Raw genomic sequence first — 136,753 nt, forward strand, 5'->3', positions numbered from 1 at the left:
AAACAGAGAAAATGTCACAGAATGTAGTGTTTGCTATGTCCAATATTTAGGATGTACAGTACTATTCATTCTTTGGGGATTATAATATCAGAACATTTTAATGACACCAATATAACTTAAAAAAAAAAAAACAGCTTTCGGTGCTCTCACATTTTGAATGACAATTACTCAGTCACACAACATTGAACCCATATAAAATTTTCGTCCTTTTTTTTCACACAAATAGAGCTTTCTTTTGGTGGTATTTAATCACTGTTGTTTTTTTTTTGCGCTATAAGAGAAAAAAAATGAAAATTCTGTAAAAAAGTGAATTTTTCTTCGTGTCTGTTATAAAATTTAGCAAATTTGTATTTTTTCTTCATAGATTGTGGCCAACATTTATACTGCTACATATCTTTGGTAAAAATAAGTACAAATTGGTGCATATTATTTGGTATTTGTGAAAGTTATAGAGTCCACAAGCTATGGTGCCAATATCTGAAAATTGATTACAATTGATGACGGCCTATCTCATTTCTTGAGACCCTAACATGCCAGAAAAGTACAAATACCCCCCAAATGACCCCTTTTTGGAAAGAAGACATTCCAAGGTATTTAGAAAGAGGCATTGTGACTTTTTTGAAGTTGTAATTTTTTTCCCACAATTCTTTGCAAAATCAAGATTTTTTTCTTTTATTTTTTTTCACACAATTGTCATATTGACGGCCGGCGGGTAGGAAGTGGTTATTGCAGAGTATTGCAGGGTATTGCGGAGTATTGCAGGGTATTGCGGAGTATTGCAGGGTATTGCAGGGTATTGCAGAGTATTTCAGGGTATCGCAAGGGAAATTGCAGGGTATTGCGGAGTATTGCAGGGTATTGTGGAGTATTGCAGTGTATGGGGCAGGGTATTGCAGTGTATGGGGCAGGGTATTGCAGTGTATGGGCAGGGATGGCTGATCATGGATGGCTGGATCTGTGACTGCAATTGTCACAGATCCAGCTCACACTGCTGCAGCCTCTGCTCCCTCTCCTCTTACACTGTACCGATCGGTACAGAGAGGGGAGGGAGGAACCGGCATCATCACATGACGCCGGTTTGTTTACAAGTGATCGCTTTGTCATTGGACGGAGCGATCTCGTGGTAAACCGCCGCTATCAGCGGCGATTTACTGTGATCCGTGATGCGCTGGGTCCTCTGGACCCGGCGGTCACGGACACTTCCGTGTGCACACACCAGGTGGCACGCGGGAGCGTGATTCTGGAAGGCCGTTAATTAACGGCCTCCCAGAGCTAAGCAACCGCCCTGTAGCCGTACTTTGGCTATGGGCCGGTTGCTAAGTGGTTAAAGAAGTACATAAAGGAAACCTTGACTCTTTTTTAGTCTTGAACAGATCACGAAACCTGTGAGGCACTTAAACCCCCTTCCTAACCAGATACATTTTCAGCTTTCGGTGCTCTTACAATTTGAATGACAATTACTCAGTCATACAACATTGTACCCATATGACATTTTTGTCCTTTTTTTCACACAAATAGAGCTTTCTTTTGGTGGTATTTGATCACCTCTAGGTTTTTTATTTTTTGCGCTATCAAAGAAAAAAGACAGAAAATTCTGTAAAAATAAATACATTTTTCTTGTTTTAGTCATATTTCTCACATACAGCATATGCATAGCACACATTGCACCCCAAAACACATTCTGCTATTCCTCCTGAGTATGGCGATACCACATGTGTGAGACTTTTACACAGCCTGGCCACATACAGAGGCCCAACATGCAGGGAGCACCATCAGGCGTTCTGGAGCCCCCAGGTCAATTCTGACATTTTTCTCCTACATGTAAAAATCATCATTTATTTGCTAGAAAATTACATAGAACCCCCAAACATTATATATGCTTTTTTAGCAAAGACCCTAGAGAATACAATGGCGGTCATTACTTTTTATCTTGCACGGTATTTGCGCAGCAATTTTTCGAACGCATTTAAAAAAAAAAAAGTTGTGTGCTTAAAAAAAAACACAAAACAGTAAAGTTAGCCCAATGTTTTTGTATAATAGATACCCAACATGTCACCCTTCAAAATTGCACACGCTCGTGGAATGGCGCCAAACTTCGCTACTTAAAAATCCCCATAGGTGGCGCTTTAATTTTTTTTACTGGTTAAATTTTTTTAGTTACAGAGAAGGTCTAGGGCCAAAATTATTGCTCTCGCTCTAACGTTCGCAGTGATACCTCACAAGTGTGGTTTCAACAAAGTTTTTAAATTAGGGCGGGACTTAAGTGTGCGTTCGCTTCTGCATGCGAGCACACAGGGACAGGGGCACTTTAAAAAAAAAAAAAAAAACATTTTATTGTTCATTTTACTTTATTTATTTTAGTTTGACACTTTTTTCCCCAAAAATACATTTTGATCACTTTTATTCCTATTATATGGAATGTAAACATCCCTTGTAATAGGAATATAGCATGACAGGTCCTCTTTACAGTGAGATGTGGGGTCAACAAGACCCCACATCTCACCTCTAGGCTGGGAAGCCTGAAATAAAAAAAAATTGATCCTGGCTTCGATCGTAGCGCTATTGCGGAGTATTGCAGGGTATTGAGAAGTATTGCCGGGTATTGCGGAGTATTGCAGGGTATTGAGGAGTATTGCAGGGTATTGCGGAGTATTGCAGGGTATTGCGTTAAACAAAATGTCTTCCAAATGCACAATATGTATGCGAAATTGAAGCTGAATGTTTTTCTAAATAAAATGGCTGTTCCATTTTCCCCTTCAGTTATCCTTGATATACTATACTTTAGGAACCGTATCCTTTCAGACTGCATCTATTTTATGAACACCCTACTGGGGATCACTTGACAATCGCAGAGACAAGGTGAAGAGTAGCTGAAAAAAGGGACCTAACATGTTACACCCATATTTAGGGACAGCGGGTGGGGGTTCCTCTCCCCTGCAGCTGCTGTCACAAATCTGTGACTGATGAAGTTACAAGTTTTGTTTGCCACTACGGCAAAAGGAATTGTTTCAATGAACTTTAAACATTCTGATTAGTGTGCTCATAGGCTATGCACTCTTCTTGCAGCTCTGAAACTGACAGCCCGACAGAGGTATAGGCACAGAACTGTCGGAAGAGTCTGCAGGAGTCTGACATTGCACTTGTGATCCACTGATCGCAGGTGCAAGGCTTTGCAGGCTCCTGAGACTTGAGAAGAAAAATAAATGCACATTTTTTTTACTTTTAAAAACTTGCATTTTTTTAAAGGTGAATGTATCCTTTAACTGTGCTTTGAATGAGAATTGCCTATATCCTGAAGAGGCATTAATTCCTTCAAAATATTTTGCTGAGTTATATCTAATGGAATATAAATGTATGGCCAGTCCTGGTAGTGGATTCTTCCATTTCTGTTCTCAACAAGCATTTTACTGTCTCTGTTGAATTTTTTTTCTTATTTAAGGATTCTCTTGATAGACATTTGGAAACCCTATTGAAGGCAACCTTTGCTCCTGCTGGTACTGCCTTACAACCTGCCATTTGTCCATGTGACAAACAGTCGCTACTTGGACTGGACAAATAAATAGAGAACACTATCCTGTCTTTGAAGTCTGTGTTCTACTGAAAAAATTGCAACTGATGAGCTTGGCACTGTTATATTGTATTGATGCCCTAGCCTAGAGAATGTACTTTGCCACGTCTCTAGAATGTCACTGTTCTCTGGACAAAAGCACAGAATGTCATGGTTAAAGGCTTGGTCGGCTGAATCTACTTGGAAAAGGCATCTTTTACACATGCCTTTTAATGATGAACACCAGTCTGGGATGGGTGAAGAGCCAATGGAGTGGACTGTGGTGGCACGGCAGTGGAAAGTGGCAACTGCATCCAGAAGGGCTGGCAGAGCCTAAAGATGTGGTATTGGACTTAATAGCCACGTGGACAGCTTGCACTGGGACTACCTACAATTTTGCTACACTAAAGGGGCCTGCGGTCCCTGCCTGCAAAGGGCATTCATTTTAGGCCTGGCTGAGCCAGTGTCAGGCCTTCAAATCAGTGCTAGTTGGTCCGGAAGAGCAAGCAAGTGATGTGCTGGAGGTGTTGAGGAGAGATAGTCTGCAAGCAAATGATGTGCTGGAATTCAGGACTAGAGTTGTATATATATACCAGAGGTGTATATAGTTTGTCCTATGTATTTTTCTGCAATTAGTTGGGCATCTCATGAATATCCCATCCCAATGCAAGTTTATTCCCCTCAATAAAAATACAAACAAGGTTCAAGGACGTTTTTTTCTGCCTGTGGGTGAATGAGTACTGTTTGCCTGACTGGGCTGGGTGACAGATGGACCACAACACTCAGCAGCCCCTATAGGGGTACTGCTACATCATTTTTATTAAATAAGCTATAAATGACACATCATTTGCCAGCAATTTTAAACACGTTTTCCCTTTGTTGTGCTTCTGCAGCACTTTCTGTACATCACAGAGATGTGACCCTTCAGAGTCAGGATTAGGTCACCCCCCAGGCATATTATTTAAAGGAATTGGGATTTTTTTTTATATTTCACTTTAAGTATTTTTTTGTATAAATCTCTGCTCTAGGCCCAGGGCAGTGCCTATCACCCAGTGCTATTTTTTGACACTTCCTTACCTACTGTATTAGCACAGAAAATGGGAATTTTTTATTTGACCAATTCAGCTCTCATTCATTTTAATGGGGTTCAGGTTTGGCAAAGTTTTGTCGAGTCCCACTCAAACTAGACCCAGGGCAGTTTGGTTCATTCGATTTGTTCCGTCTGTTTACCAATCGATTGCTACAACTAGCAATTAATCACTATCAATATTAGTTGCACAAACAGAAAATTCTCCTTGCACTCACCAGGAGGATTGTCTTTAAAGACTAGGAATCACAACATACAAGTACACCAGCAGTTGTGGATGGCACTATTCCAAACAGCTTTCAATATTAAACGATCTGCTTCTCTGCACTGTCCTGCACTGTAAGTTATACTTACCTGCAACATTAAATGGTTTTGCACAGAGAAGCCCGGATTCTAGGGTGACCACATGTCCCAGATTGCCCGGGACTGTGCCGCAATTGACATGTCTGTTCTGGGTCCTGGGACAATACAATGTCCCGGGAATGAAATAGAGGACACAGCCAGCCCCTGCTAACTAATAACTAAATTTCCAGAACTGGTTGCTAGGGTCAGCGCTGCCTGGCAACTTGCAACCAGTGACAATTTACTCTCAGACAGTGAGACCAGGAGCAACGCCTGCGCCTGGTGCAGCACTGCTATCCCCACCCACCTCGGCACCTCCTCCTTCTCTGGCACCCAGCAGCAAGCAGCAGGGAACTGGTGTGATCTTCACTCTCCAGATAGTGACGCCACTCCTTTCCTTCTACACACATGGCTCATGCAGAGGGAGTGACAGCAGCACTGCATCTGGTGGCAGGCTATGGGTGGCAAGCGGCACTGCATCTGGTGGCAAGTGGCATATTCACCTGACAAATAACCCGCTGCCAAATTCCCCATCAACCCCGAGACTACATTTCCCCCCGCCCCCCTCATCTTTTTTGGGGGGAAGGTGAGAGAGGGGGCGTGTCCCTAAATAACAGTTTGGAAATGTGGTCACCCTACCGGATCCTCCTCTTCTGGGGTTCCCTGCCTGTGCTCTTGGCTCCTTCTCCTGCTGAGTGCCCTCATAGCAGCCTGTTATGGCACTCCTGTGGGCTTGTTCCCAAGCCACAGAGCATGGCTTGGCCCTGCCCCCACTCTCCACACACTGGATGTGATTGACAGCAGCCAATGGCTCCTGCTGCTGCCTCAATGTGCAGTGAGGAGTGAGCCACTGCTCCCAGGCACAGTGCTGGATGGAGATCAGGTAAGTATTCTGCGCATAGAAGATTTTTTATCTTAATGCAGAGAATGCATTAAGGTAAAAAAAAAAAAAACAACCGTTTCAAAATATGGTCAGTGACTGTATGTATGTCTAGTAACATTATTGCTTTATTAAAATCTGTGTAGCCCTAGCCCAGCAATTAAAATCACTTCTGTAGCCCTTGCTTCAGCTGATTCTGCAATGCATATCAGGCCATACAAGCTGAATTATTTAAGCATATATTTTTATTTTCATGTTGGCTATTTGATAAGTGAACTTCTGTTGCAAGCCACCAAGCAATAATATAATTTTAGCTTCTGAAAAAAGCTTCAGGCAGTATTGCAATTTTTTGTTGTATTCATAGGTTGCAGTAGAAAACAAGCTTGTGTGTCTTGTTCAACAATGCACACATTTTTGCTGTATAGAGTGAACACTTTACCCAGTCATATTTAATTTCTTTACATAATTTTGATCAATTTATTTGTATACAGCTACAGTGGGGATTGAAAGTTTGGGCACCCCAGGTAAAAATTTGTATTAATGTGCATAACAAAGCCAAGGAAAGATGGAAACATCTCCAAAAGGCATCAAATTACAGCTTAGACATTCTTATAATATGTCAAAAAAAGTTAGGGGCAGATCCACAAAGATCTGCCCCGGCGCAGCGTATCTGAGATACGCTACGTCGCCGTACCTTACCTGGCTTTAAATTGAATCCTGGAAGAATTTGCGACGTAAGTTACGGCGGCGTACTGTATCTCTGGCGGCGGAATTCAAATCGGCGATTAGGGGGCGTGTTTCATTCGCCAAATGAACTGCGCATGCGCCATCCCGAAATTTTCCGCCGTGCATTGCGCTAAATTACGTCGCTAGGACGTCATTTTTTTTAACATAGACATGAATTCCGTCCATCCCGATTCACAGACGATTTACGCAAAAAAAAAAATTCAAATTAAACGCGGGAACGACGGCCATACTTAACATGGCAAATCTAACTATACGCCGCAAAACACCAGCTTTAACTATACGCCGGAAAAAGCTGACTAGAGACAACGTAAAAGAATGCGACGGCCACGCGTACGTTCGTGCATCGTTGGAAATAGCTAATTTGCATACCCAACGCGGAAAACGACGCAAACTCCACCCAGCGGACGCCGAAGTATTGCATCTACGATCCGAAGGGGTACGAAGCCGTACGCCTGTCGGATCTAACCCAGATGCCTTAGTATCTTGGTTTGAGGATTCAAACTAAAGATACGACGTGGGTAATTTGAAAGTACGCCGGCGTATCAGTAGATACGCCGGCGTACTCGCTCTGTGGATCTGCCCCTTAGATTTTATTTCCATCATTTACACTTTCAAAATTACAGAAAACAAAAAAATGGCATCTGCAAAAGTTTGGGCACCCTTCAGAATTTATAGCATGCACTGCCCCCTTTGCAAAGCTGAGACCTGCCAGTGTCATGGATTGTTCTCAATCATCGTCTGGGAAGACCAGGTGATGTCAATCTCAAAGGTTTTAAATGCCCAGACCCATCTGACCTTGCCCCAACAATCAGCACCATGGGTTCTTCTAAGCAGTTGTCTAGAAAACTGAAACTGAAAATAGTTGACACTCACAAAGCTGGAGAAGGCTATAAGAAGATAGCAAAGCGTTTCCAGATGTCAATATCCTCTGTTCGGAATGTAATTAAGAAATGGCAGTCATCAGGAACAGTGGAAGTTAAAGCAAGATCTGGAAGACCAAGAAAAATATCAGACAGAACAGCTTGCAGGATTGTGAGAAAAGCAATTCAAAACCTACGTTTGAGTGCACGATCCCTCCAGAGAGATCTGGCAGACACTGGAGTTGTGGTACACTATTCCACTATAAAGAGATACTTGTACAAATATGGTCTTCATGGAAGAGTCATCAGAAGAAAACCTCTTCTACGTCCTCACCACAAAAATCAGCGTTTGAACTTTGCAAATGAACATATAGACAAGCCTGATGCATTTTAAAAACAAGTTCTGTGGACCGATGAGGTTAAAATATAACTTTTTGGCGGGAATGAGCAAAGGTACGTTTGGAGAAGAAAGGGCACAGAATTTAATGAAAATAACCTCTGTCCAACTGTTAAGCATGGGGGTGGATCAATCATACTTTGGGGTTGTATTGCAGCCAGTGGCACAGGGAACATTTCACGAGTAGAAGAAAAAATGGATTCAATAAAATATCAGCAAATTTTGGATGGTAACTTGATGCCATCTGTGAAAAAGCTGAAGTTAAAGAGAGGATGACTTCTACAAATGGATAATGATCCTAAACACACCTCAAAATCCACGGGGGATTACATCAAGAGGCGTAAACTGAAGGTTTTGCCATGGCCTTCACAATCTCCTGACCTCAACATAATTGAAAATCTATGGATAGACCTTAAAAGAGCAGTGCGTGACAGACAGCCCAGAAATCTCAAAGAACTGGAAGACTTTTGTAAGTAAGAATGGGCAAAGATATCTCAAACAAGAATTGAAAGACCCTTGGCTGGCTACAAAAGCGTTTACAAGCTGTGATACTTGCCAAAGGGGGCAGTACAAGATATTAACTCTGCAGGGTGCCCAAACTTTTGCAGACGTAATTTTTTTGTTTTCTCTAAATTTGAAAGTGTAAATTATGTAAATAAAATCTAACTTTTTTTTACATCAGAAGAGATGGGTTTTAATCCTTCTCCTGAAGGCCAAGTGGTCCGACTCCAGTCGGATGGTGGTTGGTGGTGCATTCCACAGGCGAGGTCCCTGGACTGCAAATCTTTGATCTCCTTTGTACTTGTATCTGGCTTTGGGTATCTGGAGTAGGTTTTGATTGGTGGATTGCAGAATGCGTTTGGGGTTATGGGCTTTTATTTTTTCGCATAGATATTGGGGGGCGTTGCCTTGAATACACTTATGCATTAGGCAGAGTGCCTTGAAAGTGATTCTGTCTTTTACTGGCAACCAATGAAGGGATCTCAGTGATAGTGAGATTGATTCCCATGGTTTTTTTCCGGTCACTAGTCGAACGGCCTCTTTCGGGATAAAGGGGGTGAGTCCGTAGTAGTCTAATCTGTAATTTGATGCCTTTTGGAGATTTTTCCATCTTTCCTTGGCTTCGCTATGCACAATAATACAAATTTTTACCTGGGGTGCCCAAACTTTCGATCCCCACTGTATGTGTGTGGGCAACATTTGATTAATATTAACACTGTGGGGTCTTTTTTTTATAATACTGCACACATTTGCTGGCTATTTTTTCTACTGTATTTAAGAGAATTTGCTCTTCATTTTCAAAAACACATTCATCCTATTATCCTATTCGGCTATCATTAAGGGCTAGGCAAACCTAGCCCTTAATGTGATTTGCAAATATTTTTGGACAATGATTGTCAAATTCTGTCAAATACAGATGAACAAATGTCCAGGAAACTTTTGCTATGTGAATTGCACAGTGAAACAGAAGACCCCAATGTAATCAATCTAGATGAAAAAAATCTATCAGGAGAGGTCAGACAACTATTTTAGCTATCTACCATAGATCTTTCTGGACCCACAGCCTTATTTAACAGATCAATAAATATAGATAAATATAGACTTTTCTAAATTACAGGGATAGTTTATGATGTAAATGGGAAATAAAATTGTCTTGCGATTTTGAATGACTACAAATGCTATTTCAAAAAAATAAAGAGTAAGGTCAATTTTTTACATTTTCACCAGACAGAAATGTGAACTGTGCTATGTAACAATATAAAAAAGATAAGCAAGGAAATAAAAGGTTTTTAAATATACATTATTGCTGTAATGTGTTACATTCTAATTAGTGTGTGTACATGGAGACACGGCCTCTGTTTACATGTACACATTTGTACATATGTAGAACAGCATACCTAACAAAGAACCCAAAACAAAAGAAACATGCTGCAGCACAAAAAAGAGGACTACGGGGTCAGTTTACTAAGTCTGGATTCACACCTATGCATTTTGCAGATATGCACTACAGAACGTGTTCCATAGGAAACCATGGTAAATGGACTGTAGTCCAAATGTGCAAAATGCAAAAAGCACTAAAAATGCATAGGTGTGAATCCAGCCGAGAAAATGCAGTTTTTTAAAATGGTCATTAAAAACGATTGTGTGTAGGCTCCAGAGCGTTTTTCATGTTGTCGTTTTTCTAGTTGTCGTTTTTCACGTCGTGAAAAATGATCGTATGTAGTCTTTAACGACGGGAAAAAAACGTGCATGCTCAGAAGCAAGTTATGAGACAGGAGCACTCGTTCTGGTAAAACTAGCGTTTGTAATGGAGATAGCACATTCGTCACGCTGTAACAGACTGAAAAGCACGAAGACTGAAAAGCGCAAATCGTCTCTCACCAAACTTTTACTTACACAAAATCAGCAAAAGAAGCCCAAAGGGTGGCACCATCTGAATGGAACTTCCCCTTTATAGTGCCGTCGTACGTCACCGCGCTTTGCTCGAGCATTTTTTTTTGCACGATCGTGTGTATGCAAGGCAGGCTTGACAAGAATCACGTCGAGAAAAACATTGTTTTTTCTAGGACATTAAAAATGGTTGTGTGTATGTGGCTTTAGGTTTTGTGACATAATAATAGGAAACAAATAAACAAATGTTTATATTTGCAGTTCATGAAAGTAAATTTCAAGTACAAATCCCTTCCATTACTCTCTGGCTGATCCAGATATGTGTTGCAATTCAGAGTGCATTATAAAAATAGGTTATGTAGCATTAATCAGACATCAGAAAATTATTGCAGTAACATTTATCATGTGAAGCAATGATGCAGCGCTATATATATTACATAAACAAATATATATGCAATACACCCCATATATTACCATAAAACTTAATATAAATATAAAATTAGATGTATAAAGCCCTTAAGTGTAAAGAAAAAGTCTACAGTGTGTCTAATTATGATGAAAATAACTTGTTCCAATAACACTAATAATCTTGAAAATCTTGTTCAAACGGTGCTCAAATAGCCAATCACCGACATCAAGTGAATTCAAAACTCACCAGAATGAATGGCTATCATTACAGCAGCATAAACGCCTGGGTGAAAATGCAATCAAATGGTGCTCAACTGACCAATCACCAGCAACAAGTGGGTTTAAAACTCACTAGAACAAATAGCTACCATTACAGCAGCATATACGCCTGGAAGTGAATTAAGTCCAAAAGGGATCAGTGTGGTGACTCGCTTGCAATGGTAACTCTTAGTATATTCCAGCTAGGGAAAAATGAAGCTCGCCAGGAGCCCAAAGAAATTCCTCATAGTGTAGTACGTTTGTTATCAGAATAAGTGAAAGCACCTAAAAACAGAGCACTGGAACCCAATAACTCACATGTGAAGCTGCTGCCGACCTAGGATTGTGCAGTAGATTTTGGGGTGGAGATTCTGGTGCTGACGTCATGCTGCTGGGCGATTCTGGGTCGGCAGTAGCTTGACATGTGAGTTATCTGGATTCATCACAGCACAGATTCGGATCCATCAATCACAGCGCACATTCGGTCACATATATTAGTAACATTTATCATGAACACAAGTTACTGAATGCATATAGGTATTCTGGTGCACATAGCTGGTGGCTCCCTGCACTATAACAATCAATGATGCTATGTGTCCCAGCCGCCTGCCTCCTACAGTAGCTACCAGTAATGCTGTACAGCCAGATTTGCCAGTGTCTAGCAACCAACAAAGCTGTGCCAATTCTAGCAACTAATGATGTTGTGTTGCCTAGTCCACCAACCGCCTAGCAAACAAATATTCTGTGAACCTGTACTCCATATTCCATAATAAGTGTTTCAATGTCTTGCCTGAAAGTGGACACCATAAGATGCAGGTTAGTACCTTTGTCAAAAAAGCCACATTTGTGCCCCTCTCTGAACCAGGTCCTGACCTTCAAAAACATTGATTGATATGCCTTTACTGCCAACTGAGGACAGTGGAAAATCAGTGATGTACAGTATGCCAATACTGTGATATGCCAAGCAGTTTAAAATGACAATTATATTATTTATTTTTTAATAGTTCAGTTTTGCCTCTCTATGATGTTGTGATCATTTGCTTGTGACTATTATGCGATCGGAAATTCGGACAAGAAAAGTTTGATGTAACCTTTTGGTCAGAAACTGAGACCGAGTGTAGGCTCCATCTGAGTTTTTCTGTCGGAATTTCCGACAGCAAAAATTTGAGAGCTGGATACCGATCGTCTGTATGCAATTCCGACACGCAAAAAAACATGTATGCTCTGAATCAATTCGACACATGCTCGGAATCATTGAACTTAGACTGGAAGCCCCTTCAAAGACTGTGCTGTAGCCTACCTGAGTTTAGTGACACCCAATAAACTCAAACAAAAGTAAAACAAAAATATGTACACACCCAAAGGCTACCTCCTATTGTTTATTTATGTTGTAAAACAGCATCAAATGAGGCACAAAAAAAAAAATCACAGTGTAGATTTCCGTTTCAAAGTACCCCTCCCCCTACTCACCATAGTTACCCTTTAGGACCTTTACCAGTGGCTCCCCATCTAATAACCCCCCAAAGACCCACACCCACTATTCCCCTGGGGCCTATAATCCTGTGGACCAGCTGACAGAGACCTCCCTGAGGAGCTGAGACAGCGCTGCTGAAAACCACTGCCCCCCAAGATGGAACCTCTGGTGACTGCACCTGCAACGTAAAAAATCCATAAATGCTGGGACTACAGAGACCACCCAGGATCCTGGATGGGATAGCACTACACCTTAAAGCAGCAATGGGCGAATGTAGTGCAGCCCATCATGACAGGTAATCCTGGGGGACAGTCAATAGATAGAATAATACCCCTACTAGTAATCAAAAATCAAATGATACCAGTGTAAGCAGGTAAAGGTGAATGCCTGTAAGAACTAGTAAGGGTGCATTCACACCACGATTGTATCATCCTACTTGTTCTCACGATTTCACGGTTTGAAATCGTACAAATCTGTATGGCAAAACGTATCCATTCACTTCCATTCATTAATGTAGGTCCCCAAGTGCATCCGATTTGATCCGCATCAGATTTGATACGATTTAAAATCGCATCAAAAATCGTGTTTGACCACGATTTTTGGTCCTGATTTGAAATCGTATTAAAATCGTGTCCGATTGATGACTGTGCATTTTTATCCGATAAATCGTACCCGATTTTTTATTACGCATGCACACAGAGGCGTATCTAGTGAAAATGGCGCCTATGGCAAGCACTGAAACTGCGCCCCTGTCAAAACATTTGAAACCTTTTAGATAACCAGGGACAGGGAGGGATGCAGTGCGACGAGGACATAGAGGGACACTGGGGACCACTGGCGGCTGGTGCTGAATTTTTTTTTTGGGGGGGGGGGCGCAAACAAACTGAAAAAAAAAATCAATTGTAGCCACTGTGCCCATCAAAAGCAGCCACTGTGCCATCAATGGCCAGTCATAGGCCGTCATGGGGGAAACTGTCACGCCCCTTCCCGGGCCAAGTAGCAATATTAGCAATTGCTGTACCGGCGCCGCGCTTCAGCAGGCCGGCCGCGATGCCGGGAACTACATTAGTGCGGGAGGCGGCCTCAGGAGGACGGGTGGGGGTTTTTCCGTGCAGGGGGTAGCTTTTTGCCGCCCCCCTCCCCATGGCGCCCATGGCACTTGCCATGGCTGCCATACCCTAGATACGCCACTGCATGCACACTAGACACTGGAACGAGCTAGAAACTTCAAGAATCTTCTTTTTCCCAGAAAGCCAGACATTATTTAAAATCAGGATCCGATTTTTTAGTGAAAATTTTTGACATACGATTCCATATGATTTTGTCATATACGATTCCATCCGATTTAACTGTCCGATTATCGGATGTAAAAATCGTGATGTGAACCTAGCCTAAAAAGAAATAAAAAAGTTCATGTGTCCAGCAATCTGTCAATACGTCAATGTTATGGAGAACCACATTTACACCATTAATAAACAATAGGAGGTAGCCTTTGGGTGTGTACGTATTCCTGTTTTATTTTTGTTTGACCCTATGCTGTTGTGAGTACACACTGCCCGTACTTCATAGACAGCACCCCTTATTAACTAATCATCATGCAGGCTCCCAGTTCTTTTTCTTTTTTCTTTTTCTTATATGACTACAATCAATAAACTGCCATATGACAAAGGTACTGCCTGGATCATATAAATTGAATATCAAGAATTTGTTAAAGTGTACCCTTAGGCTGGATTCACATCTATGCAGTTTTAGTGCTTTTTGCAGATTTGCACTACAGTCCATTTAACATCTGTAGTGCAAATCTGCAAAATACAAAAAGCACAAAAAAATGCATAGGTGTGAATCTAGCCTTAGTCTCAACGTTTTTTTTTTTTCAATTTGGATAATGTTAGGAAAAGTTAGAACCTCTGCCAGGTTTTTATTACTGTGTCCCCAATGGAGAAATTCACTCTTTCCTGGTGCTCACTGTCATTAGGACAACATTGGATGGGAAATCCAAAATTTTACAGAGACATCTTTGTGTTAGAGTTTCTAGGGCAGGAAGCAAAGGGCTATCTCCCAAATGAGACATACTGTATACAGTAAAAAATATTAAGAAAGTGATTTAACCTTCTAAACATGTAACAAGGGCGCTCCGAAATGTCAGGACCTAGCAGATAATGTCTGCATTGGATAAGGCCTTGTACACACGACCGGATCTATCCGCTGAAAACGGTCCGGCGGACCGTTTCCAGCGGACAGATCCGCTGCGTCCGGCTGCCGGATTTCTGTCTGATGGTTGTACACACCATCAGACAGAAATCCGCGCGTAAACAATACGCGTGGCGGCGACGTGGGCGGCCTTGAAGTTTAAAGCTTCCACGCATGCGTCGATTCAGTACGACGCATGCGGGGGATAGTGGTCGGTCGGATGTGTCCGGTGAGTCTGTACAGATGACAGAACACGTCCGACGGATAGATTTCCAGCGGACAGATTGGTTAGCATGCTAACCAATTTTGGTCCGCTGGAAACTGTCCGATCCGCCGGACAATTGTCCGCTCGGGCCTACACACGACCGGATCGGTCCGCTGGAACTGGTCCATCGGACCAGTTTCAGCGGATAGATCCGGTCGTGTGTACGGGGCCAAAGAGAAAAGCGATCTCTAATAGAAAACAGATAAAAGAAAAAGGCGCCTCTTATGCCGCGTACACACGACCGTTTTTCATGACGAGAAAAATTGGTCATTAAAAACGATCGTGTGTAGGCTCCAGAGCATTTTTCGCAACATGAAAAATGGGCATTAAAAATTTAGAACATGCTCTATTTTTTCTCGACGTTGGTCGTGTGTAAGCTTTAACGACAGGAAAAAAACACGCATGCTCAGAAGCAAGTTATGAGAAGGGAAATTTGCATAATCAAGCCCAAAGGGTGGCGCCATTCGAATGGAACTTCCCCTTTTATAGTGCCTTCGTACGTGTTGTACGTCACCGCACTTTGCTCAAGCATTTTTTTCACGAACGTGTGTATGCAAGGCAGGCTTGATAAGAATCACGTAGAGAAAAACTTATTTTTTTCCATGACATTAAAAACGGTCGTGTGTATGCAGCATAAGTGCAGAATTAAAAATGTTTAATATCTTTTAATAGATCTTTAATGATCTAGACTGCTTTACCAGTGTTTCCAGAGCCTGGAGCGCACATCTGCTGGTCTCCCTGGATTTTTTTTGCTGGAAGTTGTATATACTGGGACCCTCCTGATTGTACACACGCATATGCCCTTTCTTATCTTTAATCCTTTTTGGGGATGTTAAAAGTTTTTAATTCTGCACTTAGAGGCGCCTTTTTCTTTTATTTAGTTTAACCTTCTCTATCCACTTCTAAACGAAAGATGTGCTCTTTAATTCACAGTCTGAACAAAATATCCCCCACTGGAAAGTGGGACTTTGTCAGCAACCAGTCCACCAAAATCATTTGTTAAAAAAAAATATATATTTTTACATTTAAATTTAATTCACAGTCCAACACCCTCTCGTTTAGCAACCTGTCTGTTGTCAGTATTGAGCTTAAGCCACATATACAGTATATATTAGGGTTGTCCCGATACCGATATTTGTATCGGTATCGGGACCGATACCAAGCATTTGTGCGAGTACTTGTACTCACACAAATGCTCCCGATGCCTAATCAGATACCTGGGATGGGAGAAGCAACATTCAATAGGGGGCGGAGTCAATGGACGGAGCAGAGATAGAGTCCTCAAGCAGGTAAGCTGAACTGGCAGAGGTGCATGGTCCATCCGCATCATCATCCATCATGATCGGTGGCCAAAGCCATCACATTCAGTAACTGAAGTGATGCTCCGTGTTGCCGTCAGTGCTTGGACATCCCAACGCCCATCTTGGTACACCCTGCACTCCGCCACATTAAGCCTGCTGCGAACATCTTGTTACACCCAGCCCGAACTATATGGGCTGGGTGTAACAAGATGTCCGCTGCTGCTTTTATGCATCTGTGCAGAGTGCATAGGGCCTGATTCTCAAAAGAGATACGCAGACTTAACTGCTGTTCAGCCTGCGTATCCCTGTGCCTAACTTTGGAAACGATTCTCAAAAGGCTTTTTCCAAAGTTAGGCAGAAGATCTGACATGTGTAAGACACTTACACGGTCAGATTTTAGGATGCAGTACCGCATCCGCCACTGGGGGCATTTCTCATTGAAATGCAGCTTTGCGTATGCAAATGAGGACTTAAAGCGGATCTCCACTCTAAAGTGGAGTCCCGCTGATCGGAACCCTCCCCCCCTCCGGTGTCACATTTGACACCTTTCAGGGGGGAGGGGGGTGCAGATACCTGTCTACAGACAGGTATCTGCACCCACTTCCGGCCCTACGACACGGGCAAAGGACGGGTTTTTCCTCCGCTTCCCGTCGCCCCCCCCCGTTGTATGCTGGGAACACTCGGCTCCCAGCACACAGCGGGAGCCAATCGGCGGGCGCAGCGCGACTCGCGCATGCGCCGTAGGGAACCGGGCAGTGAAGCCGGAGCGCTTCACTTCCTGGTTCCCTCACCGTGGATGGAGGGGGGAGCAGCAGGGTGACGAGCGATCGGCTCGTCATCTGCTGCGATCACCGCTGGACTCCAGGACAGGTAAGTGTCCTTATATTAAAAGTCAGCAGCTGCAGTATTTGTACCTGCTGGCTTTTAATATAGTTTTTTAGTGGCACATCCGCTTTAAGCAGATTTTCAAAGCATTTCATCACTGTGATTTCTGCCTAAGTTCCGCATTTGCCGGCGCAAAACTAGGGCTGGTTTTATAATGTGGAAAGTTAGTCACACATTGTAAAGGCCCGTTCCAGCGACGGCATTTGGTATGCATTCCTGAGGGAGAACTCCACGGCAATTTTTAAATTCAAAACCGGCATGGGTTCCCCCCCAGGAGCATACCAGGCCCTTAGGTCTGGTATGGGTTGTAAGGAGACCCCCCCACGCCGAAAAATTGACGTAGGGGGTCCCCCTACAATCCATACCAGACCCGTATCCAAAGCACGCTACCCGGCCGGTCAGGAATGGGAGTGGGGACGAGCGAGCGTCCCCCCCCTCCTGAGCCGCGCCAGGCCGCATGCCCTCAACATGGGGGGGTTGGGTGCTCTGGGGCAGGGGGGCGCACTGCGGGCCCCCCCACCCCAGAGCACCCTGTCCCCATGTTGATGAGGACAGGACCTCTTCCCGACAACCCTTGCCATTGGTTGTCGGGGTCTGCGGGCGGGGGCTTATCGGAATCTGGGAGTCCCCTTTAATAAGGGGGCCCCCAGATACCGGCCCCCCACCCTAAGTGAATGGATATGGGGTACATCGTACCCCTATCCATTCACCTGGAGGCAAAAAGTAAAAGTTAGTAAACACACAACACAAGGGTTTTTAAAATAATTTATTATTCTGCTCCGGATGCCCCCCCTGTCTTCGTTATTAGCTCAATTACCAGGGGGGGCTTCTTCTTCCACTCTCCGGGGGTCTTCTTCCACTCTCCGGGGGTCTTCTCCGCTCTCCGGGGGGGGTTTCTCCGGACTCCGGGGGGCTTCTTCCATCTTCTCCCCTCTTCCGCTGTTGACTCGGCGAACCCCGGTTCTTCTGCAGCTCTCCAGGTGCCTTCTTCTTCAGCGCTGGCTGCCTGCTATGTTTGTGTGTTAGCTCAATTTCAAACAGGCAGCCGGCGCGGTCTTCTGTGACGTCAGGGTCTTCTCTTCTGTTCTTCTCCCCTCTTCCGATGTTGCCTCGTCGCCTGTTGTCGCTGTAATGATGGAAGCACGCCTTGCATCCCATTTATATAGGCATCACCGTCCCATCATGCTCCGGCAGGTACCCACGTGGTGGGTGCACGTGGGTAGGCACCCACCACGTGGGTACCTGCCGGAGCATGATGGGACGGTGATGCCTATATAAATGGGATGCAAGGCGCGCTTCCATCATTACAGCGACAACAGGCGACGAGGCAACATCGGAAGAGGGGAGAAGAACAGAAGAGAAGACCCTGACGTCACAGAAGACCGCGCCGGCTGCCTGTTTGAAATTGAGCTAACACACAAACATAGCAGGCAGCCAGCGCTGAAGAAGAAGGCACCGGAGAGCTGCAGAAGAACCGTGGTTCGCCTAGTCAACAGCGGAAGAGGGGAGAAGATGGAAGAAGCCCCCCGGAGTCCGGAGAAACCCCCCCCGGAGAGCGGAGAAGACCCCCGGAGAGTGGAAGACCCCCGGAGAGTGGAAGAAAAAGCCCCCCCTGGTAATTGAGCTAATAACGAAGACAGGGGGGGCATCCGGAGCAGAATAATAAATTATTTTAAAAACCCTTGTGTTGTGTGTTTACTAACTTTTACTTTTTGCCTCCAGGTGAATGGATAGGGGTACGATGTACCCCATATCCATTCACTTAGGGTGGGGGGCCGGTATCTGGGGGCCCCCTTATTAAAGGGGACTCCCAGATTCCGATAAGCCCCCGCCCGCAGACCCCGACAACCAATGGCAAGGGTTGTCGGGAAGAGGTCCTGTCCTCATCAACATGGGGACAGGGTGCTCTGGGGTGGGGGGGCCCGCAGTGCGCCCCCCTGCCCCAGAGCACCCAACCCCCCCATGTTGAGGGCATGCGGCCTGGCACGGCTCAGGAGGGGGGGGACGCTCGCTCGTCCCCACTCCCATTCCTGACCGGCCGGGTAGCGTGCTTTGGATACCTAAGGGCCTGGTATGCTCCTGGGGGGGGAACCCATGCCGTTTTTTTCTTTGAAAATTGGCATGGAGTTCTCCCTCTCAGGAATGCATGCTGAGCGACGCTGACATTTTTTTTTATAATTATTTGTTTTCCCGGCGCGTCTTTTTTTTTCACCCGTCGCAACTTTAGTGTCCCGTCGAAATTCTCAAAGCCGCCCGGCGTTAATTACGTTCGCGCGCTGCACGTCGGGAAAATTACGTCACACGCATGCGCAGTACGGCCGGCGCGGGAGCGCGCCTCATTTAAATTTTAAACGCCCCCAGGAGAGGAGGACCGCCTTACGACGGCGGCACTTAAGTTACACGGCGTGTAATTTCTACCTAAGTGCTTTGACGATCAGGCACTTAGGTAGAAATTTTAAGTCAGTGTAACTTAACTGCTGAAATTTAAGTTACGCAGACTTTTTGAGAATTTGGCCCATAGTGTACCAAGATGGGAGTCGCAGGCAGCATAGCAAAATACTAATTTCATTCTTTTCCTCTCATGCCATTTATTTCAGTGCCCATAAGTGCCAGCCACCTGTCAGTGCTCAGCTGTCAGTGCCATCAGTCAGTGTCCATACATCTGTGCCAGCCATCCATTAGTGCCCACCCGTCAGTGCCACTGCCAGCCATCAGTGCCACCTATCACTGTCAGCCATCAGTGCGTGCCACCTATCAGTGCTGCATAATCAGTGCTCATCAATCAGTGCCAGCCATCAGTGCGTGCCGCCTATCAGTACCCATCGATCAGTGCCACTGCCAGCCATCAGTCCCGACTCCCAACCATCAGTCAGTGCCACCTTTTAGTACCCATCAATCAGTGCCATCTATTAGTGCAAGCCATCAGTGCATCACTGTCACATGACATTAAAAAAAGTATCGGTAATCGGTATCGGCGAGTACTTGAAAAAAAAGTATCGGTATTTGTACTCAGTCTTAAAAAAGTGGTATCGGGACAACCATAGTATATATATATATATATATATATATATATATATATATATATATATATATACCACAGTAGGGGAATTTTCTCCTCACTTTCAGCAATAGTTTTAGGTGTTACTAGTATAGCAAGTCCTGATGGGGTATCTTCCCAATGGGGCCACAGAAAGTAATAAAAACCTTCCAAAGATTCTAACCTTTCCCTAAGCTGCCCAAAATGATTTAAATAATTCAGATATTGTTAAAAAGAAAAAAAAATCAGGTAATTGCTTTTTTTGGATAATTCAAAATTAGCAGAAGTTGGGTTTTAATGAAACTTTTGTTTGGAATAAATAGAGCAATAAAAAAAAATTGCAGTTTATAGAAATATACCTTTTTTACAGTGTATATTATTGTCACTAAGTATAGGCTTTTTAGTCAAATTAACAAAAATTTTATAGTAGGAAAAATAAGTCAGTCTGGGATACAGGTGAGATATTGCATTAAACAGGATTAAGCAATAGTTCCATATGTCTGGCAGTTTAAAATCAGCTACTTGAATTCATGTTGCAGTTATTTAAAATAATAAATGTTACAAATGCACTTACATGAATAGCAATTGGTGCATTATATCCCACTTAGAAGGAAGTAGGGTTAATGTACGTGTGTGTGTGTGTGCGCTGGATGGCAAGTTTATTCTCACTCAAACTGGTGATGGGAGCCTCTGTTTTCCCATAAATAGAACTTCCCTTGGGCTGCAAGGACTATATAATGTGGATGGAATAGTACAACTGCCTATTGCTGGGGGCTGCTGCAGTCACAGGTACATACATTTTCTGCATAACTGTATTTTAGAGCTTTGCATATACATATATATATGCATACATTACATTTCCAAGCACTTAGTTCTTGTAAATCTATTGCAATGTATACAGAGGAGCTGAAAAAAGTAGCAACTTAGTTACAAAGGTAGTTTTTAGTTTCATCTTCCAAATAACAGAAATAACTGCATTATAATATTAACGCGTTAATATGTTAACATGTAATATCTTTGTAGGTCTTTGAAATGGATCCAGGTCCGATGGATACGCACAGCCCCGGGTATCTGGTGGCACGATCTGTCTACTCTGATCCAGTTTTCCAAGAAGAAAATGAAAAGAAGGAAATTGTTAAGAAGACCATACAAGAACGGTTTCAAAAGAATTGCAGGTTGTTATTGCTCCAGTTCTTCTGGACTTGGACTTGGATGTGGTGCCATGGAATACAGTGTTGTTTTTGCCAGGAAGCAATAGAATATGTTATGCTGAACTACAATTTATAGCTCAAGAAAAGAGGCAGAATTAACAACGTGTTATAAGAGTTACAAACTAGTGTAAAAACCTAGCATGATGAAAACCGGTATCTCCCCCTGACTACAAGCTCTACCAATCTTAAACAGAATTATGTAGTCATCCACCTTCTGAGAAGGAGATACTGGTGGTGATCTAAAGAAAGCTAAAACATTTTCTTATATGTTCACATTATATATATTATAAAGTGATGTGTTTGCCATGCCCTATAAAGTTTAGATTTAATTGTGGATACCCTTTACCATCAGCTAATTGGATTATATATTTTTATTTATTATTGCATTTTTGAGCAACTTTGTTTTAGGACATGGTAAGCAACTAAACATTTTATTTTTTTTATTTGAGCTAAAAAAGGAAATGCAAACTCTTGATTGGCTATGATCTACTAACTAAACAGAAAAAAAGTATTAAAAACGTATTTTTTTACATATTTTCTGGAGATAAAACAATTAAATAATTTGGTATGTATATGGAAAATGTATTTATTGACTTATGTTTGTTTCTGGCAGCTGTACATCTAGAAGGGCTCTTTTGATTGTCAAGTCATTTTTCCCAGTCCTGGACTGGCTGCCAAAATACAGATGGAAAGAATGGATTGTAAATGACATAATTTCTGGAGTCAGCACAGGTCTTGTTGGCACATTGCAAGGCAAGTATAAATTATGTCTAAAAGAAACACTTTCACTTTTGGGAGAATAAAATTGAATCTACTTGTTTGAAAAGCTATTGTACGAATTAAAAAAAATGTAAACTGATATATTTGCAGGAAAAATTTGTACAAGTCTACTGTAATCTTTCCGCCAAAACGACACAATCTTTAGCGAGTAGGTTGACGCTAATATTATTTTATAATTTGTAGATCTTTGGGCATACACTTATTTTGAGCATTCCCTTTGTAGGTCCTCTTAAGCCTCGTACACACGACTGGTTTTCCCGGCAGGAAAAAATTCCAGGGGAGCTTTTGGCCCGGAAAACCGGCCGTGTGTATGCTTCATTGCAGTTTTCCAGACAGGAAAACTGCCGTGAATCACGGCGGGAAAAAAGAGAGCTGGTTCTCTATTTTCCCACCGGTTTTTGCAGCGGTTTTTAACCTGGCAGTTTTCCTATGGGAAACACTGCGGTGGAGCATACACACGGCCGGGATTCCCGGCCAAAGCTCTCACCGCAGTTTTCCAGACGGGAAAACCTCTGGTGTGTGCAGGGGGAAAGTTACCGAGCAGGTTCTCGGTTTTTCCCCCGGGATTCCCGGCGGAATTTTTACCGCCGGAAATTCCGTACGTGTGTACAGGGCTTCAGTTTCAAACTGGGTTGTTCATTCACCACTGTGCTAACCACTTCATTTAACAAACAAAACTATGCAAATGCACTTACTTACAGTAACCATTTCGCATTTATCAAAATTCTTGATGAAGGGTTAAAATCTGGTTACTAAAGGAAACAGTACACCAATTCTCTTTGTAGTATCCTTGGAACGCCAACATTCCAATAGCATGCTAGTAGGTTCATTAGCTTTCTACCAAGCTTACATTAGGTAGTAGATTGTGAGTCCCTGAAAGAACAGCTCCTTTCAGGGTCCAGGTAAAGAACTTCATAGTATGATGATACTGTAGGAAAACATAAATAGAACATAATATGATATGCTGTTTCTTAAGGATAATACATTGTTCACCTTGTGCTGTAGTTTTTCTTACAGACTCTGTATTTACATGATGCATGTGCCTTTAGGCTGTGCTGTGCCCCATAGTGTTAACAATGACTGAAGATGTTAGAAAATTCACATACAATACCTTACTGGAAACCTGGTCTTTCGTAGACCTTACAGAACGCCACAAAGTACTATCGTGGGGATCAAATCTAGGTTTTGGTTGGCTGTAGAAAGAAAATAGGACAAGTGCGAGGCTTTGAGTAATAGTCAATAAATATGAACATTTCATTCTTAGCCAAAATGATTTGAGAAGAACAATAAACATCCATTAGCGACAAGCTGATAATTAATATATATTTCCAGGCTTGGCCTTCGCATTACTCGCTGCTGTTCCTGTCGGATATGGTCTCTACTCTTCTTTCTTCCCCATTCTCACATACTTTATCTTGGGAACATCTAAGCATATCTCGGTTGGTAAGTTGTATTGATCTCTGTTCACATTTTGTTTTGCTATAATGCTAATATAGTAATTGTCTCTGTGACAGGGTTGGCAGACCCGTATTTATCATAGTAAACTGCTGCATATTCAAATGTTATTTTCATAGGGACAGATTCACTTTAATATTGTATTGCATATTTTGCTGTACTTTTACAGTGGAAAATATTTTCTATGTGGAAGGTGATCATTTGTTGTGAAGTTTGTAATTAAAGGCAGCTAGCAATATTGTGGTGTTAATATACTAAGTAATAAGTGCACATTTTCTTTGCAAAGTAAACTTTCCCTTAGCTTAATGAATGAGGTGAAGGTAAGTAAAAAATGACTTTGCAAAAAACACCAAATCATGTGCAAGCTAATGAGATGATTGAAGTCAGCAAAGATTTACTTTGTTCATTAAGCTAAACATATGTATATTTAGCTTAATAGGGTGAAGGGTGAAGCTGTGCCATCTTGAATCATACAATTATGTTCAGGCAGAAATACTTTTTTTTTTAATGATTGAGTGTTTTTTGCAAAGTGAATTTTCACTTAGCTTCACCTCATTCACTAAGTGAAAATTCACTTTGCAAAGTGAACATGCTTTACTCCTTTAGTAAACCAACCCCTATGTATTACTTAAAGTGGTTGTAAAGGTTATTTTTTTTTTTTAAATAACAAACATGTTATACTTACCTCCACTGTGCAGTTCGTTTTGCACAGAGTGGCCCCGATCCTCAAGTTCTGGGGTCCCACGGCGGCTCTTGCGGCTCCTCCCCGCAATGGCTAACCTTGCAGGCGTGCTCCTGTGTCATACACTCAGCGTCCATACCCCCCGGCGACCGCATCATTGGATTTGATTGACAGCAGCGGGAGCCAATGGCTGCTATCAATCTATCCAATCAACGCCGAGACTCCGTGGAGAAGAGGACGCCGGGGACGCGCAGAGCAGGTGAACAGGCTCAGGTAAGTAAAACGGGGGGGGCTGGGGGTCCGTGATTGCCAGGTGTTTTTTCACCTTAATGCATAGGATGCATTAAGGTGAAAAAAACACGAACCTTTACAACCCCTTTAAGCTGTAAACACAATAAATATACAAAGTAGATGCCACGCTAGATAATAGTTTACAAACTATCAAAGTGAAAAAAAGGTAAAAATGAAAAACTAAAGCAGAGTCCCATTGAAAATCCAGCCCATATATAACTAGGGAATGACACCCATCCGTGCACGTAAAGATATAAAACTGCAAAGAAGAAATCATGATAGGATCCTTTAAACAAGTATCCGGAACTGCAACTATTGTCTGGTAGTGCTCAAAAACATAAAACACTTCACTTCCTGTATTGTTAGCCTTTTCGGCCAATCCCCAGACGACGTCCGTTAGTGACAAAACACGTAGGGTGAAGCCTACGACGGTGACGTCATCACGTTCTGTTTCCCAGATGGTGGATGGGCGAACAATACAGGAAGTGAAGTGAAGTGGATGGAGACGCAGCGGTTTTGTGTTTTAAGTTATGCTGCTGTTTCGCTACTATAAAGCTTCTATTTTGTAAGTGCTACTTATTCATTTTATTAAATATATTTATTCAAATTACTGCACTATGGGAGCTTCTCTTTTATGTTTTTGAGCACTACCAGACAATAGTTGCAGTTCCGGATACTACCTAAGATCCTGGGGAGACCGTCATTTTCCCTGAGCATAACTATCAGGTAAGCAGGCTACGTATTAACCTGAGTGTCGAGCTGGACGCACTTTTGTTTAAAGGATCCTATCATGATTTCTTCTTTGCAGTTTTATATCTTTACCTGCACGGATGGGTATCATTCCCTAGTTATCTATGGACTGGATTTTCAATGGGACTCTGCTTTAGTTTTTCTTTTTTACATTTTTTCCCTTTGATATTTTGTAAACTATTATCTATATCACTTTGTATATTTATTTTGTTTGAGTTTTTGTACTAGACTTTAATGTGCTGGCAGCTGTTTTCTTTTTTTAAATACAGATTTATATACTATTTTATATTTATTTCTAGCGCAGTGTTAGCCTTTGGGCTCCCTTTTTCACATTACTTAAGCTGTGTCTGTATGTATCAACAGGACCCTTTCCTGTAACCAGCTTGATGGTGGGAACAGTTGTTCTTAGTATGGTTCCTGATGCAAAATTTGTCATGCAAAGTAACACAACTGGATTGAACTCAACTATAATAAACACGGCAGCCAGAGACGCAGCCAGAATTATGGTTTCAGGGACTCTGAGTTTCCTGATTGGAATCATTCAGGTAATATATCTTGTTCAGCAATAGTAGGCAATGCCTAAAAGGGAAATTTACCCATAACAGTTTGATAACAATGAATGTTCTTTAACCTCTTACCTGCTCTGTAAGCTCTTGGAGGGAATGATAAGGGACTATATACATAGATTTTAGTAATGAGAACGGTGTCATTAGCAGTAATCAGCATGGATTCATGAAGAATCGTTCTTGCCAAACCAATCTATTAACCTTCTATGAGGAGTTGAGTTGCTATCTAGATAAAAGAAAGGTCCGTAGACATGGTATATCTGGATTTTGCAAAAGCATTTGACACAGTTCCCCATAAACGTTTACTGTACAAAATAAGGCCTGTTTTCATGGACCAATATGTGAGTACATGGATTGAAAACTGGCCACAAGGGCGAGTTCAGAGGGTGGTGATAAGTGGGGAGTACTCAGAATGCTCAGGGGTGGAAAGTGGGGTCCCCCAGGGTTCTGTGCTGGGATCAATCCTATTTAATTTGTTCATAAACAATCTGGAGGATGGGGTAACCAGTTCAACCTCTGTTTTTGTGGACAATACTAGGCTAAGCAGGGCAATAACTTCTCTGCAGGATGTGGAAACCTTACAAAAAAATCTGAACAAACTAATGGGGTGGGCAACTACATGGCATATGAGATTCAATGTAGAAAAAATTAAAATAATGCATTTGGGAGGCAAAAATATGAATGCAATCTATACAGTGGGGGGGAGAACCTCCGGTGGAATCTACGATGGAAAAGAACTTGGGGGTCCTAGTAGATGATAGGCACATCAATGGCATGCAATGCCAAGCTGCTGCTAACAAAGCAAACAGAATATTGGTATGCATTAAAAAGGGGATCAACTCCAGATATAAAACAATAATTCTCCCACTCTACAAGACTCTGGTCCGGCCGCACTTAGAGTCTTGTATAATGTTTTATATAGCTATACCTGCAAAAGTGGCCAGCATCAAGTGATCTATCAGGAATTCATTTTCTGATTAAAGTTTCTCTTTGTTATGTAAGTTATGCCCCATGCAGCATAGCGTTTTTATCTTATATTCCTCCAAATTGGTACCGACGTAGAACAAAAATGTTTCTTATTTAATAAGCCTTGGAGTTATTTCAGCTAAAAGATTTACAGTGGCAGTATTTCATTACATCATTGTAAATTAAAAGGCATTTTTATTAAAACGCTGCAAATCTGACTTCAGCTGCATATAGCTAGATGAGTGAAAGGTGACTTATAATTGGTTGCTATGAGTAGAGGAACATTTTTATTTGCCATATTAAATAATTTCATAAAGATAGCATGTTACAATGTCTACAGCTTACAATACTTTTCTCCTTGCTGTCCAATAGTAATAGACAGTCCTGAGTGTATAAACCATGGGAACGTGTTTGATTCTGTAGGTCTGTGCCATTCAGCAATCTTCTACCCTAACTAGTTAATCTATTTGTGTCTTTCCAGCTTGTGTTTGGAATCTTTCAGATTGGCTTCATTGTCAGGTACCTGGCTGACCCTTTGGTGGGTGGATTCACCACAGCAGCAGCTTTTCAAGTGTTTGTCACCCAAGTCAAACAAATGCTCAATGTACCAACCAACAACTACAATGGAGTACTCTCTATAATATATGTAAGTTTATGAAATATTTTACATATTTTTTTAATACGATAGAGTTTCCTCTGTAGATCAGTATACAGTATATAGAAATGTTTATCCAGAATTATATCTACCTGAATAAATCATTAAGGAGCCATGGGGTACTTATGAGCTGCTGGGCAGTGAAATGATCTACCACTAGTTAGGTCTGTTCTTTCAATGGCAAACAGCCGGCTTCTTTAGATCTCAAACAAATCAGAAAAAAAAATGTTGCTAGGTTAAACATGCACAGTAGTATCATCATTATTAACATACAAATAGGTAATAATATAGCCATAAGCCCTTTATGGTAATGGCAAATAGAGCTCGCAACACAGGTGAGACACAAAGAAGAAAATAAAAAAGGTATACTTTACCAACATGTATGATAAGTGCAGCAAACCCAAATATCGAAATATACCTTTGAACGGGAGATACCATAGAGAATCAAAAACAGGAACAAGAGAATTTATATGCTAACTCTGTGGGAGCAGCTCAAGTGGACCAAAGGCTGATACCTGCTCCATTTTGTTTCAGTAGATACCGTGTTTCCCCGAAAATAAGCCTGGGTCTTATATTAATTTTGGCAAAAGACACAGTAGGGCTTATTTTTGGGGTAGGTCTTACCATGTAATGTGCTGTCTTCTCTTCCCCTCTCTCGACCTGCCTGTTAGCAATCCCCAGTGTGAACTTAATTAAAATGCTTGTAAAATCTTGTAATCCACTCTATTACAGTATTATATAATGTACAATGTGTGTATTTCTGTAATATAATTGTGCCAAATACCTTCATTATAGCACCGCTCTGCGCTTTTGTGACCTGCCGGAGCTCTCTTCCCTGCATTTATGTTACAGAAACACACACATTGTACATTGTGTACTACTGTAATAGAGTGGGTTATAGGATTTTAAACTAGGGCTTATTTTCGGGGTAGGGCTTATATTGCAGTCCTCCTGGAAATTTACGCTAGGTCTTATTTTAGGGGTAGGTTTTATTTTCGGGGAAACAGGGTAACAGGCACACAAAGAACAGGGTTCTGCATTATTTGTCTTAGTAGTAGTAATCAGCATGGGTTTACAAAAGGTCGTACTTGACAAACAAACCTATTAACCTTCTACGAGGAAGTGAGCTGCCACCTGGACAAAGGTAGGCCTGTGGATGTTGTGTATCTGGATTTTGCAAAAGCATTTGATACAGTGCCTCACAAACCTTTAATCTACAAACTGAGGTCTGTAGGCATGGACCATAGGGTTTGTTCTTGGATATAAAACTGGCTACAGGGGCGTGTCCAAAGGGTGGCTTTGAATAATGTGTACTCAGAATGATCTAAAAGGGAAAGTGGGGACCTACTCTGTTTAATTTATTTATAAATCATATAGAAAATGGGATAAATAGGTCAATCTCAGTATTGGTGATGACACCAAAATGAGTAAAACGATACCATCACAGAAGGAGATAGAAACCTTACAAGAGGACGTCAATAAATGAATGGAGTGGGCAACTACATGGCAAATGAGGTTCAACTATGAACAATGTAAAGTAATGCACATGAGGGTTAAAAATATAAACACAAGTAACTCACTAGGGTGAGAACTTCTAGGGGATTCCAGGATGGAGAAGGATCTAGGCGTCCTAGTAGAAGACACACTGAGCAATAGCATGCTATGTCAAGCTGCTGCAAGCAAAGCCAGCAGAATATTAGCATGCATTAAAAAGGGGATTTACTCCAGAGATAAATTGATAATTCTGCCACTTTAATAAACTTTGGTTTCGACCGCGTCTGGAGTATTCCATCCAGTTCTGGGCACAATCCTCAGGAGGGATGTGCTGGAACTGGAGCGAGTTCAGAGAAGGGCAACCGAATTAATAAGAACCTCAATTATGAGGTACGACTACACGCGCAAAATGTATCTTGGAGCAGGATGGGATGATCCTAGGCAAGAAATTTACTAAAACTGGTGCACACAAAAACTGGTGCAGTTGTGCATAGTGACCAATCAGATTCTAGGTTTTATTGTCAAAGCTTAATTAAATAGGCTGAAGTTAGAAGCTGATTGGTTACTATGCACAGTTGCACCAGATTCTGTGTGCACCAGTTTTTGCTAATCTCCCCTTTGTGTTTACTACTAAATATGTTGTAGACCCTAGAAAAAATGCTTAGTGGCAAAATCAGCCCCCATAAAATCCACTCATAATGTAACATGCACTGTTATCAATAGAAATATTGGATGAAACCAGTTTGAGTTAAGTAATGTTTGTTCATTTGTTTTTCTACAGACAATTAGGGATATATTTTTAAATATTTCAAAAACAAATATCGCTGATCTGATTGCCGGGCTCCTGACTCTTGTTGTGTGTGTGGGGGTTAAAGAAATAAATGATCGCTACAAACACATACTTCGAGTACCTATCCCTATAGAAGTCTTGGTGGTATGTATTTTAGCATTGAATGATATTGTAAGAGGTTGAAAAAAAAATTACTGTACATACTTATTCCTTCAATTTTGTTTTCCAAAACAGACCATAGTGGCTACGGGAATTTCATATGGAGCTAACCTGGCACTGAAATACAATGCAGGCATTATAAGAACAATTCCTAGTGGGTAAGTGCAGTCATTTTTTATATGTTTTATACTATGAGATTTTCAGTTGAATACTGTAGTATTAAGGGATCACTTTGAAGGTTAGATAAGTATGGACTAAAAACAAATAAATTCACATGCTCTATGTGGCGGCATTGGTGTGATGCTGCAGCTGTCACACGACGGCTCTAAGCCTAACAACTGAGTGATTACATCACCACTAATCACTCAGTTCTCGGTCTGTTTAGAGCTGAGAGCAGTGACTATCTGTCACTGCTGTCCACTCTTCTTCTCCAGTGCTCACTGGGGCGCCTGGCAGGGGTAGCTGGCTCTGGCTCTCAGCTGTGATCTGAGAGGTGGAGCCAGCTGTCATTCAGGCAGCCGGGTGGATCCCAACAATATTGTCAGCATCCTTGAGCGGCTTTGCCATATCTGATGCTATTAGCTATCTATGGGTCACAGGAGAGCAGAAGTATGTGCAAGTATGTCAAATGAACTTAATACACAGCCATTAATGTCTAAACTGCTCGCAACAAAAGTGAGTACACCCCTAAGTGAAAATGGCCTCTTCTAAAGATGACTCACAAGAAAGAGCCCAAACAGTTTGCTTAACCACTTAAGGACCGCCTCCTGCACATATACGTCGGCAGAATGGCACATCTGGGCACAAGCACGTACATGTACGTCCTCTTTAAGTGCCCAGCTGTGGGTAGCTCTGCGACCGCGGCTGCGGGACCCGCGTACCCGATTGCCGCTGGAGTCCCGTGTAAACACAGCTTCCCCGTTCTTCACTGTGGCGCTGTCATTGATTGTGTGTTCCCTAATATAGGGAAACACGATCAATGACGTCACACATCCAGCCCCACCCCCCTACAGTTAGAAACACATATGAGGTCACACTTAACCCCTTCAGCGCCCCCTAGTGGTTAACTCCCAAACTGCAATTGTCATTTTCACAGTAAACAATGCATTTGTATAGCATTTTTTGCTGTGAAAATGACAATTGTCCCAAAAATGTGTCAAAATTGTCCGATGTGTCCGCCATAATGTCGTGGTCACGAAAAAAATCGCTGATCGCCGCCATTAGTAGTACATTTTTTTTTATTAAAATGCAATAAAACTATCCCCTATTTTGTAAACACTATACATTTTGTGCAAACCAATCGATAAACACTTATTGCAATTTTTTTTACCAAGAATAGGTAGAAGAATACGTATCGGCCTAAACTGAGGAAATTTTTTTTTTTTTTTATATATATTTTTGGGGGATATTTATTATAGCAAAAAGGAAAAAATATTGATTTTTTTTTCAAAATTGTCGCTCTATTTTTGTTTATAGCGCAAAAACTAAAAACCGCAGAGGTGATCAAATACCACCAAAAGAAAGCTCTATTTGTGGGAAAAAAAGGACGCCAATTTTGTTTGGGACCGCGCAATTGTCAGTTAAAGCGACGCAGTGCCGAATCGCAAAAACTGTCCGGGTCCTTTACCTGAATTTTGGTCCGGGTCTTAAGTGGTTAAGACAAGCAGACTAAGGACATGGATTACTCAACCCAAGTTAAACTTATTTGATTCAGATGGTGTTAAGTGTGTGTGGCAGCAACCAAGTGAGGCTTTCAAAAACAAGTGTGTCTAGCCTACAATCAACCATGGTGGTGGGAGTGTCATGGTTTGGGGCTGCATGAGTGCTGCCGACACTGTGGAGCTACAGTTCATTGAGGGAATCATGAATGGCAACATGTACTGTGAGATACTGAAGCAGAGCATGAACTCCTCCCTTCAGAGACTGGGACACAGGGCAGTATTCCAACATGATAACAACCCCAAACACACCTCCAAGAAGACCATTGCCTTGCTAAAAAGCTGAGGGTAAAGGTGTTGGACTGGTCAAGCATGTCTCCAGGCCTAAACCCTATTGAGCATCTGTGGGGCATCCTCAAATGGAAGGTGGAGGAGCACAAGGTCTCTAACATTCACCAGCTCCTTGATGTCATCATGGAGGAGTGGAAGAGGACTCCAGTGGCAACCTGTGAACCTCTGGTGAACTCCATGCCCAAGAGGGTTAAGGAAGTGCTGGAAAATAATGGTGGCTACACCAAATATTGACACTTTGGGCCAGGAAAGGACTGACCATTCGTGCACTCTGGCACTGCTCGAGGGCCCGGAGCCAGTAGGGGACCCCATGCAGTGTTGTCAAACTGTCTGTAGAACTATGGAGGCTGGCTTTACTTTGTAACTTTAGGTGTCTCTCACATTCTGACCCCTGCTGCTGCCTCCGACCTGTGTGCTGTGTGTGATCACTGGTGCGTGCAGACCCCAACTATATGAAAATCAGACAGCAGACCGCTGTCTGCCGAAAATGAACTAGCCTCCCATCCAACATTTCTTGGCCGAAAGTTGGCCAACAATTGTCTGAAGGACTAAAGGTCTGATTTTAGGCCAACAGTCTGTCATCAGACAATCCCCTGCCAACAATCTGATCGTGTGTACAAGGTTTTACAGAGTACAAAAAAAATTGTTTAATCCATATGTCTAAAATAACTTGTAATATACTGCATGTGTCTGCAATAGTTTTAGAATAATGAGCATAACAGGTATCCGATTTATAACATGTGAAATGGGAAAATGACTACATGATATACTTGGATTTACACATAGAGAGCAGTTGCTTTTCTACTTCATATCAATGTAGTGAACAGCAGAAAGAACATATATTCAGAAAAACCAGAAGAGAAGCCAAAAATGCAAAGCCCTATGTAAATATTATACATTGGTGAGATTAAAAAAAAAAACTTTATTAGTGTTAAGATATCCATGACGAGGTAGAGAACAATAATTGTTTTTCTTTTTATTAATTTGGATAAATCAAATTATTATCGATTGTACAATACAAAGCAATTTTTGGACCACACCATTTGTGAAGGTAACATTCATTCTCAATGTCTTTATTTTTTCTTAGTTTTATCCCCCCCATGACTCCAGATGTAAGCATGTTTTCTGACTTGTTCAGCTCAGCATTTTCCATTGGAATAGTGGCCTATGCTGTGGCTGTATCTGTGGGGAAGGTGTATGCCACCAAACACAGTTATTCAATCAATGGCAATCAGGTAAGCACCTTGTTTGCTTTGTTGTAATATCACCTGTACAGGCTATCTTTCATGTTTGTTCAGGAAAAAGACAATTTACAATACATTTTAATTTAATTAGTTAAATGGATAATCTGAGTTGCAGTGTACCCTGACATTAGCATGGTTAAATGCATGGGACAATGGGTTTTATCCAAAATAATATATGTGGATTCTTTTTTTAATGGAATAGTGATGTTTAGTTATTATCTGCTTACTTGGGAGGTTACACCACCATTTGCAGTTTAAAAAATTCTACAGAACAGCAATCTCACAAGAAGGAGAGTTAATGATATATAGCTAATTGCCATATATATATATATATATAAATATATATATATATATATATATATATATATATATATATATATAAATATATACACAAGACACTCTGCAAAATAATAATGAACATATATATAATAGAAACAAGAAAATTAGTTGAAGGCCTAATGCACACTGGACATTTTTACAGCTGCTCCTAAGGGCCTCAGACATTTTTTTTACAGCTTCAACATGCCTCTCCATGTTATTCTATGTGTCCATTGGATTTTAAGAGCTGTAAGTGGCATAGGCGTTTTTCAGCTTCAAAAAAAACCAAGGCCAGCACGTTTTGGAGCAGCAGCGTTACAGCTTCTAGATTGTAAGCTCTAACGAGCAGGGCCCTCTGATCCCTCCTGTATTGATTTGTATTGTGACTGTACTGTCTTCCCTGATGTAAAGCGCTGCGCAAACTGTTGGCGCTATATAAATCCTGTATAATAATAATAATAATAATAAAAACGCCAGATGCGGCTAAACGCGCGTTAACGCTGAATACAGTGTTAAGCCGCGTCAATCCTTTTTAAGCTGTAGTAATTGGATTTGGGAGTAGAAAATAGAAGAGGGCAGAGAAATGCTGCTTAACGCTAATGTGGCTAAATGCGGCAAAACGCTCATCAACGCCAATGCAAAATGCTTCTAAAAGCGTGTTTTATCAGCCACTTTTTCCTGGCGACAGAACTTTGCAGCTCATTTTTTAAAATGCCCTGTGTGCATGAGGCCTTAATGTTAATGTGTATCCAAAGCCACGTGTATTCATTTTGACTAGTATAGGCAAGAGTTTGAACCTCTGTTAGTCTTGTATTGCTGTCTGTGTTCCCTTTGGGTAAATTAACAGTCTCTATTTGTCCTGTAACTGTGAGGGATAATTTAAAACTTTTGTGTGGTCACTGGAACAGGAATAGAGGGATTATCTTCAATTGGGGACATTTGTCATAAGGGCAGGATTTTTACCTACAGTATGGTAAATGCACACAAGATGTTCTTTCCTCTGCATTTCATTTTGGTGTAAACCAGCTCTTATTGTTGCTATTGGTGTAAATGCACTGTACAGTAAATAGTATAGCCTTTATAGTTGTTTATACTTTGTAAAGCTAAAAAAAAACACCTTTTGTGTCTACAACTATTTATAAACTATATTAGAAAGTAGGGTTGTCCCGATACCGATACCAGTATCGGTATCGGGACCAATACCGAGTATTTGCGGGAGAACTTGTACTCCCGCAAATACCCCCGATACCTAAATAGAATACTTGCCCCACCCACCAACCCCCCCCCCCGCCACGGCAACGAATGCCGCCGCCGACCCCGTCGCATACCGCAACGCCGCCGCATGGGTTAAACAGCGTTCGAGGAATATCACAGCTTTCATTTGAATAGCTGTAGTATTTCCCGCCGCGCCGCATATAGACACTCCCCCTTGTTTGGGATCTGTCCAATTCCGAGCAAGGGGGAGTGTCTATACGCTGCGCAGCGGGGAATACTACAACTATTCAAATGAAAGCTGTGATGTTCCCCGCACGCTGTTTAACCCATGCGGCGGCGGCATCTAGGTATGGGGGGACATGGCTGGATATAGGGGGGACATGGCTGGATATAGGGGGGACATGGCTGCATATAGGGGGGACATGGCTGGATTTATGGGGGACATGGCTGCATATAGGGGGGACATGGCTGGATATATGGGGGACATGGCTGGATATAGGGGGGACATGGCTGGATATAGGGGAGACATGGCTGGATATAGGGGGGACATGGCTGCATATGTGGGGGACATGGCTGCATATGTGGGGGGACATTGCTGCATATGTGGGGGGACATGGCTGCATATGTGGGGGGACATGGCTGCATTCGTGGGGGGACGTGGCTGCATTCGTGGGGGGACATGGCTGCATTCGTGGGGGGACATGGCTGCATTCGTGGGGGGACGTGGCTGCATTCGTGGGGGGACATGGCTGCATTCGTGGGGGGACATGGCTGCATTTGGGGACAAATTTTAAAAAAAGTATCGGTATTCGGTATCGGCGAGTACTTGAAAAAAAGTATCGGTACTTGTACTCAGTCCTAAAAAAGTGGTATCGGGACAACCCTATTAGAAAGGACATTTATGTATTTTTGAACATGAGAACACATTTGTGTACTGGTTGTATACACCACAGGATATGCCCCCCTGGAGTAAAAACAAAACAAAAACACTTGTGCTTGCAAAGCTCACCTTCAAGCCAGAGCAGACCCCTGCAGTACCTGTTTTTAGCCACAAGATGTCCTTGGTCTTCCAGGTTGAATGACATCTAGGTTCACTGTATAGGGCTTATTTACACTTGTGATAGTCTCTAAAAACAATCTACCAGGGTGGTACAAGAACTGCTGCCAGATAGGAGGCAATACCCAATCTGGCCAACATGTTAGTTGAAGGTGGACAGTCGGGGAAAGTAAAACTGCAGATCAACTGTCTATTTTTACCACTGCCCAAGTTCAAATGTAAATAAGCCCTAAAGGTGCAGGGCATCATGATTCTGCCCCCTGAGGAGGTGTCACAATGGTGACCCGTACTGAGCTTATTGATGCGAAAAGGTGCTGATGTCATTATGTTAGCATCACTTCGTGCATCATCCAGGACCAGCCACCGCTAGAAGAAGAGTGAAGAGGACCCGTCGTATCATGTGACCAACTTACTGGGGTCCTCAATTAGTGGAGTTCTCTGGTGGAAGGAAATCATGAAGCTCAGAATTTGGCTTTAAAAAGCCAGTATATTCAAAAACACTAAACATGTACATTACTATATATATATATATATATATATATATATATATATATATACAACTATTGCTGTCACGAGCCACCAGTAAAGGAAAACAGGTTAAGTAACAGTCTCTAAGGCCCCTTTCACACTGGAGCAGGACGTACGGTGGCGGTATAGCAGCGCTAAAAATAGCCACGCTATGCCGTCGGAATTGCCGCAAATTCGGCCACTAGCGGTGTGGTATTAACCCCCGCTAGTGGCCCAAAAAGGGTTAATACCGCCGGCAATGCGCCTCAGCATTGCCAGCAGTATTATGACAGTGTCCCATTGTTTTCAATGGGAAGGAATGGTGAAGGAGCTGTATACACACCGCTCCTTTCACCGCTCCAAAGATGCTGCTTGCAGGAGATTTTTTTTCTCTCCCGCCAGCTCATCGCCTCAGTGTGAAAGCCCTCGAATGCTGGGGCAGGAGTTTTTCAGGCGGTATTTAGGCGCTATTTTTAGCGCTAAACCGCCTGATAAACTCATTAGTGTGAAAGGGGCGTTATGTTTTCTTGTCTTACAGCGATAACTTATGAAAACAGTTCTGTTACTTCTTTTTGCTTACAGGAGTTCATTGCATTTGGCATCAGTAACATGTTCGGTGGGGCTTTCTCTTGCTTTGTTGCCACTACTGCCTTGTCACGTACAGCTGTCCAAGAAAGTACAGGTGGAAGAACACAGGTGAGTGAAAAACATATATCAAAGTTGTGCACAAAGGACAACTGCTAGCACACATAGAATATGCTCCGTTTCATAATATTAATTTCACTGTTTAGACATTTAAAAGCAAACACAAAGAAGCCGTGAAGCAGCCTTATAGTGCAGTAACCTAAACCAAATTTAATAAACAGTTAATAAAAATACACTCACAAACATTGGAGTTACAAAACCTCAGGAAATAGTCTGATGTCCCATTAAGAGATCTCCAGTCCTGATGAAGGGGTAGGCTATCATCAGGCTGATGAAAGGGAGTTCTGCCCTGAAACCCGTTCCTGCCTCGCTGTGACGTTATAGCTTGGGGTGGCATCCTAATAATTGGATTCTGACCGGTGTTTTCCTTTTAATCCTGGAGTGGCTTCTTCCATCTAAGGCTCACTGAGAAGGCTAGGGCACCTGACTATTTCTAGTCCCTGCAGTTTTGTTGTCCTTTACTCAAATGTTTGTGAGTGTATCTTTTATTTGCTTTTATTAAACTTTGTCTTTGTATTTGCTTTTATATGTCCACTCTGGAGCCCCCACTCCTCTTCATGCAAGTTGGCTGCACAAGGCTGTTATTAGTGTCAAGTTCAGCTGACTGCTGTGAAGCTGTCTGGACTACCTCTGAGCCTTTTAATGTAGTAAATGCATGATTTGTCACACTGGTATTCATCTAGATATAAAATGCTTTTTTTTCAACTGTTTATGTTGTATTTTTGTATCTTTGCTTACCTTCCTAATTATGGCTGAACCTCCATGGTTGAATTTTTCTTTATTTTGACAGTTTAGGCCTGATTCACACCTATGCATTTTTAGTGCTTTTTTCATTTTACAGATAGAACTTGTTCCATAGGAAACCATGTTAACTTCTTGATAATGTTGCGCACTGTGGACGAAGGCAAATCTAGATCTCTGGAGATGGACTTGTAACCTTGAGATTGTTGATATTTTTCCACAATTTTGGTTCTCAAGTCCTCAGACAGTTCTCTTCTCCTCTTTCTGTTGTCCATGCTTAGTGTGGCACACACAGACACACAACTTCTCTCCTTTTTATCTGCTTTCAGGTGTGATTTTTATATTGCCCACACCCGTTACTTGCCCCAGGCGAGTTTAAAGGAGCGTCACATGCTTGAAACAATCTTATTTATCCACAATTTTGAAAGGGTGCCAAGAATTTTGACCAGCCCATTTTTGGAGTTTTGTGTGATATTATGTCCAATTTGATTTTTTTCCTCCCTTTTTTTGTTTTGTTCCAATACACACAAAGGGAATAAACACGTGTATAGCAAAACGTGTTACTGCAATACTTTTCTGTGAGAAATACCTGATTTTCTGGAAAAATTTCTGGGGTGCCAACAATTTCGGCCATGACTGTAGGAAGATACCATAGTGCAGATCACTTATATCAAATTTTATTGAAATGTGAAATAAACTCACATTTAAGAAGTGAACAAACAGCATATCTCAGCAGGCTGCATACTTTCCAAGTTCAGTGTTGATACTATGTTACAATATGTGCTAACGTAATTGTGCTTATTATGGAATGACTAAATTAAATAAAAATCTGTATTTTTTCCAGATTGCTGGTATAATTTCAGCTGGCATTGTGCTGATCGCAATAGTTGCACTGGGCAGACTCCTCGAACCTTTGCAGAAGGTATGTATTTTAGTAACTAGCTTGCAAATGCATGTTATTATTATTATGATCTCTCATTATTATATTTCCATACCTGTATCAAGTAGATAAACACAGGCTCTAAAACACATTATTTTACATAACCGCAATTTCTACTATAAAACTATACAGTAAAACCTTGGATTGCGAGCATAATTTGATCCGGAAACATGCTTGTAATCCAAAGCACTTGTATATCAAAGCAAATTTCCCCATAAGAAATAATGGAAACTCAGATGATTCATTCCACAACCATTTATTCATAGGTCTTTCAGTTTATACCCATATAAAAACATTATAGCAATGTGATAGGTCGTGTAACTATAAAATGTCCATCCACAAATGGCAGCCTCCACAAGGGAGGAGAGAAGCAAAATCCAGCAGGAGCTACAGAGTATAAAAGAGAAGAGAGGCGCCTCTAAGTGTAGCAATATGGTTACATTTAATGAAGGTACAACATTTAGCAACTCACGTGGTTGATGATTAAAAATGGCACATCTAAGTATGTAGGCATCCAGGGTAAAGCTGTCTACATAGACCATCCCCCGCACCACTGGCTCTCACTGCTGTCAGTCTGCAATCGCGACCGGAAAGACTATCCTGCAGTAGAGCAATCTGAAAGCGAGGCTTTAAGCGCTCGTGGAGCGCAGAGTTGAAGGGATGACGTAGATGGTGGTGAGGAGGACGGTCTATGTGGACAGCTTTACCCTGGATCCCTGCATACTTAGATGTGCCTCTTTTAATCATCAACCATGCGAGTTGCTAAATGTTGTACTTTCATTAAATGTAACCATATTGCTACACTTAGGCCTTGTACACACGGTCGGACCAAACCGATGAGACTTGTCCGTTGGTTCATTTTCAGCGGTTCACCTCTGAAGTGGCCGTACGGCCTGATGTGTGTACACACCATCAGTCCAAAATCCGAGCGGGTCAGAAAGCGGTGACGTAAAACACACGACGTGCTGAATAAAACAAAGTTCAATGCTTCCAAGCATGCGTCGACTTGATTCTGAGCATGCGCGGGTTTTGAACCGATGCTTTTCTGTACTAACCATCGGTTTGGTCCGATCGCCCAGCGGTTCGGTTTTGAAGCATGTTTGGAAATTTTGGACCGAAGGAAACCAGACTGCTAGCCTATACACACGGTCAGTTTGGTCTGATGAAACTGAACTTCGGTTCATTCTCAGCGGACCAAACCGACCGTGTGTACGAGGCCGAGTCGCCTCTTTTCTCTTTTATACTCAGTTGTGACATGACTCTACATGTATATTAAGACATCGCTTGTATATCAAGTCAAAATTTATGAAAACATTTTGTTTATCTTGCAAAACGCTCTCAAACCAAGTTACTCTCAAACCAAGGTTTTACTGTATATCTTTATTTTTAAATGTAAAGGTGTTGTACACATTACCTTACTTGAACCTTTAAAATGTATTTTTTTTAAACTAGGCTTTTCAAAGTTGCATGATATACATTTTGAAGATATATTTTTCCACCTTGCACTTTTGCTTTGCGGTTAATGTTTCAGAATATGCCATAATGTACCATCTGGGAAATTCTGGCTTATTGAACCTATTCATGTAAGTCATTAACCACCTTCCTGTGTTCTCATTTATCCTAATGGTGGTGGTAATGGAAGAAAGAAAGGTAAAGGATAAACATTTCCTGGTTACTATCTTTCTTTTTACTCTAGAGAAGAAAATGTCTACTTTTCCATATAACATGATAGTTATGTATTACTACAAGGTAGCACTTTGTAAGGAAATGAAGCAAAGCTGATATACTGTCTTATTCTAAATGAAGATCATTAACATTTTATTATTCTGGTTGTTTTCTTCACAGTCAGTACTGGCCGCTATTGTTATTGCAAATCTTAAGGGAATGTTCTGGCAAGTGTTTGATGTTCCACCATTATGGAGACAGAATAAATGGGACGCAGTGAGTACTCAATGCTGCTTTATTTCTAGAAAGATTCAAAAGAATCCTAAATGGTAAAATATGCACCTCCATACCTATAAAGTTGTTAAAAGTTATATTTATGTTATTCCAGGTCATTTGGGTATTCGCCTGCATTGCTTCCATCATATTAGGACTTGATCTAGGACTGTTGGCTGCAGTCATTTTTGGACTACTGACCATAGTCCTTCGTGTTCAGTTGTAAGTACATCTACATACCTCTGCCATAAAAATCAAAAGCAGCATAACAATTGGCATTGGCTAAATTGGGAACTAAAGGAGAATACTGCATTTTTAACCACTGTCACTAAAACCTATTAGTAATACAAAATTCCTTCTGGCCCCCAAGTTGAACTGACTGGTTTGTTAATTCAACAAGAAACTATGAAAGATTTTGGTCAGAGTTATAATAAGCTTGTATTTTATACAATACAATACAATTCAGAAATAGCCCCATGGGCAGCAAGTGGGCTTGTTAATGGCTGTAAACCAAGTCATTCTCAGACACTGACACTTTGTACAGAGCTGACCTAAGCAGCTATGTACCATGTGACCATTGTGATGACCAATCACAGGTGTAAACAGTATACTGTTTACATCTAAAAGCCCTCCCCTTCCTATTATTAACAGATACAAGAGAGGAAGGAGAAACTAATAAATGATATCACATTCACTAGATCAGCAGCTGCAGCAGCAATAGAGGATTGTTTTTTTTTAACCCATTCATCTTCCTTATATCTCAGCTTCACGATGTCTCTGTTTTAAATATTTTTTAATCCCTTAAAATGGTTGTAAACACTTTTATATACAAAGTGGAAAATAATTATTTGATCCTCTGCAGATTTTGTACGTTTGCCCACTTACAAAGAGATGAAGGGTCTATAATTTGTGTATTTTAAATGATAGAGACAGAATATCAACCAAAAATCCCCAAAAAAAACACACGATACAAATGATATAAATTAAGTTTCAGTTCAGAGAGTAAAATAAGTATTTGAGCCCCAAGCAAAACATGAATTAGTACTTGACGGAGAAACCCTTGTTGCAGGGGAGTAACTAGAACCTTCAGGGCCCCAGTGCAAGAAACCATGATGGGCCCCCCTGACCCCCCTTCCATCCGACCCCCGGCTTCCAATTTTGGGAGGGTGTGCATGGATATCCTCCCAGAACTCTGCCTCTGGTATGCCCCCTGAGACGTGCATCCAGCGCAATCACGGCGGCCCTTTACCATGCGATTAGCTGATCACATCTAAACAGACTTGCTGTGTATCAGCAGCTCTTTCCTCCAAGAATGTCAGTAAATTGTTTACACTGATAATCAGTGCTGTCTATCAGTGTTCATTAATGCCACCTGTTAGTGTCCATCAATTCTGCCTATCAGTGCCGCTGATCAGTGCTGCATTTCAGTGCTGTATATCATTGCTCATCAATGCTGCCTATCAGTACCGCCTATCAGTGCCCATCAATACCGCCTATCAGTGCTGCATTTCAGTGCTGCCTATCAGTGCTGATCAATACTGCCTATCAGTGTCCATCAGTGCCGCCTATCAGCGTCCATCAGTGCTGCCTATCGGTGTCCATCAGTGCTGCTTATCAGTGCTCAATGCCCATCAGTGCCCATAAATTCCGCCTATCAGTGCTCATCAATGATGCCTATCAGTGCCACCTATCAGAGCTTATCAATGCCACCTACCAGTGCCCATCAGTGTCACCTATCTGTGCTCATCAATGCTGCCTATTATCGCCTATCAGTGCCACCTATCAGTACCCATCAATGCTGTCTATCAGTGCCCATCAGTGCAGCCAATCAGTGCTAATCAATGCCGCTTATCAGTGCCCATCAGTGCATGGTTGCTGCCTATCTGTGCTCTTTAATGCCCATCAGTGCCGCCTATCAGTGACACCTATCATTGATCATCAATGCCGCCTATCAGTGCTCATCAATGCCCATCTGTGCCACAGATCATTGGTCTTCAATGCCACTGATCAGTGCTGCGTATCAGTGCTGCCTATCAGTGCCCATCAATGTCCCCTATCAGCAGCACTGCCTATCAGTGCAGCCGATCAGTGCTCATCAATGCTGCCTGCCTCCTCAGCACGGCTCTGAGCAGAGAGCGTATCTCTCATACAGCTCAGAGATGACAGTTCTCCGTGTTCCCCCCTCGGAGGGGAGGGGGGAGGAGCAGATTGGATTTGTCATCCCATGTGAGAGAGGAGGGAGGGAGGGGGAGCAGAGAGAACTGTTGGCTGTATGACAAAAATACATTCCCTTTGGATGGCATTTTTAGGCACTGAGGGCCAGATCCACAAAGAGCCGCCGTAACTTAAATATTCTGATTTAAGTTACACTACCGCAAAATTTCTACCTAAGTGCCCGATCCACAAAGCACTTACCTAGAAATTTTCGGCTGTGTAACTTAAATCCGTCCGGCGCAAGGCGTTCCTATTTTCATGGGGCGAGTCCCATTTAAATTAGACGCGCTCCCACGCAGGACGTACTGCGCATGCTCACGACGTCATTTTCCCGACGTGCATAGCGCGGTTTTACGTTACGCCGAGTTTTGAGAATCGCGCCGGGTAAAAAAAGTTGCGTCGGGAAAAAAAACAGATACGGTGAAAAATAAATAAATAAATAAATAACAGCGTCGCGGGTAAGAAGGGTCTACTTTTACAAGGTGTAAACAGTTTACACTTTGTAAAAGCAGCCCTAATTTTACGATTGCAACGTAAGTATTTACGGAGATTTCACGAAGCTAAACCGCTTCGTGGATCTCCGTAAGTGCTCATTTGCATACGCGAAGCGGCATTTCGACTCGAAATGCCCCCAGCGGTGGATGCGGTACTGCATCCTAAGATCCGGCAGTGTAAGTCCCTTACACATGTCGGATCTTCTGCCTATCTTTTGGAAACTGATTTTGTGGATCAGTTCCAAAGATAGAAACAGGGATACGACGGCGTATCAGTAGATATGCCGGCGTATCCCTTTTGAGGATCTGGCCCTAAATTCCTAACTAAGATAATAGTAAAATGTATTTATTTAAACAAGCATTAAAAGCACTGAAAATAGAATGTGAAACTCTGTCTAAAATGACACCATCAAAGAATAATATGATCCTCCTTCACCCATCGTGTTTCAGAGCATAAACATCTCCTTCTTCAGGGATTTAGAAATGAATCACGTCTATAACATAAATGTAAAATATCAATCACAGAACAGTGGTAACAATAAATTGCCAAATAATAGTATATATACATCTTTCTAGCATTTCAAAGACTTACTCATATTGAAATGGTATCACAGCAAAAGACAGAAGACATAAAAAGGAACTGTGTCTCAGATATTCCTGCTTCCTGCCCTGAGTGCAGTATCAAATCTCATAGTTGCATAGTACAATCAACTTGCTATTTTTGAAAGAAACTTCCCATTGATCCTCCCAGGGAATGATAGGCAGCAGAAAACAAAAAGTTTTCAAAGTCAGAGTCAAAAGTTGGACAGGGACCTGCAATAACAAATAGTGGTACTTTGTAATATAATATATTTTCCAATAGTGTTTTTACTAAAACATACTTATACAACATTTAAATAAAAGGTGCTGCGTTTTTATACTCTAGATTCTAAGTATAAATGTTGAATAGTCCAGATATTTAAGATATCTCAAACTATACCAATTGATATGTAAACATTTTTTTCCAGCCCATCTTGTGGTGCTCTTGGAAATGTCCCTGGAACAGACTTATACAAGGAGGTCAAAAAATACAAGACTGTAAGTAGAAAACACAGACATTTGTTTGCCGGTTTTGTAGTGTACATTTAAAATATTAAATTTTGACCCTGGTAGCTGAAACCTGTACTAGTAATTGATGTGACACACAACTTCCATTTCCTTAGATTGGATGTAGCAAAGAAAGTATGTAACAACACAGCATGAATTACTAAGCAAAAAGTATATCTAACCCAAAACCAAACACCTAAAATATACCTAAACCCAAGCACAAAAATGTAATGCAATGCTTCTTACTAGTTCCTAGATGTGATGACTGCATTTGTTTTATTTTACCTTCAATTTACATCTGATGATGATAAACTCACTCACTGCACTGTATCTATAGAGAAATATTTGAACTACAAACATCCCCCCGATCTCTATTGTAAAGAGAGGCTTTGCTTTGTAGAGCAAAGTAAATAGCTGAGAAAGCTATCTTTACTATAGCCCAAAGGAAGTTTTAAGGATACAAAATTCCTGGCAGGAACAGTTTTATTTTTGTAATTGTATTAAACAAAATAAAACAAAAGCAGACACCACATCTCCACATCTATATTACAATATATATATATATATATATATATATATATATATATATATATATATATATATATATATATATATATATATATATATATATATATATATATACTTTAAGTGAGGTTTCCACTATTGCTCTCCATTGCACTAGAGATTGTAGCTCGTGTGCACAGGCGAGGTTCATTATTTTATTTTTTTTATTAGAAATACAGTAGTGATTGAGAGACATGTCATATCAAATCCAGGTTTACAGATGTAGGTATTAGTCAATAAATGATATAAGATGAATAGGCTATGAAACATAACCAAACCGTTTGGGGTCTCAAACAAGGGGGCAGGGGAGAGGAGGGAAAGAGAAATGGGGGGGGGGGGTTCATTATCTTTGACCCCCAGATTTGTAGGCATAATGTTCATTCCATTAATTTCTCTTTATGAACAAAGGTCACATTTTTGTGGCTCTAGAACTGTAACAAATAGAGATAACACACTGGCACTTGGTACCACAATATACACCACTGAACTATTTTTATTTCACTACAGGTCGTGGAACCAGAAGGAATTAAAATAGTTCGATTTTCTAGTTCTCTTTTCTATGGAAATATTGATGGTCTTAGAAATTGCATCAATAAAATTGTAAGTATATTGTTCTGTAAAATGCATGCGTTCATCAAATTAACATTAAATACTTGTAAAAAAATATATCTGGAACAAACAAACATATCTTGTATGATTTTATCTAAGGTTGGATTTGATGTTGTCAGAGTTTTTACCAAAAGGACCAAAGCACTGCGGAAAATTTCCAGACTTATCAAGAAAGGACAACTAAGGACTACAAAGGTAATATATTCATGTTCCTTTTATTAAAGCAGGACTTAAAGTGATTGTAAAGGTTTGATTTTTTTTTTTAAATAACAAACATGTCATTCTCCACTGTGCAGTTCGTTTTGCACAGAGTGGCCCCAAGGCCGTCTTCTGTGGTCCCCTGGCAGCTCTCGCATCTCCTCCCCGCATTAGAGAGCTTCTTTTAAGGGGTTACCTTGCGGGCATGCTCCCGAGTCTAGTATTTGGCGTCCATAGCTGCCGAATGTATGACTCAGGCCCGCCCCCGGCGCCCCTGTCATTGGATTTGACTGACAGCAGTGCAAGCCAATGGCTGCGCTGCTATGAATCTATCCAATCGAGAGCCTGGAACCCTGGGCAGAGAAACAGCGCGTCCTCATCGTGGGACATTCCAGGGCTCAGGTAAGTAAAATGGAGGGGGGGGCTCGGGGGGGGGCGGTGACTGACAGAATTTTTTTCACCTTAATGCATTAAGGTGAAAAAAAAAACAGGAGGGTTTACAACCCCTTTAACTGTGTCTGATCACCACAACTGGAAAACACTATTTAATTTGTGGCTAATATTCAAAGCAAACTCACTAATGATAGTAACTTTAAATAGCCAAATTTTAGAGAGTAACGTTCCTCTTTAATCCAATACCATTTATATTGCTTATTCATGATCACAAACAATGAATGCAACAAACATTTACTGTATTATTTACTGTATATTATGAAACGTTTTTAAGATGATAAGTAGCATGAGAGCCGTAATTGTCATGCCTGTTTTTTTTGTATATTGTTCACAATGTTACATTCTATTAATTCACATTTACAAATGTAATTTGCCTATGGCTCTTTAGGTGATAATTAAATCATCTAGTGTCAGCTAATATAATTTTATCTGGTGTTTGAAGGCTCTCCTTTTAACCACTTCCATACCGCGCAAATTCCAACACTGCTCTCCTACATGTAATAATTTTTTTTGCTAGAAAATTACTCAGAACCCCCAAAGATTATATATATATTTTTAGAAGAGACCCTAGGGAATAAAATGGCAGTCAGTACAACTTTTTATGTCACACGTTTTTTGTTGGGAAAAGATGATACCTCACATACATACATGCATTGCATGTATGTTATTGTTGCCAGCTGCCGCTGGTCTATTCAGGTGGCCGGACCTTGAGCGCCAACCACCTGAATAATGGCAGCTGGTTGGCTGTGCGGAAGTGCTAGGCTTTCTGAGTACAGCCCTCGTCTCCCGAATGTCTTATCCAGGGAACGTACGGGGTGCGTTCCTTGGACTGACAGCCGTCTCAACCAATCAGGTTCGCCGATTCTGGTTATTGGTAACCTGATTGGCTGAAGTGTCACCAAGGCGGGAGAATAAGACATCGAGAGACTTCGAAGAATTAAGGTAAGTGCATTTTACAGGGCACAGCGGCGACAATGGGCACAGAGGCGACAAAGGGCACAGTGGCATCAATGGGCACAGTAGTAACAATTAAAGGGCACAGTGACATGCACAGTGGCAACAATAGGCACAGTAGTGACAATGGGCACAGTGGCTATAATTAAAGGGCACAGTGGTGACAATTGGCACAGTGGCGACAATTGAGTGGCACAGTGGCTGCGTTTGATGGCATGGCACAGTGGTGACAATTGATGGCACAGTGGCTGTGTTTGATGGCATGGCACAGTGACTGCGCTTGGCATGGCACAGCGACTGCATTTGATGGCATGGCACAGTGACTGTGTTTGATGGCATGGCACAGTGACTGCGTTTGATGGCATGGCACAGTGACTGCGTTTGATGGCATGGCACAGTGACTGCTTTTGATGGCATGACACAGCGGCTGCGTTTGATGTCATGGCACAGTGACTGCGTTTGATGGCATGGCACAGCGGCTGCGTTTGATGGCATGGCACAGTGACTGTGTTTGATGGCATGGCACAGTGGTGCGAATTGATGGCATAGTGACTGCATTTGATGGCACAGTGGCTGCATTTGATGGCATGGCACAGTGACTGCATTTGATGGCATGGCACAGTGGTGCGAATTGATGGCATAGTGACTGCGTTTGATGGCATGGCACAGTGGTGACAATTGATGGCACAGTGGCTGCGGTTGATGGCATGGCACAGTGGTGACAACTGATGCCACAGTGGCTGCGTTTGATGGCACAGTGACTGCATTTGATGGCATGGCACAGTGGTGACAATTGATGGCACAGTGGCTGCATTTGATGGGCACAGTGAGGCTGCAATTTTTTTCTTTTTCTTTTTTTTACGTTTGCGCCCCCCCAAAAAAATGTGAGCACCAGCCGCCACTGCAGAAACATAAAAAAAGGGACAGACGCGGTTATTCATATTTCCATAATGCAAATTTCTATCCCACTTTCAGAAATCAGGCTGACAGTGGAAGGTTACACATTGGTGAAGATTTACTAAAACTGGTGCACACAGAATTTGGTGCAGCTGTACATATTAGATCTGACAACAAATATCAAGGTTCCCAGGTTCACTCCATAGTTTAATCATTAGTTTTGGAGCAGTGTCCTACCTAGACATGTCTGGAAGGAAAAGCATAAAAGTGGTATATCTTATTTCATTTGCTGAGCAGAATATTGACAAAGGGGGATACAGAATATGGTGCAGCTGTGCATAGTAACAAATCAGTTATTAGGTTTTATTGAGTGGATGTAAACCCGAAAATCTTATTTTTTTATTTTTTGATGTCACAATGTACAGTATAAGATTTCCTATCATCTGTGCCCAGTCTTGCCACGCAGAGTTAATCCAGCTCTGAGCAATCCTCTTTTATTGTTCAGTGAAATAAAACAGACTTAGGCCTCGCACACAAGACTGTTTTCCTCGACAGAATCCATCAAGAAACTTGGTGGGAGAGCTTTTTTGCCAAAGAAACCAAGCCTAACAAGGAACTCGTCAAGGAAAACGATGTGTCTTTTCCGACGAGTTCCTCGGTCGTGTGTACGAGGCCTGACAGAGAAAAACCTTAGAAGGGTGGGGAGTCTACTGACATCACGACTCCACCCACGAGCTCCAGACAACAGATCCTTCCACAGAATCTGCAGTTTTTAAGTCCTTTTAACAGACAGAGGGGAAACATTTTACAGGTAAGGATACATGCAGGAGGCATGCATATCCTTATATATCAGCACTATGGCAGTAGTTTAGAAAGGATGAGAGAGGGTTTACATCCACTTTAATTGAATAAGCTGAAGTTAGAAGTTGATTGGCTACCATGCACAGCTGCACCAGATTTTGCACTCTCCAGTTTTAGTGCTGGGCACATCTGATGTACCCACCAGAGTTTCCATTTTACATCAGGTGTGCAGACAAGAGCTCCCCCTTACATGGTGTGCCCAACCCCAATATGGTAAATTTTCCTTTACTTGCATTACCATTGACAATAGTTACATAGTTACATAGTTAGTCAGGTTGAAAAAAGACACAAGTCCATCCAGTTCAACCACAAAGCAATGGCCATCAGGAAGAAAAAATAGCTGGGTGAATCTTCTCTGCAGGCACACAGTCAGCAATAAAAGCATTAAGATCCACTGTGTTGCGCTAATCAGTAAAACATATAACCAAATGTGAACAATTCAGAGCAAAACAGAAATAGTAAAAATAATACTGCCCCTTAAAACAATAATGAAAATGTTTACACACTGTATGAGTAAATATGCCCTTCCAGCCACCAATCACACAAAAACAATTCTGTCTGGCACATAGATCAGATTCCGAGTTACTTCTGGTTACGTGATGATATCAGCATGTGGCTCCGCCCTATGTGTTTTGTCACACGTGACATCTTCCAGGGCATGACATAGGTATTATTCATAAACCATAATCAATACCAAAGCTAAACTTGTAAAAAAGTTTCTGTGTACATCAGTTTTAGTAAATCTCCCCTAAAATGTCAGTGCAATAAATGCAGTGTACATTGCTACTAATATAACCTGTTTTAAGCATCAGACCTAGATGTTTAGGCAGCTAAGTCATCAGAGGAAGGGAACTTCTGCAGTACAGTACATTGAGGTTCCTTATTTAACCACTTCCCGCCCGGCCTATGGCCGATTTACGTCCGGGAAGTGGTTATGAAATCCTGACAGGACGTTCTAGAACGTCCTGCAGGATTTCATGCCGCGCGCGCCCGTGGGGGCGCGCATCGCGGCGATCGGTGATGCGGGGTGTCAGTCTGACACCCTGCATCTCCGATCTCGGTAAAGAGCCTCCGGCGGAGACTCTTTACCACGTGATCAGCCGTGTCCAACCACGGCTGATCACGATGTAAACAGGAAGAGCCGCCGATGGCTCTTCCTCACTCGCGTCTGACAGACGCGAGTAGAGGATAGCCGATCGGCGGCTCTCCTGACAGGGGGGTTCGCGCTGATTGTTTATCAGCGCAGCCCCCCCTCGGATCGCCACACTGGACCACCAGGGATGCCCACCCTGGAGCACCAGGGTGGGCAAAAAAAAAAAAAAAGACAGAAAAAAAAAAAAAAAAAGTCTAAAAAATAAATAAAAAAAAAAACATAAAGAAAAAAGATGCCAGTCAGTGCCCACAAATGGGCACTGACTGGCAACAATCAGTGCCGCCACCCCAGTGTCCATCAGCGCCACCCCAGTGTCCATCAGCGCCACCCCAGTGTCCATCAGTGCCACCCCACAGTGCCCATCCATGCCCAGTGCCCACCTAGCAGTGCCCATCTGTGCCACCCATAAGTATCCATCAGTGCCGCCCATGAGTGCCCATATGTGCCGCCTATGAGTGCCCAGTGCCGCCCATGAGTGCCCATCAGTGCCGCCTATGTGTGCCCATCAGTGCCGCCTATGTGTGCCCATCAGTGCCGCCTATGTGTGCCCATCAGTGCCGCCTATGTGTGCCCATCAGTGCCGCCTATGTGTGCCCATCAGTGTCGCATACCAGCGCCGCCAATCAGTGCCACCTCATCTGTGCCCGTCAGTACTACCTCATCGATGTCCATCAGTGCCATCTCATCGGTGCCCATTAGTGCCGCCATATCAGTGCCCGTAATTGAAAGAGAAAACTTATTTACAAAAAAATTAACAGAAAAAAATAAAAACGTAATTTTTTTTCCAAATTTTCAGCCTTTTTTTAGTTGTTGCGCAAAAAAAAAAAAATCGCAGAGGTGATCAAATACCACCAAAAGAAAGCTCTATTTGTGGGGAAAAAAGGACGCCAATTTTGTTTGGGTACAGTGTAGCATGACCGCGCAATTGCCATTCAAAGTGCGACAGTGCTGAAAGCTGAAAATTGGCTTGGGCGGGAAGCTGCGTAAGTACCTGGTATGGAAGTGGTTAAAGTTTGTGTCAGCTTATGCAGTGCCACTTGCATGTGGCTGTATAGGAAAGAGTGTCATTATTACAAATATTTTTGGCCGATAAAATAGTTCATATACAGTATGTGTATTTCTACAGTGCATGTAGCTGAATGGCTGTAGTTCCATTTTAACTGTTGTGTTTCCTTTAGAATGGTATTATCAGTGATGCCGGTACTGACAATGAAGCATTTGAGCCTGAAGATGAGATGGAAGACCCTGAAGCAGAACAGAATGAAGAAGTTCAAGTGAAAGAAGTCGAGGTCCGAGTGGACTGGAGTTCAGAGCTACCTGTGAAAGTCAATGTCCCAAAAGTCTCTATACACAGCCTTATTTTTGACTTTGGCCAAATTTCTTTTCTTGATGTAGTAGCAGTACGATCTATGAAACTGGTAAGACATCTAATACCAACTTTATCATTTTAGAACTTGCTTGGATTTAGTAATACATGTTGGATAGTATTTTATCACAAAGATGTTTTCCACTATCATGAGAAGTCAAAAAGGTCAGAATTTGATATGTGAGTAGAAAATGCAACTGGCTATCGTGGTTAAAGTATAGCAGCAACTGACCAAGCACCGACTACAGAGTAGTCATAGGATCAAGATGGCATCCTATTCCTTTTGGCATTGTCAGGACTTACCAGTATCTTTTTTTATACAGGCAGGGTACAGTAGATCAGTGTGGCACTAGCTTTGGTTTACTGAGGTTTAGTGAAATTTTACCTCTATGCAGAGGTCATAGTAGTTCCGCAGGTTGTGTTACCCATATCAGATATGTGTGAGCTTCCACTTGGACCTACAGGTGCTTAGGCAAACTTTTCTAAAAAATGACATACACTAAATCTTAAAATATTATTAATCATACATTTTCTTGATAATAATATGGATACTTTCTTACTTCCATACTTCTTCCTTATCAGATATACAAAGAATTCAAGAGAATTGATGTAGATGTCTATATTGCAGCATGTGATGGTAAGCACTGTATTTTGTTTTCTAATGTGACTCCTCTGTGGACCACATTTGCATTCAATGGATACACCGGGTTTAGGGTATATGGGAAATAAAAACCTTAATTAATGTGTCTCTATCCTTCATTAATGTTTGCAGATCATGTTTACAAAAAAATGCAAGATTGTTTTTTTTTTGATGACCAAGTTAAGCCAGACATCTTCTTCTTAACTGTTCATGATGCTGTGCTATATATAGAGGACTTCAGGAAGCACATGGATGGACGTGATCCATTACTGGAGAAGGTAAAACAATGAGGAACATTTAGGAGAGCAGAAAGGAAAATTGGTGTTGGGTTGGCTCAAACACGTAATAAACATAACCTTTCTCAACAGATAGCTATGTTGGGAGGCATGTGCAACAGTCACTAATCCTTTCAGTTCTACAATACCTTACATAAACATTCTCCATTTATTGGACCCTTCTTTATTACACACAAACTTGTCCATGTACAAAATAGAAACAGCATAGAGAAATTCAGATAAAAAACTGGGTAAATTGTTCAGTAGCAGGTAAATGATTTACTTACTGCAATGCTCAGAAGTAGTCATCGCAATATTCTCACTGCCACAGCCTATGCAGGACTGAAGTCTTAACATTATGCAGCTTTAATATTCTATGGAGAATACTGGCTGTCCATGGAGAATGTGCCAAGCTTAGTATAGCCAGTGCATGTCCAACATATCAGAGCACCAGTGCAATGGTGCAACTTGCAAGCTGTATTGTAAATATTGGCAACAGCCCTGGGCAGTGACAGCTGATGAGAATATCTGTGGGATGTCTACAGGGCAGGACTTAGGGTGGTGGGGGCCCCTGGGCTTGAGTGTTGATTGAAGGGGCCCCCTGAAGCCAAGAAGCGGGGGGATTGAAGTTGTTGAGCAGGGGGGTGGCGGCGCGATCACAGTAGCTAAGCCGGGGGGTTGGCGATCGTAGTTGTTGAGCGGGGGGGGCTACTGCTACCTCTTCATCCACAACTACATGGCTCTTCCTGCTTCCTCCTCCCGTGCTGCATGGCTCTTCCTGCTTCCTCCTCCCGGGGGCCCCCTATTGGGGTCAAGCCCAATGGTAAGTCTGGCCCTGGATGTCTACATCTGAGGCCTACAGATCTGTTGCCTATTTTGATGAGGATGATTAGATCAGTGTTTCCCAACTCCAGTCCTCAAGGACAGGTCATGTTTTCAGGATTTCCCTCAGATGAAACGACTGTGGTAATTACTATATATATATATATACTAAATATATATATATATACATTACCTGGTGTAAAGTATGGTACTAAAATAAGACTATACTGCCTGATTTAGGCCATTCATGGTGACCAGCTGAACGCCAATAATCAGGGACCAGCAAGTTGTGTACTGTATTTCTTTTCCATCTTCATAAATTGATCATTTTGACAAAGCAAATAATAACTGGCAGTGTCCAGTTTAACCAGACTTGTGCAAATTTAAAATGGACACAAAATATCCCGTTGCATGGCACAAATGTGTGTTGAATTTAAATGAATTGTAATTATTTGTAGCTGTTGTAGTGTAAAAGAATACATTGATCTCCCTTGTAAAATATACATATTTTGCTTATTTTAGATTTCACTGATGCAAGAGAGTAAAGAACCATTGGAATTCACTGATGCCGAGCTAATAAACCCAGATCTGGATGCCCAAGAAGCGGTGAGATAATGCCTCCAACATACCCCTTATGTATTAACATATACAGAATAAAAATTATCTTTATTTATCAATAAATGCAATTTCACTGTATCCCTGGCAGAATTCCACAGTAAACATTAAAGTTGTTGTAAAGGCTAAAGTTTTTTTTTACCTTCATGCAGTATATGCATGAAGGTAAAAAACCTTCTGTGTGCAGGAGCCCCCACAGCCCTCCCCCAATACCTGAGTCCCAACTTGATCCAACAATGTGCACTAGAGAAGTGGCCCTCAGTGGCCTCTTTCTCCTTATTGGCTGAGCTCCTGCTACTGTTACATATAGTAGTTACATAGTAGGTAAGGTTGAAAAAAGACAATAGTCCATCCAGTTCAACCTGTGTAGGTGCACGTGTGTCAGCATCTATAATTGTTTCCCATATCTCTGTACCTTTACAGGATACAAATCCAAGAGTCTTTTAAAAATATCTATACTCCCCGCTGTCACCACCTATTGTGGAAGAGAGTTCCACAGCATTATTGCCCTGACAGTGAAAATCCCCCTGCGCAGTTCAAGGGTAAACTGCTTCTCCTCCAATCTCATTGTGTGGCCCCATGTCCTCGTACACTCCCTGAGACTGAATCGTTTTTTTCCTATGCTGGGATCACCATTGAGGTATTTGTAGATCGCTATCATATCTCCTCTCAAGCATCTCTTCTCCAGTGAGAATAAATTTAGGGCTTGTAGTCGTTCCTCGTAATTGAGGGCATCTAGTCCCCTAATTAGTTTTGTTGCCCTACTTTGAACTCTTTCTAGCACATCCTTCCTGAGGACTGGTGGCCAGAACTGGACAGAGTGCTCCAGATGAGGCTAATATTCTGCCAGCTTTGGTAGCTGCAGCTTGACATTGCATGCTATTGCTCAATCTGTCATCTACTAGGACCCCCAGATCTCTCTCTATCCTTGATTCCCCCAGTTCTCCCCCTAGTGAGTAGTTTGCCTTTATGTTTTTTTTTGCCCCCAAGTGCATTACTTTACATTTCTCTACATTAAACTTATTTTGCCATGTAGTTGCCAATTTCCATATCCTGATGTGATGTCATTGCCCTACTTATTTTTGCATCATCTACAAAAACTGAGATTGAGCTATTTATCCCATCCTCTATATCATTAATGAATAAATTGAATAGAATTGGTCCCAAGACAGAACCTTGGGTAACCCACTCACCACTCCAGACCAGAGTACATGTTATTTTTCACCACCCTACAGTCAATTACAGCCAGTAGGCCATTGAGGAGAGATCAGGGTGGGACTGAGCCACATTTGTGTCTGAATAGACAGACAGAACAGTGGCTCAGGAGCGAGCTTGCTCGGGTGCCCCCATAGCAAGCTGCTTGCTATGGAGGCACTCAGCAGGAGAGAGGGGCTAGGAGCGCTAGTGGGGGAGCGGAGAAGTGGTGAGTCAGGGCTGATCGGTGCAAATCCACTGCACAGAGCAGGTAAATATAACATGTTTGGTATTTTCTTTAAAATCTGCCTTTAATATCACTTTATAGGGAACCTTTGCCTATATAGGCCCCATGGTCATTTGTGTTCATACAGCAGACCTTCCTTGTTTTTTTCTTAGCTTTTTTGTGTCACCAGAGAGAATAGAAATATAGAAAAAATAATAATAATGAAAATAATACATTTTAGGCAATCTCATTTCTGCATTATGAATACTGCAAACAAGTAATGAGGTAGTGGCGTATTTATAAATCATTCACTGTCACATTTGCCATTTATTTTTATATGCTAAAACCCAAGGTTATCACTTATTTTTGTTAATATCTCACCCTCACCAAGTTATTAAATATATTTACCTCACCCCCCTCCCAGTGGTGAGATTGATGTCATGTTCCCTCCAGTGAGATCATCTGAGTAGGCTAAAATTGATGACATCTTGATTGAAGGAGCATGTTATAACCACCTGTAGTACAGAATAGTACCAGAGGCATAACTAGAACCTTCAGGGCCCCAGTGCAATAAACCATGAAGAGCTCCCTGACCCCCCCCTCTCTTCTATCTGAGCCCTGGGCTTCTAGTTTTGGGAGGGTGCCAATGGACATCCTCCCAGAACCCTGCCTCCTGAATTCCCCATGGGGTGCGCATCCAATGTGCTCTGTGACTGCTGTGTCCTTTGAACACAGCTGGTCACAGGTCATGGTAAAGATGGTGTCTGTGTGAAGAAAGGAGAGCCGTTAACTGGCAAGACTGTGCCGCCTATCAGTGCTCATCAATGCCGCCTATCAGTGCCACCTATCAGTGCTCATCAATTCTAGCTATCAGTGCCATCTATTAGTGCTCATCAATACCGCCTATCAGTGCCGCCTATCAGTGCTCATCAATGCCGCCTATCAGTGCCACCTATCAGTGCTCATAATTTCTGCCTATCAGTGCCATCTATCAGTGCTCATCAATACCGTCTATCAGTGCCACCTATCAGTGCTCATCAATGCCGCTTATCTGTGATTATCAGTGTAGCCTATTAGTGCTGCCTATCATTGCCTCTTCAGCGGGACTCAAAGCTGAGAGTGTCTCTATCATACAGCCCAGAGCCTGCACTGACAGTTCCCCCACCCTCATCCCTCGCACGGATGGGAGAGGAGAGAGCCGATCTGCTCCTTCTCCTCCTGCCCCTCTCCTGTGTGTGTACTGCTACCGTAGGAAGTGTAAAGCAGCTGAATTTGATCATTTGAGTGCTTAGCTTCTCACTTCCAGTGGTGCGCATACATGAGGAGAGATTGGCTCTCTCCTATCCCATCCATGCGAGGGATAAGGGAGGGGGAACTGTCAATGCAGTCTCTGTGGATGAGAAAGGCACTCTCAGCTCACAGCCCTGATACTAGCAACCCTGCTGGGGCCCCTCCAACAGTGGCAGAAGGCCGTGGTCCAGTTGCAAGTGCCACCATTGTGATGCTTGTAGTTCTTCCACTGAATCGCACTGAAGCTGGGATTAAAGTAAGTCTATCTATTAACTTTTTCCCCTCCCCACAATTACTTTTTATTTTTTTGCAGCATTTTGGCATGGGGCGGGGGCAGGGCAGGCAAAATAAATACGTGAACTTTGCTTGTACTGCAAGGTTTGCTTTAAAATGTTAATTATGGTTTTCATATATCAAATGTTAAACAGTTGCAGCTGGTTATAAATAAAAGCAGGGAATTCACTATTGCGCACTTTAGAATAACAAATAATTAACCCATTATGCTGTATTTTTTTCCATAGGCTCTCAGAAGACTCGCATCATGAACAAAACTCCTGGATCTTCTATTTCTGGGGAGGATTATTTGCCATCTTGCATTTTCCTGAACTGGACACAATTACCATCATGATCTCAGTTTAACAGTTAATTGCTGATTTAAATGTACAACCATTTTACTGCTCCCCATAGATTGTAATGTTGCGGGTGACAGGTGTGCCGTTATATATAATACTATTAATTCAACCAACACCCAAACATTTAAATAACAGACGAACCTGATGTGGTGCAATACCCAATTCTTGCACATTCCAAAGGTGCTTTAATCAGGTACATAGAACATGATGTGCAATATCCCACATCTGGGAAGAAATATATCAATGACAATCTAACGAATGTATATTATATACATATGTATTCTAGATATGTATTTGAGGTTTATTTCTAAAACCTAAATAATTGCCTAAGCATAAATAAACCTAAAAGCAATTGCCTGAATGATAATTATAGAGATTTATTGACGGGGGTACCAAGGGTACATGGAAGAAAGCCTAGCCAGCTAGGCTTGTGTGGCCAGCCAGCCAGGATGTAGGGTATTGCCATCAGTTGCACATCTTTGGAAATGTACCAGCACATTGTCTTTAGAACCCCAAGTGAGTAACAGCTGTACAACACACACACTCCAATATCCTACGACTGCCACCAGATGTCAAGGATCTGGGCTCATGGTGACTAACTAACCAGAGGACCTTGTTTGGAGGAGACTTTACCCAATTCTAGCTGGCTGGCCACACACAGGCAGATAGAAGTGTTACCTGCAGTCTGATGCACTTTAAGGGCTGTGGAGCAGCCAGGCAATGCACACACACTTCTGAGATTCTCCAAGCTCCTATGAGCTGGAATCCGGGCATAATTTACTTTTCTCACTGAGCCACGCTACTCTCAGGCCCCGTACACACGTCTGAGGAACTCGACAGGTAAAACACATCGTTTTGCTCGTCGAGTTCCTTGTGAAGCCGCTGAGGATCTCGGCGAGCCAAGTTTCCCCATTGACTAACGAGGAAAAAGAGAACATGTTCTCTATTTGGCTCAACGAGTTCCTCGTCGGCTTCCTCGGCCAAAAGTGTACACACGACCGGGTTTCTCGGCAGAATACGGCTCCGATCGAGTTTCTGGCTGAATTCTGCCGAGAAACTCGGTCGTGTGTACGGGGCCTCACACACCAGAAACTCCATTTTAGCTACCACCTCCCAGTTTGTCCACTGTCATACATAATGCCATATTTGCAATGAAATTAAAAGCGAGAACAAACAGAAATAACATTTCCTTCCTATGCTCTGAGGATGGTTCCTGCCTCCTTAAGTGGTCATGCTGATCTCCAACATCAGCACCTCAGCCTGATGGCAATGAGTCCTTGCACCACATGTCTGCTGTAAGCAGTCCCTATATGTCAGTTTTTTTGGTCTCTCGTGGATGATGTACGATGGGCACCTACAATTTTATGTGCAGGTAGCCCATAATATGTACTATCAGAAGGAATATTTTTTTGACTAAGATTTTAGAGTTTTCAAGATTTTACAATTTTTTTTACTATCAGAAGGAATTTTTTTTTTTATCTCGCTGTGACAAGCCATACACGGTTCGAATATCGAAAGAATTTTCTTTTGAAAATCGTATCAAAGAATTTTCGTACGAATTTCGCACCGCTAGTGGGCTGCAGCAACAGCCAATTTCCGTGCGGCAATCAAATTTGAGGAATCGGACATGTTGGACATTTTTTGAAAAACAAACGATTTTCTAATCAATGATGGGAGAATCGTGCGAGAAATTCAATAGAAAAAAATGCGCATGTGCAAGAAAATAAAATTCCCGGAGAGAAAAGAATATTCCCGGCCACGAAAATTATTTTCTGTAGCAACATTAAGGCCCCATACACACGGGAGGATTTATCCGCGAATACGGTCCAGCGGACCGTTTCCGCGGATAAATCCTCTCGAGGATTTCAGCAGATTTTAATGCGATGGAGTGTACTCACCATCGCATTGAAATCCGCGCCGAAATCCTCTGGCGATGACGTGTCGCGCCGTCGCCGCGATTATGACGCGGCGACGGGCGCGACGCTGTCATATAAGGAATTCCACGCATGCGTTGAATCATTGCGACGCATGCGGGGGATCCCTTCGGACGGATGGATTCGGTGAGTCTGTACAGACCAGCGGATCCATCCGTTGGGATGGACTTCAGCAGATGGATTTGTTGAGCAGGATCTATCCGCTGAAACCCATTTGCTGGGATTTATCTGCGGATGGATTCTATGGTGTGTATGGGGCCTTAGGCTTGGTCGGCTGAATTTCGAAAATCAATGGTGGCATCATTGGATCACAAAAAAAAATTATTCGGATTTTGAAAAGAAAATTTGTTCGAAATTCGACCATGTATGGCCTGCTTAAGATTTCAGAGTTTTCAAGACTTTGCACATTTTTCAGGTGCTACTGAAACACAATTATCGTTTTAACAACCCGCTTCACTTTTTTTCACAGATGGTTACAGAACCGCAATCCTGTTCACATTTACCTTCATCTTGTCACCCTCAACTGGCGGTCTGTCTGACAGATCCCTGAGTCCTTTTAGGCTGCTGCAATTTTAGAAGCCTCGGAAAATCAGAGAGATAACAGGTGGAGGAGACTACAACCCGGTTTGCAGACAATTCCTCTGTAACAGTTGGCCCAATTTTAGCCCCCACCAAGATACAATATAACTTTACCTTCTTTCAAATTCAGACTGCTAGGCATTGTAGTTAGAGCAGTCTTGCCTAAACAACACAGCAAATACAAATAACTATTAAAAAAAATCTGCCAGTAAATAGAAGTATTTAGATTTTTTTGTCCATTCTTCAGGGTTTTGGTTTATAGATACACGGGGGTTATTTTTACGAAAGGCAAATCCATTTTGCACTACAAGTTCAAACTACAAGTGCAAAGTGCACTTGGAATTGCAGTCGCTGTAGATCCGAGAGGGACATTCAGCCTAGGTTCACACTGCTGCGAATTCAAAATCGCGGTAAAATGCGCGATTTTACCGCGATTTTGCCGCGATTTGCCGCGATTTCGGCCGCAATTTAATGTAAACCGCGGCCCGAAATCGCAAAAAGTAGTACAGGAACTACTTTTTGAAATCGCAGATGCGCCGTCGCACTGATTAGGACAGTGCCATTGCCGACAATTGCCGCCGATTTGAGATGCGATTTGACATGTCAAATCGCATCTCAAATCGTTCCAAATCGTACCCAGTGTGAACCAGGGCAAGGAAAATAAAAAACAGCATTTTAGCTTGCACAAGATTGGGTAATAAAATCAGCAGAGTTTCCCCTCATTTCAGATCTACCCCTCAGATTTAGGCTGCATTCACACCTGAGCGTAGCTTTTTCCGAGTTTTTTTTGCAGCATTTTTACCGCGTTTTGCCTCTTTTTTAGCGTCTGTTTTTACTGCGTTTTGCCGTGATTTTGGACAGGTCTAGGGTCACCAATGTTAAAAGCAGAAAACGCCCAAATCTGCCTAAAAAAAAGTCCCAGAACTTGTTTGAGCTTCAGGCGTTTTGAAACTTCTGGCTTCAGGTGTTTTGTAGTGGAGATGTGAACCATCTCCATAGAGAATAATAGATTTTTTTCCCCTCTAGCGTTTTGTAGCTTCAGGCTTCAAGCTACAAAACGCTCAGGTGTGAATGGGGTCTTACAGCAACTGCACTTCCAAGTGCACTTTCTGTGCAATTTCAAGTGCACTTTGCACTTGTAGTTTGCACTTGCAGTGCAAAGTGGATTTGCCGTCCTAAATAATTGCTTATATGGGGGTCCACTGTAATTTAGCAAAGACATTTATAAGAAGAGAAATATATCTTAATAATGTTAAGTGAGTATAAAATAAAATGCATATATTATAGAAGGAATGCATAGAGTTAAAATAATACAATATATGTTGTAAGGTTTATTATTTCTCCAAAAAAGCATACAGATCGTAAATAAAAAAATAAATTGATCAACTAAATATGGGGTGTATTTACCAATGTATTATCTAGCTCATATATACATAATGTACATGTTTTACAAAAGTAATTTCTTTTTCGAAAAATGTAATTACAAAATTGCATAATTACCTTGTCTTAGATAAGGATAAAATATATAGGGGTTCAAGTTTTCCTCATTTTATAAACCTGTTATATTATTATTTGTGCAAGTATATTTTCACTATCCTGTTTTAATATAAAATATATACAATACATATATGTTTTCTTGTAATTTAAGAACATGTTTAATACCATATACGGTATGTGTTGTATTTTATTAATAGCTGACATGAACAAATAATAGAGTACTGGCATTGTTAAATCACAGAGCTAGTAAAAGTAAGTGCAACAAACAGTGTTCAACCTTTCCATGATGATTTTGGTACCGACAACAGTATCTCAGTTCCAGTCCCTATAACAATAATAGGCTTATACTCTACTATTACTTTTTCAAAGTATTTTATTTGTAAAACAAATAAATTCAACAGGTTACGTTGACAATTAGATGGTTACCATAAACGTAGCATACAGAAAAAGATCCCAACGGAGGGATGCGATTGGAATATTAGAAACATCACCAAAACAATGTAAGGTTAGTTGAAGTCCACGTGCTGGAGCACTCAGTGCTCCAGATTATAGTACGGGGTGAAATAAGGCCAAGGCAGATCAGATGAACGAGTAAAGTACAAAGCAGTACAATCAAAGAAAAGAGAGGCTGCCTATATATGCAAGTAAATGGTGGTGTACAACAATTGTAACCATTTTGTACAAAAAATAATCATAATATAACAGAAACTGAAACGTAAGAGAGAAAAAAGGGATAGAAAGTGAAGATGGAAGAAGAGTAGAGAAGAGAAGGAGGGAGAAGAGTCCGGTATACTCTTCTATTTCATGTGTCTATACGAACTGCAAGATTTAACCGCTATCCGTTTCCCCTCTGGGGAGATCCTGTTTACTGTGACCAATACAGAAGGTCCCTGGCACACTTAAGCTGGTCATAGATAGATCAAAATTCAACTAGTTCAGCAGAGACCATCCGAATTTTGATCCATCTATGGCCATTATTGCTTGACAGAAGTCGATCTACGATCGACTTCTGTCTAAAGGGACTGTTGGAAAAGTTCTGTTTGAGCAGCGGCTGCAGCACTGATCAATATATTCTGACAGAGAAGGAGTCTCTGCTGTCAGAACACAATAGCACAGTGGGAAGGATTCCTCTATACACCTTGCTTGTGTGGTTGATGGAATGAATCATCTGCGGCTAGTCTTACAAGTTGGCCAGCAAAAATCTAACTAATCTATTTAATCTAATCAGGTTAAAAGCAGAGGTTTTTGTTGCATACAATCATAAACAGATGTGGAAGCCATACTTCCTTGTCAAAGCACCTCGGATGTGTGGCCCCTACCTCTAAATAATCTGAGTTCCCAACTATGGGACATACTATATTTAGCAATACACAAACAGAGGGCCCTGGAGTAGTTAAAACAGATTTGTTAGGGTTTTTGCTGGTTAGTTTGAAAGTGTGCTAGGGACCTTTTTGTATTGTTTTGTGTGTTGCTCTGCCCATATGTACCTTTCCTTTTTTGTTTGTTTCAAACCGATCAATTGCTGCCATTGTTGCTTTTTCACTTTCAGCATAAGCCTTCACATTACAGGGACACAAACAGCAATAGAAGCATTTCTTGGTAGAGTGAAAAAGGGTTAGAACCTTTATCAGGATTTTTCTCCTGTCTATGTAATCACTTGGAGAGTTTTCTAATGACATCTCTCTCTCTCTCCCAGGTCTTACCCTTCACCATTCTATCCAAATAAAAATATAAAAACATACAACATAAATTAAAAAAAATCTGCGCTGAAAGGAGGAGGTTAATATACAGTACATTGATACCATTTATTTTGTTAACAAAATGTACCCTTGTGCATATAGGACCCTCATTAAAAAAACTCAAATTGGAATGCCTTTATTATCAATAGCTGAATTAATTTTCAACTACAGCAGTACTTTGGATTACGAGCATAATCTGTTCCAGAAGAATGCTTGTAATTCAAAGCACTTGTATATCAAAGCGAGTTTCCCCATATAAGTCAATGGAAACTCAGATAATTTCTTCCAGTGTCACTGCTAGTGTATGCAGTACAGCATGTGGCTAGAGGCGTGGGGGTCGCCGGAACACTCAGAAACCACTCAGAGACGCTCGGAGACAGTCGGAGACACTCAGGAATGGAGTGTTTCCGCATGTCTCCGAGCATCCCTGAGTGTCTCCTAGCATCTCTGAGTGCCTCCGAGTGTAACTGGCGCACCGCACCTATTCCCAAATGTGGTAGTGCCCACCCCAGAGGCTTAAATGCTGCCTGTCTTGCGATACAGCAATCGCAAACCGAGTCAGGAGTTAAAAAAACAGCTTGTATTGCGAAATGCTCGTAAACCGCATTACTCACAATCCAAAGTTTTACTGTACTTGATTTGTAAATGTTAAATCTATCTTTATGAAATTTACACCACACTCTCATCCGGGAGAAGAGTGAGCAATCTCTCCCCCCCCCCCCATTGCTAATGGTTGCCTATATGTTAATGCTAATGCACATGAGCAATGAGAAATCACAGGCTAAACTGTCCATCAAAGACAAGTTGGCAGTGGGGTAGGCATTTCAGCTGTGTTAGGTCCTGGTGGGGAGCGTGCATGCTGCGATGGCTAGAGATAGGGGCCACCACAGAAACAGAAGTCAGGGTGTGCAAAAAAAAGCAAAGGGGTTCTTGGATGATGGGAAGACTGTCTACAAAATGAATGTATACACAATGTAAGACAGTATCTGAAGTTGAAACAGACCCGATGACCCTATTTCCGACCCGAACCTTATGCACAATTTCACATTATATTTATATCCAAGAAATAGACTTGAAATCATAGTGGCTTTTTTTCAAATTAAAAGTACTTATTTTATGCCGTGAATAAAAACTCTTATGCCCATAACCCATCATTTGCAGCACATCAGATGATCTCTCGCTACCTAACATTACTGCAGTCTTTTTTTTCATGCAGTAATGAGAAAAAAGGATCAAGAGGGCTGACCTGATATCAACAACTATGACTGTAAACTACACATTGAAAGAATACAATAGTAATCATTGATAACATTGTTTACATTACATAGATCTCTTTCACGTGTGTATCAAATTTTAAAAAATAATATAAAAGCACATGAACCACTTATGCATATGGAGATTTGAAGATTTGGTGCCCATACTGCAAAAATATCAGTGGAATAAATGCTACCTCCCTGATCTGTGTTTAACAGGCTTGCCCTGTACTTGTTATCCCCAGGATTAGTATTTTGGGATTGCCCAAGTCCTTCTGTCAGTGGGTAGCCAGTCCACATGCCCCTGGGTCAACATGATGCTGGTCTCTACTACTTTGTCCATATAGTGTGCAGCAGAGTATTCCCCTATCTCTCAGATAATGGCCACCAAACTGCTTCCATTTTTCTCCATGTCAGCATGTAGGTATGTGTTTTACCATGGCTTGCACCTTACTATTATTTAGGAAAACTGCTGTACATTTTTCCTTTGTTGTACAACAGAAAGCTAAACACATCTTCCAGTCAAGCAGACCCCTTCTCCTCTGCCCCCATGTCATTGTGTTTGTAGAAACTCGTATCTCAATTCACCCCCTACCAATGAATATCCCCTTTCTCATGGTATATGTTGTTCTTGGTCTTTTCTCACTGTTTTTCACATGGGACTTCTTGTTACTATGCTAATCCCTGCACCTCAGCTGAGCACCACAACAGGGTCCTTGGGTTTCTGCATGAGTGCACCCAGGTATTTTAGTGCGGAAGCCGGTACCAGCTTACTAATGACCTTCTGTTAGCTTCTGATCTCAAGTCAGTAACTATTCTTATTCTACTGGATCTTAGTTCTGCCTTTGATACTGTAGACCACAATCTTTTACACTTTCGCCATGAAACCATATTTGGAAACTCAGAATTGGCTCTGAAATAGATTAAGTCCTATCTCACAAATCCCTGTCACTTTGTTTCTCTTGATAGATTTCAGTCTGAAGTTGGTCCAGTCAAATAGTGTTTCTCAGGGCTCAATGTTGGGTCCCTTACGTTTTAGCATTTACATGTTTCCACTTGGCCAACTGCTTAGATCACACGGAATCAATTATCACTTCTATGCTGATGACACTAAACCAGATTCTACTTTGGCTGCTTCTCTCCTATCTAACTGTATTTGTGATATAAAAACTTGTATGGCCCATAATTAAACTGTGACAAGACTGAAGCCATGCTTATTGGTACCCCCATCAATTATGTAAGGCCAGTCCTAATAGCTTATCTATAGATGACACTGTACTTGAGCTTTAGTCTAAATTGAAAAATCTATGTGTAATATTTGATGCTAATTTAATCTTTGATCCACATGTACAAAATGTTGTCAGAACATCTTTTTTTCTGCTTGAGAAACATTGCTCGGCTGTGTCCTATGCTATCATACATTGTAGCTGAAAAGCTGATCCATACATTTGTGTTCTCCCGACTTGACTACTGCAATGCTCTACTATAAATCCACTATTAATCAATTTTAATATGTTAACAATTCTGCAGCCAGAATCCTGACTAGGTCTTGTACAAGCGATCATATTACCCCTATCCTGGAGTCCTTGCACTGGCTACCTGTCCAGTGTTGCATAGATTTTAAGATCCTCTTGCTTACCTATAAGGTTCTTCATGGCTTTACACCCACTTATCTCTCTGAACTTTTTTTATTTTTTTATTTGTTTTTTATTGAAAAAAAATTCAAATTACAGTTAACTATCAACAGTAAAAAGAAAAAACAGTAAAAAAGTATACATTCAGTTGGATGTGTTTACTTTCCTACTGTTTTTGCTTTTTACTGTTGATAGTAATTTTTATTAACTTACTCCCCTCTCGTAACCTCCGCTCCTCAAATATTGATTTGCTGTGTGTCCCCTCTACTCACCTACATTCGATGGGAGACAGAGCCATATTCTGCTACGCTCCAAAACTCTGGATTTCACTTCCAAAGTACATCAGACAGTCATCTTCTATAAACTCATTCAAATCAAATCTAAAAATGTTTTTCTTTAGACGAGCTTTCATTTAATTGTCCCTTTTTTCCCTTTATTTTATATTATCCTGTGTATATCTTGTGTTTTCCTTGTAAATCGCTTTGTAAAATAAAGTTTATCATTCTTTATTATTATTATACTGCTCTATCTGTGGCTACGTGATCCCCTCTGTGCTTAGTTTTATGTCCCTCTCGGGGAGACTCCAATAAATGGTGGAGGGATAATGTGGGCTAAATCCTGTGTATGATTGAATCAGCAACAGCTAGATTTCAGAAGAGTGGACCTCTGAAGCCCTGTACACACGATCAGTCCATCCGATGAGAACGGTCCTTCGGACCGTTCTCATCGGTTAACCGATGAAGCTGACGCGGTGACGTAAAACACAACGACGTGTTGAAAAAAACGAAGTTTAATGCTTCCAAGCATGCGTCGACTTGATTCTGAGCATGCATGGATTTTTAACCGATGCTTTTGCATACTAACCGTCGGTTTTGACCTATTGGTTAGGCGTCCATCGGTTCAATTTTAAAGCAAGTTCTACATTTTTTTACCGAAGGATAACTGACCGATGGGGCCCACACACGGTTGGTTTGGTCCGATGAAAAGGTCCTTCAGTCCGTTTTCATCGGTTTTGACCGACCGTGTGAACGCGGCCTGAGTCTTGGGTCCCACACTATGAAAAATTGACTATGCTCTTCAACTCCATCCCCATGCAACCAGTTCCTCTACAAAGGTTATTCACTATTATGAAACATACATGCTTTTCACATACAATGTTTTAAAAAAAGGCTTACCAAGAATGGTATTTGTGTGCTTTATGATTTCTGAGTGTGTCATGTCAAGCTTCAGCTGTCAAAGTGCAAATATAAAGATACAAGGCATATCATGTTATATTATGTAAACACTTTTTTTTAACCTTTTTATCAGGCATTACCAGCAACCATTGAACCAGTCTTCATAAACATTTTATCAGATGGCAGATACTTGCCATCAGTCTACCCTTTCATGCTGCTATTCCTGATACAAATAATCGCAGAGAAGGTCCTGCTCTGCCTAGTAACATGATGACTTTATAAGGTCTCCAACAACCATTCTCTGACTGATAAATGACTGCTAAACCAAAAACTTGCATTGCTTTACTACAGAAGCCATCAAAACATTTACAAATGTGTATAAGTATTTGTAAAAAAGGGTGAAAAAGGTTCACAAAAGTGTAAATAAACAACTTACACTACAACTCTGAAGCAGTTTTTATGCAGATCTGATGTAGCTCTTTTTTCTTGTCAAAGGTTAATTGAACAAGCTGAAGTTAGCAGCTGATTGGCAACAATACATAGCTGCACCAGGTATTGTACGCTCCACTTTTAGTAAATCAACCCCATTGTCATCTAGACCCATAGGTGTGCCCGGACACACTCTAATCACCCTGTGCTGCACAGATTGCCCCTGCTGCGTGCCTGCAGAGAAAGGGACTGGGAATCTCTGTCCTCAGTCCCTTTCTTTTTCTCTAAAGTGAGACATCCGGGGTCTGTTTAGACTCCTGATATTTCACCAAAGCCCTCCAATGGGGCTCAGAAAAAAATTGTAAAAAAATAATAATAAAATATTATTGTAAAAAAATATTGTAAAAATATAATAAAAAATACAATTGTAAAAAAGTAATACAAAAATAAACTACCGACACCAATTTCTGCCCTACTGACATCATCCACTGCTCTACTGACACCAACCTCTGCCCTACAGACCCCTTCCATTGCCCTACTGCCCTATATATATATTTACACACATGCATGTACTATATGTTTGAGCTTTGGGGTTTAAAATGACAGTCTCAGTAAAAAGGCCTCCCCTCCCTACTGATACTTACTTTCATCAGGCTTCAATGTGAAAGCCCGAAGGCTTTCACACTAAAGCGGTGCACTAGCAGGACCGATCCAAAAGTCCTGCTAGTCGCATCTTTGGAGCGGGGTGTTTACTGCTCCTATACCGCTCCTTCCAATTGAAATCAATGGGAAACCGCGGTAATACCGGCTGGCAATGCGCCATCTACAGAGCCGCATTGCCGGAGGTATTAACCCTTTTTTGGCCGCTAGCGGGGGTTAAAACTGACGGTATAGCGGCGCTACAAATCGCACCGCTATACCGTCACCGCACCTCCACTGCCCCGTGTGAAACGGGTCTAACTGCTTTTTCTATTTAGTATTATACTAAAACAAAACCCCAGAGGGACATTTTAGGACATTGTGTTAAGGAATGAGCATTAAATGCACTTTTGAATGCATATAACTGCAACAGAAGCCTCCAATTGTGGTGCATTGCAGTGCCATTTACAGTATTGTAATTGGCACTGCAGACAACACTGCAGACAACACACCGACAATGTAACACATCACGGGGAACATTTTATACGTTGTTGGTGCGCTGCATTAAGAAAATAAAAAGTCTTGTTTATTTTTGGCTGTGTTCTAGTGAATTGGCAGTCCGGTCAACATTAATGGGCTGCCTTACTACAATTCAAGTTAACATATAACATAAGGCATGGTATTGTGTGTGCAGTAATGCAATGCAGCAAAAGCATAAAGGCAGTCTAAAATATTTCTTTAGGCCAGATTCAAGCATGTCCATTGTGTTACATGTGCATATCAACATATGTTACATTGCAACTCACCCCAGTGTGGCCAAAACCACATCTCACACTTTTATTGATTGCAATGCCTGGCAGTGTGTTGCTGTGTGTTGTGTCCCACTGCAGCTCAGTATGTTGGTGCGCTGCAATGCACCAGCACACATAACATGCATTACCACAATGTGTATAGTGCACTGTGGTGTACATATGTGCATTATATTGTATGTGTGTGTTTTATTTCTGTTCTATTTATTTATTTATGTTTAAATTAAAGTACAATTGCCAGTACTTCCACCAGGAGATGACAAGCCCCCTGGTGACAGTATATACACCAAGTGTGACCAGTTCTGTTTGGGGAAATGTTAGACCTTTTAATAGAGAAAGAAGTGGAGTCCTCATTCTTCTCCTCTGCCTGGCACTCACTAACAGTGAACCCAGATAAGCTCAGTAGTGAACACTCCCTTGCTAATTTAGAAACTGAAGGGATTTGTAAACACAAGAGACATGTTTACTGATCTCCCCTCTTGCCATCCTTTGGATAAAAGCTGGCAATGAAACAGGATGCTGATCTTTTTTGCCAGTAGAGAATTGGAGAGAGCAACGAGATATGTAGCTGGATTGCAGGGCAAAAAGTGGGGGTCAGGGGGCAGACAATGGGGAACAGGCAATGCAGTAAAATGCATACTACAGACTAGCAATGGCGGCAGTGGGGGGTGGGGGTTCTGCTTAAATTTTTTGAATGGCTATGCTTGATAGTTTGTCAGCCACTGATCAGAGTTATTTATATATTGCAAGAGTCTAGGGAACCCATGTGCTATAACCTCATTATTGCCAAATTGACCAAGGACTTATAGTCTAAAGCAGGGGTCTCCAAACTTTGGCCCTCTAGTTGTTCAGGAACTACAATTCCCAACATGCCTGATCATGTCTGTGAATGTCAAAGTTGTACAATGCCTCATAGGACGTGTAGTCAAGCAACAGCTGGAGTGCCTTAGTTTGGAAATCCCTGGTCTAAAGGAATGCAGCCAACATAAGGGTTACTGTTTCGGCATGCTGCAAGCAGTCCTGATCTACCAAAAGCCTTTCTGTTGATGGAAGTTAAAGAGTTAGCTGTGAACATATCTAAAAAGAGACATTGAGGTCACAATGGATTTATTTATATATGATATGATCTTTTACTGTAGGCAAGCGGGATTGTTTGCTGATTCTGAATTAATCACAATAAAGCTACTTGTGGCTAGCATTAAACCTGACAACTATAGACAACTATTACCTATAAAAACAAACAGTTAAGAGTATTGAAGGAATCTGTGCTTTAGTTGGTTGTCCGTGGTATAAAGACAGCACTAGCAGCCAGTACTATACACTGTGTCATTTGCTCAAGCAGATGTTTGTAAAACTGACTCAAAATGATAATTTAGAGGCCTAAAGGAGTAGCTGGTCAGTCTTATACCTTCCTTTCTATTTGATGAGCCCCAAAAAGCTTATTATGACTTGGATTCCTCAGATGCCCAAGCTCAATGCTACGGTGAATCTGCCATGTTCCCAACCAAAAACAGCTGGATGTAGAAATAAGTGCAATAGAACAAGCTCCCTTATTTGAATCTCTGAACACCTTTCAGCATTTAAAGCCCTGTTTCCATAGGCAAAAAGAGGTGGATACCTATGCACCAAATCTGTAGAGCAGCCTCTTGGTCCTATCCTCATAGGTTTATAAGACACTAAAAATAAACATTTTTAGTCATGGCTGTTGTGCCATGGTTTTGCACAGAGCAGCCCGGATCCTCCTTTTCTCAGGTCCCATGCCAGCGCTCCTGGCTCCTCCCTCCTGCCGGGTGTCCCCACACCAAGCAGCTTGCTATGGGGGCACCCAAGCAGGCGCACTCCTGGGCAGCAGCTCTGTGTTTCTATTTTCACATGGAGCCACGGCTTGGCCCAGCCCCCTCCATCCCCTGATTGGCTCACTGGCTGTAATTGACAGCAGCAGGAGCCAATGGCTCCCACTACTGCCAAAATGCCATCAGGAGTGCAAGTCCCCAGAGAGGCAAGGCTCTCAGGTAAGTATTGGAGGAGGGGGGCTGTTGCATGCAGACGTTTTTTTTCACCTTCATGCATAGAATGCAGGAAGGTAAAAAACCTTGTGCCTTTACAATGACTTTGACTTCACTTTTTAATGCATGTGTTTATAGTTATTTGTTTTGTTCTAGATGCTGGCAGTTGATAATATCTGTATAGTTGTACATCTAGTCAGTATGAAAAATGTATGGCCACCATTCATACAAAATAGCAGTTTAGCACAACACTTTTAAATAGGCCAAAGTTTTTAACACATTTGATCATGCTAATTAGGTTTTAAACTTGTCCCACACTAACAGATCTATAATGGCCGTATATAACAATGGATATTATTTTATTGTTCTAATAAGTTTCTTACAATCCTACAAATGTACCTTAAAGAAATTAGTAGAAGAAATCAGATGGCTGCAAACCCACAAACAATGCAATTTGGCTTTATTCAAAGAACATTAAAAGCAACAAGATGCGCATACATGCGGGGGAGGAACAGGTTGACATGTTTCACACGATAAACCTGCTTTGTTTGGTTTTGACAAAGCACGTTTATCGTATGAAACGTGTCATCCTGTTCCTCTCCTGCCTGTATGCTCATCTTATTGCTTTTAATGTTCTTTGAATAAAGCTGAATTGCATTGTTTGTGTTCGTGCAGCCATCTGATTTCTTCTACTACTGATTTCTGCAGGCAGTGATGCTTACGGACTTACGGACTCTCACTAATTGGATTATAGCCTTGCCGGCTCACCTGCGAGCAGCAGGACTTGTTTTCTCTTAAGAACCGCAAAGACATGTGGGAACTCAACTGAGCTCTGCTTTTTATCAAGCATGTTAGATTTATTTCTGACAAATATACATCAATAATAACTTATAGTTAATTTGGGAAAATAATTCAAATTTATTTATATGCCAGGTAAAACCGTTACATTGGCATGCTTAATCATTGTGCCACTAGTTTACATTGCTTACACATTTTCATTTTTTTTATATATATACTTTAGCAATTTCAGAGTAGCTTTTTACACTTTAGGACTCTTAGGACATGGCATCATACATTTACAATTTATTTTATATATAACTTGTATCCATTTCTATAAATATATACAGTACATTATGGTGGCAGAACAACTTCAACAGTGTTGGATAACATTTATAATACAAAAAAAAAATGTACACCATATTGAGCTTTTCATGGATCTATACCATGTTTAAAGAAGGACCTATTTACATAATAATATTTATTTTTACAGTTTCAAAATGTGTACTTTGTATAGTAAAAAAAATGTGGGTCATGATATTGTATTTCATAGTAAAGAATCAAATGATCTTGGACTAAAGTTGAGCAAAGTCCAAACTTGTGGAAAACAAGCAAACCAAATGGGTTGTTTGCCCACCCACCATGCTGAACCTCTGATGGAAATGAAACATTTAGCAGCAGTATTACTACCACTGCTAAAAGCGACAGCTTTCCATCTCAAAGTGGCTGTTAGGAGACCAGCAGCTGCTGGCTTTTAAGCAACCAGTGACACATTCCCACCCAACCACTAAGCTGGGAATTACCAGCTGACAAACTAATAGGTGTGGTGACTGATATCAGTGACCAAATATGGGCATGATGGCTGACATCAGTGACCAAATATGGTCAACAGCCATGTCCATATTTGCTCAACAGTCATGGACATATTTGGTGAATTACATGGATCATTGGCCATTGACCATACATTGACCATATTTATTGACTGACATCAGCCACCATCCCCGCCCCCTTTGTTTACCAACCAGCCATCAGGTGCACATCTGTCACGTCACAAGACGTAGTGAAGCGAGAGGACTCTCATCTCTGGGCAACATAATTTATGATGGATTTACTGGTCTAAGTGTGTGTTGTGTATTTATTTACTCTTTAGAAGTTCTTGTTGAATGAGTGGGGAGACTATGTACCCCTCTACTCATTCATGGGGGGATTATGGGTCCTATTATTATTGGGATCTTCCAGATTCTAAAAAGTCCCTTGCCAAAAGACCCCCACAACCATCAGACCAAGGTTGTGGAAAGTAAACCCTTGTCTTCATTAATATGGGAACATGGTGGTGTGTACCCTCCATGTTGAGGGCATGGGACCTGGTATAGTATAGGAACAGGGGGGAGGGCACATGCTTGTCCCTCTTTTCCTGGCTAATCAGTCTACATGATCAGATAGGGGAGAACCTGTGTGGATTTTGGGAGGGAACTCACATATTTTTTTTCTTTTTTGCGTAGGCTTCTTCCTTAAAATTCACAACAGACTCTTATCAAGATAAGGTTTTAGGTATGAATTTTGGGGGGACCTCACAATATTTTTTGCCTTTTTTGTCAAAGGTCCCCACAAAAATACATACTAGACCCTTAAAGGAGTTGTAAAGTAAAAACAAATTTCACCTTAATGCAATCTATGCATTAAGTTGAAAAAACATCTCATAATGCCGCCCCCCCGAGCCCCGTTATACTTACCTGACCCCTCGAAAGTCCCGCGTGGTCCCGAGATCCTCTTCGCCGCTCAGCCTGGCAACTGATTGGCTAGAGCGGATGGATTGAGAGCAGCGCAGCCATTGGCTGGCGCTGCTGTCAATCACATCCTGTAACGTGGCGTACCGAGGGGCGGGGCTGAGTGATACAGTGAGCGGCTATGGCCACTTGCTGTATCACGGGAGCGCGCCCGCAATTACTGACCACCATGTGAGCTCTCGCATGACTGTGGTGAGTAATTGCAGGGAGGACCAGAGACAGCCGCCGAGGGACCCCAGAAGACGTGGATCGGGGCCACTCTGTGCAAAACGAACTGCACAGTGGAGGTAAGTATAAGATGTTTGTTATTTTAAATGACAACATTTTTTTCCTTTACTAACGCTTTAAGGTCCTGATATGTATGTTTTTGGAATCAAACAAGAGATAGAAGAACCAAGCTGACAGGTGTGCCCCATTCACAGGCAAGTTTAAGGCATTACCGAGGCATGTTTTCTTACAGCAGGTGGGCATATTTAATGAAAATTGACAGACTTGATTTTAAGGATTTAGTTCCCATTGACTTGGGGTTCTGATGAACATTCAGAACTTGTGAGTTGTTCTGCCAATGTCTCAGGAACTGAACTCAGGAAAATTCATCTCATCCCTAATCCACATCTGGCATTTTTATGTAGTCAGATGTAGTGAAGTCTTTAGTGATAGGGGTGGCTGAGGATTACTATTTGTTAAAAGCTATTTTTAAAATATTTTTAGATAGATTAGCACATTCTGTAATTCAACTAGAACATGGCTTCTTCTCTATAGTCCTCCATTGTGTCCCCCAGAACATGGATTCCTCTATATTTTGCTTCATAGTGTCTTCCAGAACATGGCTTCCTCTTTATAGCTAAAACCACTTTTTCATTTTCTTTAGTCCTCACTTTGTGTTCATTTCAGTCTGTAACCCACACAACTATTTCATTATCATTACATGCTCTTGAATATATTTATGTGTTTGGGGCAATATAAAATACATATAAATATAACACACATTTCTAACAGAAAATGTACATGTAAATGTCTTATATGCATTGTGTACTTTGTTAATGCAAGATTAACCCAAATAAAGGGTATTGGCCCATTCATCACATGTGATTACAGTGGATATTGTGAATGCAATGCAAATAAATTCATGTTTTTAGGCAGGTGAGGCGCTTACATACTTATGTGTCAGCCCCTAGGCTTATCTTTTACAGTGATTATATCAAAAACGTTGTCAGACAATTCATATAGACTTATCTGGATATGTAAGGTCAAATTAGATAATTTCTATAGTGCTGATGTTGCATGAAACTCTTCCTGCTTGACAGATAACTAATTGATAAGTAATGCTTGTGTAGAAGCAATTATTAGACAAGTATGCTACTGCTGCTGTTGAATGTTTTAGCCAACCTCATATTAACCTTACATAGAAAACCTTTTTCTAAAGGAAATCAAGGGACTGCAATTGGTGAATTTCTCCTGAATATATTTGTAACCCTGCTATTAGGCTTACCATTTGGCCTCAATACTTTCAGAATGATGCCTTGTACACACGATCGGGTCAAAAGACCACCGGGAAACCCGAGGGGAAAACTGAAAACCGGCTCGGTCACTTTTCCCTTTGTACACATGGCTGGTTTTTCCAACAGGAAAACTGTCTGAGAGCTTTGGTCGGGAAAACCGGCCGTGTGTATGCTCCAAAGCAGTGTTTCCCCATAGGAAAACTGCGGGGGAAAAAACAAAGCGATTCGCGATGGGAAAAAATAGAACATGTTCTAATTTTTTCCCGCAGTTTCTCTGTCGTGTATGTTAGGGAGCATACACATGGCCGGTTTTCCCGACCCGTAGGGAATAAGAAGTCAGCAATGGCAGCCTCCATGTTTATAAAGGTTAAAGGTTTTCTTTAACTGACCTGTGTGATTCTGTAGAAGCCACTGTTCCATATCAAGGTACAAAGAAAGCTAAGCTTAAATCAGATGTACCAAAGTTTATATATCCGACTTTACCCATTTGACTCAATCTGCTATACTAAACAGAACTGAGTGCACAGTTATTAAGTGTAATTTGCTCATTGTTTTATTTTGGAGATTTAAAACATCAGACATATGTAAATATGTCTAGCTTATTGTACTATTGCTATATGTAATACTTTTGGGCTTTTTTTGCCAACTAGATGTATAAAAGTATTGTTGGAAATATATACCTTACTGTGCCTATTGGTTTTCTTGTGGTAGCTGGGTAACATGACTCAAAGTTACAGGTTCTCATTATTAGGTTATACTTTCTAGCTTTGAGCTTCAAGGATAGTTTAAAATACAATCTGTCTGCTTTCAGGAAAAATGTTTGCATGCCAAGATTAGTATATATTTTCTGACAATTTTACAAAACAGTCCTGTGGCAACTACTTCCTTTGGCCAGCTTGCAAGATGGATCCATGAGGTCACAGTTGAGATCCAATTACTACCTAAAAGTTGCAATAAATAACAATTAGTACTTGCTTTTATGTAACAACAGCTACCTAAATAATTTAACATAGTACAGCAAAGTTCAACATAGTACACAGTTTCACTTGTCCAAGCATTTTTTTTTAATTCAATAAAATTTAAGTTTTTAAACACTTTTTCACTTTAGGTGATTGTAAACGATCACCGTGTAAAACAGCCCTTTCAGTTTCAAATAGAAATGAGAGGCAAAACATGTTTGTATACATATATAAAAGCATTAGAAATACCTTTTTTCCCTTTTTTTATAAGTGATCACGTTTCTTCTGTTCACATCTGCATAAGAGCTGGGGAAGGAGAAATTGCAATACACTGAACTTCCCAATAAATGGTTAAACAGCAGGCGTGTCAGGGCAAGTCTGATCACACTGAGTCTGATCACACTGAGTTCCCAGCATGACTAGAGAACTGACCACGGTGTACTCTCCTGCTTAGTGTGATCAGTTTTTAATAGGAAAGCAGAGGGACTGGCAGGATCACCAGGGATTTCACATAAAGGGAATAGGATATTTTCTCATAGAAGTACCTACTACAGCAGGCATATATCAGGAATATTGAGTGCTGGGGTGACAAACACTTTAACTTTATTACTTTTACAAGGAGAATAATGAGCCCCACCTGTGATAGTACATTTTTGGTCAAATGTCCTTTTTATGGAGACATTAGGGGTCTATTTGACATCTAATGCCCTCTCTGCACCCTATTCGAACTGATTGATATTTTTCACTCCATTCCTGCTTGTAATCTTGGAAGTGAATTTAGCTGTCCCAAATTCCCACAAAACCTAGTTGAGCCCCAGTGGGGGTTCAGTTGGGGCACACGGCATTCCCAGCATACACAAGCGATTGGATGGCTTCTGGCTTTGAGATATATGAACAAACTGTTGCTGCCTGTGCATAGACACTAGATGCAGCTAACATTTTTAATAAGCTAATCATATTGCAAACAATTCGGCAAATATTCGTAGTGCCAGTGCGAATGGTTAAGATATCCACTCAGCAGATGTTTTATACTTATGCCGCTAGTTTTACCAGAACGAGTGCTCCGTCTCATAACTTGCTTTTTTGCATTTTTTACAACGTTAAAAACGACAACGTTTTAAAAGCAACATTTTTTACGTTGTGAAAAATTCTCGAAAAACAGTCGTGTGTACGCAGCATTAGACCCCTCAATTTAGACGCATCTCTATGAGAACTAACAGGATGCCAAATCCATAAAACACCCAATATTTAAACCACGCCGCCTTTAAGCAATTAGACAATAATTACCAAATCAATAAAAGCTATCTGAAGGGTAACTGATTTTTATAAAATTCAAGCATGGATGCCTCTCTAGACTGGAGTAAATCAAACAAAAAGATTACCAATGGTGTAGCAGGTAGTACTTAATTGGGAGAATGTGATCATCATCTTGTATCTGCTTTCCTTTAAAGAAACCTTAATGCCTCGTACACACGAACGGAATTTCCGATGGAAAAAGTCAGACGGAATTTTTTCACCGGATATTCCGACCGTGTGTATGCCACATCAGAAATGAGTGAGTAAGAAAGAGAACATGCTCCCTTTTTTTTTCTGACTGCATTTTTTTTTGAAATTCCGTTCATCTGTATGGAACTCCAACGGAGAAAAAAACACGCATGCTCAGGAACAATTTGACGTATGCTCGGAAGCATTGAACTTCATTTTTCTAGGCTCGTCGTAGTGTTGTACGTCACCACATTTTTGAAGGTCGGAATTTGGTGTGTCCTGCCCCTGTGTATGCAAGACAGTTTGAACGAAATTCTGTTGGAAAAACCCGTCGGAGTTTATTCTGACGGAAACTCCGATTGTGTGTACAGGGCATTACTGAAAGAATATAGGAACTGCCATTTATAATTTTTATATTTGATGATTGCACTGACCTGGGACATTTATGCAGTTCAGGAGTTCTGATTTCTTTCTGATTCCCTAATCTGCATGCTTCTTATGGGTCATCAACTCAACAAATATTAACACCAGAAACAGCTAGGCAATTGGTATTCTTAAGAGGTCAGTGAGAGGCCACTATTCCTTTTTCAGCACATGTTCCGTTTAATACATACACATTACAGAAACTATCCTTTAAAGATGTAAACTTACAGAATAATCATTTGCTTTGCTGTCTTTATATGGTGTTTCAATTGCATGAAATCTTGTCTCCTTTATCTCTTCCTAATAAGAAAAAAATGTGTATACTTTAGTCTCATGTTTTTAGTGCCCAACATACATAGAATATACTATATAAGAATAAAACATTGGCAACAACATGGACTTTCTACAGTAGTAATTAATCAAAATAGATTAATAGCCAGATTTAGAAAGACTGGCTTAACTTTGTGCAGGCGTAGCTTATCGCATATACGCTACGCCGCTGTAAGTCAGAGAGGCAAGTGCTGTATTCACAAAGCACTTGCGTCCTAAGTTACGGCGGCGTAGCGTAAATGGGCCGGCCTAAGCGCACCTAATTCAAATTGTGAAGAGGTGGGCATGTTTTATGTAAATAAACCATGACCCCACGTAAATGACGTTTTGAACGAACGGCGCATGTGCCGTCCGTGGATGTATCCCAGTGCGCATGCTCCAAATTACGCCGCAAGGAATTATTGGTTTCGACATGAACGTAAATTACGCCCCGCACCATTCACGGACGACTTACGCAAACGACGTAAAATTTTCAAAATTCGACGCGGGACCGACGTCCATACTTAACATTGGCTAGGCCAGCTTCTTGGTGGAATAACTTTATGCCTGAAAACGCCTTACGTAAACGGCGTATCTTTAATGTGACGTGCAAGCGTACATTCGTGAATAGGCGTATCTCGCTGATTTGCGCATTCTAGGCGTAAATCAGCGTTCACGCCCCTAGCGGCCGGCCTAAATAGACAGCTAAGATACGACGGCGCAGGCAGTCGTATCTTAGCTATATTTAAGTGTATCTCAATTTGAGAATACACTTAAATTTACGACGGCTTAGATTCAGAGTTACAACGGCGTATCTACTGATACGCCAGCGTAACACTACCTGAATCTGGCTATTAGTTAAGTAGCAATTAATCAAATTAGAGAAACAAAGCTTTAGGAGAACATTCTAATATGATCTAAATTCATGTAGTTCTTGTTGATATTTTTACCTTGGACTCCCTATACTTTGATATGCTTTGCAGATTCTTCTTGATGAATATATGTAACACTGCATCATGGACAGTTAGGAAAATTATTGAAGTAGTGATGTCATCATCAAAAAATCCACATCGTTCAAGTTTTTCTAAAAGATTGCCTAGGAGAAGAATACAATTATTCAATTAAACATATCATGTATTATCTGTTACCTATATCCTTCTTAATAGTCCTAAGAAAGTGTCTGTTTTCGAACCAAATATTAAGGATATATTCTGACTTAAAGTGACTGTAAAGTCTTGTTTTTTTCCTTTAAAACTAATAAAAATATGTTATACTTTCCTGTCATACTTAGCAGCTCGGATACTCCTCTTCTCGGGTCCCTCTTCTGTGCTTTTGGCCCCTCCCTCTTGTTTAGTGCCCCCCACAGCAAGCAACTTGCTATGGGGGCAACCAAGCTAAATCACCGTTCTCTGTGTCCATGCAGACACAGAGCCCTGAGCCACCCCCCCCTCTTTCCCCTGATTGACTAACTGACTTTGATTGACAGCAGCGGGAGCCAATGGCCCCATTGCTGTGTCTCAATCAAGAGGGCTGCTGCACACAGAAGATGTTTTATCTTCTGTCTTACCTTAAGTACTATTTTCACCCATAATTGATGAATTATCTGTGGCTGCTGGCGATGAATTTTCCATTTTTAATTAATATTTTTTTTTTGTTTAGCTGTATTTAATTATTCACACCAGTGGCCTGCTGGAGGTCATTTTGTAGGGCTCTGGCAGTGCTCATCCTGTTCCTCCTTGCACAAAGGAGCAGATACCGGTCCTGCTGATGGGTTAAGGACGTTCTACGGCTCTGTCCAGCTCTCCTAGAGTACCTGCCTGTCTCCTGGAATCTCCTCCATGCTCTTGAGACTGTGCCGGGAGACACAGCAAACCTTCTGGCAATGACACGTATGGATGTGCCATCCTGGAGGAGTTGGACTGCCTGTGCAACCTTTATAGGGTCCAAGTATCGCCTCGTGCTACCAGTAGTGACACTGACCAAATGCAAAACTAGTGAAAAACAGTCAGAAAAGATGAGTAGGGAAAAAAAATGTCAGACACCTCCACCTGAAAAAAACATTCCTGTTTTGGAGGTCGTCTCATTGTTGCCCATCTAGTGCACCTGTTGTTAATTTCAATTAACAGCAAAGCAGCTGAAACTGATTAACAACCCCCTCTGTATACACCACTCCCCCTCTGCTACTTAACTGACCAGATCAATATCCCAGGAGTTCTGATTCAAAAGTGTTCCTTTAATTTTTTTGAGCAGTGTATATAACTCTGCGCTTTTCAGCTTGCTTGCATCGGCGAATTGGCGAAGACATATCATATTTATGTCTTCATGGGAGTTCTGATGATTATATGAGATTGATGAACTTGAAAATCCCCATGATCGGTTTATAGCGATTGGAATGTACCACCTGAATCTACTTTTTGTGCCCTGTGATATATGATTACAAGTCGGTAGAGGCTCTTCATCATCCCTGTATGCTCTAGAACGGAACTGTTATATTACTAACGAATAACCGAAGGGCTGCATTCTGAACTTTTATTAGCATTATTTGATTAATCTTAAATTTATGTTGCTTCTTTCTTTTTTTGTCAGATTTCTCTGATCTTATCGGACAGCAGGCCATTCAATATCTTTTTCTTTGGCCACCAGTCTGTGTCACTCCAGCCGGACTGTCCTGTATGCCCTCTTTGCTTACGGCATATCTCTGCTGTTGTATCTTATAATACATCAAGTGTTGCAGAATAAATTATTCTGCTCTCTGCCTTCTGCTGATGAAGCGAGCCATGAGATCGTCTAACACTACTACCTGGCTGTACACTGCTTCTAGATTTCTAACTATCTTATTCAGGAAATCCTGATCTCCTGCTGACAAGGGTGCAGGATTAACCACCTTGCTTCCCCATCTAAGGTGTTAATGGCCAGTTCTGCCTCCAATCATCCATTGAATTGGATCATTGGATGCCATCTGCTGCCATGTTAATTCCATCACTAGTGCACAATATAGCTGATCCTCTTCATAGGTGCCAAGTGTAATGGTGCCCCAGTGCTGATGTCAGTGGGAGGAATAGTGCCCCATTAATGGTTTCAGTGGCAGGAATAATGCCCCATTGTTGGTGTCGGTGGGCAGAATAGCATCTTGTATCAGTGGGATGAATAGTGCCCCAAGGGCCAAATAAAGCCAAGCCAAGGGCCCCATCTGACTACAGGGCCACAGTTTGGAGACCACTGCTCTAGGGCAACACCTCTCACAAGAAGGTGTACTGTCTATGACAGTCCAATTGGCTTACTGGAGGGTTCCCACAGGCAATTGTAATAAAAAGTCTTGGGTCTAGAGACTTGAGTGAATGGTTGTAGGCATAGGACCGTCTAACTGGAAGCTCAGCACCCTGGAGACAGTTGAAGCAGTGCTCTCTGCGGTGGCTGGGTCTTTTCCTGCATCTGTGTGCTATTGTCCCAAATTGACTGTCCACATGCCAGATAGAACATTGGTGGATCAGACTCCTGAGAACTGAGTAACCTCCTGAGCCTACTGGATTTTCGTTAAACTTATTAAAGGAGAATCCACCATTGAACAATTTGGGCAAAAATGACTTCATTACACTTCCTGTTCCCCAGAGAATAATGAATAATCCTTCAGCAGTGCAAGTGTAATGCCCTGTACACACGATCGGTTCATCTGATGAAAACATACCGATGGACCGTTTTCATCAGACGAACCGATCGTGTGGGGGCCTCATCAGTTTTTTCCCATCAGTGAAAAAAAAAAAACCTGTTTTAAAACGATCGTCTGTGGGGAAATCCATCGGTCAAAAATCCACGCATGCTCAGAATCAAGTCAACGCATGCTCGGAAGCATTGAACTTCATTTTTCTCAGCACGTCGTTGTGTTTTACGTCACCGCGTTGGACACGATCGGATCGTGTGTACAGGGCATTAGACTAAAAGCAAAGTTATCAAGTGCTCAACAGTCTATAAAGGGATATGCTTTTCTTTCATTCCCTGTAGTAACCAATAATAACAGTGCTTATGCATTTGTTTACCTTTATTTCTATTCGATTTTCTGCTTTAACTGATCGAATATTGTTTAAAACTGGCGGTACTGCAGATGCTGCTGCAGCCTAAAGGTGACAGGTTAACAGCCTTCATTTTTTAAATGAGCCCCCAGCCTGCCTGTAATCACTTTGTCAAAGCTGACATACTAATGACATTGGGGCAGATTCACATAGAAATACATCGGCGCAGCGTATCAGAGATACACTACGCCGCTGTAACTTATTTTTGTCTGGTTCGAATCCTGGAAGAATTCGCGCCGTAAGTTACGGCGGCGTAGTGTATCTCTGGCGGCGGAATTCAAATTGGGGATTAGGGGGCGTGTTTCATTTAAATGAAGCGCGTCCCCACGCCGAATGAACTGCGCATGCTCCGTTTCTAATTTTCCCGCCGTGCATTGCGCAAAATGACGTCGCAAGGACATCATTTTTTAAACTTAGACGTGACTTACGTCCATCCCGATTCACGGACGACTTACGCAAAAAAAAGAAAAAATTCAAATTTCGACGCGGGAACGACGGCCATACTTAACATGGCAAATCTAACTATACGCCGCAAAAAAGCAGCTTTAACTATACGCCCGAAAAAGCCGACTACAGACGCCGGAAAAAAATGCGCCGGCCACTCGTACGTTCGTGGATCGTCGGAAATAGCTAATTTGCATAGCCGACGTGGAAAACAATGTGAACGCCACCCAGCGGACGCCGAAGTATTGCATCTTAGATCGGAAGGCGTACGAAGATGTACACCTGTCGGATCTAACCCAGAAGCCGTTGTATCTTGTTTTGAGGATTCAAAACAACGATACGACGCGGGAAATTTGAAAGTACGCCGATACACCGGCATACTCGCTCTGTGGATCTGCCCCATTATCTGTAAACACTCTGATTGATTCCTGATCCATGAAAACCAGGACTGAGAGCCAGAAGCCACAAGTTTTGCCTGCTTGTTTTTAAAAGGGGGGACATTTATAAATGTATCCCCATCGCAAAGCATTGTGTTTGGGATGCATATTTACAGACTGTGGCTGGGAAGGAGTTACATTTTGTAACAATATGCATCCTCAAAATACCTGTTTGAATTAAAGGTTAAATTGGATCGAACTTACTGTCTATTCCAGCAATATAAACATCAACGTCAACTTTGATAAATTCTTTCATGATCTAAAAAATACAAGAAGTTAAAATAGGTAAGGAGAATGCTGCTGTTACATAATCAGATAACCAAATAGAGCTTTCTATATACATACAATGGGGATCGAAAGTTTGGGCACCCCAGGTAAAAATTAGTATTAATGTGCATAACGAAGCCAAGGAAAGATAGAAAAATTTCCAAAAGGCATCAAATTACAGATTAGACATTCTTATAATATGTCAAAAAAAGTTAAATTTTATTTCCATCATTTACACTTTCAAAATTACAGAAAACAAAAAAATGTCGTCTGCCAAAGTTTGGGCACCCTGCAGAATTTATAGCATGCACTGCCCCCCTATTTGGTTACTATGCACAGCTGCACCAGAATCGGTGTTCACCAGTTTTAGTAAATCTCCCCCACTGAAAGTGTGGTGAATACGGATAAGGACAGATAAGGATGTAAGGGTGCCCTGCTTGCTGATACATCTGCTCAATAAATAAAGTACGACCTACCGCTTTTAAGCCTTTCATTCCAGACATGTCTATGAAGGACACTGCTCCGAAATCAATAATTAAACTATGGAGATCAATCCTGGGAACCTTGATATTATTTGGCAGATCTGCATTCCAGTCAATGACAATGGGTAGGTCAGCAGTGTTAATGGGCTTGTCCAATTCTTCAATGTAGTTATTGTCTATTTCTTCATAATCAGATTCATTGGTGTCATATGATGTACAAATCACACCCTTCTGCAATAGAAGATGTTTGAATATTAGCTGAAATATTGGCATCTCTATATGGTTCTGATAAAATGGAGGTCCTGATGCAGTGTTATCAAACAGAGCACACACATTTCTAGCAGAGAAAAAGAAGGAGGTATTAAAAACTGGAGGTTAATTTAATTATGGCGAGAAACTTCACTTCTAGGAGCTGTCAGGTTTGCTCCTCAGTCACAAATTAGATTTAAACCTACTCTGGAAAATTAAAGCTGGAATCCTAATACTCGAATGTGAAACAATACTGATGATTATTAGTACCAAAATATTGATCATAGAGCCCAGGGCCGGCCTTTGCGGTGTGCGGGTTGTGCGGTCGCTCAGGGCGCCATAGCAACATGGGCGCCTGACGACCTGCACAGATTCTGATGGTCACAGTCAGATTTGGCGGCGCAGCGCGGCGCGCGGGTGGCGACCCCCCCCCAGACACACAGCAGGCATGGAGGGTGCAAGTCGCACCCGAGCGAGCCGTCGACACCCGGGACCCAGCAGCAATAATCCCCCTTCCCTTTGCAGCGCCGCGGGTCTGATGAGTCTCAGCTGCCTGTGACTGTCTGTCTCAGTCACAGGCAGCCCAACACAGTGCACTGAGTGCAGCCGCCTCCCCCTTTTCCTGTGCTGTGTGTGTACAGCAAGTGGCTCAGGTGATCTATATTGATTGTGTGTGTGTGTGGGGGGGTCTGTATTGTGTGGGGGTCTGTATTGTGTGGGGGGTTCTGCATTGTGGGGGGTCTGTATTGTGGGGGGGGGGTTCTGCATTGTGGGGGAGTCTGCATTGTGGGGGGGTCTGTATTGTGTGTGTGTGTGGGGGGGGGGGGGTTCTGCATTGTGGGGGGTCTGTATTGTGTGTAGTTCTGCATTGTGGGGGGGTCTGTATTGTGTGGGGGGGGTTCTGCATTGTGGGGGGTCTGTATTGTGTGTGTGTGTGTGTGGGGGGGGGGTTCTGCATTGTGGGGGGGTCTGTATTGTGTGTGTGTGTGGGGGGGGTTCTGCATTTTGGGGGGGTCTGTATTGTGTGGGGGGGTTCTGCATTGTGGGGGGGTCTGTATTGTGTGGGGGGTTCTGTATTGTGTGTGGTTCTGCATTGTGGGGGGGTCTGTATTGTGTGTGTGGGGGGGGGGGTTCTGCATTGTGGGGGGGTCTGTATTGTGTGCGTGTGTTGGGGGGGGGGGGGGTTCTGCATTGTGGGGGGGTCTGTATTGTGTGTGGTTCTGCATTGTGGGGGGGGGTCTGTATTGTGTGTGTGGGGGGGGGGGGTTCTGCATTGTGGGGGGGGGTCTGTAGTGTGTGTGTGTGTGGGGGGGGGGTTCTGCATTGTGGGGGGTCTGTATTGTGTGTGTGTGTGTGGGGGGGGGTTCTGCATTGTGGGGGGGTCTGTATTGTGTGTGTGTGGGGGGGTTCTGCATTGTGGGGGGGTCTGTATTGTGTGTGGTTCTGCATTGTGGGGGGGTCTTTATTGTGTGTGTGTGTGTGGGGGGGGGGGGTTCTGCATTGTGGGGGGGTCTGTATTGTGTGTGTGGGGGGGGGTTCTGCATTGTGGAGGGGTCTGTATTGTGTGTGGTTCTGCATTGTGGGGGGGTCTGTATTGTGTGTGTGTGTGGGGGGGGGTTCTGCATTGTGGGGGGGTCTGTATTGTGTGTGGTTCTGCATTGTGGGGGGGTCTGTATTGTGTGTGTGTGTGGGGGGGGGGGGGTTCTGCATTGTGGGGGGGTATGTATTGTAGGGGGGGGGTTCTGTATTGTGGGGGGGTTCTGTACTGTAGGGGGGAGGGGTTATGTATTGTAGGGGGGAGGGGGTTCTGCATTGTGGGGGGATCTGTATTGTTTGTGGGGGGGGTCTGTATTGTGGGGGGGTCTGTATTGTGTGTGTGGGGGTGGGGTTCTGCATTGTGGGGGGGGGGGGTCTGTATTGTGGGGGGGTTCTGTACTGTAGGGGGGTGAGGGTTATGTATTGTAGGGGGTTCTGCATTGTGGGGGGTCTGTATTGTAAGGGGGGTTTGCACTGTAGGGGGATGGGCCTGCACTGTAGGGGGAGACTGTAGGGAGGTCTGTGTGACATGCAGGGGGTCCAGAACGGTTAGGGGGGTGTCTGTGTAACATATAGGTGTCTAGAGCTGTGGGGGGCTGTGAATTGTAAAGTGATGCAGGGTGTTGTATAATGTAAAGGGGTCCAGAGGTGCAGTTGTGGAGAGGGGTACACAGTAGTGACAGAGATATTGAAGGATGCAGGGGGCACAGTGGGATTTTAAATTTTACCGTGGGGGGGGGGCAGATATAGGATCCGTCCCGGGTGCCAAATGCTCTAGGTACAGCCAGGCCACAGGCGGATTCTGCAGGAATGACAGCGTGGCGGCTGTCCCTGCCTTGTTAGGAGTCGGAGAGGCGTTATTATACCATGTGATTTATTTTATATGTGGAGTTATTATAGCGTGTGATATACAGTATAGATGGCGTTATTATGTGAATAAAAGTTGTATTTTTATCATAGCTTGTAATCTGTTTTTTGGGATTGGAAGGCTTTAAATGGAGCCAGTATTGGAGAAAGGTTTGGACACTGAAAGGGCGTGGTTATGGAGGGGCGTGGTTATGGAGGGGCGTAGTTATGGAGGGGCGTGGTCACTAGGGGGCGCTGTAAATCTTTCTCGCACAGGGCGCCTAAAGGCCTAAGGCCGGCCCTGATAGAGCCCATGGTATGACAAAAAGCAGGAAGGGTAAGTTAACATGGGTTTCAATGTGCCCTCAACTACCACCCACCCATCCCATCTATATGGTCTAAAAGGGTGAAAAGAGCTCAGTACAAGATTCTGCATTTGTTGGGTATTACTCCTAATCTGGACATTTCGATTGATCCCTGCTGAATCCAACTAAATTCAAGCCATAGGCGACCCATATGCACCACCTGGCTCAACTAAAGATTTTAAAATGTAAAAAATTATTGGCAGAACAATGACTGCATCAGATGCATCACTGTTTGGGTGTTGAGTCAGTCGAACTTGTGGGAGCTAAAGCAGTCTTAGTACAATAGCTGACAGTATTTTTGGTATGGATGGGGGAATCAACTTGGTTGAACAGGAGAAATCTAGCTGTATATAGCTAGCATAACTTACATTATACCTACAGTTATGGAGACTAAAGTTGAGGATTAATAGCAATAATCTTGCGTACACACGATCGGAAATTTCGTCAATAAAAGTCCGAGGTGAGCTTTTGGACGGAAATTCCGACCGTGTGTATACTCCATTGGTGTCGGAATTTCCGCCAACCAAAGATTGAGAGCAGGCTCCCTATTTTTCCGATGGAAAAGTTCCAATTGGAAAATCCGCTCGTCTGTATGCAATTCTGATGCGCAAAAAAACATGCATGCTCAGAATCCAGCAGAAGAGCTGAACTGCCTATTGAACATCATTGATCTCGGCTCGTCATATGTCTTTACGCCACCGCGTTCTTGACGGTCGGAATTTCCGACAGCATTTGTGTGACTGTGTGTATGCAACACAAGTATGAGCCAACATTTCCTTGAAAAAAAAAAACATGTTTTTCTTGTCGGAATTTCCGATCGTGTGTACACGGCATAAGATTATACATGTTTCCTTACAAATTCAAATTACTAGCTTGTAGCATTTATTTGCAGTAAATTACAGTAAGGCTTAATTGCATGAATCTTAGATTACATGTACAAACTGCTTAACAGTTTAATAGAGTAGGGAAATTTGAAATTGCTGTCATTTTTTTTATTGTTGTCTATGTACCATTGGGGAATTTCTCATCAATTCCCATCACAGAGAAGTTAGAGAAAATTTCCAAGCGTGAAGAGTGTTCCCCTCTTATATGGAGTAGTTGTCAATGGAAAAGGTGTCCCTATCTTGTGCCCCTTTCTATGGGCACAAGTGTAACACTTTACTTGTCCACTCAATTTCTTTCTTGATAACAATGGAGCGAATTACCCCTGGGGACACAGGCATTACTTAAAACTTGACATATGGTCTATCAATTCCGCACTATATCCAAAACTTTAAAAAAATAGTTTTTACCTATAGATACACTTTTGAAAAGACTTTGTGACATCACTAAAGGATTACTGAAAGTTATCGTTTTATGGTTTACACTGTGTATATTAAACAAATATGTACTACTTACTGGTGTAGTGTGAAGTTCCCCTTTAGCCAACAGCTTCTTTATCTTTCTCAGCGCTTTATTTCGCTTGCGCAATACTCTAAGTGGGTTAAACCCTGCCTGTAATAAATTAAAAGCAGTCATATTTAATGTGTTCAAGTAATTATAAAACATGGATCTTTGTATGATGCCTAACTTACAGCAGCAGTGAGTTTATCCCTAAAAAAGTCAATATTCGCAAAAAATATTGGTGATGGACATCTGAAGATCTTGATTCCTTGAGGTTCTTGTATCTGTAAAAAAGAAACAAACATTCGTGTTTTAGATGTTTATTATTAGAGAAAAAAACTGGAATTAAAGGGCAGTAAGGATACAATATTCATGTAATGGTTAGCTATGGTGAGATGGAGTTTTACACACAAAAACAAAAGCGATGAAACAGCACCACCAGGATTTTCAAACAAATAGTAATTAGCAACTAGCCAGATTCATCTGCCTTACCTGGAAAAAATCCTAATGGACTCTCTGAGTCATGCTTCTGGGTAACTTTACTTTTAAAGGGCATCCCAGCTTATGTTATTTTTCCGCAGCACTGTTTTCTACTTTTAGTCTAAACCATCTAGATCACACATTCTCTGGCTACCAGTCATTAGAGACAACAGAGTCTAAAGGTTTAAACTGGACAGACCCTTTCTGGTAGACTATATAGTATATCATACTTACATTTGTATAATCCTTTCTGTTTCTGTAAATGTCTGTTCCCATAACATTTGCAACCTGTGAGCATTTTGGACTGCAAAAGATCCAAAAACAGAAATAAACATGTGTTGCACATATCTGACCAATAGGTATCCAAAATAATACTATGGAATCAAAGTAAAATTAAGTAGATATTATGCAATAAAACACTAATAATACTTCTAGAAGAAGTTGCTATTACAAATCTGTGGTATTTTAGTTTTAGATTTTGGTATTAACATGAATTGCTGATGATAATATAAATATACTGCAACTTTTACTTGTCTATGGTTATTTATCTCACCTGTATACTAAATAGTGTAGGCTAAACACAAAACATTACTTACAACTGTGCACGAAACACCACCGTCAGCAACTCAAATCCAACTCCTGCAGCCAGTCCAAGGTCAAGCCCAAGTAGGACAGCAGCAACAAAGGTCACCACCCATACCAACTGCAAACAATGAAATGTTAGCTGTAGATTGTGTCATATACTGATTTTATTTACTTTATTAAAAATATGTATGGTGCAATATACAGTAGACAATGGTTTAGATTTAATCTTGCTCGTCTATTTATCAAAAATGTTGTTACCTTTTTAGATGTCAGGAAGTACACAATTAGAGAAATATATAAATATGTATAGACGGCTTATTTACAGCACTTATTTAAGCTCCAAACACACAACCTTTTCTGTATGTTTGCTCAGCAGAGCGTTCATAAGCACCTTTATCTTTAAAGACTGGGTTGTAATGCAAAACTGCTCTTGCAGTTAGCACCTGATTCCTCTCCAGGTTAACCTGGGAAGATGTACAATGCAGACAGTTTTAGTTTGTACTTGATTATCCCTATGGCAAACTTTAAACATACTATTAATGTGGGACCTCTTCAAGTAGTACCATTCTGCCATATCCCCCCAACAGCTCCTGTTAATTAAAGAGGAAGTAAACCTACTAGAAAAAAACAAACAAAAACAAAGCACCACCTGCAAGACAAAGGCATAATGAGCTAGTATGCTAGCTCATTATGTAATAGTCTCCTCAGATCAAAGCCCCCAAAGCCATCCTCATTCACCACTTACGGGTATCGTGGCTCCGGCACTGTGATTGGGAGCCGCCAGTCACGCCATGGCCTCCATTAGGAACGGCACAATCGCCATTGCTAAAGTGCACCTGCGCCACTGTCTACGGTGCATGCGTAGTAGACATTGGCGCCCATGATTTTTGTAAATATATCCTAAACCATGTAGGTTTAGGAGATATTTCAAGTACCTACAGGTAAGCCTTAATCCAGGCTTACCTGTAGGTAAAAGTGGTTGTAAAGGGTTTACAACCACTTTATTGGTCACAATATTACACTTCATTTGCTGTGTCACATTGCAAGTATTGCTAAACAATACATGGATACAATAATCTCAATATACAGTATTTCATCCATCTGACTTCAATCTGCCATCAGTGTATGACTGAAGTGTGATTTGCTCACCAGTGAGAGCTGGGATCTTACTCAAATATGGAATTTCCATTTTTCAAGGGAAAATCTACTTTAAAGATAGCAGTTTTAAAACAAAATCACATATCAATAGAACACTTTCTTGATAACTATTTATATTGTTAAAGTCCTAGATGTATTCTTGTTGCTTTAATTGGGTAAGATATGCTATCTAAATTAGTCCAAGAACGCAATTTATAGAGTCAGAATCTCTATTGACTGCCACTTTTTTACAACACTTACAAGACTTTGAACTCATAGTGGAGTCCATACAGCGCAAACAATCAGTTTCCTATTCTGGCAGCTATCATATCAATTCCTTGCAAATACGTATTATGCGTTCATTAATTATTGGCCCTGGTACTTGGACATTGTGTAACTATTTTTTAGAACACCAATAAACAAAATAAATACATCAGAACAAAGACTTGACAACTCTAATGTACTACTTACACAATCATATTTGTCCTTGCGAAACAAATTAGGAATTTCATTAAACTGCATCAACATTCCCTTTAGGTTGATCACGACCAATGCTGCAAGTACAGACTGTAAAAAAGATGCACCTATTAGGGTTGGATTTAACTGTTCATTTAAATCACTTAAACTGTGATTTTAACTAGTTGTAATTTCAACCTTTTTTTAATCCAATTTTATTGTATACGTAGAATAAAGATTTGTTTATTTTTTAATTCCCATTTATGTATTCATTAGACCCTACAGAATACATGCAAAGTCCCACCCAATCTTGTTCTAGTATGATATTTGTTCACTTAAAGCAACAATAGATCCAATCTCAACTAGAGTGCCTTTAGTGTCGGTTCACACTAGAGCGACTTGGGATCCGACTTGTCAATCCTCAAGTGTCCCCAAGTCGCTGGACATAAGAAATTCCATTGAAGTAAATGAGAGCTGTCTTAATATACACTACTGTAGTTGCTTTGACTTCAGAAAAGGTTCCTGTACTACTTCAAGGCGACTTCTAGGCAACTTGTACCCATAGATTTCAATGGAAGTTGCCTCCAAAGTCGGATGTCCATCTTAACTGAAGAAACTTTACAAAAAAATAAAATAGTTGACCCAGGCAAACCACTCCCCCCCCCACAGAGCTGATTATTCTGTGATTGGCCACAGCCAAAGTCGCCTTTCCTGGAGGCAACTTCAAGTCGCGTTGTAAGTTGCTCAAAGTCACTCTGAAGTCGTGCTGAAGTCGCCTCCAAATTGCCTTGCAAAGTCACGCTGTAAGTCGTGTTGCCCCTGTGTGAACCGGCACTTACTGCTTAATAAGGATATGTAAATATTTTAGTGGGCATATTTTGGGTACAAGTTTTTTTTTTTTTTAATTACTCAGGCCTAATGAATAAAAAAAAAATATTTGTGTTAAAACTTCTATAAAGTAATTGTTATACATTTTTTAACTTAAGACTTAAATCATACCTTTTGTAATGGTTCCAGAAGGAATCGATAGCCAAAGTGACAATCATAACAATTATAGCTGACAGAAGTCCTGCCACTGTAATTGAATATAGGTAGATAAGCTGAACAGTGTGTAGTATGGAAAAAGATTATTATTTTTTATTACAGGAACAGTGCAAAGGTTTTTCTAATCCCTCTCAAATGGTCTCTTCAACCTTCTGAGGGTTAGCATAGCATGTCTAGCATTTATGAACTAACAATTATAACTGACAGAAGTCCTGCCACCTGTAATTGCATATAGGTAGATAAACTGAACAGTGTGTAGTAGGGAAAAGATTATTATTTTTTATTACAGGAACAGTGCAAAGGTTTTTCAACTTTCTGAGGTTTAGCTTAGCTTTTCTTGCCAAAGGGATAACCATTGTCATTGCAAACCATGCTGTCGCTCTGAGGCCCATCAGCACTCAGGGCCAGCACTGGCTGACTATATAGTATAGTAAATTTATGTAGTGAAAAATAGCTTTTGGCAAATAATTTCATTGGCGATGATAGCAAATTGATTCTGTATCACATGAGGATTACCTTTGATGTGAAAATTAAAGAGACAAGAGGTCCCATAATTTTTCTGCTTAATTGCGCTAAAACAATAATCTAAACATTAAAAGTGTTACTTGTTACATGTAATTTTTATGGTCACATTTTGCCTTTAATGCCTTGTAGACACGATTGGTTTTCCCCGGTGGTAAAAAGTCCACCAGGAAACTGAGGGAAAAACCGAGAACCTGCTCGGTTAGCTTTTCCACCTACACATGGCCGGGTTTCCTGGCAGGAAATCTGCTATGAGAGCTCTTGGTCGGGAAACCCGGCCATGTGTATGCTCCACCGCAGGTTTTCCCCATAGGTGAACTGCCAGCTTAAAAACCGCCAGAAATCCCGGCGGTTTTCCTGTCAGGAGCATACACACCAAAAGCTGTAATGGCAGTTTTCCCATACGTGTGTACGAGGCATAAGAGGACATTTTATGGCCAAAAGTGAAATTAAATTATAAGGAGTCAATTTGCTAAAGCAAATCTTTACTCCTAACAGCATAATAGAAGAGTTTTTCCTGAACCGTGAGTGGTAATTTTCATGGTGTAAAGGAAGGGCTAATAATTCTTCACTATATCACCTAGAGGTACAAAGGTAAGCACCATCACCTGATTTACTACAATTTTCTTTTTTTAATCCAATTATGCATTTAAATTAAACACATGCTCAATTACTTCTTAACTAACTTGGCTCCATGGAGTTTTATTAGAGTTGGCTATCTCCGTTTAATATATGTAACAGAAATTGCACAGTATGATTATAGATGTTGTAATGCTAGTAACAGATTGTATACAATAAATAAAAAAACGAAATTACATAAGTGTAACTGATATGTTAAAGCATTTGACAGTCTACTCTCATTAAAACGCAGTATATAATACAAGATCACTTTGCATCAGACAGTATAGAAACACGAATTCTAATTGGATAATTAAGTAGTAAAAGCAGAATGAATAAAGTCCTAACTCCACTATGTCCTTGTGCCATACTATGCATCCTTAATTGGTCATTCTTCATAAAAGTCGATTTTGGAACTAGGTCTGTTGCAAAGGATCCCAGAGTAGAAAAAGTGAGTATGCAAACACAGGGTTATATTAGATGGGGTAATTATGGTTGAAAACTACCAGTGCAAAATTCCTAGCTCTAAATGATATTAGGTTCTCACTTCTGGAGCTCCCTCTGCCAGTTCTCCTGTCAAGTACATTTCTAGAAGTTAATATAAAAAAGCCAATTTGTCATACTAGATGTATTTACAAATATAATTTCTTTAATGCCTTGTCTACCAAGGTATCTTTATAAATGTCAATGGGTTAAAGCAAGCTCGAGGACTGCAGTCTTGAGCTTAGTATGGATTTTTAGATCTCTGTTTTAGAGATCCCTCCCCAGTGGTGCCTGAAGTGGTTCCTGGACTCAAATAAATCCGAAAGCAACATGTATTATGTCACTTCTGTGTTCAGAGCGGTAATTTTCTGACTACGATACTGGAGTAATAGCTAATCAAACATGATCTGTGCAGAGGCAAAATTGGGGGTCTAATAGAACTCTAATATCTCAATAAATAAGTGGATAGTAACCAAATTTATGACTAATACAAGTAAGGGTTTTAGCCTTGCTTAACCACTTTGAGGCCTCGTACACACGACCGAGTTTATCGGCAAAAACCAGCAAGAAACTTGCTGGGAGATATTTTTTGCCAAGGAAACCGGTCGTGTGTACATTTTCGTAGAGGTAACTGTCGAGAAACTCGACGAGTCAAAAAGAGAGCATGTTCTCTATTTCCTTGACGGAAATGGAGAAAATTGGCTTGTCGAGTTCCTCGACAGCCTAACAAGGATCTCGACGAGTGAAACGATGTGTTTCGCCTGTCGAGTTCCTCGGTCATGTGTACGAGGCTTCAGTCTCATGGGCCATTTTACAATGGGACCCAGACTCAGTGGTTATAATCCCTAGCTGGGACCCAACATCCAGCCCAGGAGCAGCCCCGGTCAACTTCAGGCTTCCAATCCATCTACAGATCACTTCGTAAAAGCATGCTGTAGAACTGAATGTAAACACAATGATCCTAGGAGTAGTGACATCATCACACTTTCTGACAGTAGCTGTTTCAGCTCTGTCCAGCCTCTATTTGCAGCAGTACATAACTTCTATAGTGATCTATTGCTGTTTGACTACAGTGATCTGTTGCTGAACAGCTGTAAGGGTAGTTTGGACCAGGTCTCCACTGACCATATCCAGACCCACCATGAAATAAAGTGTAAAAAAATAAATAAAAAAGTTAAATTAACAGGGTCTACCAAATAAACAAGTGAGGAGCCTCAAATTACAATTTGTTACAGTTTCTGCACTCTATTAAATATTATCTGCACCATAATATAGAGCGGACATTAGCTTCAGATATTTGACTGGTCTGACCCTGTGAAGCTGCATTCTCCCTCCTTCCCCTTGGGCCTAGCTAAACTGAGGGAAGGAGGTAGTCTAGAGCTCTGTTCTGCTATACTGCCTGCACTTCTCTCTCCCTAAGGCAATCACTCTCTGATCGCAGGGGAGAGAGGAGAAGCAGCGATACAATGAGCTACTATAGCTTTCTATATCACTTTTTGCTCAGTGACAGTTTATTAGTCTCGCAAACGTTGTAGGCAGTTGTTAAAAATGCTGTAAATTAACAATGCTTTCAGAAATAGAAGTGTTAATAGTTTGTTTTTATCAAGTACCAAAATGGAAAGTAAATGAACAGAAGAGAAATTAATTTCAAATCAACATTTGGTGAGACCACCCTTTGCTGTCAAACAGCATCAATTCTTTTAGGTACACTTGCACTCGTGCATTTTTTTAAGGAACTTGACAGGTACCCAGATAGCAATCAATTGTGCTGCAAGTTTGAAAATTACTTGCTAGTTATTGCTAGACTTGCCAGGCTTCACATGTTTGTTTCACAATTGCAGCAAGTCTGCATTGCATTACTCCACAAAAACTTTGTGTACAAACATTCTTCAAGTCTGCTGCAAATTTTGGTTTAGATATGTTGTGCAATAGTCCTCCCCACAACAGGGGGTTACTGTGGCAGCATTTTCATGCTCTAGGACTTTCAGAGCTCTTGGTGTAGACTCACAATTGCAACTTTGCTCTTGCTAGAGACTTGGCATGCAAATTTGCTACAAATTGGAAAATTATCCACTTGAACTTGTGCTTTAAGTGCTCTTCAGGTGTTCAACTTTCCAGTGATGTGCAGCAAGTTAACAGACTTGCAACGCAACACTGTCACAAATTTGTGGCAAGTAGGTAGTTCCAAACATCTTAGAGAACTAACCACAGACCTTCTCTGGACGTGTGCTGCCCCAAATCCTTCTGTATATTCATGCAAATCCAGACAGACTCGATGATGTTGACATCAGGGATGTGTGGGGGACAAACCATCACTTCCAGGACTCCAGGACTCCTTATTCTTCTTTATGCTGAAGATAGTTCTTAATGATATTGGGCCAGATCCACGTAGCGCGGCGCATTGTTCCTTCCGGCGTAGCGTATCTCAGATACACTACGCCGCCGTAACTTCCATCGTATTTTCCGTATCCTCAAAGAGTTTTCGCCGTAAGTTACGGCGGCGTAGTGTAACTGTGTCGGCGTAAGGTCGCGCGATTCAAATGGATGAGATGGGGGCGTGTTTTATGTTAATATGTCTTGACCCAATGTAAATTACGTTTTTTCTGAAAAAACCCGTGGGGGGTGTCCCAGTGCGCATGCTCGAATTAACCCGCAACAAGCCAATGCTTTTGACTGTGAACGTAATTCTACGCAAAGCCCTATTCGCGAACGACTTACGCAAACAACGTAAAATTTTAAAAATTTGACGCAGGAACGACGTCCATACTTAACATAGGATTCGCCTCACATAGCAGGGGTAACTATACGACGAAAAAAGCCTTACGGAAACGACGTAAAAAAAATGCGCCGGCCAGACGTACGTTTGTGGATTCGCGTATCTAGCTAATTTGCATACTCAACGCAGAAATCGACGGAAGCGCCACCTAGCGGCCAGCGTAAATATGCACCTTAGATCCGACGGCATACAAAACAAAGATACGCCGGAGCAACATAGCAGTTACGCGGCGTATCAATAGTTACGCCAGCGTAACTGCTTCGTGGATCTGGCCCATTATCTGTATGTTTCGGGTCTTGTCCTGCTGCAGAATAAATTTGGGGTCAATCACACTCCACCCTGATGGTATGGCGTGATGGAAAAGTATCTGCCTGGATTTTTCAAATTTGAAGACACCATTGATCCTGACCAAATCTCCAACTCCATTTGGAGAAATGCAGCCCCAAACCTGCAAGGAACTTCCACCATGCTTCACCGTTGCCTGCAGACACTCATCATTGTACCTCTCCCCAGCCCTTTGTATATCAAACTACCTCATCCTGCAGCCAATTGTTTTAAATTTTTTCTGTACCTTAATTCCTATGTTTTCGTGCATAGTCTCTGGCCTAGATTCACGTAGGGCGGCATTACGTTGTGCGGGCGTAGCGTATCTTATTTACGCTACGCCGCCACAACTTAGAGAGGCAAGTGCTGTATTCACAAAGCACTTGCGTCCTAAGTTACGGCGGCGTAGCGTAAATCGGCCGGCGTAAGCGTGCGTAATTCAAAGTAGGCAGGTCGTGGGCGTGTTGTATTTAAATTAAGCGTGACCCCATGTAGATGCATGGCCGAACGAACGGCGCATGTGCGCGCATGCTCAGTATCACGTCGTATTTATGCCCAAAGATACGCCGGCTCAATGCCTGTGACGTGAACATAACCTACGCACAGCCCCATTCACGTACGACTTACGTAAACGACGTAAAAAGATACGCTTGTTCCGACGTCCATACCTTGCATGGGCTGCACCACCTAGAGACCAGCTTTATCTTTACGCCGGCGTATGTCTTACGTAAACGGCGTAACTAATTGCGACGGGCGTACGTACGTTCGTGAATCGGCGTATCTTGCTCATTTACATATTTGATGCGGAAATCAACGGAAGCGCCACCTAGCGGCCAGCGTAAATATGCACCCCAAGATACGACAGCATAGGAGACTTACGCCGCTCGTATCTTGGCCAAATCTATGCGTAACTGATTCTATGAATCAGGCGCATAGATATGACGGCGGCCATTCGGACTTACGACGGCGTATCTGGAGATACGCCGTCGTAAGTCTTTGAGAATCTGGGCCTCTATGTCAGAGGTATGGCTTTTTGGCTGCAATTCTTCTATGCCAGACCTCTCCGAACAGTAGATGGGTGTACCTGGGTCCCACTGGTTTCTGCCAGTTCTGTGCTGATAGCACTGCTGGGTATCTCCTGATGTTAAGGGATATAAGCATGATGTGTCTTTCAAATGTGCTGCATTGTTTCCTTGGCTGACCACTGCATCTATGGTCCTCAACAGTCCCCCCGTTTAACTTACCTGAGCCCTGGAAAGTCACGCTCTTCTTGTGCCCAGCCAGCCATTGGCTCGCGCTGCTGTCAATCAACTCCAATGATGCAAGGGCCGGGGCCAAGTTTCTGTAGTCGGCAGATATGGATGCCGAATACAGGACTCAGGAGCGTGCCCACAAGGTAACCCCCCTTGGGAGAGCGCTTCAGAGGGGGCTATCAGAAGCAGGGAGGAGCCGAGACAGCCGCAGAGGGCCCCTAGAAGACGAGGATTGGGGCCACTGTGTGCAGCTCGAGCTGCACAGTGGAGGTAAGTATGACATGTTTGTTATTTAAAAAAATATATACAGTATTTGAACCTTTAGTGTCACTTTAAGCTGAATACACACTGTACAAAAGCTTGTAGTGCATGGGCCTGCCTGATTGCATACAAACTTAAACTGTTAAGGTTTGACCTCATATATATGGTTTTGGTAAATCTAAAGGAAAACATTTAAAAAAAAATGTATAGTGTGTATCCAGTTTAAGATTACTGAATAATTTCCCAAAGAGGGAATCCCCTCTGTTTATTATTAAACCCACTCTTCAACTTAGCAAAGGTCTTCTGGTTATCTTTATTTACCTACAGTTTTAGCACAATATCTTATTTGGCTAGGGCCATTTGTCACAAACGAAAGTTACATATATGTATTATGATTTGGAAAGTCGATTGGCAAAAAAACTTTTTGACTATAATGGCTTGTGTCACAGATGCTTTTACAATATTATATGTATATTTCTATCTAGCCCTTTATACGTGTATAATCAAGCACTTTAGATAAGTCAATACATAGATAAGCTAACAAAGATCATTTTATGTGGGATTATCAATGAGGACACATTTACCTGTGTTTTACCCCCTGTGCTTTCCTGCACAGCGGATCGCGATAGTGAGGTGCTTGCAGCAAATCCTCTAAAACAGCCACCAAATATATTGCTTAATCCAAAGGCCACCAGTTCCTGCAAGTTTATGAAATAGATTCAAATAAATACCGTACATTACAATGAAGTATGACTTTTAACTCTTGTGAATAGCAATTGAAAAAAGTTATATAAATCTAAACTCATCATCGTAACTTGATTATGAATAATATAGAAAATGACTTACTAAGGGATTTACAGGCAGAAAAATAATGTTTTACTATCCAAAGTTAAAACAACAAGGGCAGGAGATTTAATAGATGGCAAGTTGAAATTTTTTTAAGCTAAAGCCAATATTTATAAAAGATTACGTTTTTGTTTTTAATTCTCAAAATTGCAATTAATATTAATGAAAGATTTACATTTCGACCATTAATAAGTAGCATGTAAGGAACATGTTTAACAGTTAAAGTTAGTTAAGCTTTTTCTTTAATGCTGGACGTTTATAATTGTCACAAGACTTTTTATCAAACATAAAATGAAGTGTGATGTGGCTGGTACCTAAATAAACTAAAACTGAACATTTAGATAAAAAAAAGCTAGAGACATGTTTATGTAACTGTCAATTCACATACCTGATTTCCATTGATAACATAGTCATGTTTGACAGAATAGACTTGGCCACAGAAAAGGCTACAGCAAAGCCAACAATTCCAATTGAAAATCCATCTGCTACACAGTCTTTAAAAACTGAAATGCTTGGAGCCATCGGAGGCATAAACCTATATGTAGAAAACATGAATAGTAAACATTGGCTTTCTATGCAGCAAATACAGTAAGGTACACAAAATTCTGGGTTTGTCATAGCCACCACAATTATTACTGTGGAAATTAAAGTGGAACTTTAGTCCGAAAATTAAGTCCTTCTAGATCTCTTCAGGCTGGTCTCTTTTGCAGGTATGTAGAACATTAAAAATAAATGCCTATACTGTATAAATTTAGTAATACCCTGTCTCATCCTGCTCTGCACACACTCAGCTGCTCTGTATTTTTAGGCACCGCACCAAATTTGTAGTGGCTGCTCTGCTGACAGCCTAAAGATTTACTGCTGCTCAGTGGCTCTGAGCTTCAGCAAAATGTATGTTCCCTGCTAAAGAACATTATTTTTTTATGAACATTTTTACCCCCTTCCTGACCAGAGCACTTTTCTTAATTTGGCACTGCATTGCTTTAACTGACAATTGCGCAGTCGTGCGACATTGTACCCAAACAAAATTTGCATCCTTTTTTTCCCCACAAATAGATCTTTATTTTGGTGCTATTTGACCACCACTGCGGTTTTTATGTTTTGTGCTATAAACAAGAGAACAGCCACAATTTTGAAAAAAACACCATATCTTTTAGTTTTTGCTGTAATAAATATCTAGGGGTTAAAGGGGTTGTAAAGGTAATTTTTTTTCCCTAAATAGCTTCCTTTACCTTAGTGCAGTCCTCCTTACCTCATCCTTCGATTTTGCTTTTAAATGTCCTTATTTCTTCTGAGAAATCCTCACTTCCTGTTCTTCTGTCTGTAACTCCACACAGTAATGCAAGACTTTCTCCCTGGTGTGGAGAAAGCCTCTTGAGGGGGGAGGAGGCAAGCAGGAGTGTCAGAACACTCTCTACTTTGCAGATAGAGAAAGGAGCTGTGTGTTAGTGGGCGTCCTGACACTCCTGCTCGCCTCCTCCCCCCTCAAGAGGCTTTCTTCACACCAGGGAGAAAGCCTCGCTTTACGGTGTGTAGTTACAGACTGAAGAACAGAAAGTGAGGATTTCTCAGAAGAAATAAGGACATTTAAAAGCAAAATCGAAGGATGAGGTAAGTGAAGGAGGACTGCACTAGGGTAAAGGAAGCTATTAAGGGAAACAAAAATTCCTTTACAATCCCTTTAATTATGTTTCCTAAAGTGTGTTCTAACTGAAGGGGGGATGGGAATGACTAGAAGAAATGACAGATCGCTGTTCATACATTGTATGATTAGACAATCAGTCATTTCTCCCCTGAAAGAAGCGGGAGGTGTGTGTGTGTTTACACACACACCTCCCGGTTCTCGCTCTGTCACGAGCAATCGCAGGTGCCCGGCGGTCATCAAGCACTCGCATCGGCACCGAGAGCTGGCACACACACGTGCCTCTGGTGGCGTGCGCACCCCTAGTGGCCACAGGGTGTAGCAACGTAACATAAAATCGTTTCGCCCAGCCGAGCCATGTTGCGGCCGAGCCACTGCGGTGGCTGGTCGGTAAGTGGTTCTAAAATGCCATCATATAGGCCAAAACAGGAATGGTCTTCTATTCTTGGATATAACTATTCAGACATCAGACAGGGCAGAGAGCTTAAAGTTCTAATAAGGAATGCTGACTTTTATCCTTACTGTGAGACAATTATCCAACGCAAATGGTGGCTTAGCCAAATATGGAAACTTTGCTAGGTTTAGCTATTTCTAATAAATCAGATATATCAGATACCATGTCAAATGCGGTGGTGCTGGAACATGAAATGGGGCTGCAAAACTTTGCATTCAAATCCATTGAATGAAAATGTTTACAAACACCAAAAGCAAATAGGACTAAAAACAACATATTCTACTGTACTGTACAGAATACACTCCCTTAAACAGGCCATACATGAATTGAAAATGTGCCAGTTCAGCAGGGACCAGTCAAATTGTGGTCCCTGCATGGACAGGCTGAGTCTACCAATTGACTTCCTGTCGTATTTTTGCCATTTGATCAACTCTATAGCTGGCAGTGCTGATCAGTGTAACCTGATGGCAGGGAAGTCTTCCCGTTATCAGAACACAAAGGATGCTGGAATCAAATCATTTTTTCATCAACCTGCTGAGTGAGCAATAAAAAAAAAAAGGAATAATCTATGGGCTGCTTTAGTCATAGCAAATTTTGATGTGTATACAACTACTCTTCATGTTCTGTTTTATAACCAGTTAATTGTCCATGTACAAACAATATATTCTTATCTATGCAAACATTGCTGGGAATGAAAGAAAACTGCTATGACTTCATAAATCCTGTATAATAATAATAATAATAATAATAATAGGGATGTTTTCAGAATGGTAAGGCATAAGAGGAAAGCATCTCTAAAATCTTTAAAGGCGAGGTTTGATATGTACTCAATTTAACATTAGTTTCCACAAAAAAACTTTTGTTTGGTATTAGATAGAAGGCACACTCCTGAAGGCAGGATGACAGTCATCCACCCCTCTACAGTATATGTCAGCTCTATCCTGTCTCTGATCTAACCTGTATAGTAAACCTTCACCAGCCTTATCCTGCACATTAACCTTGTTCATCTTCATCCTCCCATTGTATATAAACTTTAAATTAGCCCCTTCAGCTCTTGATACTAATGTGTATGACCTATACATTTACTGTATTTTGTGCACCTTTACCAAACTCTATATTGTAACCCCTCAATACTGGCATGTTTATTAATTTCCTCAAAATTGTGACACTGTCCTAATGTTTTTATTTGCTATGTTGTATATCTGAAAAATAAGGGGACCAGTTTTATTTTCAAATTGTTGGTCTGCTTTACTTGCAAAATAAAAAATACAAATAAAAAACACCAAAATAAAAATGTATCTGTCTAAAAATATATATAATTTATTTGAGAACAGTGTTTCATGACAGAGTAATTGTCAGTCAAACTATCTAGCACTAAAAACTAAATAATGGCCTGTACAGGAACAGGTGTAACATGCTAGTTCTCAAGTGGGTAACAGTAATCTTAGCAGCAGTACTCAATGCCAAGTGACAGATAAGTGTTCAAAATTTAATAAATATATATAAAAGTATATTTTCATTTCTACATTGTATTTTTATTTATTTCTAGCCTACTTTTGTTAATCTCAACAATCTTGAATTTTGAAAACGTGATTTTTGATGAATCCCACACATTTACCATATTTATCAGCGTATACCGCGCACTTTTTTGCCCTGGAATTCAGGGCAAAATCGTGGGTGCGCGATATACGCCGATACCCGCTTCCCGCGCCGAGTTTGAACTACTGCGCCGGCATATACCGAGCGCAGTACACTCGTGTATAGTCGGGCAGGCTCGGCTCCTCTCGCAGTCACGTCCTGGATGTACAGGATGCACAGGACGTGACCGCAAGAGGAGATGAGCCTGCCCGACTATACACGAGTGTACTGCGCTCGGTATATGCCGGCGCAGTAGTTCAAACTCAGTGCGGGAAGCGGAGATCGAGCGGGGAGGACACCGCAGAAGGACGCCGGACCCGACGAGGAGGACACCACCGAAGCCGCTGACGGACGCCAGACCCGACGAGGCCGCCGATGGACGGCGCGCAAGACAACCAACCTGTAAGTACTAAAATCTTTTTTCCACAGGAATGCAGGTCCACTTTAGGGGTGCACGCTATACGCCAGAGCGCGCAATACCCCAATAAATACGGTACTTTCTTGAATTCTGTGACAAATATTCACAATGCCCTGTGAATATACATTTCTTTGTCCCATGTTTCCCAAAGCCTGCTTTCTAAACTACAGATGTGCTAAAGAGGAGGAGTTTTAGTAAGCGGGACAGCACAGGAATCACTACTTAAGATCAGCAAAGCACCATGGGATATATAGTCCTTAGAAGTCAGAAGTTAGACCAAAGGAATGAGCACATGTAAAGCTGCAGAGCATGTTAGTTGTGGAAAAAGATACACTCAAGAACAGGGGATTTTTTTAGTTAAGAGCGGGGGTTCACCCTATTAAAAAAAAAAAAAAATATTTTTTTATTATACCATTACATTCGGCATCGTAGCGCGAGCTACGGTATGCCGGTCTTACATTTTTTATCCCTGTACTCACCGTGCTATGGATCGTTGAAGATTCCGGGGAATGGGCGTTCCTATGGTGAGAGAAGGTGATTGACGGCCGGCCCTGGCACGTCACGCTCCTCCGGAAATAGCCGAAATAGGCTTGGCTATTCACGGCGCCTGCGCATAGCCTGTGCGCAGGCGCCGTGAAGAGCCGAGACCTACTCCGGCTGTCTTCGGGGAGCGTGACGTGCCAGAGCCGGCCGTCAATCATCCTCCCTCTCCATAGGCACGCCCATTCCCCGCGGGAGTCGGAAACTTCAATGATCGATAGCACAGTGAGTACGGGGATTAAAAATTTAAGACCGGCATACCGTAGCTCGCGCTACGATGCCGAATGTAATGGTATAATGATGTCAAGGAGGGTGAACCACCGCTTTAAGCCTACATTGGATTTTCAAAATAATTATTGTTTTTTTTTGTTATTATAATGCTGGTGTTAAAAAAATGTAAGCGTTGTGTGATTATAGATCTCATTTATAAAAACAAAAACAGATACAAAAATACACGATTATAGTATAGTATTGACCCAATAATATTATTATTAATAATAATAATAATAATAATAATAATAATTACAGTTGTCTGAACTAAACAGATAAAATGTATCTTACCCTTTCTCTAATTTCCCAACAATGTCTACACCATATTTTTGTTGAAAATTAAATCCATATGAAACGCCAGTTGCAATGACTGTCTGCAAAGTAGACAGGAAAGGTAAAAGAAAACAATTTACAAGATTTTGCTGATGTTAACATCATTCCGTATCCTCTTCTCTGAACCTTGATTCCCTCATTATTATTACAACCAACTGTATTTGCAAAAGTTAATAATAAACTACTGAGCATTATTTGGCTTATTTATGTAAATAGGTAAACTTATGATTTCACTAAACCCCATTCGATACTGCAGCAACATTTCCACCACTTTTCCACCAGTTTACAAGAATGATTGAGGTGTGGCAACAATGAGGTGTGCCAAAAGTAATGAAAAAGTAAGCATACCTTATAAATTAAATGTGTTGGTAGAGTAAAGCCTCGTACACACAACCAAGGAACTCGACGGGCGAAACACATAGGTTTCCTCGTTGAGTTCCTTGTTAGGCTGTCGAGGAACTCGACAAGCCAATTTTCTCCATTCCCGTCAAGGAAATAGAGAACATGCTCTCTTTTTGGCTCGTTGAGTTTCTCGACAGTTTCCTCAACGAAAATGTACACACAGAGAAGAAAAACAAGATGCGCTAAATTCAAAAAAATGGAATCAATCCTGAAGATCGTGACACAAATAATAGTCCATGAATATTACAAAACATGAAAATAGAAAAAATGTGGAAATAAACGTAGTCTATGAAAAAACAACGTAGATCCTGTTCACCAGTGCAGTGAAAGAAGAAAATAAAAACAGTCCACAGGTGTCGGTCATACTCAATAGTGACAATCCAATAGAAAGAGATCCTCCACCATAAGAATAGTGTGTCTGCTTACCAGAAAACCGGCGGTCTCTTAATTAAAAGAAGACCCCAGAAAGCGTATAAGTTAACCCTGTGGTAGTTGGGATGTAGATGGGCTGAATCTGACGTCTATCCCTGTCTCAAACCAGTAGATGGAAAACTTGGATAACGAATACCATGGAAAATATAGAAGGACCGCAATAGTGTGATACCATAGATAACATTTATTTAAAAGAAGACAAAAACACACTTACATGGATGCAGTGTAAAATAGGCATGTCAGATTGGAGCTCCGGCCGGAAGCAATCCAAAAACAACCCGTCCAATAGGTAGGAATAGTGCACTCAACGGGGGGTGATCCGATGCGACACACACGTTCCGCCCGACTGGTTTCGCGAAAACTCGCTTCCTCATGGGGCCCCATGAGGAATTGATGATTGTTCTCACCACGACTGCAATGTCCTCTTTCGGGATAAAGGGCGTGAGTCTGCGTAGTAGGCGCAGCAGATGGTGGGATCCGCTAACTACTGACCCTATTTGTGCATCCATTGTCATGTAGGTATCTAAAATGACTCAGAGACTTTTGACTTTGGTGCTAGGGGTTATAGTTTTACCTAGAATGGGCGGGGGAGTCCATGTTGACTCGGGGTGATTTTTCCGGTTAGCGTGAAACAGCAGAAGTTCTGTTTTCGAACCATTGAGTTTAAGATAACTGTTTGTCATCCAGTTATCTATTAGAGTGAGGCATTTCTCTAGTCCAAGAGAATGATCCTTTGTGTTGCAGATGCGGAAATACAGTTGTGTGTCATCTGCATAGGAGTGGTAAAGTAACTTCTGGTTACTGATAATTTCAAAGAGAGGGCGAAGATAGATATTAAACAATACGGGCGATAAGGGAGATCTCTGAGGGACTCCGCATGACACCGTACGTTTTTCAGAAGTGAAAGACCCCAGTTTCACTATTTGTGATCGGTTTTCCAAGAAGGAGGAGAACCAGGGTAAAACACCTTCAGCGACTCCGGCTACTTCAGCTAGCCTAGCCAGTAGTAGTCCGTGGTCTACAGTGTCAAAAGCCGCGCTTAGGTCCAGCAGTATCAGGAGTTGGAAGTTGGGAAACCCGCATTCAATTTGCAACAATGTGAACCCAGCCTAACTCTTCCTCTCTACTAAGGCCTTGTACAGACGAGCGAACATGTCCGCTCGGAGGTTTTGGTCTGATGTGTGTAAACACCATCAGACCAAAATCCCCATGGACAGAGAACGCGGTGACGTAGACGATACCGACGTTCTCTGACACGGAAGGTCAATGCTTCCACGCATGCGTTGAATCAATTCGACGCATGCGCGGGATTTCGGGCCAGCGGACATGTCCGATGAGTCGTACTGACCATCGGACATGTCCAACGGACAGGCTTCCAGGGGACAAGTTTCTTAGCATGCTAAGAAACTTTTGTCCGCTGGAAACCTGTCCGCTAGGCCGGAAAATTGTCCGGTCGGCCCTACACACGACCGAACATGTCCGCGGAAACTGGTCCGCGGACCAGTTTCAGCAGACATGTTCGGTCGTGTGTACGAGGCCTAACACTTTTTCATTGTAAGTAAATAATGTATTTCAAGCAGAAGCAACATGCAATAATTGAGTTCTTGACAAAGGAGTGATGCTGGCTGTTCAACATTTACAGAAGGCTATAAAATGTTTACAGAGACAACATCCATAAGATGGATGAAGACTTTAAAGAAGTGGAAACCAACACTGAAGACAAACCATGCAATGGGAGACCATCGACTGTGACCACTAACATGAATTGTCCTTCATCAAGAACTCAAGGATGGCCCATTTTTGCATTACTTTCGGTAAAGCCCTTGTATAAAGATATATATTTTTTTACCTTTTATAAACATGTTCCATAATATTATTTTGGTTTAACCTATGATGCTGATTCTCATCAGTCTAACAAATAAAAAATATGCAAGATATGTTATAGGCAATCCTAAGTGTTAACGGGCAGTACACTGAAAAGTCATATTTTAGTTATAAATAGAGCCTGGGGCTGTCAGCTCCTAGCATCTTTTATATATACTGTATATATATACCGTATTTATTGGGGTATTGCGCGCTCCGGTGTATAGCGCGCACCCCTAAAGTGGACCCGCATTCCTGTGAAAAAAAGATTTTAGTACTTACAGTTTTGGTGTCTTGCGCGGCGTCCATCGGCGGCCTCGTCGGGTCCGGCGTCCGTCTGCGACTTCGGTGGTGTCCTCCTCGTCGGGTCCGGCATCCTTCTGCGGTGTCCTCTCCGCTCGATCTCCACTTCCCGCGCTGAGTTTGAACTACTGCGCCGGCATATACCGAGCACAGTATACTCGTGTATAGTCGGGCAGGCTCGTCTCCTCTCGCAGTCACGTCCTGTGCGTCCTGTACGTCCAGGACGTGACTGCGAGAGGAGCCGCGCCTGCCTGACTATACACGAGTGTACTGCGTTCGGTATATGCCGGCGCAGTAGTTCAAACTCGGTGCGGGAAGCGGGTATCGGCGTATATCGTGCACCCACGATTTTGCCCTGAATTTCAGGGCAAAAAAGTGCGTGGTATACGCCGATAGATACGGTATATATATATGTCCTCATGGACAAGCAAGTAATTAAAGCGGAAGTAAACCCATCTATTTGATAGTTTAAAAAAACAGTTAACATTCCCGGCATGCCGGAAATGCTAGATGTCACATTTGCTTGTGCTCTCAACCAAACTGTCAAACCATCCAATGGCTGGTTTCATAACTGATCACATGTGCAGCATCGTGGCAGTTGCAGATTAAATAGAGGCCAAGATGGCAGCTTCCTTGGCTGAAAACAATAGGAGGGTTTACTTCCACTTTAATTCTATCATTCCCACCATCTTATGGATTCAGAACAAGAGTAATTGCAATAATGTAGAGTACAACAAAATTGTGGTAGCTCCAGTTTCACTGTCTGTCACTCACTTTGAGATATCTTTCTTTATAAAGGTAGCCCACGACCCTGTGCTACTTACCATTATAACCTCAATTGGGATTGGTACAGGAATCTTTGCTTTAAAATGATCATTAATTTCTTTCACTGCAAAAACTACAACCATGATGATAATAGATGTAACAAGATCTGCAATGTTTGTTTTTGTAATCTGGGTAAAGATACCTTCCAAAGTCTGTAAAACAAAATCAGCAGTGTTACAAATATGCATTCTAAAGTGTAGATTACAGCAAATATCTGTACCCTCATATTAGTTCAAGTTCAATGGCTAAAGAAGCAAATAACTTAAGAACATAAAAGCTTTTTTTTTTTTTTTTTACATTAATATGTACTGACTGTCCAGTTATTTTTTTCCTTTTGGAATAAAGGTTTTACATAAATGAATAAAAGCTGACCAATGTAAGTACCCCTCCCAGTAATAAATTGTTTGTCTTCAACCCTCTAACTGCCACTTTTGCTGGATAGCTTAGTCTGTTAAAGGAACTTGAAAAATTACAGACTTACTGGCTGACTCACCACATCTAAGAATTAGTATTTTGCAATATAATACATTTTTGTTCTTGGGTTTTTATACCACTTTACATAGGAACTACAGCAAATGCATTTATTTTCATATATTTTCAAGCAGTTATATGATCTCTCTGCAACAGTGAAATTTAAAGGCGAAGTATAGTCAAAGCTACTATGTTTTCAGCCGACAGCGGGCTAAAGTCAGCTGTCGGCTGACATCACTCAGCCGGTCCAGACTCTTAAAAGACCCTGACCATATGGTCTGGACCCACCTGGCTCAGACTCTCAGTGCTTCCAAGCATGCGTCGACTTGATTCTGAGCATGCGCGGGTTTTGAACCGATGCTTTTGTGTACTAACCATCGGGTTTGACCTGTCGGTCAGCCATCCATCGGTTTGATTTTAAAGTACGTTCTCTTTTTTTTGACCGAAGGACAACAGACCGATGGGGCGTACACACGGTCGGTTTGGACCGATGAAACTGAACTTCAGTCCGTTTTCATCGGTTTGGACCGGTCGTGTGTACGCGGCCTAAGTGATCTGTTGAGAGCCTGAGCTAGCCCCTCCCACCCCCTCCATAGCCCAGTGCTCCAGTGAGGGGCCGAGCAGAGAGCCACTGACTTACAGTTAAGGCTCTCTGCTTAGAGTGGAGGGGAGAACTGAGCGATCAGCGGTGTTTGAGTGCTCAGTTCTCACTGCAGAGCCGGCGGGGAACAGATGCAGCATTGGATCGATGCTGCATCCACATAAGTGAGTATAAATGTCAATACTTCTCTTTTAATTTTCTGTACAGCCAGTCCATTGTTCTCTCACCAGCTCCCATGTAACATATCTCCTTTATCTTGACATCTGAAACTCCCTTCTGTTATGTAACATTTTATCTCTGTGGTGTATTAAAGTGGTTGTAAACCCACTTTTTTTACTTTTACCTACAGGTAAGCCTATAATAAGGTTTAGGAGATATTCCCCTCGCAATGCCAGTGGCGCATGCGCACGGGGGTTCTACGGCGAAAGGACCGGCAGCCGCTGGACATTGCCGAATTTAAATCTCCCACGCGGGAGTGACGTCATCGCTGCTCCAGCAGCGCTGGAGCGGCTATATCCGGAAGACACGCCGAGGCAAGATGATATCTCGCTCGGCGTGAACCAGGTAAGTTCTAAGTATTTAGGTAAGTATTTCATAATGAGCTAATATGCACAGCATATTAGCTCATTATGACTTTTGCCTTGCAGGAGAAAAAATGATACGGGTTTTGCCAAGCCAGGTGGTGCTCGCGGGAACTCCTAGGCTCAAATTTGGACCAATTGAGCTGGAATCTGTCAACATATAGATCATTTATGACCAGCCTTAAACCTGGCTTTTGTTGACTTCTTCTTTAATAAAGTGACACTACAGGCCCATACACACGATCCGAATAGCGGACGAAAACGATCGTTCGAGGATGAATCGTATGAATTTCGGATCGTGTGTACACTACTTACGAGAGCCGATCACAACAGTTCATCCGATATTATTCGATCAGACAAGCACAAAAATTTTCCTCGTACGATGCCAGATCGTACAATTTTCGTTTAGTCAGTACAGTTGATATCCGAAAGTACAATACAAATACATTACAACACATGACATCACTAGTCATACGAGAATTTTTGTGACTTTAATAACCTATTCAATTTCTACCTGCGACTATTAAGTGAAAAAAGTCGTACGATCTGTCGTACGATATTCAGATCATGTGTTCTTTTTTTTATTTTTTTATTAAAAACATGTCATACTTACCTCCACTGTGCAGCCTTGGCGGCTCTTGCGGCCCCTCCCCACATTAGATAACTCCCTTGGAGAAGCCCTCTCCCGAGGGGGTTACCTTGCGGGTGGGCTCCTGAGTCATACACTTGGCATCCATAGACACCGAGTCTATGACTTGGCCCCAACCCCTGGCGCCTGCATCATTGGATTTGATTGACAGCATCAGGAGCCAATGGCTGCACTACTATCAATCTATCCAATCAAAGCCGGGACTCCGTGGAGAGGAGGGTGGCGGGAGCGCGCGAAGGAGATGAACTGGCTCAGGTAAGTAAAACGGGGGCCTGGAGGGCCGGTGATTACCAGGTGTTTTTTCACCTTAGTGCAAATCAGTTTCACACAGATTGGAACCGTGCCATTGCCTCCAATAGGCTGTGACTTGTCATGCAATTTGATTTCCCAAATCGCATGACAAATCGCTCCAATGTGAACCTAGGCTTACAAGTGCAAGTGATTATGAATATTGTCAATTAGTTCATGTGAATGAAAGCATGCACTGTGCTGGCTTTACAAAATTGAAGTGCATTTCAAAATATTTTAATTTAAGGCAGGACCACGCAGCCATCCATCCTGTCTACTAGCAATCAGCTCAACCCAAGTACGCCACTGTATGAAGTGATCCATCTGGTGGTGAGAGCTGAGATTGTCTTTGACAGGATTATTTATTGAAGCGCTTAGGCCTCGTACACACGACCGAGTTTCTCGGCAAAAACCAGCAAGAAACTTGCTGGGAGATATTTTTTTTCCGAGGAAACCGGTTGTGTGTACATTTTCTTTGAGGAAACTGTAGAGAAACTCGACGAGCCAAAAAGAGAGCATGTTCTCTATTTCCTTGACGGAAATGGATAAAATTGTCTTGTCGAGTTTCTCGACAGCCTAACAAGGAACTCGACAAAGAAAATGATGTGTTTCGCCCGTCGAGTTTCTCGGTCGTGTGTACGAGGCCTGATGCACAGCATTTGTTTGTGAGTATAACTTAAAGTATATAGGGGGGTTACCTCTCTCTTTTTTATTAAATAAATTGAAAGTGTTTACGGAATTACGCTATGTGTACTTGTGTTTCTCTTGTCATGAGTGACACATAGATGGAGTAATCTGGTTGCTTACCCAGATGCAGTACAACATGTTAAAGTGTTTCTCAGTATTTTTTTTGTATTGGTATATTTATCTATAGCAGTAGACATTAAAACACATTTAGCGGGAAACAAAATATTATAAATGAATAAATTTACTTACATAAAACAAGGCTAAAGGTCCACTGAATGGTTCAACTGTTAAACCCAATAAAAACTTTAACTGTGATATCAAAACATGGATGGCGGCAGCTGTTGTAAAGCCACTTATCAGGGAATCAGACAAATAGATGACAATAAATCCAACTTGTAGCAGTCCCAATGCCAGCTAAGAAAAATAAATTGGTCAATAATTTTAGCCATAAAGCAAAGATGACAAATATTCCAATAAGGCATGTTTTAGCACTGACCTGGAAGATTCCTGCAAGTACTGTCACAGAAGCTGCCACAACGACTCTTTTTTCATCAATGTCTGGATCAGAAGGATTATCGGGAAATAATCGGAGTACAGCTGTTCCAACCATCAAACTCAAGACAGGAAAGGGACCTAAAAGAATATGGTTTTAGTCAGTGAGGACTTTGACCCATGTCAGTAGTAACATCAACAGGGGGATAATGCTGATGAGCTTCTGGCAACACCAATAAACTGCAAATGTGCCTTTAACATATCGGGGTTAATTTACTAAAACTGGAGAGTGCAAAATCTGGTGATGGCCAATCAGCTTCTAACTTCAGCTTGTTCAATTAAGCTTTGACATGAAAACCTTTTTTTTTTGCTAAGCTGCATCAGATTTTGCACTCCAGTTTTAGTAAATGAATCCCTATGAGTTGTCACTGGAACAGGAATAAAGGGTACATCTTTCTATGGAGACACTTGATCCTGGGACTTCATCTTGTGTTTTGAGATAGAAAGTCAAGGAAAAATGGACCAGAGAATGAAAAAAACAAAACATTATTTAAACATTCCCTACTCTATTGTGATTAAAAACACATTTTGGCTTTAGATTTATTTTAAACTGGACTATTATTAGATTGCAATACAGGCCAATTGTTACAAATGCTGGGTGCTATGGATATGCAGAGAAAGTTCTCACTTTTAAAACTCTCAAAATCTCCTTGGCTGTGGTTGCTTGTGTAATGCTTATATAAAGGAATCTACTCACCAACTGATATGTGCTTTGATGTACCAAGGAAGAAATAAATAATGACAGGGAAAAATGCTGCATAAAGTCCATATCCAGGAGAAACATTCACTAACAGGGCAAAGGCCAGACCTGCAATATGAAAAGAACATTCAGTAAAATCAATTCTCTTTTTCCATAACAATGTACATTTTACATATTTTGTGCATGATTAGAAACAGCTCATTCATTTGGTCTTTGTTAACGACAAGCAATAGCATGTACTGTATATGGACAGGTGGAGAGCCAGCTATTATAGACCTGGGGGTAGGGATGAGATCGAACATAAGTTTGACTCAAACATTGGGTATTCGCCCGTTCACAGAACAGCGAACATTATGGGGTGTTCTCAGGTAATTAGAGCGCTGGGGAAATCCCCATAATACACTGCAAGATCGCAGTGTATTGCTGTATGATGATTGGCCAAAGCATGCACCTGACCTGAATGCTTTAGCCAATCACAGCGCACTCTGCTGAGAGAGCCATAATTGGCCAAAGGGGGACCAAGTCCAAGCACCACACTATATAAGGCTGCTTACATAGCAGCCGTGTGTAGTGTTGTTGGTGTGGACAGAGAGATAGCTTGAGTTAGATTAAGCAGGCAGGTTATTCAGTTAGTGGCAGTGTATTTGATATATATATATATATATATATATATATATATATATATATATATATATATATGTAGCGCCATGCTCCCATTAAGTAGGCGCTATGTGTTAAATTATAGTTGTCTGAGCAGTAGTTTGGCTCAGAATAATTATTCTAAATTGTTGGTTCTGTTTCAGTTCAGCTGGGTTGCACAAGTTTCCCCCTGACGGTGGGTGTCGCTGTCACCACAGGTCAAGGTTGGAAAGGCAACAGACAGGATGTATTGGGTATCTCTCTCCCAGAAGTGGCTCAGGGGGCATGGTCAACCCGCTGTGCATTCTGGGGAGGGGTACTTAAGGGACAGACGCCGTTTTGGTGGGGTTCGTCTTCCGATCCCGACCTGATGGCCCTCCTGGCCTCAGGGATGTGTGAGCTGTTTCGTAGCCTTGGGGTCGGCTGGTCTGGAGTTTCTGGGGCCTATTGATCCAGGGATGGTCCTTTGCTACCTTATCTACGGAAGGAAGCTGAACCAGTGGGATTCAATTGATGGACGTACCCTGGCAGATTTTCCTCACTGTGCTGCCGGTCCGGCTGAAAGATTCTTGGCACCGTGAGTTGAGTAACTTTTGTTGGAACTATACCAAGTGTGCAGTTGGTTACACAATCTTGTGGCAGAAGATCGTGGGATGGCCTGACGACACTTATCAAGTCTGTGGCAGAGACTTTGACGAGCTTCGCACCAGCTGCTAGGCCGCTGAGAGTAGGCCTATCTGGTGGTTGCTGAAATCCAGTGTGGAGCTGAGTTAATCCTCTGCATCTAAGTTGTACCCGTGATCTGCAAAGCAAAAGTACCTGAGTCTTTTCATATCCCTCTACCCCTCTGTTGGAGAACTTTGTTTAATAAAACCCTTGAAAGAGACTTTGTGTTTGGTGCAGACATTCTTATGGAAAACTCTTCAAAGGGAACCCCTAAAATGAGCATATGGAACAGTAAGGTAACGGCAGGCCCAAATCTAAACCAGCAGCTCCTTCAGGGGTAGTGCGACATATATATATATATATATATATATATATATATATATATATATATATATATATATATATACACTCCGCATTCAGTGTAGCCTATATTTACAGTGCATTCGGTGGTGTATACTTTTTAATACACATCAGGCGGGTTACACAGTATCTAATACAGTATGTACAGTTTCTACTACACTTCTGGTGGTGTACACAGTATACAATACAGTGAAGCTGTTGTACAGTTTCTAATACAGTGCATGCAGTGTACATAGTATCTAATACAGTGTGTACAGTTTTTAATACACTTCAGGTGGTGTATTAAGATATATATATATATATATATATATATATATATATATATATATATATATATATATATACAGTATAAGATATATATATATATATATATATATATATACTGTATTTGCCAGTGTATAAGGTGACTGGGCGTATAAGATGACCGACCCCCTATTTTTCCTATTTATACTCGCCGTATCAGACTACACCCCCTTCTGAGGCAACCATTTAAAAAAAAAAAAACATTCGAAACATTAAAAAACACAAAGAACACAGACAGAGATCTTTTGAATGCCACACCTCTGGAAAGTAGAATTTTCACTAACCAAACCTATGCCACTTTTGGGTTACAGTCTATGGGAATTGTCCAACAAAATTAATTTAATAAATGTAGTAAAATTCACTAGTAATACAACCACCCCCCTGTCCTATGTCCCAGATTCACGTGTTCCTCTTGGGTGCCTGGGACCTCAAAGTCAAACAGTAGGATGTATAGTAGTGGTAGATCAGTGAATGGATTTACCCTATGAAGTATGGTGAGCGATGTATTCTTTTAATGAATACAAAGCCCGCTTGGATTAGCAAAGGCTGAAGCATCATCATCCAGTGCCTCTCTCTCTTAAAGCCAATCCGAGCAGGCTACTGAATGTAGCCTGCTCGGATTGGCAGAGGTTGTTACTCCAATCCGACCAAGCTCTGTATTCATTAATAGAATACATCACTCGCCGGGATTGGCTCAGCGAAGCCACATACAGTATTACTGGACATCCAGCAGGCATCCAGGGGGCTGACATCCAACGGGCAGCATTCTATACCCGGCGTATATTACGACCCCCGATTTTTGGGCATTTTTTTAAGTGTAAAAGGTAGTCTTATATGCCAGAAAATATGGTATATATTCCAACTCCAACAAGGCAGGATGTCCTCTAGGGGACAGCTTAAGGGCAGCCCCCCTATGGCATCACATCGCAGAGCTCCACAGGTTCAGGGCACTGCTGACTCCCCGCTGACTTTTAAAATTTTCTTGGTGTGGGCCTATTTCGACACGTGTGCAGGAGATCACACGTTGCTGTTTGCAACCTATGTCTGAAGCAGATCAAGCATGGCCAGAACAGCATTCGCTTGGGCAACACATGCTTGACCAGACATATGACCACCTGCCATGCAGTCCATTGGCAACAGCACTTGAAAGACCCACATCATAGAAAAAGGCGGACTTCTCCTTGCTCCTCATCTGGGATCTCCAACCCTACTATACCTCTAGTCCTCTAAAAATGCCTGCACTGAGAGGAATGAAGGTATAGCAATAGGTGTCCCAAGTACCTGCAGCCAATCTGCTAGCAGTACACCACCAATTTATTAAAACAGGAAATTTTTCCTATCCCAGTTGCTGAACCGTAAAAAGAAATTCGGTCCCAGCCATCCACATACTCAGCGTCTAAATGCTAGCTTGGCTAAATTACTAGCACTGCAACTGCTGCCTTTTCAGCTAGTAGACTCTGCCCACTTTCATGAATTAGTGGAATGTGCTGTACCTCAGTGGCAGGTTCCAAAACACCATTTTTCACGGAAGGCCATTCCAGTTCTCTCCCAGCATGTGGAAGGCAATGTTTTGGCCTCGTTGGACGGGGCGGTCAGCAGTAAGGTTCAAATTACTGTACCGCTGACTCATGGTCCAACAGGCATGGGCAGGGGTGTTACCAGTGACTACCAATCAAGGATGCATGCACTGTCCTGTCACCATTTGAGGAGGCAGCAAGGATGGTGAGCAGAAACAATGCATGCATGTTCCTCTAGTCTTCCTGCTGGAGCACACGCTTTGTGGAATCATGGACAGGGCACTTGAGGCAGCAGGAGAAAGAGGGGGACTTCCTTTCCCCTCAAAGCCCCCTTTATCCAGATAGCATTCATGCAGGCCCACCAAATGCACAGGAAGAAGAGGAGTAGGATTGTGTCAGCGTGGATGTAGAGGATAACACACAGCCACAGTCTTCATGGGATGGTTTCCTGTCCCCAGAAACCCAAGGAGTGTCTGGGAGGAGGTAGTTACGGATAATGTGATTCTTAGTGACCCAGAGGACTCAGAATCGAATGCCTCTGCAAACTTACACTGCATGGCCTCCCTGAGTCTGCAAAGCCTGCGAAATTACCCTAGGATTTGTGGTATCAAGGATAGGGATCATTACTGGCTGGCAGCCCTTCTTAATCCATGTTACAAGACTAAAGTTGCAGAACTCATCCTGCCTTTGCAGAGGGAGCAAAGGATGAAACATCTTTAGGATGCCTCGAAGAAAGGTTTCCAAACCTTGGGAGGTTCCAATTTCCTGGTGCTGGACAATGGATTGCTGAGGCTTCGTTCAGTCAGAGGAAGAGCGGTGGAGAAAGTGGGCAGCTGACCGATGCCTTTGAACAATTTTTCAGTCCTCAGCACCAAGGTCTGATCGGTTCAAGCGACCATAGCCAGCGTTTGCATTATATGGTGCAGGAATATCTAGGGGCAAGAGCAGACTAGGAGACCTTTCCAACAGAGCATCCACTGGGTTACTGGGTCTTCAGGATAGACCACTGGCCAGAACTTGCTTAATATGCAATTGAGCTACTGGCCTGTCCTTCATCCAGAGTGCTTTCTGAAAGCACATGCAGTGCTGCTGGAGGGTTTATAATGGATCAAAGAGTGTGCCTGTCCACAGACTCTGTTGATATGCTCTCACTCATGAAAATAAATCAGTCTTGGATCAGCAGCTATCAAGCAACTGATGTTGATGTAACTGATTTAATTTAGTATGGATCTGGGATCCCTTGAAAACTGCCTATGCTGACTATCCCATTCCTCCTCAATGTTGATGATGCTAGCTTCCAACAATAATTTTGGTTTAGGGCACCACCACCACCACCACCCAAGGCCCAGTTTTTCTGCCCATGTTTAACAGGGGCATGTAATTACAATTGTTGATATAATATTTCACAGCATGGGCCATTCCTGCACCCAACAAGAGTATCTGTGAGAGGTTACAGTGTTGTGGCACCACCACCAGCACCCAAGGCCCAATTTGTCTGCCCCTGTTTAACAGGGACATGTTATTACAATGTCTGATATAATATTTCACAGCAGGGCCCATTTCTGCACCCAACAAGAGTATCTGTGAGAGGTTACAGTGTTGTGGCACCACCACCACCCAAGGCCCAATTTTCCTGCCCCTTTTTAACAGGGGCATGTAATTACAATTTTCATATAATATTTCACAGCAGGGCCCGTTCTTGTGCCCAACAAGAGTAACTATGAGGGCTTACAATGTTCTGGCGCCACCAAAACCAAAGGCCACATTTTCTGTCCCTGTTTAACAGGGGCTTGTCATTTAAATTTTTGAAATACTAGTTAAGCAGGGCCCGTTCCTGCACCCAAGAAGAGTAACTGTGAGGGATTACATTGTTCTGGCACCACCAAAACCAAAGGCCCAATTTTTCTGCCCCTGTTTAAAAGGGGCATGTCATTTTTTATATACATTTTGATATACATATATTTAACATTTTTGATATTCCTGCGTCCAACAAGAGTAACTGTGAGGGGTTATTCAACAATTGTTATCTATATTGCTGGAATCTGACAATACATTACAGCCGCAAGCAGTTTTAAATTAAATGTTTTCCTTTAGAAAAGTCATTTTGCTGTGGTACTGTTATAAACATGGCAAAGATGCGCTACTTTACAGGCAGACTAAGGGGACCCCAGGCATGGTATTTAACTGAATATTTCATTTTTATTGTTTCACTTTAAAATCCCTGCTCCTGAAAAATGTACATTTTTTAACATTTTTTTTGCATTGATACATGTCCCCTGGGGCAAGACCCGGGTTCTCAAACACTTTTTATGGCAATAACTTGCATATAAGCCTTTAAAATTAGCACTTTTGATTTTTCACATTCACGTCCTGTAGACTTTAACAGTGTTCGCACCAATTTTATGCCTGTTTGCATGTTCTGCTGGGAACTAAACATGGAGGTGTTTGGCTCATCCCTACCTGGGGGCCATTCTAAGTTTAGTAACACATACTAGCTGAGTTCCTGCTCTGGTTTTATAGTAGAAAAGAGAAGTCATGGTGGAGATTTATCCTCTTGTATTTATGGCTGTAACCATTTTCATGTATTCAATAATAGTAAACCTTGGTGCCAACACAGAATGTTAACACACAAACAAATCCCCCTTTAAGTGAATAAACCACCTCTGAAAAGGAAACCAATAAAAATTCAAAAATGTGAAGCTGCTGAATAATAATTGAGATAGGCTTGAAAGTCCAAATGGTGACATTTTTTGAAAATAATATCACAGTCCAGAAAAAGAAAAATATATTCCTAAATCTTTGCAGGGAAAAAACTCCAATCACTGTGATCCTGTTTGAAAAGTACCTCAAATACTACTTATAAAAATGTGCTCCACCACAATGTGTACAAAATTCACACCTACCAACAACATCTATAATGTACAACTTTGGTGTCAGCTTAAGCATAAATGAACAAGGCCAAGGGAAAAACAAAAGCAGGAATTAAAGTCTGAATTACAGGCCAAGATCACAACAGGTAGACAAAAATCCAGGGACAGGTCAGGGACATGTTGGGTGGCAGAAGTAACAGGTCAGGTCACAGGTTAATTGGGAGGCAGCTGAAGATCACTCAGCAATTTGTCCATGTCACATTCCAACTTATAACAGGCATTTGGCACTAATAGCAGTGCTGAGAACACACTTGCATCCATGCCACTGCCCACGCTAAGGCACAATTAGAAGTGACCTTATGCATAGAAACATGCATGCGCCTGCATTGGTCTCGTACTGGAATGCACTGGACCTTTCTCTTAAAAAGCACTTTTGATATTAGCAATAACCTTCTTATACATAAAATTTGGATTTTTATTCAACAAGCACAATTAAAATATAGCCTTGAATTAAATGATGAAAGTAAATGGCTTGCCTTGCAGGACAGCTATCAGGCCAGTGCTGATTCCAGAAACGATATCACTGACGATCCATTCCTTTATTCGGTACATAGGAAGCCAAGAGGCAATGGGAAAAAATGTGTAAGCAATTCTTTTGGCCTTCTCCGCAGAACAACTAGAACAGAAGGTTGTAAATAATACATGGAAGTATGACTTATAATTCTTAATGAGCATAGATTTCCTAAACCTCAAAATATGAAAGATATTGCCTGTTAGGTCAGTTATGATCTTTTTTTGTTTCAATAATTTTTATTAGTATATAAAGAATCATATACAAACATATCTAACGAGTAAGTTCCAACAAGACTCATATAGATGTACATATCGTCTATTTGCAATTCTTATAACATTAAACTGCATAACAAATTATTTCTTGTTTTGTAGAGAAAATTAAAAGTCCTTACTTATATATAAAACAACAATTATCATGTATAGCAGATATATTACTATTGATAATACTACCGGTATAAATAACAGTTACATTACTATAACTCCACATAATTATTACATACTTATGCAAAGTTTGCATGAAAGTAACATATTGGAAAAATTAAGATTATAAACTAACATATATTACGATCCCTTGTTTAACTCTCAAATGTTTTGGTTGGTCAGTTATGATCTTGTTTGTTGAAATCTGTACACTGCTAGAAATGTTCAGGTTATAAGATGTGCCAACCATAGCAGGGGCTGGGAACGCATATGTGTAATTCTGACTGTATGTAGGGAATATGTATCTTGCTTGGTGTCATACAATGCAAATGTCTTTTTATATGAGTACCAAGAACATTCATCAGTGTAAAAAAACAATGGGCATTCCCAAAGGGCGCAACTAACAGATAACAACCCATCTGATTTTAAATCACAGTAAAACCTTGGTTTGAGAGTAACTTGGTTTGAGAGCGTTTTGCAAGACAAGCAAAATGTTTTAATAAATTATGCCTTGATATACAAGCGATGTCTTGATATAAGAGTAGCGTCATGTCACAACTGAGTATAGAAAAGAAAAGAGGGTCCTCTAAGTGGAGAAATATAGTTACATTTAGCAAATTATTGCTACACTTAGAGGCGCCTCTCTTCTCTTTTATACCCTGTAAAAAAAATGCTTTGATATACAAGTCCTTTGGATTACAAGCACGTTTTTGGAACAAATTATGCTCGCAAACCAAGGTTTTACTGTACTGTGGTTAGATTTGTGGAAGAGATATTTTGCTTAGTTTCGGTTGTACTACACTATACACATTGGGCCAGATTCACAGCCAGGCGGCGCAGCGTAACGTAACCGATTTAGGTTACACCGCCGCAAATTTTCTGGCTAAGTGCCCGATCCACAAAGCACTTACCTGGAAATTTGCGGCGGTGTATCCTAAATCCGTCCGGCGCAAGGCGGGCCAATTCAAATGGGGCGGGTACCATTTAAATTAGGCGCGCTCCCGCGCCGGACGTACTGCGCATGCTCCTGACGCAAAAGTTTCGTGGATCGCCGTAACTGCTCATTTGCAGTTTACGACGCAAAATCCCCCCAGCGGTGGCCGCGGTACTGCATCCTAAGATCCGACAGTGTAAGTCCATTACACCTGTCGGATCTTCTGCCTATCTATGCTTAACTGATTCTATGAATCAGTCGCATAGATAGAAACAGGGATACGACGGCGTATCAGCAGACCTTTTGTGAATCTGGCCCATTGTACTGTGAATTACTAAACAAACAACGTTTTCTATGAATATAATTTTAATTAATTTACAAGAATAGTTTTGGTTGCCATGATTATACTACTATGCACATTATTTGGCTTGTTGCATATGGCTGATGCAAAATATAATTTTAACTTATTATTTCATCATGTTTAAACACTTTCCATATGCAATCCCCACATAAATTCTGCACTATGCTGGGGATACATTTATACATGTTCTCCCCTTGAGTGCCAGCAGCCACTTTATATATATATATATATATATATATATATATATATATATATATATATATATATTCACAAGGCAATGGAGGAGAACTGCACACGGTATATAACGAGTGCCAGCAAACAGGTCTTCCCACCGACCATATATATAAGGGAAAAAGTTTAAGATTTGCTGCACTTAAAATCATTTTATTTTTCAAATCTTCTCGTAAAGGTTACATACCAGAGTATTCAGAATCCATGTCTGAATACTCTGGTATGTAACCTTTACGAGAAGATTTGAAAAATGTAAACGATTTTAAGTGCAGCAAATCTTGAACTTTTTCTCTTATATATATATATAAAATTTAGGTATGTGAATTAGTCATATAGTTGTTCCAGGCTAACTGACACATGCTAATGCTACTAAACTTGGCCTAGGTCATGGTGACCTCTGGTCACAAAATACATGATGAATATAATTTGATTGGCAAGATAGCATAATCAGACTATTAACAATCACGGAAATACAATGTTAACACAACACATTACAGAGTAAAAACAATTGTTCATGTGGGCAAATTTTTTATTAGTCTGATGTCGTGAACCTCAAAGCAAAAGCACAGTAAAGCACTACATACAAGGAAAGGCTGATTTTTAAAAAATATAAGTAAATGTTAAACTTTTCCCCATATCGCCCATGAGTCATTTTCTTTTTCCCTTTTTTTGGGGGAGAAATATGGAAAATAAGACTTGGTTATTTACATTTCTCTCAGAATGTATTTACTGTACTCCAGTCCTCATAACATAACCCACATCAATTCCTCAACCTCTTTTAAACAAATATCTATGAAGGTAAGAAAGGCAACAAGGGTCATTTGACAAAGTTTTACAAGCACAATAGCAATTAAGATGAAATACATGTGTTAATGTATGCTCCAACACTCTTGTTTCTTTTGTTTCAGGATGCTCCAACACTCTTGTTTCTCTAAAGAAATAACTGTGTGTCCCAAATCATCATGGACTGTGGAAAATGTTGCATTTTATTTGGAAATTAAGGTCCCAGAGTCTGGAGGAAGTGTGGAGAGGCTCAGAATCCAAGTTGCATGAGGTCCAGTGTAACGTTTCCACAGTCTGTGATGATTTGGGAAGCCCTGTCATCTGCTGGTGTTGGTCCACTGTGTTTTATCAAGTCCAAAGTCAGCACAGCCCCCTACCAGGAAATTCTAAAGCACTTCATGCTTCCCTCTGCTGACCAGCTTTATGGAGATGCTGATTTCATTTTCCAGCAGGACTTGGCACCTGCCCACGCTGCCATCAGTACTAATACCTGGTTTAATGATCATGGTATTTGGCCACAAAACCCGTCTGACCTAAGCCCTATAGAGAATCTGTGGGGTATTGTCAAGAGGAAGATGAGAGACACAAGACCCACAATGCAGGTGGGCTGAAGGCTGCTATCAAAGCAACCTGGGCTTCCATAACACCTCAGCAGTGTCACAGTGGATACATACAGTGGAACCGCGGTTTGCGAGTAACGCGGTTAACAAGCGTTTCGCAATACGAGCACTGTATTTCTAAAAATCCTAACTCGGTTTGCGAGTGTTGTTTCACAAAAGAAGCAGGATTCATACCAAAGCGGTGTGCAGTACCGCTTTTGGCCTGAGGTGGGGGACGCGGGAGCCGAACGGGCGCCGATCGCAGTCGATCATCACCGTTCGTAAATGCGCGGAAAGGCCCGAGGACAGTTCGGCTGACCTCTGCAAACCTCGTAAAGGCTCGTGAACGGAGTCTTTCTGAGGTTTGCTGAGGTCAGCTGAACTGTCCTCTGGCCTTTCCGGCCATTTCCGAGGCTCTCCGGCACCCCGCACCTCTGGTTGCATGCGATATTGCATGCCATTGAAGTCAATGCGGAACAAATTATTTTCGTTTCCATTGACTTTAATGGGAAAACTCGCTTTGATGTGCAAGTACTTTGGATTATGAGCATTCTCCTGGAATGGATAATGCTCGTAATCCAAGGTTCCACTGTATATGTATCATATTTATGTCCTACTTTTTTGGTGTAAAACTATTATTGTGCTTGCATGAGTTACACTCATATTTATGTACATTACATGAATGAATGCATGCATAGTGTATGCAGCATTTTTTTATCTTAGTAACAAGTGACTTCATACATGCCTAATGCCCCATTATAGCTCCAAACATCCAATCATAGCTGATAGTAAAGACGTACAACCTACCCAAAGAATAGACGCAGATGGTCCAGAAATGTTTTGTGATATCGGTGAATTTTTTCATTTTCATCATGGAAACTGTTTTCTGAATATACAGGTCTGGACACCACATATCGGTTACCTATGGGCTCTATCATTGTTGCTAGCCGTTGGTTTTGTAATCTTCAGTCCTCCAGCAATTAGGTCCACCAAGAAAATATCCTATTTAAAGAGTGAATTTATAGTAATCTGTCATAACAATGGACATGTTTAATGGGTACCCATGACAAAGTTCTTAAGCCATATTCAATTCAAAAAGTAAAACTCATGTATTGAGTGATATATTTCAAGCATTTTTTTATTTTCATTTTGATGATTATGGCTTACAGCTAGTGAAAACACAAAATTCAGTATCTCAGAAAATTAGAATATTACAGTAGACCAATAAAATAAAAAAAATTTTAATGCAGAAATGTTGGCTCACTGAAAAGTATTTTCTTTCTACACGTCAAAAAATCAGCCTCCCTCCAGTGCGCTCACGGAAGTGAAATATATTCCAATTAACCCCTAATATCCACTGGTTAATTGATAAACCTAAGACTACTCGGGCAAATGCTCTAATTCCCTCATAAACAAAGTTAACAAAATTATATAAAATCACAACACCAGCAGCGCTCCAACATTGCCATAACAATACCATATATATATATATATATATATATATATATATATATATATATATATATATATATAAATTAATCAAATAATTTAAAAAGGATAGTCCTAAAATACTATTTGCAGGTTATGCCATTCAAACCTGCATACAATGACAGTCCACCAAGTGTGTGAAATTACAGTCTATTGATATGGTGACATCCGTGAAATAACGGTTTAGCTGTGATCAGTATTCTTAATCACCACAAGTGAGTCCTGCTCCCTATGAACTCAACACTTACCACAAATAGGTAAGTGTAAGGCATGTAGCACTGATGTCTCACTGCAATCTCCACGCCGTCTGATCATCACTGGCTCTGGATATTTAGGGTCATGCTGTGCTGACATTCTGACTTCTGATCACAGTTTCTAGGCAGAGGAGACACTGACCTTTCAACAAGATCCTGGAATGGGTCAGGATGCTCCAACACTCTTGTTTCTCTAAAGAAATAACTGTTTGTCTCAAATCATCATGGACTGTGGAAAATGTTGCATTTTATTTGGAAATCAAGGTCCCAGAGTCTGGAGGATGAGTGGAGAGGCTCAGAATCCAAGTTGCATGAGGTCCAGTGTAACGTTTCCACAGTCTGTGATGATTTGGGAAGCCCTGTCATCTGCTGGTGTGGGTCCACTGTGTTTTATCAAGTCCAAAGTCAGCACAGCCCCCTACCAGGAAATTCTAGAGCACTTCATGCTTCCCTCTGCTGACCAGCTTTATGGAGATGCTGATTTAATTTTCCAGCAGGACTTGGCACCTGCCCACGCTGCCATAAGTACTAATACCTGGTTTAATGATCATGTTATTTGGCCACAAAACCCGTCTGACCTAAACCCTATAGAGAATCTGTGGGGTATTGTCAAGAGGAAGATGAGAGACACAAGACCCAACAATGCAGGTGGGCTGAAGGCAGCTATCAAAGCAACCTGGGCTTCCATAACACCTCAGCAGTGCCACAGGCTCATCACTTCCATGCCACACTGCATTAATGCAGTAATTCATGCAAAAAGAGCTCCAACCAGGTATTTAATGCATACAATACTGTACATGGACATACTTTTCATTAAGCCAACATTTCTGTATTACAAATCTTTTTACTGGTCTTATGTATTATTCAAATTTTCTGAGATACTGAATTTTGGGTTTTCACTATCTGTAAGCCATAATAATAACAATTTAAATGAAGAAATGCTTGAAACATACAGTATCACTCTGTATGTAATGAATCTATATAATATATGAGTTTTTGAATTGAATTACTGAAATAAAAAAACTTTTTGATGATATTCTAATTTTATGAGATGTGTATATATATATATATATATATATATATATATATATATATATATATATATATATATATATATATTGAGATTTTGACAATTTGGAAAATGCAATGCCTGATCCTTAAACTTTGTTTAATGGTTTTTAAATAATAAATAATACTCCCAGGCCATGATAGAAACCACTGTTGGTGTATATTGAGTCATGTAGTGTATACCCACAAAAAATGCTGATTCCTAACATTAGATTTATTTTAAAAACTTAAAGTGGTTGTAAACACACTATTTGGACTTTTACCTACAGGTAAGCCTATAATAAGGCTTACCTGTAGGTAAGGAGAATATCTCCTAAACCTGAACAGTTTAGGAGATTTTCCCCCCGCAATGCGGGCGGCGCATGCGCAGGGGGGAATCCACGGCTGAAGGACCGGCATCCGCCGGACCCTGCCGATTTTAAATCTCCCGCGCGCACGCGCGGGAGTGACGTCATCGCCGCTCCAGCGAATCACAGCGCTGGAGCGGCGATACCCGGAAGACACGCCGGAGCAAGATGACATCCTGCTCGGCGTGGACCAGGTAAGTGGTACACACCTCGTTCCGAGGTAAGTATTTCATAATAGGCTAGTATGCGGTGCATACTAGCCTATTATGCCTTTTGCATTGCAGGTTTGGGGGAAAAAAAAAGTTTATGCGGTTTACAACCGCTTTAAACTAAAGAGTATAAAATAAAAACATACACCATTGACACATGCACATGTACACACATACCTAACTATGCAAAAACCAAATCTGTCAATCTATCTATCTTTGTATTTTAAGTATTCTGCTTACAAATACACCCATCCGTGCTACAATGATAGCATGTAACCACCACAAAAAAAAGCTCCATATCCCTATACATAAATGATGATCAGGCATTATATTTGCTAGAGCCTTATATTGTAAAGTTAGTTAGTAATCATTGCATTGAAATGTATTACTTTAAATATGGCATAGCAATTTAGAACATCAGAATAATGAGGTCTGCAGAGCAAAAACACTATAAAACAGTTTGTAACTAATAAGTAACTTTGACGTTACTGCTAGATTTTTGTCTTGTATATTTAGGTGCATCCTATTTGTTTGTAGACCCTTACCCATGTATTGGATGGCCTGGCTTGGCTGGAGTGTTGCTCCCAAGCACCTGTAGTTTCTTAAGTGAGTAGAGTGAGAAGAAATCTTTCACATTTATTTACTGATGATGCACCTCTTTGAAGACTTATCATCCCCTCTGTAATAATTAACAGATTAACTTTTACAAGATCCTACAGTTCTTGCATGGCCTTGAACATTGAAAATTGAATCAATACAAGGAGTGGAGATGCTTCCATATGACAGTAACAAAATGTGTTCAGTGGATACTTGAGTTTTGTTTTAGCAAGGTTGTATTTTAATAATTTCCCTTTGGGATTAATAAAGTATTCTGAATATGAATCTGAAGTTCTGTATACACTTACATTCTATACACACGTACATCAAGGGGCAGATCCACAAAGGTATTACGCCGGCGTATCTCTTGATACGCCACGTAATTTCAAATTTTGCGCGTCGTATCTTTGTTTTGTATCCTCAAAACAAGATACGATGGCATCTTGGCTAGATCTGACAGGCGTACGTCTTAGTACGCCGTCGGATCTAAGCTGCAATTTTTCGGCGGCCAACAGGTGGTGTTTCCGTCGAATTCCGTGTCGAGTATGCAAATTAGCTAGTTGCAGCGATCCACGAACGTATGTCCGGCCGGCGCATTTTTTTTACGTCGTTTGCGTTTGGCTTTTTCCGAGGGAAAGGTAAAGCTGCTATTATGAGGCGTACTCAATGTTAAGTATGGCCGTCGTTCCCGCGTCCAATTTTGAATTTTTTACGTCGTTTGCGTAAGTCGTTCGCAAATAGGAATTTGCGTAGAATGACGTCACCGTCGTAAGCATTCGCTGGTTCCGGTTTAATTTTGAGCATGCGCGCTGGGATACCCCCACGGACGATGCATACGCAGTTAAAAAAAAGTTGTTTATGTCGGGTCACAACGTATTTACATAAAACACGCCCCCATTACATCCATTTGAATCCCGCGCCCTTACGCCGCCAAAGATACACTACGCCGCCATAACTTACGGCACAAATTCTTTGAGGATTCGAAAAAAAAATAAGTTACAGCGGCGTAGTGTATCTTAGATACGCTGCGCCCTGCGCAGAGGTACGTGGATCTGGCCCATAGTATATAAATGCGCAAAGTCTGTCTAATTAGGGATAATAAGTGATAGAACACATTATAAGAACGATTTATACATTAAAAGTTCGTACTGATTTTAATCCATGTTCTGTAGATCAGCAATCCCTAGCTCAAGACCTCAACAAACACTAATGCCGCGTACACACGATCGGTCAATCCGATGAGAATGGGTCTGATGGACCGTTTTCATCAGACCAAACCGTCGTGTGTAGGCCCCATCGGTTATTTATTATCGGTTTAAAAAATTTGAAACTTGTTTAAAATTAACCAATGGATACCTAACCGATAGAAAAAAACGATCGTTGTAGGTTAAAAATCCACGCATGCTCAGAATCAAGTCGATGCAATGCTTGGAAGCATTGAACTTAATTTTTTCAGCACGTCGTTGTGCTTTACGTCACAGCGTTCTGACATGATCGTGTTTTTTAACTGATGATGTGTAGGCACGACTGATCATCAGTCAGCTTCATTAGGTTTAACTGATAGAAAAATCCATCAGACCGTATTGACTGATCGTGTGTACAGGGCAAACAGGTGATGTTTTCCAAACTTCCAGATGTGTGTATGTGTTTATGTGTGTATGTATTATTGAACCAGATGAGACCTACTTGAAAAATCTGAACCCTTGGGCAGCCCTGAACAGAGCTACCTAGGGGTCATGTCAATGTCATGTTCACTAAAAGACCTCCTTGCCTTGCTAGCAAGGCAAGAGATGTTGCTCCCCTGATGCCCCATTGCCAGCTTTCAGGGCCACTAAGGGAGAAATTCCACAGAGGTAAGTAGAAGTCTCTCACCTATACTCTGTGGCTGGCATATGTTGCCGGTGGCAAAGTTAACAATCTGACATAAGCCTAAAGACCCGTACACACAATACTAAAATTGGATGGAAAAATTTGTATGACAATTTTCGGATCATTAGTACGGTGCTTTTAACAGTCGATTTTGCTTTTTCGTCAGACAAAAGCTTGATGTGCAGACTATATCATTTTGGTCAGATGTAAACTCAATGTCTGATTTTCGTTTCATTAGTACGGTTTTGGTACAAAAAAATCGTAAGAGCAAGACTACGCATGCTCAGAAATTAAAGAATACATACAAAACTATTCAACACATTACGTCCCTTCTGACCTTGTATTCTGTCGTACGAACATTTTTCGGATTGTGAGTAACCTCTTGGAACTAAAAAATAATCTCGTGCACATAATCATGAATGAACATAGTGCTTAAAATTATAATAGAAACAGTAAATTATATGATGGTGCACTAATAAGGAAAAACAAAACAAATAACTGTCAATGAATAAACCAGAAGATAATGCACCAATGGAGAACTGAATGTCCAATGTATATTGGAATGAGTGAAAGTTCAAAACTTAGTGATGATTTCAAACAACTGAATGTCCATATTGTGATGAGTGAAAGTTCAAAACTTAGTGATGATATCAAACATAAAAATAATGTAGGTGAAAACACAGTGAAGTGAAGAAAACCGCCACCAGTAGGTAGAAGGCTTACCACAATGTTTGAACCCAAAAGAACGTACGTTCAGTGGGTCAAACAAGCTTTGTGTGGAATGACCACTGGGAACTAGATCATCAGTTACACTCCAAAGGTTAAATAGGTGTATATACAATACTGCACAAACCAAATATTAGTGTAGATCAGGCTGCCAACATACCATATGGATGTAAGGTGAAAAAATGTGAAAAAGAAAATGTAGCGCCCAAAAATATATATGAAGACCCTAAAAAGGGTGAAATTGATGTGTACCCTGAAGGTGGATGACTTAATAACTAAGTCCAACACCTCTTAATACACAGTAGTGAAATTGTGAAATTGTGAGGTGAGCATTGGGAGCTGTGGTGTGAATAATGCTCCTATAAGGCAAATTACAGGGCAGATCTGTGCTCAAACCAAGATCAACAAGCAAATATACATATGTGAAATACCTGTGGTGTAAACCACCATACATGTGTTGAAAATAAATTAAAATAAAACCAACAAAGTAATATATAGAACCAAACTGGATGTTTGTAATAAAGAGACAAAGAGTCAGCTGTAAAAACAGTCCTCCAAAGCCAACATTCCACTGTTGATCAGGTGTGCCTCAATGATGTAGGCATAAACCCAATCCTGCAAATAACAAAGTCTGCTGGGGAATGTGGAGTCGAAATTACATATATAAACTTCCAGTGTTGGGTGAGTAGATATCTTCAACAACAACTGTCTTCAGTGCTGGACAAGTAAATAAGTAAATGGGTGGGTACCCTTACCAGAACTGGTGGACCCTCTCAACCACCATACGGTGGGAGGGTCGTCAGAGCTTGTATAGACCGATTGTCTGGGTCCAGGGGTCCTCACTCCGCGTGTCCAATCCAGAAATGGTTACTCAAGCACTTGTTCTTCCAGGATAAATAACCGAGGTTGGTTAATCGATAGTAGCTCAAAACACCCAAAGTGGTATAAGAAAGAAAAAATAGAAAAAATAGAGGTGCTCCTCATAGTGTAAAAACATTTAATAAAAAAGCATTTCAAGTACACACACGTGGCAAGGAATGCAGTAAAAATATGAAAAACTTGAAATAGCCACACTTGAAAAAGATCACTCTGCTAACAGTCAAACGAATAAAATAGCAAAAGGAAAAAATACAGCAGCCAACTCCCACCTTGGATAAAGGTGTGGGGAGTATTCCAACAAAGTTGAGAGTGCAATGGGGATGCAGTGGAGTAATCACCCGACCGGTTTCGTCGCTAACGGACAGATACCCCAGTTGAAGTCCGTTAGCGACGAAACCGGTCGGGTGATTACTCCACTGCATCCCCATTGCACTCTCAACTTTGTTGGAATACTCCCCACACCTTTATCCAAGGTGGGAGTTGGCTGCTGTATTTTTTCCTTTTGCTATTTTATTCGTTTGACTGTTAGCAGAGTGATCTTTTTCAAGTGTGGCTATTTCAAGTTTTTCATATTTTTACTGCATTCCTTGCCACGTGTGTGTACTTGAAATGCTTTTTTATTAAATGTTTTTACACTATGAGGAGCACCTCTATTTTTTCTATTTTTTCTTTCTTATACCACTTTGGGTGTTTTGAGCTACTATCGATTAACCAACCTCGGTTATTTATCCTGGAAGAACAAGTGCTTGAGTAACCATTTCTGGATTGGACACGCGGAGTGAGGACCCCTGGACCCAGACAATCGGTCTATACAAGCTCTGACGACCCTCCCACCGTATGGTGGTTGAGAGGGTCCACCAGTTCTGGTAAGGGTACCCACCCATTTACTTATTTACTTGTCCAGCACTGAAGACAGTTGTTGTTGAAGATATCTACTCCACCCAACACTGGAAGTTTATATATGTAATTTCGACTCCACATTCCCCAGCAGACTTTGTTATTTGCAGGATTGGGTTTATGCCTACATCATTGAGGCACACCTGATCAACAGTGGAATGTTGGCTTTGGAGGACTGTTTTTACAGCTGACTCTTTGTCTCTTTATTACAAACATCCAGTTTGGTTCTATATATTACTTTGTTGGTTTTATTTTAATTTATTTTCAACACATGTATGGTGGTTTACACCACAGGTATTTCACATATGTATATTTGCTTGTTGATCTTGGTTTGAGCACAGATCTGCCTGTAATTTTGCCTTATAGGAGCATTATTCACACCACAGCTCCCAATGCTCACCTCACAATTTCACAATTTCACTACTGTGTATTAAGAGGTGTTGGACTTAGTTATTAAGTCATCCACCTTCAGGGTACACATCAATTTCACCCTTTTTAGGGTCTTCATATATATTTTTGGGCGCTACATTTTCTTTTTCACACTCCAAACGTTAACAGGTTAAATCCAACCAATGAGGGGAGGCTATCTTTTCAAGGTATTCTCATAAAGAGCGGGGGTCCAGATAGTCCCAAGGTGATGTGTAGGAATATGGATCAAGAAATGGGAGGAAAAGAAGGGCTCATAGCGTAATACTGTATAAAAGTGGAATTTTAATGTAGTAGGAAACTTACTGGATGCCCCAGTTGAAGTACTTGTGTATGAAATGCGTCGGGCTTGGTACACCACTCCACTTATTGCCCTTTTTTAAACATATTTTGTACTGTGATCACTTTTAAGTTTTGTTGGTTTTTCAATATACCCACATTTACCTGCACTATCGGTGCACCTCCTCTTTTTTTCCCCCTTTCTTCCATGTTGTGGTTGATTGAGTTGCTGTTTGGAGGCTTTTTCCATCATGCCATCCTTCAGTCCTGAAAAGGATTCCTAGATTGGAGGTCACTTCATAATCATCTGAGGACCACAGGAATATCTAGTGAACCCAGAGTCCCTTCGAGGCTGGGATTTCCTTTAAACGAGTTGCTATCTGTGATTTGTGTGGTTTATCCAGAGTCTTCATACCAGTTGATGCGATTTGCCACCAGGATTTCACACGCTCTAATGATCTGCCTAATAAGTAGATCCATTGGTTCCGGTAAGAGTATTCTCCCTTACTCCTTTGCAAGAAGGCTTATGAGATGACCCTTATTGTTACACGTCTGATTTGATTATCACATTCCATGGTCTTTTGAATGGAATTTATGTGGACTTATTTATTTATGTCTCACTTTTTGCACATTGAGGCACATCTCACTTTGTGCGATTTGGTCTCTCTTATTTTCAGTGCTGCATTTTAATTATAGTAGGAAACTTTCATTATAGTAGACAAATAGCGTTTTTCGAAGTACTTGTGGAGTCCTCCCGACGCGTTTTGTAGCATAGCATTGATGTATTTTGCTGTTGGCGCATCAGTGTCATGCGCTGCCTACCCGGGCGACTTCCTTAGGGGCCTGCGAGAGAGCCTACGTAGAGCTACGGGCTCTCCAAATCTCCAAAAGGCATCAAATTACAGATTAGACATTCTTATAATATGTAAAAAAAAGGTAGATTTTATTTACATAATTTACACTTTCAAAATTACAGAAAACCAAAAAATGGCGTCTGCAAAAGTTTGGGCACCCTGCAGAGTTAATATCTTGTAATGTCCCCTTTGGCAAGTGTCACAGGTTGTAAACGCTTTTTGTAGCCAGCCAAGAGTCTTTCAATTCTTGTTTGAGGTATCTTTGCCCATTCTTCCTTACAAAAGTCTTCCAGTTCTTTGAGATTTCTGGGCTGTCTGTCACGCACTGCTATTTTAAGGTCTATCCATAGATTTTCTATTATGTTGAGGTCAGGAGATTGTGAAGGTCATGGCAAAACCTTCAGTTTACGCCTCTTGATGTAATCCCCCGTGGATTTTGAGATGTGTTTAGGATCATTATCCATTTGTAGAAGCCATCCTCTCTTTAACTTCAGCTTTTTCACAGATGGCATCAAGTTACCATCCAAAATTTGCTGAAATTGTATTGAATCCATTTTTCCTTCTACTCGTGAAATGTTCCCTGTGCCACTGGCTGCAATACAACCCCAAAGCATGATTGATCCACCCCCATGCTTAACAGCTGGACATAGGTTCCTATCATTAAATTCTGTGCCCTTTCTTCTCCAAACTTACCTTTGCTCATTCCGGTCAAAAAGTGGCTCCGCCTACCGCACTGTCGAGCTAACGTGATGTTGGTGGCAACCTCACGCACGTGCGGCACGCTACATAGACGTCTCCCCAGGTATCCAGCCTGTTGCCACTTGTATGCAGACGCCCCAGTACTGGGCAGTCGCTGCTCTTTACACATGCACAAGGTAATTACTGTCACATATCAGTTAGCCCTCATCTCACTACCCTCTCACACTATGGATTATCCCTGATGGATTTACCTATTCACTACAGATTTCTACACAGGACTATGAGGGAATACCCTACTCTATGACATCCACGGCGACCTGCTACCTGGGGGTGATGCCTTTGTGTGCTGTCAGTTGTTTGACCCCTTGCCACCTCAGCTCCCGGGATAGACAGCCTTTTTGGTTTCATATTTTTTCACATACATCACTACGTGGTACACCTTGTAAGTAACCCTAACTGACTTTTCACCTTTTCTGGTGGAAGTTAGTTTAATATTTTGATAATTTTTTACTCTGTTATTCCAGATATCCCATCTCATCTGCCCCTGAGGAGTGTTTTTTATACACGAAACGCTGCGTTGGGCTTACAAAGATGTAGCTATATGCGCTAATGGGAGTTTATTCTGATCAACCAATTTGATGACTCGTTTATAGTTTATAAGTTATGTTACAATTTTTTGTTGTGTACTGCCCAGTTCTTATGTGTCTACATTTATTGATTGAATTGAACAAATCCATTGTTATGTGTTAACATTTGTATTATGATGTAAATCTTGGTTATGCTATGTGTCACTGTACACGCTACCTGTTTTTACTGTATAGATAATCTATCTACTCAATACATGTATACTACTTTCAATTTGTTCATTTAATTTTTTACCCCCAACAGCACACTGTTTCATTTAAAGTCCTAATCTTTTTTATTTCATATTGAATCCGGGATGGAGATGCATTTATATGTAATCTCATTTAAAGTCCCAAAACGCCTTATGGCGTCCCCCTTTTCTTTGTACTTGTACTAGGGATGAAAACAGTGCTCTTATATATGGGGTCTGCTTTGCTATGCTGTGTACCATCCATTAATACCATAAGGATACTTTACCTACAATTCCATTGTTCCACTTGGTTGCTGAGCACATCATGCAATGTTGATGTATTTTTGTGAATCCTTTGGACCCTTTTCTGTCCGTTACCCGGGACTGTGATGCGCCCATGGTGCCCTCCCCTTTACCCCCCCTCTTCCGCCCGGTTTTTGGGCGGGAAATGCATAGGAAGTTGGGGCGGATGCTGTCGGCGCATCAGCGTCACGCGTTGCCTACCCGGGCAACGTCCTTAGGGGCGTTGCGCCTTGGTTGGCGCACATGATCCATCTTGGCCGACAGCTGGTATGTGCGGCGTCACTTCAGGGCAGGTTTCCCTACCGCCAGCCTGGGCCCCCGCTTCCGCACTGTCGAGCTAACATGACGGTGGCAACCTCACACATGTGCTGCACGCTACATAGGCGTCTCCCCAGGTATCCAGCCTGTTGCCACTTCTATGCAGACTCCCCAGTACTGGTCAGTCGCTGCTCTCTACACATGCACAAGGTAAATACTGTCACCTATCAGTTAGCCCTCATCTCACTACCCTCTCACACTATGGATTATCCCTGATGGATTTACCTATTCACTACAGATTTCTACACAGGACTATGAGGGAATACCCTACTCTATGACATCCACCGCGACCTGCTACCTGGGGGTGATGCCTTTGCGTGCTGTCAGTTGTTTGACCCCTTGCCACCTCAGCTCCCGGGACGGACAGCCTTTTTGGTTCCATATTTTTTTCACATACATCACTACGTGGTTGTCAGGGACCTGCCAATAGGCTCCGGCGTGCACGCATGCGCACACTTACTGATGGTCAGAATCAGCACCAATCGCCTATTCATGTGCGCAGGCGTGTCCCACATGCACACGGATATGAGCCAAATGCGCGCATCTGTGCGCCAAATGTGCGCGCTCTTATGCGCGCGCATGCGCCTACTACACGTGCACGTGCATGATGGCGGGAACGCGCGCGTGCACGTTAATGCGCGATTGGCGCCACTCAGCCTTTAAAAAGCAAGCAGCTGCAGTGACACTTTGCTGTCTGATCTGCAGCATTGTATCTGTGAAACTTGTGACCTGTTGTAACCTGTTACCTCAAACCGACGCGGCCCCGTCTGACCATCCGACCCTCTCCACTCCGACCCCTGGCTTGCTCTGACTCCGCTCTGCTCTCCTGCCCATCGTTACCAGACCCTGTGCCTGAATCTGACTACGCTTGCCTAACCCACCTGATTATCTGCTAACCCGGTTTTGCTTCACCAGCTCCTGCTATCCAGTGCCTGTGCCAGCTCCAGAGACGCTGTCTCCTACAACCACCGTCCCGAAGGACCACCACTGGTGCCGAGCTGCTAGCATCACCAGGCACTCCTACCTCGCCGTGCTCCCGAGCTTGCTGTCCCAACTCCAGCAGCTCCAGAGCCGGGGCTGTAAGAGAGGCCTCCTCCTGCACACTAGGCTCTGGCTACAAGGTACGTTCCAGTACATAACAGTGGTACACCTTGTAAGTAACCTTAACTGACTTTTCACCTTTTCTGGTGGAAGTTAGTTTAATATTTTGATTATTTTTTACTCTGTTATTTCAGATATCCCATCTCATCTGCCCCTGAGGAGTGTTTTTTGAAACGCCGCGTCGGGCTTACAAAGATGTAGCTATATGCGCTAATGGGAATTTATTCTGATCAACCAATTTGATGATTCGTTTATAGTTTATAAGTTATGTTACAATTTTTTGTTGTGTACTGCCCAGTTCTTATGTGGCTACATTTATTGATTGAATTGAACAAATCCATTGTTATGTGTTAACATTTGTATTATGATGTAAATCTTGGTTATGCTATGTGTCACTGTACACGCTACCTGTTTTTACTGTATAGATATTCTATCTACTTAATACATGTATACTACTTTCAATTGGTTCATTTCATTTTTTCAGCACACGGACTCATTTAAAGTCCTAATCTCTTTTATTTCATATTGAATCCGGGATGGAGATGCATTTATATGTAATCTCATTTAAAGTCCCAAAACGCCAATTGGTGTCCCCCTTCTCTTTATTATAGAAGACAAATAGCGTTTTTTGAAATACTTGTGGAGTCCTACTGACGCATTTCGTAGCATAGTACATCGTCTGGGGTGTGAAACCTCTTCACTTTCGACATGGTATTAGCATGCCACAAAATGGACTTTCGGTCACCTGAAAATTTGATCATGTGTATGAGGCTTAAGAGACATGGATTTCTCTGGAATCTCTCCTTGCTGGTGAGCCCTTTTTATTTTGGATTGCTAA

The 136,753-nt window shown here is 41.6% G+C and overlaps 2 protein-coding genes across 2 annotated transcripts; one reads left to right on the forward strand and one right to left on the reverse strand.

Annotated features, from left to right (window-relative positions):
- Positions 1–20,757: 20,757 nt before the first annotated feature.
- LOC120931780 (pendrin-like) lies at positions 20,758–57,452 on the forward strand. Its single transcript, XM_040343545.1, has 21 exons — positions 20,758–20,858; positions 21,093–21,244; positions 21,894–22,033; positions 23,393–23,503; positions 25,602–25,783; positions 27,252–27,416; positions 29,701–29,853; positions 29,944–30,026; positions 32,965–33,112; positions 36,801–36,914; positions 38,509–38,586; positions 40,450–40,545; positions 40,658–40,764; positions 44,258–44,327; positions 45,408–45,500; positions 45,609–45,704; positions 51,204–51,443; positions 51,974–52,028; positions 52,164–52,309; positions 53,651–53,734; positions 56,975–57,452. Exons 2-21 carry the CDS (start codon positions 21,102–21,104, stop codon positions 56,996–56,998), a joined length of 2,328 nt encoding a protein of 775 aa, XP_040199479.1. The 5' UTR covers positions 20,758–20,858; positions 21,093–21,101; the 3' UTR covers positions 56,999–57,452.
- A 17,673-nt stretch (positions 57,453–75,125) lies between these two features.
- On the reverse strand, positions 75,126–126,805 carry LOC120931782 (chloride anion exchanger-like). Its single transcript, XM_040343547.1, is given in 24 exon segments — positions 75,126–75,786; positions 77,941–78,012; positions 78,972–79,117; positions 83,174–83,228; positions 83,713–83,949; positions 88,113–88,208; positions 88,289–88,381; positions 88,812–88,881; positions 89,174–89,280; positions 90,771–90,866; positions 91,755–91,780; positions 91,783–91,830; position 96,537; positions 98,621–98,734; positions 99,271–99,314; positions 99,317–99,417; positions 104,136–104,218; positions 108,002–108,154; positions 111,529–111,693; positions 111,776–111,912; positions 112,529–112,639; positions 119,423–119,562; positions 123,595–123,789; positions 126,699–126,805. Coding segments are annotated over 23 exon segments (2,250 nt in total). The 5' UTR covers positions 123,726–123,789; positions 126,699–126,805; the 3' UTR covers positions 75,126–75,762.
- Positions 126,806–136,753: the final 9,948 nt, after the last annotated feature.

This window comes from Rana temporaria, chromosome 3 (genome assembly GCF_905171775.1).
Source record: "Rana temporaria chromosome 3, aRanTem1.1, whole genome shotgun sequence".
Lineage (NCBI taxonomy): Eukaryota > Metazoa > Chordata > Amphibia > Anura > Ranidae > Rana > Rana temporaria.

Bases quoted from the DNA above. Each gene is read 5' to 3' on its own strand.
- LOC120931780 (XM_040343545.1), top strand. From the start codon at position 21,102: ATGGATCCAGGTCCGATGGATACGCACAGCCCCGGGTATCTGGTGGCA. The intron at 27,417-29,700 runs GTAAGTTTATGA...GTTTTTCTACAG, and splicing joins GAGTACTCTCTATAATATAT to ACAATTAGGGATATATTTTT. The intron at 53,735-56,974 runs GTGAGATAATGC...TTTTTTCCATAG, and splicing joins ATCTGGATGCCCAAGAAGCG to GCTCTCAGAAGACTCGCATC.